General features: G+C 50.7%; 7 protein-coding genes across 24 annotated transcripts; 4 read left to right on the forward strand and 3 right to left on the reverse strand.

Moving 5' to 3' along the window:
* Positions 1-2,135: 2,135 nt before the first annotated feature.
* On the reverse strand, positions 2,136-10,192 carry ING5 (inhibitor of growth family member 5). Of its 4 annotated transcripts, none has more exons than XM_075717011.1 (9): positions 10,122-10,192; positions 9,269-9,340; positions 8,385-8,551; positions 6,967-7,078; positions 5,898-5,991; positions 4,764-4,899; positions 4,545-4,606; positions 3,563-3,632; positions 2,136-2,423 (listed from the first exon to the last, which is right to left on the reverse strand). In XM_075717011.1, exons 1-8 carry the CDS (start codon positions 10,156-10,158, stop codon positions 3,590-3,592), a joined length of 723 nt encoding a protein of 240 aa, XP_075573126.1. In that variant the 5' UTR covers positions 10,159-10,192; the 3' UTR covers positions 2,136-2,423; positions 3,563-3,589. The 4 variants fall into 4 exon arrangements, 3 of the variants coding, with proteins under 3 accessions (XP_075573126.1, XP_075573127.1, XP_075573128.1); XM_075717012.1 differs by lacking the exon at positions 10,122-10,192 and adding an exon at positions 9,646-9,741; XM_075717013.1 differs by lacking the exon at positions 10,122-10,192 and adding an exon at positions 9,603-9,621.
* A 278-nt stretch (positions 10,193-10,470) lies between these two features.
* DTYMK (deoxythymidylate kinase) lies at positions 10,471-18,249 on the forward strand. 3 transcript variants are annotated; one of them, XM_075716510.1, is made up of 5 exons: positions 10,471-10,600; positions 10,972-11,080; positions 12,651-12,741; positions 14,915-15,112; positions 17,055-18,249. In XM_075716510.1, exons 1-5 carry the CDS (start codon positions 10,471-10,473, stop codon positions 17,163-17,165), a joined length of 639 nt encoding a protein of 212 aa, XP_075572625.1. In that variant the 3' UTR covers positions 17,166-18,249. The 3 variants fall into 3 exon arrangements, with proteins under 3 accessions (XP_075572625.1, XP_075572626.1, XP_075572627.1); XM_075716511.1 differs by having other exon boundaries at positions 14,987-15,112; XM_075716512.1 differs by lacking the exon at positions 12,651-12,741 and having other exon boundaries at positions 10,972-11,042.
* Positions 18,250-18,931: 682 nt separating this feature from the next.
* On the reverse strand, positions 18,932-43,193 carry ATG4B (autophagy related 4B cysteine peptidase). Of its 6 annotated transcripts, none has more exons than XM_075716099.1 (13): positions 43,160-43,193; positions 36,953-37,051; positions 36,367-36,438; positions 34,150-34,248; positions 33,189-33,290; positions 32,323-32,395; positions 30,630-30,709; positions 27,214-27,410; positions 26,123-26,201; positions 25,233-25,378; positions 24,528-24,584; positions 24,144-24,237; positions 18,932-22,262 (listed from the first exon to the last, which is right to left on the reverse strand). In XM_075716099.1, exons 1-13 carry the CDS (start codon positions 43,167-43,169, stop codon positions 22,189-22,191), a joined length of 1,182 nt encoding a protein of 393 aa, XP_075572214.1. In that variant the 5' UTR covers positions 43,170-43,193; the 3' UTR covers positions 18,932-22,188. The 6 variants fall into 6 exon arrangements, with proteins under 6 accessions (XP_075572214.1, XP_075572219.1, XP_075572213.1 ...); XM_075716104.1 differs by lacking the exon at positions 43,160-43,193 and adding an exon at positions 23,598-23,633 and having other exon boundaries at positions 36,953-37,055; XM_075716098.1 differs by lacking the exon at positions 18,932-22,262 and adding an exon at positions 23,403-23,633.
* A 789-nt stretch (positions 43,194-43,982) lies between these two features.
* THAP4 (THAP domain containing 4) lies at positions 43,983-65,641 on the forward strand. 7 transcript variants are annotated; one of them, XR_012831293.1, is made up of 7 exons: positions 43,983-44,059; positions 44,951-46,107; positions 55,110-55,269; positions 58,236-58,345; positions 59,701-59,804; positions 61,970-62,121; positions 64,103-64,140. XR_012831293.1 is itself a non-coding variant. In XM_075716296.1 (7 exons), the coding sequence occupies exons 1-7, from the start codon at positions 43,983-43,985 to the stop codon at positions 64,577-64,579; spliced, it is 1,749 nt and encodes a 582-aa protein (XP_075572411.1). In that variant the 3' UTR covers positions 64,580-65,641. The 7 variants fall into 7 exon arrangements, 5 of the variants coding, with proteins under 5 accessions (XP_075572411.1, XP_075572412.1, XP_075572409.1 ...); XR_012831294.1 differs by lacking the exon at positions 64,103-64,140 and adding an exon at positions 62,581-64,095; XM_075716296.1 differs by lacking the exon at positions 61,970-62,121 and adding an exon at positions 64,547-65,641 and having other exon boundaries at positions 64,103-64,210.
* A 4,842-nt stretch (positions 65,642-70,483) lies between these two features.
* Positions 70,484-89,614, forward strand: TRPM2 (transient receptor potential cation channel subfamily M member 2). 2 transcript variants are annotated; one of them, XM_075715996.1, is made up of 31 exons: positions 70,484-70,513; positions 74,131-74,220; positions 74,708-74,888; positions 75,278-75,444; positions 75,887-76,067; positions 76,594-76,655; positions 76,887-77,087; positions 77,456-77,558; positions 77,799-77,920; positions 79,292-79,642; positions 80,068-80,205; positions 80,918-81,047; positions 81,349-81,494; positions 81,641-81,753; positions 81,859-82,072; positions 82,633-82,751; positions 83,069-83,201; positions 83,344-83,515; positions 83,986-84,169; positions 84,449-84,630; positions 84,781-84,913; positions 85,032-85,119; positions 85,768-85,855; positions 86,284-86,435; positions 86,970-87,046; positions 87,138-87,239; positions 87,564-87,650; positions 87,837-87,942; positions 88,494-88,595; positions 89,097-89,213; positions 89,489-89,614. In XM_075715996.1, the coding sequence occupies exons 1-31, from the start codon at positions 70,484-70,486 to the stop codon at positions 89,612-89,614; spliced, it is 4,197 nt and encodes a 1,398-aa protein (XP_075572111.1). The 2 variants fall into 2 exon arrangements, with proteins under 2 accessions (XP_075572111.1, XP_075572112.1); XM_075715997.1 differs by lacking the exons at positions 70,484-70,513; positions 74,131-74,220; positions 74,708-74,888; ... (20 more) ...; positions 86,970-87,046; positions 87,138-87,239 and having other exon boundaries at positions 85,843-85,859.
* Positions 89,615-93,092: 3,478 nt separating this feature from the next.
* Positions 93,093-93,998, forward strand: LRRC3 (leucine rich repeat containing 3). The gene has a single exon (XM_009478700.2). The coding sequence runs from the start codon at positions 93,093-93,095 to the stop codon at positions 93,996-93,998; it is 906 nt and encodes a 301-aa protein (XP_009476975.2).
* A 2,175-nt stretch (positions 93,999-96,173) lies between these two features.
* Positions 96,174-109,665, reverse strand: TSPEAR (thrombospondin type laminin G domain and EAR repeats). Its single transcript, XM_075716931.1, has 12 exons — positions 109,572-109,665; positions 106,569-106,789; positions 106,244-106,482; positions 106,018-106,108; positions 105,272-105,428; positions 104,716-104,847; positions 102,912-103,144; positions 99,834-100,020; positions 97,585-97,814; positions 97,117-97,304; positions 96,662-96,763; positions 96,174-96,356 (listed from the first exon to the last, which is right to left on the reverse strand). Exons 1-12 carry the CDS (start codon positions 109,663-109,665, stop codon positions 96,203-96,205), a joined length of 2,028 nt encoding a protein of 675 aa, XP_075573046.1. The 3' UTR covers positions 96,174-96,202.
* Positions 109,666-120,976: the final 11,311 nt, after the last annotated feature.

The raw sequence follows: 120,976 nt of genomic DNA on the forward strand, positions 1-120,976 counted from the left end.
GCCCGCCCGCCCGCCCCGCAGGACGGCGGAGCCGCACGGGTCCCGGCGCCCGCCCGCCTCCCGCGCGTCCTCGCAGGGCGCATCCGCAGCGCCCACGCCGCGTGTGCACAGCGCCCCCGGCCCGACGCGGCCCCACGCAGGGCACGCGCGCGTCCTCCTGTACAGCACAGCCTCGCACAGAGCCTGCCCGGAGCGCGCACCCGCAGCCTGCAGCCGCCCACGCGTCGCCACCACACAGCACTCCCGTGCTGCTGCAACACGCTCTTTTGTTCCCAAAAATACTTTATTTATAACAATATATCCATTATCTATAACATGATCCAAAAATACCGATATACATTTTTACTTTACATTCCTTTTTTTTTAATAAAAGATTTATATTCTCTTCCATTTACAAAGGGAACACAGATCTAATTCCTTTTAAAAATAGAACAATCGGGTTAAAGTCATTTCACCTCCAGTTTGGACAAGCTGGAATAAAGCTGAACCCCGCAGGGTATTTGGGTGCTTCGACAATCTTTAGTGGAACATTCCTTTACGTATCACAGTCTTGTTCACCCTTCTCCAGAAAAGTGTATTTAACACCGTACATTCAAAATTCAGGAGAAAGATTTAAATCCTTTAGTAAGCAAAAATGAAGGCTACTGGTATTTCTGTCTACAAGGAGTTTAAAAAAGTCTCTAAAGCCAGGTGTAAGCAGCCAAGAGATGCTCTTGAGCCCATCAGAGCCCCCGTGCTGATATGTTGAGTGGGACAGGTTATTGCTGGTATCAGATGTCAGATGTTCTGACATATGAGAGATGTTACATCATAAAGGACTATGTTGTACCTCACATCGTTCACGATCCCTAGCAAAGTATCTTTCCTTTTGAGGGCTGATGCTAACTTCTACAGCTTATTTTTCTTTTTGCTTTGCTGGTTAAAATGGAAAAAGTCTGCTCTTCTGAGCCCCAGAAAGTACTTGCTAACAAAATGCATTTTGCTGTCCTACCTGACCATCTTTTCTGAGCTGAGGGTGGTCAGCTTCACACTTATTCATCCGTAGCTGCGCACTTCCATAAGGGCATGTTTCCAGCAAGACATCCAGAGAAGTGCAGTGGAATTGTGAGATTGTTTCAAATCAAATGCTTAATCTATGGTGATACCGCTACTAATAAAGCCTTGGGGTGGGGGGGGTGGAGGGGGGTGGGAGAAAAAAAAGGCCTATACAATACCACTGGATGGAAGGGGAAAATAAAACCCGGAACGGCATCAACACTAGTCTTCAGGACGCAGTAACGCTCCGACGTTAATCCAGTGTAGCAGGTCAGTCGATGAGGTACAGGTCTCACTCACTGGTTACTGAATTACAGGCTGGCTCATGAGGTATCACAATTAAATTTGCTCTCAAAAAAAAGAGGCATAAAGAGGACTGACTGTATTTCTAAGTTCTGGTTTGTGTGACTGTACTTTTCCTCCTCCTTCCCTCCAGCAATCTGCTTTTAATTTGTCTGTGTGCTTTCCGGGTGCTATTACAATGGCAACAATGACAAATGCGCATAATCTTGTAAACATAATTATAGAAACTTCATATACAACATAGAGAGTGATGCAACGTAGTGAAGACATGTGCACCATCACACTTTAAGTGAAAGGACCCTGCAGACAGGTTTCTTTTTCCCATAGCAGATGCAATAAATCAAAATGTTCACAGAAAAGCTGTCTCAGTATCAAGAGGTTTCTTCTATGTCTGTCTGGACATACCTGCAGCATCTACAAAGCCCAACAGAGCAAAGAGGGGAAGGAAAATTGGCAAAAGCTGTGTTCTACTTTCTTTCATTGCAAAACACAAGAGGGTCAGTGTAACATGGAAAAGACTTTTTTCTTTTGGAAACAGGTGCCAAAATCTGACTAGAAGTGTTTTTTTCTTCTGTACTGTTTATTCAGACTATTTTTACAGCAGAACAAAAGCTTATCTGGAAGTTTCTTAATGCCTTTCCAGCAGTTTATACAAAGAGCTCCTGCACAGTGGTATGCAAAGTAGTACACAGCCTTGCACAGAGCTGCCATCAGCACCCATCAGGGATCACAACCAGCAAAGTTCACGAACCCTGGTGCCTACTCCTGCAGGGAGGTTTGGTCGGGGGCTTCCCCCCCCCCCCCCAGCAGAACCACCTTTTCCCACAACATCTTTTATTGTAGGTGGGTAAGCCCCACAATACAGGAGATATATATGAAGACAAGAGTTATCTCTGCTCTTCCCTCAAATTCTGCATCCACTATAACTCAGAGGAAGGAAAAAACATAAAGACTTTTGTTTTCCTACTCCTGATTTCCTTCTCTTCCTTCCGCTGCAGCAACTGACACTGTGATGACAGCAAGGATTCACATTCATAATCTGAAAGGCAGCTTAAAGAAGTCAAGAACATGCAAATGTGCCCCCACTAAAAAAAAAAAAAAGAAGTAATTTTAAAACATTCCTGCTGAATGGCCTTCTTCAATAGCAGTGCTTCACAGCAAATGCTATTCACTCCCCCCAAGCTACTGCCTTTCAGCTTTGCTGCTCCATCATAGGAATGTACACATTGTCCTTATGGAGCCTCCCCTTGAAGACTGTCTTCCTGATTTACCCAGGTGCAACACAGGCAAACACAAGTAACAAATATCAGGCCTTCATCTTATTTTATGAATAAATCTGACCTTCTATCTCTATAGGAATACTGTAGGTTTCATCTTCACAGTAATGTACTTAAAGGACCTTCAGAGAAATGGAAACAGCAGGAAAGAAAACGCCCTCTCGCAATATTACTGTCACTAAGAAACACTGCAGGACAATTCCTTTGCTATTTAAAGGTTTTCTCCCCAAATAGACAAACCTTTTCTAGAAGGAGGTGAAAAGTCTAATGGTTTGCTTCTGTTAAGGTTCATGTGAATGGGGGCAAGATCAAGTAAAATAAAGGCAGTGCAAAGGTAGACAGAAGAAATTCCCCAAAAGAGAAGATATGACCATACCTCTTTCCCATCCCTGCCCTGTCAAAACTAAGCATGGTACTTGGCTTTGAGGAAACGGACACTGGAAACAGTTAACCAGCTTTCCCGTTCCTTTCTATACTACAAAACCAAACAACAAACAGAATTCACACCTAAACAATGGAGCTTACTTCTTTCATGTAGGCTACATCACAGAAAATTCCTTCTCTGCCACACCAGGCTCCAGGCCTAAACTATTTCCATGATGATGATACACCATGCTAAAGATACAGCTATTTTACTCTGCAATGCCTTACGTGGTTTCACAGACTCCTATACACTAGCAGAGACTACAGCTACTGGCTGCCCTAGCACTTCATAGTAACACTGATTTCAATGCTCTGCAAGTGCAACATAAATAAAATCCCTGTGGCAAAGGGATTTGGGACTCCCTTCCAAAGTAATGAAAGAACAGGAATTACAACCGGCCACTGGACAATTAAATATCATACCAGAAAAAGAAGGAGGGTAGGTTAAAAAAAAACCAAAAAACCAAAAAAACCCAAAGATAATATTGCAGCATGAATGAAAGAATATATTAAATTCTTCTTGCCTCAGAGGATGCATTCCCCTCTACTCCTTACTTCTTTTTCTTTCTTTCCTGAACACAACGAGGACAAAACCTACAAGGAAAAAGAGGCAGTAATTAGTTCCTGAAGTTAACAACACATCACCCAAGAACTCTTTTTAATATTTGGGAACGAGTGGGTGGGAGGGTGGTTTAAAAACAGCTAATTTAAGCAACTGCAAAAATTTTCACCACATGCAGGAAGCCTGGGCAAACAGGAAAGGAACTGTACCAACTCGTGTGGGCAGAAGTGACAGCACTAGAAGGCTTCCAGGGCTCATGAGCCCCTCACAGCTGTGATTCACCTTATTTCATTCACCTAGAAGTTACTCCAAGTTTGTCACACAAGCTTCCTCTACAGGCAAAAGATATGCTCCTCCAATTCATTCCTTCCTCTCCCTCCAGTGATTGCAGTTCATTTTCACTTAAGCCTGTTTCCGATAGTCATCTTGTTAATTAGATGAGAGCAGTCCATTAAACAGAAACAAAGTAGAGAACAAACCTATGATTCTTTCCAAGATGAACACATATGTAAGCAAAACCTAGAGCAGTCTTCAAACTTTGCTTCCAGAAGTGAAAAAAATAAATACACGTCTCTTCTCAGTTGTAACCACAACCATGCGACAATACAGAAAACCTGAGATGTAACATGTACATGTTTACACAAGCCTCAGATCAAAACCTGCTCTGTTTATCATACAATTTTGCATATACCCAGGTCCTTGTTTCGCTCCCATCAGATTCTAACACTCCCTTGGATATAGACTTTAGGAAGCAGGTTTCACTTGTGCATTCTACCTTCACACAAACACAATCGCAAACCACAGAGGATGCAAAACCTCTGATGACAAGAGCAAAGCTCCTCTGCCAGGAAAGGTCACAATGGGGTTTTAATTCTTATTGCGATTCCTGTTGAGGCAAATTGTAGCCTGATAAAAATCAAAAAGCTATATGTTGTCACACTTACCATTTCCCTTTTGGTTTGGTGGTGAGGTCCACACAAGCAAAGTGGAACCATTCAATTGGGCACTGCAAAATAGAAAGGACAAACTCACAGAGGAAATGCTTAGTGTTTCACAAATGTTACTTTCATTTTGTATGATCTAGTTGAGCAAATAACCCCTCTTGGATTTCACAGTGTTGTGATGTAGCGAACATCTGAAAACAAATCATCTCAAGTGCTTACATCTTGGTTGTCACAGCCAATCATTTCTCCGTAGGACACCTGGTGACACAGGCAGTAGGTAGGTTCATTGGGGTCCACTGGCATGTCTAGGACATCTGAGGGATGCACCGACAGGATGGTATCAGCAAACTCAGATCTGTGGACAAGTACAGATTGAGGATAAAACATTTTTCAGTTGTAGGCAACACCATGTTTCCAAGGTCTAAACCCCACTTGGGAAAATCAGTTTTTAACACTATCTTCCCTAAAACACACTGACTTTACTTCACAGTTTGGATTACATAATCACATATTATCCAATAATTAAAATCATAATGTAGGTTTGATCAAAGACAAACATGAGCTTGACTATAAAGGATTAAGAGAATTATTTGTAGATGCCATGACTACAGTAACAAAATTAACATACAGATCACTTCTGCTTGTGGACAGAAGAATCTGAGTTTTTCCCCCAATCAGTTTTAATATACATATTCTTTTCTCCTTGCCAGGTATGAGTGAACCCCCTTGCTCTGACAGGAATGTATTAAGCTGACATGTCAGTAATGCTCAGTGGTAACTATTCTTTTCTTTTCTGCCCCTCCATTTAGCCAATTGAAAAATAAGAATTAACATGTCCCCTCTAATATAAATCATACGATAGAGAGAGGACATGCTTTCTTCCTTGCTTCACAAAACCACATTAGATTACTCAAGACTATTTAGAACATGATTATTTGAAAACAACCCCCAAAATACTCCAAGACGTCTAGAACAACAATAAAACATTGTTTTTTGTCTCAATGGGCAAGTGTTTCTTTTTACAATCGAGACCACAAGCAACTGTTAAAAATAGCCGCATGACAAAAATCAAAGCTATTTTCTCCCAGCTTGCCAACACCAACAGAGACGCTGATCTTGTCCTTCCAGACAGAGGGCATTCCAAGCATGCCAAGTTTCCACATGCCAACCATAGAGTCAAGTAACAAAGCTGACCTGTCCTAAGCAGGACGCTAAGGAAATGGAGTAAGACCATAACACTCTTAACACCGCTCACCATCCAGACACAAGTCATGAATAGGGTAACATGAGCATCCAGAAAATTCAAGAAGTGTCAAGCCAAAGTCACCAGAGCTGTGACTGGGTATGCCTTACCCTCCTTTGAGTTTCTTTTTCTTTGGTGTATCTTCTTCAGATGTTCGCCTGCCTCGACCGCGAGAGCCTCTCTTGTCTTTCTGACTTCGTCCCTCTATAAAGGAAAAAAACCCATCATTTCAATTTATTTGAATACCAGAAAAATCCCCAGATCTTTTTCTTTGGATGCATTTATTGTTTTGAAATCCTTCTTTCATATGTAATTGAATATGAATGCTGCTTCTGAAATACATTCTTATGCCACAAACATGTCAAATTGGCAAGTAGTACGACTGAGCACCAAACTCTTGCATTTGCAGTTTTGGCAATTAAATCGTTACAGTACAATGGTAGCCCATATTGTTGCACAAGATATAAATAGCATCATATTTGATTAGACATGCTGTGATTTTTTTTTTTAAATCTCAGTATATTTTTAAACACTCAGCCAGTTAATTGGTTACTCAATAACTAATGTAACTTTTATCTCCACATCCCCAATCTTACTCCTTATTTCTTAGTTCAAAGGCATAAAGCTGTACTGCTGTTAACCATGCTCAAATTTCACTGTAATCATATGAGATTTTCAGTATACATTACAGAAACTGGTACTTTCCTTCAGCTCCTAATTTTTCCTGCTCTTTTCAGCTTGATTAGTATTCAAATTCTGGTAAAGGGAGGAAAATAGGCAAATCTCTCCTCAAAACAGTCTTAGAACTTACTCAGCAACAGGTCAAGCCTGAAACTAAAATTGTTACACTCAAGAGCTGCAAGAACATCAGGTCAATTTTGTCACAGTTAGCTCCCCCTTGGCCAGTAGCCTCCTTACAACCTGTAACCGTGGGCCACCTCAGGGTGATCTGGGAAGCAGAGACAGTAAGTTAGATCCCAGCACTAGATTTTTCTTCATCTGTTTATTGCCCACCAGAACACTGTAAATATTTAAGGAGCATTAAAAACAAGTAGAGAAGTATGCTATGGTGTACTACTTTTCTTTCTCCAGAAATAACAGCTTACTTTATATCTTAGCTTTTCTGGTTAGATACGCTCAGTGCTGGAAAAGACTGTCAAACACATAAAATTTACACACTTTTCAGGCTTCGAGATCCAGGGTTTTCAAAGTCACTGCCCTCCAGTTTATCTTTCAGATCTGCTTCAAACCGTGCCAAGTCTGCATCCAGCCGGCGGATATGCTTATCCACCTGGGTAGAAGAGGAAACCACAAACTGAATTAAAAAAATAAAAAATCCCCAAACGAAAACAGGAAGGTCTAAAGCCATTACTGGCATGAACAAGACTATAATACTTTAGAGCAAGGCATGAAAGAGGTATGAAACTGGATAGAGGGCAATGGTATACACAAAGGGAATTAAAGCAGAGAGAAAAAGAAAATGCCAAAGGAAAACAGGAAAAAGCAAGAGGACCTAATCCCAGTCCAGGCAAAGAGAAAGGAAGGAAAAGGGAGAAGGAGGTGGTATAAAGGAGAGTCAAAGCAACTCACACTATTCAAAGAAATTTAGTAATAAATACAGGCTTCTGCTGACTATCTCCAATATCAAGTCAATACAAGTTTAGTAAGTACCTTGTGCTACCCTAGTTGCAATGAAGTGGCTTACAGAACAGAGATGTAGCAAAGGTATTTTAAGCCACCACCCCCACACAGTGCTGCAATACCCAGTCCTCAAATTAGTGGTTATCTAGGACACTTTTCAATCCCTGTGAAATAATTTTCTTTACTGCAGTATTTGATGGCAATGAAATGTACTGCAGCTGCAGACATAGCAAAACCCAAAGCAGCTCCAGAAGCTGGACAAAACATACTAAGTACAGTCAAAAGGATTCACCTCGCTCAAGTTTTATCCATGGGATAAAATACACAAAGATAAGACTTATTCAAGGGACAGCTAAATGGACACAGGAGTAGGGGTAGAAGAGAAAAGTGGAAAGCTGCATCTTAAGAAATGAGATCTTCCCGTCAGGTCCATATTGGAAAGTCTGGTGTCCAATATACAACCAGGATGGTGGAGCTGACAGGTCTGCTTTCTTTTGTCACTTGGAAACAAAGGTAACTGAGCACATTTCCCTCAATTGCTCTATAATATAGTACTGAAGTTGACTTCAAAAAATGTTGTTTATGACTAAGACCAGCCCTAAATAAATTATTGGGTGACAGGGGAGCTGCTAGGGAGGAAGGAGTGGGATAAACTTGCTGGCATTATTACACAGCAGAGGAGTACTATCGATCAAGCAGTCTCCAACTGGGATAAACTCATTTAACCTTTCACCAGAAGAGAAGCCTACTCGACACAAAACCTGCTAATGCAAGGGAGGGCAACACTAAGAAAAATAAGCTTGAGAAACAGTAATTTGTTTCAGTAAGATATTTAACCCAAAACATGAATATGTCAGGAAAAACGGATGCTGTGGAAATGTCTTCCATGTCCACCAGCAGCCCCATTCCAGAGTATGGCCGTTTTTAACAGAAGTCTCACTGGTTGTGATCCTCACCATCTCGTATGTCTGCATGGCCAGCTGGACTTTATCATCACTGTACTCTTTACATTTGCTGTAGGCACTCTGGATTTTCCTCAGGTGTTCCACTCGCTCCTCGGGTAACATGTTCTTCACTGATTCAATGTATTCTGCTGCAAGACTGTCAATTTCTGCTTTCTTATCTGAAAAGCAAAATACATACACGTGAGAAAGCTGTCTGCCAAAGCAAGTATTTTTTTCTTCTACCTCTTTATGCTATTTAAAAGACCTCTCCTGACAGTTTTCTGACTTCCCCTGATCCCTTAATGTATATACCTTTAAAAAAAGAAAAAAAAGAAGTTAAAGGTGTTCACTCTTCAACACTTGTGGTGTGATTGTGATTTCTCAGGTGTTTTACAGTTAATTCAGAGGAGGGGCTCACAGTTAAGACCAGAAACCGAATCAATGGGTTCACAAACTTCAGCCTCTCTTCCCACACACAGAACATTATATTTATATTTACTACACAGCTGTTTACCATTCTAATGGTTCAAATTGAAAATCAGTAATGTGCAACCAGATACCAATACAAACCTCAAAAAGGAAAAAAAAAATCGGTCTTGCAAGACACACAGCAATCTACAGTTCAGTAGATGTGGAAATGCACACAAGTAAGGCCATCTAAGGGGCCATCAGGTACAGCTACAAACTAACATGCAACTGGTGAAAAAAAATCTTAGTCCTGTGAGCTGGAGCCCTCACACAAAAAGAAACAAATGCTGCACAGCTCTCAGGTGAAGAAAAGGAAAAGCAGTAGAGAGGAGACATGTCCTCCAAAGCCAAGTCTCCACAGGGCTCTTCCCGTCTTTCTGGTCAAGGCTCTCTATCAAGATCTCGCTTACCGAAATACCTGAACACACCTTCTGTTCTCTGATCCAACTCCCGCATCAGCTGGAAGTTCCTTTGCAGCTCACAAGGTAGGTTTTCGATACCTGAAGCATAAAGGCCAAAAAATACTGCAGCCTGCTCTCCTCATAGCAGCCATACCGCTTTTGACATGCAACACTGAACCAACTCAGCAGAGCTAGAAGCACCACTGCCTTACAGGGCCAGCAGTTGGATCACCCACAGCTATGCTAAACGTACACATGCCAATGCAGCGTGCAACCCTCTGTTGTTGACTAGAAGCGCTCTTGAGAACAAAGCCTTTGCAACAGGAGGGCTGCACTTGAACGCACGCTTAGTTTGACATACGGTACACCGTCCATTTACGTGAGGAGAGCTTAGGTACACGTACGCGGGCACACAGATCTTCGCGGGGCTGACACTTATCCAGCAGCCGCTTTACTCCCGCTGTTTATTAGCGAGCCGGCCGCGCACAGCGTGAGGGCCCGAGCCGCCTGCCGGGAGGGCGGAGCCCCGAGCCCTCCGCGCCTTGGCCGGCCGGCCGTCACCAACGCCGTGGCCGGCGGGGGCCGCGTGTGACAGCGCGGGGCGGGGAGGGGGGGGCGCGGAGCGGCCTGCCAGGCGGGACAGCCAGGACCCGCGCAGCCGCCCATCGCCTCACCTCCCCGCTTCCCGGCGCGCACCGCTGACGCACCGCGGCGGCGGCTGATGACGTGCAGCGGCACCGCCCCCCCGCGCCCAGCCCGTGGCGCAGTTCTAATTCCCGCGCCGCTGCCGCCGCCCCCGCCCCGTCCGCCGCTCGCTCGTGCGCCCCCCCCTCCCCGCCCCACGCCCCCCCCCCCCGCTCGCGCGGAGCCCCGCGCTCACTGTCCAGGTAGTGCTCCAGGTACATGGCCGTCGCCATCTTGCGGCCCGCGCCCCGCCGCCGCCGCCGCCGCTTCCCGCCGCCTGCCGGGCCCGCATGACAAGGGCCGCGGCCCCAGCCTCATCCCATATTCATAGTCTGCCCGGCGCCCATTGGTCGCCGGGGACGCTCCTGCTGCATATTCATGAAGGACAGGGCGGGTGGGGGGCGGTGCCTCCCTTCCCGCCTCGCCGCCTTTCTGGAGCACAGCCGCGCCTCTGTGCCCTTCCGCCGCCTGGAGTGGGGCGGCGGCGCTCGCCGGGATTGGCCGGGCCGTGGCGGAAGGGGCGGGGCGGGCGGAGCGCGCGCGCTATGGCGGGACGGCGCGGGGCGCTGATCGTGCTGGAGGGTGTGGACCGCGCCGGGAAGAGCACGCAGGGCCGCCGGCTGGTGGAGGCGCTGCGGGGCGACGGCCACCGGGCCGACCTCCTCCGCTTCCCGGGTACGGGGCCTGCCGACGCCCGGGGGGAACGGGGGCGGGGGGAGGCGAGGGAGCCCCGCTAGGCCGGGCCGCGGCGCCCGGTGTGCCCCCCGGGGGGGGGGGGGGGGAGGCGCTATCCGAGGGCTCTCGGGACACACCCGGCCCCTGACTTCCTTCTACCTGTGACAAACAGACATACCCCCGCCTCCGGACGGACTGACCTCATCCCACCCGTGACAGACAGGTAGACCCCCACCCTGGACAGACCGAACTCCTTCCCACCCGTGACAGACAGACCCTGGACAGGCTGACGTTCCCCGGGACAGATGGACAGCCCTTTGGTGAAAGCAGCTCAGGGCAGCATTTGCTCCTTCTCGCCCTCTTTCCTACAGATAGAACAACGGAGATTGGGCGGCTGATCAGCTCCTACCTGCTGAAGGAGAAGAACCTGGAGGACCATGCTGTTCACCTGCTCTTCTCTGCTAACCGCTGGGAACATGTGTAAAGATAATGTTTGTTAAGTTGTAAAAGAAAAATGCATGGTGTTGAATCCTCCCAGGGCTTTAGCTTGCAGTGGGTACAGTAGGTATGAGAGTATGATCCTGTTTAGCAAGGGAAACATGGCTGGAAGCAATGTCTTAAGAACTCGTACAGCTTTGGATTTAATCTTAGATCAAATCCCATAGTTTGGTGTTTTGAAATCATTAGATGTGATATTTCTAATCCCTATGCCATACTGGATTCAAGAATTGGGGACCTGAGACTGTACCAGCCTAGACTGTGAATTTGCTTTCTTTCCTGAATGAAGAGGCCTTGCTTTGCAAGGAAGTCTGTGTGAGTGACAGAGTCGTTAAGGAACTGTATCCAAACTTCCCTTCTAGCCGAAGGCTGCATTCAGCTGCAAGTGGCTGTCCTTGCTTTTGGCCCTTGAGTCTTTGTGTGTGGAACTAGGGAAATCGGTGTTGGCTGTTGTTTTTACCTGGAAATCTATACTACAAAATGTTGTCATTTTAAAAAAATCTTTGCTGATTCTGCTCTAGTGGTGGTGCCAAGTAAACTGGGACAGCATAAGGCAGATGAGTGAGCTATAATAAAAAATGTCATTGTCGTGAATAAAGGACACTTTGACTGAGGCAGAGTGTGTCTTGGTTTCAGCTGGAATAGAGTTAATTTTCTTCCTAGTAGCAGGCATAGTGCTGTGTTTTGGATTTAGTAGGAGAAGAATGTTGATAACACACTGATGTTTTAGTTGTTGCTAAGTACTGCTTATGCTAGTCCAGGACTTTTCAGCTTCCCATGCTCTGCCAGGTGCACAAGAAACTGGAAGGGGGCACAGCCAGAATAGTTGATCCAAACTGACCAAAGGGCTGTTCCATGCCATATGGCATCATGGGCAGTAAAGAAACTGGGGGGGGGTTGACCGGAGAGCAGCGATTGCTGCTTGGGAACTGTCTGGGTATCAGTCAGCGGGTGGTGAGCAATTGCATTGTGCATCACTTGCTTTGTATATTATTATTATTCTATTGTTATTATTATCATTACTATTTTACTTTATTTCAATTATTAAACTGTTGTTATCTCAACCAGGGAGTGTTTCTCACTCTTACTCTTCCGAATCTCTCCCCCATCCCATCAGGGTAGGGGGAGTGAGCGAGCGGCTGCATGGTGCTTTAGTTGCTGGCTGGGGCTAAACCATGACAGAGTGTATCACAAATCTACTGCACCACTTAAAAAGGGAAGAGGACTAAGCTGGTCATGTTGAATATAGTTCAGCTGTGATCTTGCCTGTAAGCCATGGAGCTGCCTAGAGCTGCCCTGCACTGGAGCACCCTGAACTTGGGTGTCTTGAAAGGGTATTTGCTTAATGTCTCTTAGAGGACAGAATACAAATAAATATTTATCCACAATCAGCATCACAGATAACCCTGACACTGCTAATTGATCACTGTTAATGATGACATATGTTAACAGAGAAGCACTGTCCTTATGAGCTGTCTTTTAGATGAACTCGTTTCATTTGTATCACTATAAAGAACTGTAATTATTTTTTTTTCTCCCACATGGTTTTCAGACCATTGATGAAAGAGAAACTACATCAAGGGATCACGCTTGTGGTTGACAGATATGCCTTTTCTGGAGTGGCCTTCACAAGTGCCAAAGAGGTGAGTGACACAGCAGCCCCTGCCCCCCTCTGTATGTGGGAAAGCAGCTCCAGTTAGAGGCCTGATATGTCTGTGTGCGTGGCTGAGGCTCCTGAGGACTGGGGAAATGTGGATTGAAATCAAAGGATGGAAGTTTCAGATCAGGTATTGACATGGTCTGTTTGCCTGGGTCTACCCCTTCCCCAGAAAGAGCAGAGAAACTCATTTGGTTACTTTTTGTAAATCTGGAGAGACTCCTGGCTGTAGGGAAGCTGGCCTGTTTGACTGTGGAGAATGATTATGTGAGTTTATTTGAGATTCTCCACACTTGCTCTGGCCACTGGCGCATAAATCTGCAAAGAATAACAGAACCATGTACATTGGAAGGGACCTGTGGAAGTCAGAAAGCCCAACCTCCTGCTCAAGAGTAAGCCTGATGTCAGGCAGGCTGCTTGGGGCCACATCCAGCAAAGGTTTGAGTATCTCCAGACATGTAGATCCACAACCTTTCCGGGCTCTTTTTTCAGTGTTTTCTCATGCTCATGGTAAAAATTATTTTATTAATTTAGCGTGAACTTCTCATGTTTCCACTTGTGCCTTTTGGCCTGTCCCTGCTTTCAAGACAACTCAGCTCTGTCAGCTTCCCTTTGGGTCATTCTAGACAGCTCTAAGATCCTCCTGAGTCTTGTGCTCATTCTTGTGCTCTGAGGAGGCTGTCCTGGAAGATCAACCAGCTCTCCTGGGCCTCTTTGCCTTCCATGTGAGTTTCCTAGGGCATCCTGCTAAGAGGTCCCTAATAAACAGAAATCTCTCTCCTGAAGTTCACACTGGCGATTCTGTTTGTCTTATTGACTCCTCTCCAGACTAAACCACCATCGCATGTTTGCTGCAGCCAAGGCTGCCCTTGCCTTTCACATCTTCGACCAGTTCTTTCTTGTGAGTAACAAATCCAGCAGGGCACCTCCCCTTGCTGGCTTATCGATCACTGTGTCAAGAATTTCTTCAGCATGCTCCAGAAACCTGGATTGCTTGTGCCCAGCAGATAGGCAGGTGTTTGAGATCCTCCATGAATACCAGGACCTGCAATTGTGATCCTTCTTCCAGCTGTCCAAAGAAGGTTCCTCAACATCCTCTCTTCAACCAGGCAGTCTGTAGCAGGCCCCACCCCAACATCACCTGTGTTACTCTGCCTTGGTTGTGCTGCTTTCAGGTGAACCTCCATTATTGTATCATCCCTGAGACATTTCCTCTCTGCCTCCCATCTTCAGTTTTCTACAGATTGCAAACCTCCTGACATAGGTAGCTTAGGTAGCTGCACTGGCTTAGCAAGCCTGTTTGCATACAGATACTGTTGTCACACTTCATCACATGTATCCCATTCCTGCTCAGTAGCCATCAATCCTCAAAGAACATCCTGTGATTGTAGACGCTGAAGCCCTGCCTGCAACATGAGCTGTGCAGCTGAGAGTTGACCTACATTCATTCCTGCCCAAGCCTTTCCCTCCTTCCTGGAAGGATTGAGGAGATCCTGGGGTGCCCTGCACCCTCACCTCCAGAGCCCTGCAGTTGCTCTTGATACATTTAAGATCACCCTGATAGGTGCCTATGTGGATGAGGAGTAAGTGGACAAGCCTCAGTGGTCTCTCCGCAACATTGTGGATTCACGTGCCCTGATGGAAGTCTTCAAATCTATCAACAAGATCTGAAAGTTGGAAAGCTTTGTCTCTTGTGTCTGGGCTGAAATGCCTGGGTAGGCTGAGAAAGCATAGGGTAGGTATTTGAAAAGGAATATCTATGGAAAGATCCACACGAAAGCTGCATGGTGTTTGTATTTGGGAGCAGATTTCTTTTGGACTGGTAACAGCTGTATGGAGACTGAGAATATGAGTTGGTATTTAGCTCTGATGGCCTCTGCAGAAGAGATGTTAAAATCTTTAGCTCTCTCTGACCTCAGTGAGCATGAGAGGTGCACAGCACCTAGCAAAATCTGGCCACCCACAATTACCAGGACCAAATTCCCACATGATAAGCTGGGATATCTCCTTTTCAGTTTGTAGGCCTGTACTTAGTGTTTCGGGGCTGCATCTCTTCTCTGGCTGTTTCTTCCCCACCTCCCTCTCTAGCTAACTGGCTTCTTTCCCTTCTTTGCATTCCTTTCTTTCACCTCCGACTTGGTTGTCTTTGTTTGGGACAGAACTTCTGCCTGGACTGGTGCAAGCAGCCTGACATTGGACTCCCAAAGCCAGATCTGATTCTGTTTCTTCAGTTAAGCCCGGAGGAAGCAGCAGAACGAGGGAACTTTGGAAATGAACGTTATGAGAACAGCTCCTTCCAAGAGAAAGTTCTGCAGTCCTTCTATCATCTGATGAAGGACAAGACATTAAACTGGAAGGTGAGGAAATAACCCTAACAGGCTTGTCACAGTGGGTGGGGGTGTCTCATGAGAGCTCCTGGATTGTGCCCATCGCAACCCTGTGCTCCCCCTTCCTGCTCCTGGTCAGGGGGAGATGTTGGAGACCAGCTAAGGGCAGTGTGGCTTGTGGCAGAGAGGATACCTCCCTGTTCCAGGACACCCTATGCGGCCCCACTGGGGTGGGGGAAAGACTTTCGGGTTGGTTGGTTTTTCAAAAGAGGTTTCTGGTAATCATTTGCTTTCTTAAAGACAAACTGACAAACTTGGGTAAGAAGCAGTGGGACACACCCATGTACTCTGTTTTCTTGGAGTCTTGCAGCATACCAACGAGTCTGGAATCCCTGAAGGTTTTTGGGGCCCTCTGGCAGCTTGTGTCTCCCTTACTGATCATCACCTTCCTTCTTACATGGCCAGTTTATATCAGTATTTGCTGTCTTACTGCTACCAGAAGTCTCTCCAAATACATGATCTTTTTTGTTCCATGCTGCTGCATCGCTTTTCCTTCTTGTTCAACCCTTGGAGCTGTTTGCAGAGGGCTGCACAGTCAGCAGCCTTATCCCAGAAGAGGAAGCATTACCTATTTATCCTGTGTGTAGATCATCTAGGCTGAGGTTTTCTGATGGGAGCATCCTTTTTACCGTCTGTATCACACTGCCAGAGCTTGATCATGAGATACGCGTTGTATCTTCTATTACTTCTGTAGCTTTCACCCAGACATAGGAGGACACATGTTATGGATAAGTCACTAGTAGCCAGAAGCTGGAGATGTACACAGACTTGCCAAATGAGCAGACTATGTAAGGTAAAAATAATTCTTCACAGCCTGTTTCAGGTAAACATGATTCTTTAACATGAAAGGAGTTTTCACTTAAAGTATCAGCAACATGTCTATTTAAAATACTCCAAAGGGCACAACTATCAAACAGCTATATATTAGAATAGATGATGAAGAGATGACAGGTGTCACTGAAATGAGCATGGAAATCCAGTTTCAGTACACATTAAAGGTATAGTCAGCATTCCTGTCTCCTTGCCACTCAGTATCAGATAGAATAACAGACATCAAACATTGCCAAAGAACTGTTTAGTCCAAGGCATGAAACACAGCTTGGTACCATCAGTTACATGAATAAATTGAGATCAGCAAGCTGCTTGAGGATATTGTGTGAGCACAAAGGTGGGGTGCTGGCTGTGCTGTAATGAGAAGTCTATTGCATATCCTCACAGCCTGCTCTTTCTCAGCAATGCTGCATGGACCAGTGTTGCATAGGTCACTGATAAATCTGCACCTCTCTAGATCTTTTCACCAAATCCTTTCTTCACCTTGGTCACCCCCTCAACTGCACAGGAGTGATGCTGCTATTCTTTAAATGTCAGGCTGAGGAACACCAGCATTGTATAGCTCTACCACCTTTACTGACCTCAGCTTGCAGTATTTAAAAAGAACCCCAATGAAGCTGAAACTGGAACATCACATGATGGATTTTTAGAAGTTCCTGCTATCATGGGTGGAGTTTATTTTGAAGAACCACTGAAGGATCAATACACTGATGGTTGTGGGGGACTACAGTACAGGATGAAGAACATTTACCTGCCTTTAGGTCATATGCCCTAAAGACTTGGCAAACAACATGCAGCAGCAGCAGTTTCTTCCTGTTTCCCTTCATCAGCAGCAGTTTCTTCCTGTTTCCCTTCATCCAGCCCCACATCTTCTTAAATGTCTATTCCTAAATAAAATAGATTTTTCCAATTCCACTCCAGAAATAGTGCACAGAAGGTATAATTCACTCCTTTCACTGCTCATGAATAGTAACAATATTGAGTAATGAGGGAAGCAGATATTACAACAAGGTGAGTTTTTCTCATTTAGTGTTGGTAATTGAGGATCATGTTTCTGTTTTTTTTTTCGTCTTTGAAACAGACAATGGATGCTTCAAAGAGCATAGAAGACTTGCACAGAGAAATCAAGTCCGTTGCAGAGGAAACCATGCAGGAGGTTCAGAATAAACCTTTGGGACAACTCTGGAAATAAAACTTTATACAGGTTACTCTTTTAGACCTAAGGAAAAACTCACCTTTTGGATCTTCCTTGCTTGGGTAACTCCTCTGCATCACCTTCCAGTAACTACAGCTTGGATCCTGTGTGTTCTTCTGGGTCCAGCATGGTGCTGATGTCCTTGTGATTTTATCTGCTCCTCCCCTCCATCCTGCATAGTCCTGCTATATTTTATAAATGAACATGCAATAAGCATGTAACAAATTCCTTATAAAAACCTCCCTACCTCAAGTAGGAGCTCTTGTTCTAGCCCCAGTCCTGTAGTGCAGATGTGGGTATGGAGCCCAGGGCTGCCCCTGGATATGGACAGCAGCAACAGGCAGGCAACACCCTTCGCAGTTTCAGGGAACTGCCATGTTTCTGATTCTTCTGTCTCTAGTAAATCCATCCCCTGTGCTGAAACCAGTTTGTAGACGACTTGCTAATAAATTATTCTTTTAAAAATTTTGCACAGGGCATTTTTTTCCCAGTATGATCATTTATCTTCTAGAAGGATATATAGGAGGTGAAGGTGCTGCGGTTCAGGCACTAAATCCAGGGAGAGCAAGCAGTTTGCTAGAGCTGTGGAATGAAGGGAGAGATGAATTCAAGTCTGCTTCCCAGTTGTTCAGCAAGAACAATGCAGAAACTGAACTGCTATGAGCAGGTAAGAGTCTGAAATAGATGTATTAACTCATAGCAAGGCCAGTGTGAAGGGTGAGTTACTATTATTACTAGACTGGTCAACTTACTCCTGTGGCCAAGATCAGAGAAATAGTCACCTGTGACCCCTACACAGACCCCAGTACAAATTAAACAGCTCAGCACAGGCTGCCAAATGAGATCAGCTATGAATTCATCTAAGTCATCAGTAATGATCAGCAAACTACAATAAACTGGAATGTTAAATTGAATTATTTGCAAGGTGCACTGAGATATGGGGATGACCAGGAGAGTTGATGTCTCTACCAGCTGGACAGTTAACTCACCTTTGCACAGTGTGGGCTGGACTGATCTCCAAGCTGGCAAATACAGACACTAAATGCTGCTCTGAGAGAGAGAGAGAGAGAGGTGGATTGTGGTGTTACAGCCCCCCCCCCCCCCCCCCCCCTTCTGAGATCCCAGGAAAAGCCCTATTGTGTTGTTATCTCGATCATAACGACTTGGGCATCAGGCAATCTCTGTCCACGCCTGGGCTATCTGCTGCCTGAATCATCAGAACCACTCCGCACAAATTGTGGCCAGAATGTAAATTACTGACCAAAGCCAATCATCTCGAGATCCTATAAATAGCGATCCAAGAGGAAGACCTCTTTGAGCTCTCTGGGACCGCAGTGGGCTGTGTGACCCAATATCTCCCTCTGAGCTGGGACACCTCTCAGGGTAGATTTTGCGAGGATTGAAGAATCGTCCGTAGATTTCGTGAGGATTGAAGAATTGTCCATAGATTTCACGAGGACTGAAGGATTGCCCATAGATTTCACGAGGATTAAGGGATTGTCCATAGATTTTGCGGGGACTCAAAGAACTGACTTTGTGAGGTTCACCGACCATCCATTGATGAATGCCGGCACATAAAAGTGAGTAATTCACGAAACGGGAAATTTTGATCACAGGTTAACCTCGGTATGTGTGTATGTGTAATTTGGCTACATATATATCCCTATATACTATGCCTACTCACATAAACTGTTGACCAAATCCGAGACTAAGATTGGACCTAGCTACACCTAGACTCCTTTCTAAAAGGAGTTTAAGAGAGCAAGGAGGTCTATTCTGAATCTCATGACTCAACAGGAGGGTCCCCCTTATCCCCTACACCCACGATCCCTCTGTGTAGCTGAATTCTCCTTTGTGTACTTCTTCCATGCAAGTAATAGAGCGAATCTTGCCATTCTTGAATCTTTAACTAAGTTGCTGTCTTGATTATAACAAATTCCATCAAATTGCTGTTTCAAAGTGGCTGATGCTTAAGTGTTGTTAAGAATTATACAACCTAATACTGTGATCTATCTCAAAAATATTAATAAATCGTAAATTGCTGCTAACCAAAGCCATGTAGAAAATCGTATTCGCGACAAATTGGCATAGTTGGCAGGATCCACAAATCTATTTGTGACACAGATTGAACTGATTCACTAGCAGGGAGAGGAAGGTAAATGTTTAAAACAAAATTGCTAATGCAAGCATCAGCTGAAATGGAAAAAGCTGCTGCCTTCACTCTACAGCTGCACAGCACTTGGTAGCAGAAACATTTGTCATGAAGGAGGTAAGCACCTGTAATGCTGAATCAGGCCCTTCCAGCAACACTGGAAGAAGACAACACACAGAGAAGTCACTTAATTCATACTAGCTTTAGGCTCCTGGCTAAAAAGCCAGAAACACCTGTTAAAGATCTAAGAAAGCTGAGCTTAGCTCTGTTATTGGGGTTGTGTTAACACACAGGTAAAATACTGTCTGGCTGAGCTGTCCTTAACCATAAAAGCATGAACATGAAATAAGTAGTAACTCTTCTTGTGTACAAATCAAGAGGGAGATGCGTCCTGAGTGACTAGCCCTCAACAAAAAGGACCTGCCAATGGCAACAGAGGGTGCAGCCTTCTGATTCAAGTGCTGTGTCCTGCCATTGCACGGCAAAACAGGAAAAATGGTTGTTGAATTCGCTACACTTACTTCTGTAACATTGACTACTGCAGAGCTGGGGTTTAAAAGGCTGCCTGGAAGCTGAAGCTATGAAAAGCTATCAGTTAAATAGCTAAGGAGTGGACACACAATCTTAAAGGAAACAAGTTGCACTTTCCACCTACTTTTGAGTCTCTGCTTGGCTCCTTCCTCTCTACCTCAAAAACACACGTGGCAGACACCAAAAAAGCATGTCCAGTCTTGGAAGGGCTTACACTGTTTTAAAAGCAGAGAGATGCTGCACTGCTCAGCAGGGACAGCCTTCAAATATTGTTTTGTTGCCCCACATTCATAGAACTTAAAATTCAAGTAGCAGAATTGCTATGGAAGTGCTTTTTCCTTTTCTGCCAGCATGTCTGCAGGTGCTCACCCTCTGGGGCAGGAACAACTTGGCAGTCCCAAGCAGCCAGCCTCTATTCTATCAGATACACCAAAAGGAAGATAAAGTCACCATTGCACATAGCTCAACTTTTGCTTCTATCTGCCTTCATTGCCCTAGAAGGGTAAAAACTGCAATAGTTTCAACAGCATTCCCAACCGCACTGACGGGTTACTAGATACCACCCACCGCCACCTTCAATTCATGTGCAAGAACATTAGAACAGGCAAAGATTTTAGATCTGTTTATTTAGATACAAATTGAAAGCAGATGAATGGAGCACAGCCCCACTTCCTCTGCTGCCTCTTCCCCTAACTACAAGAGAGAAGAGGAGAAGCAGGCAGAAAGCAGCAAATAATGATTTAGTGACAGAAGCATTGTGGATCCCAGTTCAAACCTCTGCTTTTGGATAGCACAGGGACAGTTAGAGCATCAGTAGGTCATCACAGGGGAAATGGGTCATTTCTAACCAGCTGTCACCACCCTTGGGCACAAAAGCATCAATTGACAGGTTCCAATCCTAAAGTACAAAACAAAGCCTTGTAAACAGGTTTGCAATCTGCAGCATGCACTAAGGAAACTACTTCAGCAACTTCTGTTGCAGTTTGCATTAAGACAGCTCTTCTCCATGGTTTACCCTTCTCTGAATTCTGTTTTGAAAAGGGCCCCAGGCAGAGCTATCGTCTTAAAGTAGCTAAAATTTACGTATAATTGGACCTTCTCAAGGCATTCTGTCTTTAACTGCCCTCTTTGGGATGATTACTTGAAATGGATTTCTCCAGGTTAGCTCCTACAGTACCTTTGTGCACACCCTGCAGGGAAGGAAGCCTACTTGACCTTCAGGCACCTTTTCTGATTTGGAAAGGGAACATCTAACAGGAGTAGTTGGAGGAACTGCTGAACAACCCACAGAGAACACCTTGAGGAATTTTATAGCTCACATTTTTGGTACCAACAAGATTAATTCCCTAGATGCCATGCCAGCACGCTGGGGCACAGGCACATGCCTAGCAGGTCTCAATTGTCCTGTTTCACCTCTCTCAGCTGTGGCCTTTTACTTTTTCCCATGGCTATGGAATCCAGTTCTCTGCTTGAACAGTGTTCCCGAAGGTACTTGCTGTACAGATTAATCCACTGTAGAAGCACAATGCTTTATCGACTCACCGAACAAGAACACACATATTTTCTATTCTCCTTCCCTTCTTTCTGCTGTTATTTAAACTGAGATTGAGATGGTCCTCCCCAGCAGCATGGGTCTGCTCCACACTTTCCCAAACAGCCTTTTGCTTATTGAATTACCAGTCACCGGTAAGTTTCCTCAACTTCCTTTTCATAGGACATGAGCAGGAGAGGGGTACTACACCTGCAAAGAAGCACTGTGTACTGCAAAGCATGAACAGGAGTTGTACTGTAGGAAGCCCAGCCATCTGGACTCCAGGGGCTTCACAGCTGTCTTTGTTGGGACATGTCGGCTGTTCATTTGCATTGTGAGCTACAGTCCAAGTTGGCCAGTGAGAAGAGAAGCTGCTAAAGGAATTAACTGTACATTTCACCTGCTAAATGACGGGTGGCTCTATTTAAGCTTCAGAGGGGAGTCCACATGTAAGGATTTAGTGCTCTAACAATTTCTATGCCTCCCCTTGAAGGCCAACTGACCTGCTGATGTAACAGATAGGCTTTGAACTCCTAAGCACCACTGCATCCACATCCAGCAACTGTTTTCTACTGAGAAATTCTGACTCCAGCCAGTAAGGCTGTAACACCCACTTGGTTCTTCATCCCAATGCAGACAATGCGCACTCCGCTCAGAGGCTGCACAGAATGCCAGGATGGACAAGAGGCGGGGATGGCAGCAAGCGCCTATGAAAACCGGTAGCCTCAGGCTCTCGAAGGAGCTTCCCTCCCCCCACTTCTCCCCACACATAACACAGATTTGCAGAGTCAGTTTCCTGTTTGTTTTCAAAGGGATAGGATTTCGAAGTCTTCATCTTCTGAGTCAAAGAACCTTTCCAATCTGTCGGCATCGGAGGAGTCTGCAAGAGAAAAAGAAAGCACTGCCTCCATCGGATGCACTGACTGCTCAGCATCAGTGAGACCAGCAGCTGGAGGGCAACAGAATTTGAATGTCAGGGGCCCACAAGTTCCAAGAGACTCCATGACACACCTGAGTGAAGGCTCTGAGGGGGGATGAGAAATAGCATCTATCAATAGCATCAAAAATGCACTGGAAAGAATTATATGGTGCAGAGAAGGTGTGCTACATTTCACAGATCCTGACACAGTTGCAGTGCAACTCTGTGCTGCGACTGTTTTGTAAAACCTTCCTATGCAGCAGCTCTGTATTAGCAGGAGACAGTTCTGCCTCAAGAGGCTCAAAATAGGAGAACTGGCCCAGGTATAGACATCCATGAAGACTTCTGGCCCAATTAAGTGATACAGTAACATTTTTTTCCCCCATGTATTAGAGACTTTTTTCCTGCTATAGTTAGTTGCCTTTGATCCAGCTACTGGGGAATGTAATTACACAACATGCACTCTCCCAAAAGCAATTAGTACCGTCCATTTTGTGAGGAAGGGTAATGTACTTGATCCCTCCTGTCCATCCTTCCAACTCTATGGTGAGGAGGGAGCACATACCTAAATGGAAGCAACTTTACCATAGGGGAAATTCAAGTGAGAACATATGGGCAAACTGTGGAAATAAAGGAGAAAGCACACACCAGACTTGGCAGAACAGCCAGCCAAAAGCTAAACTGCAGTAACTGATGGCTGGGGACAGAGGAGAAGTGCAAGGCTGCAGACACCACCACTCCCCCCAACCCCGCCAAACGTTTTAAGCTTTAATCCCCCAGTAGTGTGTGCAAATGCCTAATGTCACTGTTCTTGATCAAACTGCAGTGCCCATGAATGCTGGCAGCACAGCTTCCAGAGGTGCTCCTCAGAGGAGCAGCCCCCTTCACTTCAGTAACACAGCAGAGAACCCAACTGTCTGGGGGCTGGACATTCATGAGAGTATGATTAATCCTTCTAGTGAGGCGTAGGACTGTAAGAGAAACAGAACGGCCATAGCAGATGGGAAAGGCTGTACAAGCTAGGGAAGAGGGATAAGTAAAAGGACAAGTAGCCCATTACAAAAACATTTTTAAGAGTGAGAGAGGCAGCAATTAAGGACAATTTAATACAGGCAAGGAACAATTGACAGTTTAAGGGAATGAAGCATTCTTACAGAAAAGGCTAGTGAGGTTAAGTAAGGCTTTGAAAGTTCATGCTAAGGAGAGAGACAGCAAGGAAGCACAGGGTGCAGGATGCAAGTGACAGGACACAGTCCAGTGTGTGGTGACAGGTTAAGTTTGTCCACGCATACTCACTCCTCTTGGCAGAAGCTGTCAATGGCTCTTTATCTCCTGCAATGTTTGTGCATGTTATTAATGTGATAAGCAGAGCCTGACAGCCAAGATACTGCCCAGCACTTGTTCCTTTTTGCATTGGTAGTGGCACACACACAGGGAAGGAGTGCCTTACACTGGAACTAAGTTTAACCAGCCCTGTCTTTGACCATTTTCATTACCTAGAAACTCAGTTTTCAGCCTTTTCAATGGACCCTTTTGATTCCTCCAAGCATCCCTTTACAAATCATAGATTCACATTGCTGTGATAGCCTATGAACTTGTTTTTTTCTTCCCCTCAGTCACTATCACCATTCACAGACTCATTCTAAAAATCATCCTGAGACACTGTGGGATCTGCAAACCAGTAGCTGAAAGCCAAAGAACTAGATCAATTAACCTAAGAGCTCCAGATCAAACTCCAGGTGGAACAGGAACATACTAGAAGTCACTGTGCAATTCCACACAATTTCCAGAAAACCAAAGGGACCAGCTCACCCTTAGCTCTACCTCCCTGTGTGGCCTCACCTGGTGTGAGATTCAGGACATCGGGGTTGGAGAAATGTGACGGCTGGCGTTCAACTAGTTCGAACATTGGCAGCGCTCCTCTTACCAGGGACAGCTGTGGAGCAAGGGTAGAGCCATGAGAACCAACAACTCTGTACTCACGGTGCTCTGGGTCTTTAAGGGATAATAATGATCTGTTGGGAATTCATTGCAGCTGAAAAAACATTTCTCAAATCTTTGACTTGCATCATGAGCAGAATTTCAGAGCTATGCTTTCTGGTAGTTTAATAAACTATTTTCATACGCTTTAAAATGGGATCATGCTGCAGAGAACATGCTCTCTGTGTAGCAGTTTGGATACAAGACAATACCCTATATTCCTTTCCCAGTGATAAAAACACAAACCTTTTTGATTTGCTGGCACCAATCATTAAAGTCCTCCTCTGTGTTGCAGAAAAAGCCCTGGAAAAAAAAAACAAAAGGAATTTATCTTTATATATTGTAGATCGATCATTTCAGTCTTAAGGCCTTGTATTACTGCCAAGCAACATGACCAGGACTGCAAGCGGTTACACCATTTAACTGCCTTGCTCTTAAACTGTGACTTACACTGCCCTGTTAAACTGAACACTCCCCATACGCTTGATGTGACCAAACTATCCAAGTACTGGAAGCATCAATGTAATGGTCTGCTCTATTGCAGAAGGAAAACCGGCCAGAAACAACCCACATGGAAAAAAAGGGCAGGCATCTCAGGTTCAACAGAAAACAAGACACACTGAATCATAATATGGATTCAGATCTGTGCATCAAAAGGCAGGAATTGAAGCCCAAGTTAAACCTGAGAGAAGGATACTGCCCCGTGAGGAATGGCATTTAATTGCCATGCAAGGGGGACTTCCCTGTACCAAACCACTTCCTACATGAGAAGCTTCTTTACCAACGTTACCAAAACCCACAGCAACACCTGACTGGAGCACAGCATGCCTGTAGAGTACCCAACCCATCACCACTGCCTTTGCCAGTTCCCTAGGGAAAGGGACAGCTGTGAAACAGAGGGACCACAACACTGCTCCTTCAGGTGATTGGAAACAAGCAGCAGGAACGCACCACCGCAATGGAGGGGTCGAGCTCGGCAATGCTCATTCTGCAGGGAGGGTGCTGGCAGTGGAAGCTTTCATCGGGGAGACAGCCGCTGTCATTGGGCTCCACTGCAGGCTGCGTAGTGTGGGGATCCAGGTAAATGAGTTCCTCACCTGGACAGACAGGCAAGGAGACATGAAGAGGAAGAACCATGCCAGAAACTGGTCTTCTGAGAAGCAAATGGTGAGATACAAAGAGGAGGAAGAGTGATGACAACAGCTAGCTCTTGAAACCCCACACAGGAATCCACGTTCTATAGGGGCAACTTGCTGTCAGCCACTTTCCCAAATGCTTCTCATCCAGATAAAGAGCCAGCTGCCAGCAGAACCATGGTGCCCACTGCACAGCAACACCCTGGGCTCAAGGCACAGGCACTATTTGAATATTGTTCCTGCACATGCCTTCCAGGGTCCTGTGTAAGCTCAAGTCAGCCCCAGAAATCCAAAGCACAACCAGATTGAGGTCTCAGGCAGAGAGAGAAAAATCAGAGGGAAGGAGGAGAGTAAAATGTAGGGTTTCAGGAAGGGGCCAACTAAAGGACAGTTAAACCCAGCCAAGCCCCTAAAGGGAGGTCAGCTCTGAACGTAGGAAGAAGTCTCTATGCACACCTCTTTATAGACAGGATTTAGCATTACACAGTGGAAGTTTACAGCCCATACTATGGCCACTGTTCAAAGCTACACCACTCAGGTGCTCACAAAGAGGTTCAGTCCACAGCAGCCTTCAACACTTTCAGCAGGAAAGAAGAACCCTGCAGCATGCATCACAGACCAAGCAGGAGAGCTGTACCACTCCACAAGCATTTTTTAGCTGAGGGGAGATGCTTGGAAAGTCTTTGTAGTACTCTGGGCACTCACCTACATAGCCAATGAAGTAGTGAGCACTGTTTGGTTTCCCTCCGATGACTCCCAGGGACTGGGGCATCATGAAGCAGTGCTGGAAAAGCAATACAGAAAACACACAGCTGACAGACAGTGAGACAGCAGGTGGCAACAAAGGCAAACATCCAAAAATGCAGTGGGAAAGAAAGACAGGGACACTGAAAATCAGCAGAAATAGCGATTTCTGGAGAGAAGCTCTGCCAGGAAGGCTGAAGGCGGCAACACAGGGCCTTCAAGGAACGCAAAGCAGCTCAAAAACGCCTTTAACTGCTGACAGGAACACACAGGTGGACCAGATGGAAGAAGCAGCACTACTCCAGGACCCAGTCCCGGTGAGTCCTGGCTCTGCTGCAGTTAGTGGCAAGATACCCCAGAGCTGTCATCAGGTTGCAACAGTGCCCTCAGGAGGAAATGATCATTCAGGAAACAGTTTAAGTTCCTTATCCAGCTGCAGTATCCAGGCAACATCTACTGAGTTAAGGGCAAGTAACTTTGCGTGAATTTGGAGCTCTTGCCTGTGCAGCTCAGAGCTTGCTAGCATTAGTACAGCAAGATAATGTGCACCCTGTCTTATGCGTGTGCTCTGCACACCCTAAATTCTGCAGCCTCCTGATACTCCACACTGTAACCATTAGCCAAATTCTAGCCTCAGTCTGCAGTACAAGCTCCAGCATCAGAGCCATGGGGAGTCTGCAACACTACATTCATTAATGCTCAAGTTGCCACCAAGCACAGTACAGTTTTGCTGAACAAATGCTTCAACAGGTTGGTACCATCTAAACACAAAGAGGGACTGAGATTAAGTTGTGAAGTAAGATCCTCAGAAAAAATCCAAACACCAAAACCCACAACCCCCCAAAAGCCCCACGCATTTGCCTGACTAAAGCCTGCAAGAACCCATATCCTGACCTCTTGACAAGGATTGTCTCTAAAACACGTTTTTCTTTTGAAAATAGGACAATTATTTCTGAGTATTTTTGCCCCAAAACCAAATTCCAGAAATTACTTAATTCACAACAGGGTTCTTAAGCATCAGAACACCAAGAATTCAGCTCCAGGTCCCCTACCTTTAGTGTTTCAATATAGGCTTCATTGATCTCTGTGAGCCCAAGGCGGAGAGGTATCAGCAGCACCAATGGTTTCCACAGTGAGAGCCTATCTCTAACCCCCGCTTCCTCTGGGTACCCGTTATAGAGTACGTCTGACTCCACAGCAGGGCATGCTGCAGCTCCAGCACACGGGAAGTTGGACTGGCACAACCGCCCTACAGAAAGGGAACATGAGCAGAAAGCATCAGAAATAACCCCCACTTCTAGACCTTGAGTAATTCTATTTGAGCTCTGATCAACAACTGCTATTTACTAAAAGCCTACAGCACTTAATAGAAAAGCTTGAAGAGGTCCAGTGCTGGGATCATGTAATGTATGTACTCCCTGCAGGGCTTCTGGTAGGGCTCAGCATTTCATCTAAGCTTAAATCAAGATTATGCCAAAGCACGCTGTACTCACAGCCACCATCTGGTGGGCTGTTAAAATGCAAATTTTTCCAGCAGGTGAGCAGCTAAGCAACAGCCTGTGCCAACAAGGTTGAGTGAGTTGATTAGGAGGTCAGGCAAGAGTCCTGAATTCAGAGAGCGTGTAGACAGAAAGAGAAAAATCTGGAGTGTTCAACTCCAGAGGAGTTCATGGAGGATATGAAGACAGTTGAACTGAATGCGAAAAGTGTTATAGCTTAACACAGGAAATATTTACTTGTAATTAGCACTGTAAGAAGATATGAACATGGTGTCTGCCTAGAGTAGTTGTAAATTTACCAAAGTTCACTAAAGCCTTCACAAATTTTATGGGGGATCATTCAGAAGCTACTTTAGAGACCTAAAGCAGGATGATCATTAAACTCCGCAACTTCAGCATGAACTTTGCCTGTAAGATATGGGGCAGTAAAACTCCTTGAGGCACAGGCGTGACATAAGCACTATGCATCCTCATTCTACAGGCTTAACTAACACACAGCCAGGCTGTAATGCAACCAGATTGTGAAAATTCTTGTACAGAAACATCTCCAAGCCTACCTGTCTCACTGGCCAATTTCATTACTTGCTGGGTGTGTGAAGAAAAAAAACAACCCCAAAAGAAACCAACAGCACTTTAATCACGAAGCCAAGGCAATGAGACAAAATGCCAGAGGCTCATTTAATTTATTCCTGGCCTAAGGTGAATGCCAGGGCACTCTAGCAGGTAGGACACAATGTAAACAAACACCTTCATCAGCAGCTATTTCAGCAGGGTGTTTGCTCACTACTAAGAGCGTTGAACCAGCTGAACAAGGAGAATGTTACACCCAAGGTTAGAAGAAATAGGACTTTGATCTAAAGCCTCAGTATGAGACAACCTGCACTGAAGAGTTTGTAGTTGCTCCCTATACTGTCCCTCAAGGAGGGAGAAGGTGTATGTATGCATGCATCTGCCATGCACAGACATATCATAGTTACCGGAGGTCCTGAGAAAATGGAAAGTCATTATTTGTAGTGATTTATCCTATTAAAACAGTAAAGAGTAGCCTGCCTGTTCTGATGATCTGAAATCAGCTGCCAAGCCAGGGCTGTTGCTGGATGGGGTGTCACTGCAGGTTTCCTCATCAGGCAAAACAACTGGCAATCCTGCGCTGTGATATGAACATATTTAACCCAAGTTTAAGGAGTAGGGAGCTTGACACAGACTTGAACCTTGCTTCTTTGGCAGGCTTTGCAGTGCTACGGTGCACAGCGGAACCTGCCTAAAGCTTCCCAGCTGGATCCAAACTGTTTACTGCAAACATATTCCAACAGGTGTGACACAACATCTCTCTTGCTGTGGCTGCTGCTGTCAGGTACTGGCTTTACTGTCTTGGTTTCTCACCATCTTTCTGATGCACAGGATCCTCCAACGCCCAACTAAGAGCCCCTTCTGACACAACAGACTGACTCAGAAAGTATAAAGATGGATGTTTCTTCACTGCTGTAGCAAAAGGCATTTCCTATGAACCTTAGGCTGAACAGTATTAGGGACCAAATTTAACAGATGTATGAAACAGCATTAACTTCTGAATGCTTCACTATCAACAGATGTCTAGGGCACAAGATATGTAACACATACCTACAGACATATAACACATCAGACCCACTCATACAGTGACTTTCAGGCCCTGAACAGGTACATTATGATTCACATTTGAGGAAAATAAACAAACACCCCCTACACATTACAAGCTGTATGGACAAGTTACTTGAAGCTGTGTCAGTGCTGAACAGTCAGTGCCACGCAACAAGAGCCCACAGCATACCCAAGCGTCGCAGCCAGCATGCTTCAATTCTAGAAGTAATATTTTCAGGCTAAAGATGAAAGATAAATCCAATTTCTCTTTTCATGCAGGCCCTTGTTTAAGCCAAGGGCATCAGCACATACCTTCACAGGACTACGTGTACCTAAGGTTAGACAAGCACTTTTCAATCAGATCCTACATTTCTTGGCCTCTCAATTTAGACTACCTGATAAGAGATGTGACTTTGTAAAGTGACTGTCCTGCACTCTAGGGACAAGTTGCCTGTTAATTGATTTTTGCTCCATGGCAACCAAAGCCAGCCTAAATGATGCTTGCCATGATCTCACCTGTAACCTTGCACCAGCTCCAGTGCTCACTGGACTGTTCTATGTGCTGTTTCAGAACACTAACCTGGCAGAAAACACTGCATGGTTTCATGCTGTGTAAGCACACTGCCTCACAAGTTAGTCTAAAGCAAGCAAGGGGAAGGCTTGTGGGGCCAGGAGCATGCAGAACTGCAGCAACCAGTGACACAGGCATTCAGCTTTGGTTACTGCGGCACTGCAGCCTGAGCAAGCATGCTAGGGATGAACACGTCGCATAGCTGCTCCAGAGCCATTCTATTGTCAGGATGCACACAAAAAAAAAAAAAAAAAAAAAAAAAAAAAGAACGAATGAACCAGTGAGCACTCCTTAAAAGGTGATGAGAGATCCACTCCGGAAATGGATTCCTTTCTTCTCCCTCTCCTGCCAATTTTGTTCATTTTCCTCTTCAGCAATCTGTTACAGTTTTCTTACTCTGCCTAACAGCAGAGACATTCCTACCCCATTATATGAGAGAAGAAGCAGCCATTTACTGCTTGCTACTTCTGGCCATAAACAAGTTTGACACCACCTTCCAAGCAGCTCCCACCTATTGTCTGAAGGTCAACAGACCTTCTCTCCAGATCCAGAGGCCACAGTACTAAGTCAGAGGCTTTATCAGGTGAAGCAAAAGTCAAAACAAGGGGCTTCCTTGCCCTAGAACAGCAATTCTCACCTGGTTTTAGCAAGCTTGGCCACAGCTTTAAGACAGAACATTTACTTCATGCCTGTTGTGTTGTACTACTACATGTTCTCCGTTCTTTTTCTGGCTTCTTGCTGCCAGAGGATATACCACGTTCTACCTCCATGTGATACTTACGGATTTCTTCCATCACTACTGTGTTGTCCATGGCTATATGGACTGCCAGTGAACTCCATGTATCAAAAGTTGCAAGTTTTCTGTAGGAAAGGAAAAAAAAATAAAGTAAGCAAGTTACAACTACAAGATAAAGATGGTGTGGTATCAGAGGAGAAACTGGATTAGGAGAGATTGGCTTTCATCAATTATCCTGTAAAGTATGCTTTTATACATGTATCAGAGTTGTAGACTTCATTGCCGCTAGTTATTATGGCCAGAAGAATAAACATGGCTGCAAATGGGACCACACCTGGGAATTTGTCCCTCAGCAGCTACTAAGTACAAGAGCCCTGATACAATCTTCAACTCAAATCCCCTAACTGCTGGTTACCAGAAAGCAAAACAGCATAAAAAATAGACAATAGTAAATTTTAAAAGTCACTTTTACTTTCCCTACATATCTCCTGATCACCTATACCAGATCCTGGGCTAATTCAGCATATGGTCTGACCTGGAAAAGCTGCTTTTAGGCAATCCTAGCCTATTCCAGGGAGCTACCTGCTCATCTAATCAAAGTGAGGGAAGAATGTGGACAGGAGGAAGAATGTTTCTCAAAATACAGTGTGTCCCAATAAAAGGCAGTCCATGCTCCAGCACCACTCTGATCCTCTGCCTGTCACCATGGAACCCAGGCAGCAAATATTAATGCTTTCCTCTGCTCATTCATTGATGGCTTGATGGCTTGCTGGCAGCTTTTTGGTAACAATGACACTATTGTCAGGTCAGCAGAGGCAACTCAGAGGGTAGCAGAGATCCAAACAGTAGCAATGATTATCTACTCTGACACTTGCTTCTGGTCTGCTGCAGATTACTGCACTCTGTTTTAGTGGCAAGCACTACCTGTGGGATGTGGAGAGAGAATTTCGGGGGTTCTCCTCAACTTGAAACCTGTTTTCTCTCACATCCTGCCAACATCTGCATGACAGAAGGGCTCCTTTCAAGCCCCTGCCCAGGCAGGATGCCTGCTAACAGCATTAAAACACACAGTTACACTTCAGTCAATGGGCAGAAACCTGTAAACTAGGAGTGTCGTTGTTTAGCCCCAGCCAGCAACTAAGTACCATGCAGCCGCTCACTCACTCCCCCTGCCCTGGTGGGATGAGGGAGAGAATCGGAGGAGTAAGAGTGAGAAACACTCCTGGGTTGAGATAAGAACAGTTTAATAATTGAAATAAAGTAAAATAGTAATGATAATAATAACAATAGAATAATAATAATATACAAAGCAAGTGATGCACAATGCAATTGCTCACCACCCGCTGACCGATACCCAGACAGTTCCCGAGCAGCGATCGCTGCTCCCCAGCCAACCCCCCACAGTTTACATACTGAGCATGATGTCACATGGTATGGAACAGCCCTTTGGTCAGTTTGCATCAACTATTCTGGCTGTGCCCCCTCCCAGTTTCTTATGCACCTGGCAGAGCATGGGAAGCTGAAAAGTCCTGGACTAGCATAAGCAGTACTTAGCAACAACTAAAACATCAGTGTGTTATCAACATTCTTCTCCTACTAAATCCAAAACACAGCACTATGCCTGCTACTAGGAAGAAAACTAACTCTATTCCAGCTAAAACCAGGACAAGGAGGTACTACAAACCAAACGACCCCACTGCGTGGTTCAAAAGATATAAAGGAAAAACGCAGCACTTACTTGAGCACTTGTGCAACTGTGTTTGGTCCATACCACTGACCTATGGATTTTCCCTCTCCAACTCCCATCTGGGCTGCATCACAAGAAAAAAACAAAATAATTTAGCAAATAATTTCACCTACACTGCATCCCGTCCTAGTCAGAGTTTGTATTTAATAGGGAAAAAATCTCACTTGGAAACATTTTTGAGTCAGCAGAATCTACCCTTTCATGGGGTATCTTAGTGTAGATGGGAGAGAGAAGGATATCCTGAAGGACTGTAAAGCAAATCCTTTCCCCAAAAATGCAGAAGTTCAAAAGACAATGTTACCTGAGAAGAAATTTTACTTAGAGTGCTTGATTACCAGAGCACCCCTGTAATCTGAAGTTATGTTCACTGAAGCTAGAGGTGCCTTAACACCCTGTAGGAAGAACTGGAACAGGCTGCTTATCTTTTATTTGCCAGGGAAGTTTATATCAAAGTGACATCCCTCCTTAGTCCATTTGCTACTTCTGAGAATTTCTTCGCTCAGCAATCTTCTCATATTACAAGGTCCTAGTGAGAACAGCAACCACATGCATTCCTCTCACCTTAGCTAGCTAGGATATGGAAAGTGATGCTGAATATAGCCTAAAGCATTAGGCAAACCTGACGGCCTTAATGGAGTCAAGAAGATAAATCCATCATAATCCATAATAAAGAGTGGCAGTTTTACATCACATCAGAAAACAAGCAGCATAGTATCATGTACTACCTGACCCACTAGTTGGCAGGGTGGGTTTTTTTTTTTTTGGCTAAGCTAGTAAAACAAACACGGAGTGATGTTCTACACTCATGGGAAATCCAGACTGAGTATCTCCACGCTATTCAGCACCCAGACTCTTACCTATCTGGTGAATGGAGTAGTAGCTGTCTTTTTTGTCAATGAAGGCATTAAGAACATTGAAGTAATTATCCATCTGCCTCTTCCCTTTTATCCACCTCCATTCTAAGACAGACAAGGGGATATATGAAACAAAACATGATATTTATTAGCAACTAGAGGCTGCAAGCTACAAGTCTCTTCCCTGTGCATCAATCAACTGACCTGATTTTCATGTTGCTGTCTTATTACTAGGCATCTGAGGCATTCCCAACACTAAAGAATTAATTTTAAAAATAAGCATTCTCACAGCTGGAATAAAGGAATATCACCCACAGAAAAGCAAATAAACAAACAAACAAAAAATTAGAAAACACAAATTGTACCTCTATCCCACAGATGGGTAATAGGATTACAATTTCTCATTGACAGGCATGAGCTACATATTCTGGGAAAAAACAGGTGACCTCAGTACAAAAATCAGTCCCCACAAATTCAAAGGCCATCAACAACTATCAAAAAACCACTGGTATAGCTGCTTACAGACCAAGCATGGGTCAAAGCACAAGAACAAAAGTATTCAGGGAGAGGAGACTACACTCAGTGAGGGCTTTGTGACAAAACTGAAAACTGAACTATAAACAAGGATCAATCTACTAAGTTGTTTTACACTTCAGCTATATAAAAAACCCTTCAAGAAAAATCTAGTATGCGCATGGCTTCAGTGGATTTAACTAGCATGTTACAGGGCTCTGCTTTGTTTTAAGGCTTAGACAACTATATCTACCCATGTAGAGCTGTAGACAGCAGGGAAAAACCTGCTGGAGGGTTTCCAGTAGACTGTTCTCTCAACAGCCCTGAACTTGAGAAGACAAGAGCCCTCAGCAATTCCCAGCTGTGTCCTTGTTATGTGCTGTCCTTACAAGTAGTGCACTTGTGGGAGCACATGGCCCTGGAAGTCAGTATGGGCTGTGCACTGGTTTACCTCTTCCCAAATGCCTGCAGACCAAGGCCTGAGCAAAGATCATCTGACCACACCGCAACATACAGCCCCAGCCAGTATCAGATGTGGGACCGGTTCCTCCTGTAAATGAGGACAGAAAATAAATATGTAATGAATAGTAAAACAGTGCCAAGAGGGAGAAGAAATGAAAGCACTGTAAGTCTGCATGGATAGCAGGTTCACCCAAGAAATCAGGCAGGGAATAAGGACCACCTTAGTTCATATACCCAAGGCTGAGAAACAAAAATGTAGTTATCAGTAACTTAATGGCATCCCTTAAAAACAAACAAACAAACAAAACCTAACACTAACTGAAAGGGGAAAAAAGCTTCAGAGGGAAATCCAAACAACTCAACTAGAAAGACAGCTGAATTTCTCAGGAGCACAACAGCCCTTGAGCCTAGTTGCAGACTCCCAGCCCAATTCAGAGACAGCTTTCTACATGGAGGTGCTTGTTACAGGCGACTTCTTGTAATCCTCATCTAGAGAAGGCAACTCATTGTGCAAAACAAATCAATCCCAAGGAATTCCCACATCATAAACAGCTATGACTCGGTGAGATTCCAAAGTGAACAACATAGTTAAGCCAAAAAAAATCCCACCAGCCAAAAAAACACCACCCCAGCAATGAAAAAAACCACACATCCTACATGATATTGGAGAATAAGCTGGATATTAGCTCACGCTGGAAAGTCTGAGACAAAGGCCTCAAGGCTGGAAGCATTTTCCTGACAGAACTTCACAAGGAAACTGCTGCTCCTCCACTGAAGCTCTGGCTATTATTACAAGCTTCATAGATAAAATGTTTAGTGTGACCACAGCAAGTGAGCTGTCTTACAAGCACGCAGTCAGCTGCGCCTTAGCACAGCTGGTAGAAGCAGTTTCTTTGTAATGCTGCTTTTTTCTTTCGAACCCATGCAACTAATTTGCAGAAAAAATACAGGGAGAAAAATCACCCAAGAGAACTAGTTAATCAACTTCTGGATGGCCAGCAGCTATCTTCTATAATTTTGCCAGCAATTTATAACATATACAACATGCAAAACGGATAATGCTTTGCAAAAGTAGCGTAAGATATATTCCCCTTACCCTCTGAAGAGCTTACAATATTTAAGTGGGCAAGCACAGAAAGAAGTGGCCAACAATAAAAGGGATAATTGGGAGAAGAAAGACTGGAAAAGGTTTACTGTATGACATGCAAACTGTATCTATACTGTAAATGGGAAATGACTCAGAAAATGGGATTTCTTCCCACCCCCCCCCGCCCTTTAATAACTTACATAGAAACACCAATCATGTTTGTGAGCCATAGTTAAACACATGCTAACCCTTCAATTTCAAATGCATGTTTAAGTATGGCTCACAAACATGAATTTAAAGGGATTAAACTGCATCAAAGATGTCTCATACCTTGTTAGGCAAAGGGTTTCCCAGCACAGAAAAGAACAGAACAAGCCAGAAGGATCAGCTACCAAGAAGCCCATTTTCCAAATCTGAGACATTCTCCCCATCAACTGCTGGAGATGACACTGACAGTGGGGACACAGACGGGGCTTGGAATCTCATTTACCTGTTCTCAGATCTCTTCTGATACCCCTTCCACCCCGTACACAAAACCACACCACAGAAATGACCATGCAGAATATCTTAAGGAACCAAGATGTCCTCCTTCAAGTCCACTGGGAAATGTTCCCCATATTACTTACAGTTCCTGTGTGCAATGACCACTTCAGGCATTTAAAAAAACATCCACACAAACAAACACCATCCCCCCCATAGTCCAGAGCAGATGCACAAAGGCAGTGATTTCTGTACCATACCTAGCTTTCATGTCTTTAATCCACTTCAAGCCCAAGACCACCATTAAATAATATTTCACGTTAGACTTATGTAAGACTTAATGAACATGAAGTACAAAAATCTTCTCATGTTGCTCAAAGAAAGGATATTTCTAGGCAGGCTTCCCAAACTCACTCATGTCCTTTTTAAAATCACTGTTACCCCTCATACCCAAGGGGATGAAGAATTCTCATTATCAGATAAACAAAAAGTCTATACTATCAATTAAATGAAGCGCATTTCAGATTCCTATAATCGGAACTGAATTAATGTTATGCTTGTGGGGACTGTTTTATTAGGTAGAGATAATCAGATTATCATAATTTCCAGGATATACTTAGACTAATCCACAGTACGTACCAATAGCAGGGAAGTTCTTTCTGTAGGTGAACCAAAGCCGAGAGGTCACATCCAACAGGATCTCTTCTTTCTCTGAAAATTTTTCAGCATCGAAAGGTACACACATGAGGGTAGCACCAAACACAGCTAAATCCATCCCTCACCCCCCTTCCCTAATGACAACAGCATTCTGCTCCTCACTCAGTGTGCCCAGAGAGGCAAAATCTGGCTGAGGAACAAGACAGTGCTGCTGCGCAGAAGAAACTTTCTTTTCCCCCTCCTGCAATTAATCGGAAGACACCATGGCCATAGGCAAATTATGAAGCAGTAAACCATTTTCTGGCCTTTCCCCCGAGCTATCCCCTTGCCTCATGACACGAGTCCCAATAACTACTAAAAGGTAACTTTCTGCACAAAAATATTCCAGAGTCCACAGAGATGGCCAGAGAGAAGCATGGCACCTACAGTCTGCATGCTCTGCCAGCAAACAGACACACTGCAGAGTGCTTATAAGGTTTGCAGTCACCTTGCTGCTCAGAAGGCAAAGTGCAACACTAACAAAGTCCTCTGGAACATTAGAGCACGTTGCACCATGCATGCAAAATACCTGTAAAAACACTGTATTTCCGGCCGAGGATCCAAACGGGTTCTTTGGTCTCAGGGAAGTCTTCATATTCGAACCTGAGAGTGTCATAGGTAAGAGTAGCTAGAAAGAGAAAGAAGAAATTATATACCTTTCATAGCTTTTCCTTGTGTTTTAAAAATCATACAAAACTACAGAATCAGAGCTGCTGCAGACAAGCAACTTACACACCCAGAGCACCTGGCTCTTGCTGGCAAGAAATGGTACAGCTCCCTCTGCAACTACCAACTCTGGAAGGCACAGAGAGCTGACACAGCCCTGGCTCACTCCTGGTTGCTCCACAAGCAGAAAAGCAGAAGGATTTCCAGGTTAGGTCAGCTCCAGGTTCTGCCCAGTGCGGAAAACAGTCAAGAAAAACATCTAGGACTTCATCTGACAGCTGCACTCTGCTTCCCAGAACAGGCACCATCATGCATGCTAGAATAGTTAACAGCAACGATGTCAAGGTCCTCTTTTCAACTGCGCAAAGTGATTGAAAATCCTTCTTCCACAGAATATAGTTTTTGGTGGTGGAACACAAAAAGCACAGATCACATTAAGATGGGAACTAAACTTTGCTCTGCAAGTCAGTCCCTCCTCAAGAGGCAACAAATCCAGAAGTCACCACCTGCACTGAAAACAGCCTGCAGTTCAAGGAGCACCACTGCCTTTACAGATGTCACACTAAAATCTGAGGGACACAGAGCTGTGCAGAGATGTACTTGTTCACAGGTGATAAGCAAACCTTGTATCTATTTTACTGGCTCCCTTCACAGCATTGCATCCATCAGTTCCTAGATATCCACCTCCTCTTATATGACCACTACAGAACAACTCAGCAGCACAAGCTGCCCTTGGATCAGGGCAGTTTAAGCTTTTGTGCAAAAGGCACAGGCAATGGGGAGGAAAAAAAAGGAGAGTTGGATGAACTGTGCTCCAAGTCTGTGTTTGGAAATAAGGCACTTTAAAGTGGTCTGGGAACCCTGGAAATGAACTATCTGGTTTTGTAGGTGTCAATTCTTTAACCAACCACCTACAAAATTTAAAGCAGACTAAGCCAGGCTGTTCTGCAACTGTTAAAGTGGTTATTGAAAATATCTCTCACAGCAAATGCAATAAAACCTGCGTAACATGACATGAGTTTAAAACAGGGCAACAGACTAAATGACCACAAGCTCCTCTCAGTGCCGTTCTCTATGAAAGCCACTACCCTCCATGGTGCACACCTCACTTTTTGCTTCCCAGGAGAGTCACCTGCTGCTCTTCTCTGGTGCTGCCTACGTAGCAGACCTCACCCCTCTCACAAGTAGAAGACATTCATGGAAGATGAGCTCTCCTCCCAATCATTCACTGCTTAGTTTTCCAAAGCATCATCTGGAGCACCAGTAAATAACAACTTGGCTGATTTGCATCAAGTAAATGATAGCTCCACAATGTCACCACAAAGTTCTGCTCCCTCTCCTTCCAGACATCTAGGATATTCCATGTTGTGCTTGGGCAAACAAGCTACGCAAGCCATTTTGGCCTCCTGTAGGTACTTCATCAGTCTTCCGCCCCTTGACTCTCTGACCTGAACTTCCAATTCCAAACGTCAAAGAAAATATGTAAGTAGCAGCAGCAGGACACCATCACCAAAACCAACTACTGTTTAAGCAGGAACCCTGACAACAGAGATGAAAATTGACTCCTAAATCAAATTTTGAATTAGACTCTGGACCTAAACCTAGCCCAAAACATTTAAAGCATGTTCCTTGTATGAACTAGTCTATAGACTGTTTCAGGCACACTTTGGATAGCATGGGCCACACGTTCCCATTCCCGTCCTGTGGTGTGACTTCTCAACAAACTAAGCAAAGCAATTCTGCTTGCATAGAAAAGTGCGAGCAAACTAATGCAGTCTTTTCCTCTAACAAACTTCAGCAGTGAAATTAAGAATTTCTTTACCATATACTAGCCAAACTTTACGAATCCCCAGCATGCTTTCTGTGTCTGTATTTACTTAATAGCTTGACTTGCTTTCACCCCTTTCTTGCTCAGTGTTGGAGATTTCTTTCCAGGGAAGAAAGTGACATGACTTCTGCAGATGTTTTCAAGTGCGCATGACTTTCTACTTTCTCCCTTAATTTTCAGAAGTTTTCCTTTTGGATGAGACATTACAAATTTATTCTGATAGCTCAAAGGAAGGCTCATTTTTAGGATTTTTTAAAATTCAGTGCGTTACCAGGTACAATCTTAACATAAAAACTGAAGTTCTCAGATAGGTTTTAAAGCTCCAAGGAATATTTTGTGGTTTATTTTGTCAGTTCTCAGGTTTGCCATGAATCCAGTTCTCTGTCAAAAGAGTCTCAAATAGCTTAAATAAAATGACTGAAACAAGGATGCTACACAAGAAACTATCAAGCTACCCACCATCCCTCTTTCCCCTTCCTAGCAACACTTCCTTGCCTTCTCAAATGTTGCACCTTCTGTGGCTCCACATTTTACAGGGCATCAGGTCCTTAGCAAGCACAGGATTTGCAACTGGCAGCTTCACGGCAAGGATCTGCTGGGAAGGGGCTGCTGGAGTCTTTCCCCTTTGATCAAAGCTAGGAGAGGAAGGGGTCAGCAGGTGGGAAGGATTCCCAGGCTGTCCGCTGGACCAGCTGCATATTCAGGGAATGCAGCACATGCAAACTGCAAGTGCCATGACACTGCGCATTTGGGAGGAGAGTCCCAGACTTGCAGTCCTTCAGCTGAATGCCCAACATCTGGGATCTGTGCAAAGGTCCTGTAGGTCCAGCTGCACATCTGAAAGATGTGGTCATAAATTAGTGTGTATGTTGGTTTTTCTGGAAGAAAATACTTGCCACCATCTGAAAAGGCATAACTACTAAATGCAGGAGTTAAGGCCCACCTTCACAGGGAGGAAAATTCAAGTGATTGCTCTGAGTTAGTATCAACAATTTTATAATGGGAGCAATAAACTCCCCACAAGGTTTGAAGCTACTAAGTGTTTCCTTTACAAACATCTACCTTCGTATGCTCTGGCACTTTTTCAAAACTACATCCATTGTGCTGCTGCCCAGATAAGCTAAATATGAGCAAGTGGGACCCAAACAATTCAGGCAGGGGTACAAAGAGTGTCACAGCTTGCCCAGGAGCCTTTCCTGACCCCTTAAAGTTAGAAGCAAAAGGTCTGAAAATAAATAAAACTGGAAATTCACCAAGCAGAAATATTTGAAGATGCTCCTTTCCAAGCTGCAAAAGTCATGTGAGATCAGCAAATTTCTCAGTCAGCACTCCAAAACTTCACCTTCAAGAAGCCCTCAATCTATTTTAAATACTGACCTCTGAGCATCCAGGACAGCAGAGCAGCAACCTCTGCAGAAAATCCGAGCGCACACCAAATACGATAATTCAACTTCTTTCCATGCACAGTGGATTTATAGTTAAAAAGCCAAGAGTTTCAGCCCTGCAAAGCACACCCTCAGAAAGGCAGCCTTGCTTTCCAGGAGCCTCGGGTATGCTGTGGATGATACCAGGTTGGCTGGTCCTCTGCCCCATGGACACACCTTCCACAGGGTCTGCTGTAGTGTCCCAGAACACCTTCTCATCCCACACCCTCCTTAGAAAGTCCCGACAGAAAAGGCAAAGCTTTGTATGTGCCACTACAGAAAATACCTATATTAAACAACCTAGGTAAAGGCATGCAAACTGAAACTGCATTAAATACCAGCATTAACCCTGCACGTTTGCGTGCTCTTCCACTTTTGTGTGCATGGTTAGATCTACTCAGTTGTAACAGGCCACATCACAAAAGCCTGCCTTGTATGAAGCACAAGGAACCAACCCTTGACGCACCCAGCACATGCCTGCAGTATCAGGGACTTTCAGCATCAGTTTACTAAACATGAATACATGCATGGCTATTGAAAAGCTATATAGCATCATCTTAATATATACCAAGAAAAACTGTCTCAATACATAGAATTAGGATAGAGAGTGAAATCTTGCCTCCCTTCTTATATTCTTAAGCTGTACAATGAAAAAGCTGAGCTAAAAATGTTACCTCAACTTGTAATGGGCTCCCACACAAACACAGAAGCACAGCCAGGCACTGGGGAGCAGAACCTGGCTGGTGATGTCAGTTTGCAAATGTGCTGAAGGCAAGATACATGCTTACAGCAAGTATCAAGTCCTTGACAGCCACTAACTTTACCTGCTTTGCCAAAACCAAAGCTTTTTGTTTTCCCAAAGTTTTTCTATCAACTTTGGGAAACAAATAACAAGTCAAAACTTGCTTGCACAGCAAAACAGCTAATGTTCACCCCAGTATCAATCATCTTGGTTACAGTTTGCCTGCACAGCTCAGATGTTTTGTCAAAAAACTTTTTATACAAAACACTGTAGGAGAGATTTGGAGCATCACACTGAAGGAAAACCAGGCTTTGCAATACCTCCCTTCCCAAATTGCTTCTTGGGCTCTAAGAAGGCCTCTCCCTCCAACACAGTAACGGTCCTCAGGCAGCGCCTACAACATCTTAGAGACATTTTCTCTGAGTCCTTCAGCCTCCAATTAACACCACCACAAAAAAATTGGAAATGGGGTGGATGATCATCTCCCTCAGCTGATAAAGGTACAATCACGCAAGACAGTGGAGAGAAGGAATGCTACTGGATGTAGGATGTTTCAAAAGAGAGTCAAGAAGAGAAGGTAAATTTTTTGTGTTAGTAAAGCTCACTGCTGAAAAATGCCTAGAAAACAGATAACTGAAGAACAGCCTGAACCCTTATTTCTGGCCTTTACAGAAAAAAGATTAAGTCTTTTCTTTCCCCTAAGCTCTTTCAAACAAGACAAATCCTGATTATCTAAGCAACAACAAAGAGTTAAGAGACCGCCAGGGAGGAAAGTAAGTCAAGTGGAGAATGATGCCTTCTTGGAGGCCCAGAGCAAACAGTTTGAAGTCTGCCCATCAGGTCCCCGATTGTCTCCAGAGCAGGGCTGGACGCAAAGGGGCTTGAGCTCTCTCTCATTGCTCCAAAGCCCAGAGACCGACCTCCTCTTTGCATAGAGGAGATCCAGTCCTACTGTCTATCACAGCAAGGTTTTCCCTCCCTTGATAAGCCTTGTAACGCTTACACAAAGGGAAAGCAAACATATCTCCCAGCTCAGGTTGTGCAATTTCACTTGCTGGAGTGCATTTTGTTCCCAGGTGCGAAAGACTGGATGCAATAACGTGCAAGCATACACCAGGCAGAAAGTCAGGACACTAATCAACTGAACTACATTGACAACAGCAGCACCTGCGTCAACAACAAAAACAAGTCAAGACAGCAGTCCGGAGGGACAAGAGCTACAGATTCCCTCCGCATACACATGCTCGCCCAATGCAGAGGAGGAGCCCACGTGGCACAGGAAAATGTTCATTATTATGGAACAACACTTATCTCTGCAGAAGGTGGATGAAAGCTGTTACTATGCAAAGGCTAGAAGAAAGTGAGTCCCAATACACTTCTTTTTTTCTCCCGCTGTAGGAAAACAAAATCTCTATCACAAACAGCTTTGTGGGCACTCTCAGTAAGGGCAATGAACAGTCACAAAAAGTGGCCGAGTCACCTCACCCCTCGACACAGCAGAAGGCAGCCGCAGCGCCTTGGGAGAGGAGCACAGGGACACCAGCACTGCCACAGCTTTTGCCCTCCGGTTCACTTCAGGAGCAGCCCCATCCAGGCCACGCTGCCAAACAACGCGGAAGAGCTCTACGCGTTTTAGGAATGACAGCAAAAGACAGGCTGGAAAGAGCAAGGGGGATTCACCTCCCTGCTGATAGGGCTCCCTCTCGCCTTTGGCCCACAGCGGCGGACACCGGCGGTAATGGAGCCATCGCTGGGCCGCCCCGAGTCACCACCTTCCCCCGCACCCCGCAGGGGAGGCGGCCGGGCCCCTTAGCGCCCCACAGGGCTGAGGACGCCGTTTCCAGGGCAGTGCCCCGGGGCGACAACCGGGCCGGGGAGCGCGACTTCTCGCACCGCCAGCCGGGCAGGGGCCGCAACTCAGAGCGCCGGGGGAGGCCGCGCCGGGCCGCCCGGGCCTGGGCTGCCTCGGGAAGACGCAGGCCTCAAGCGGCCGCCAGGCCGAACCGCGGGTTCCTGAGGGGGAAGGCAGCCGCTCTCCCCCCGCCGCGGGAAGAGGCCGCGGCCGCCACCACCCACCTGCGTCCATAACGGCGGCCCCGCCGAGGGCTGCGGCCGCTGCCGTCCCCACCGATACATACGCCCCAGCGCAGCCCTGCACGGCTGCTGGCGCGAGCGCGGCGCCCGCCCAATGGGAGCGCCGCTCGCCGGCGGCCTCCGCGACGGTTGGCTGGCGGCGGCGCTCGTCACTGTTCGGTGCGCCGCTCGGCATCCTCCGCGCACTGGGGGCTGCCATTTTTGCCGTACAGAGAGAGCCCGCGGAGAGCGGAGAGGCGCTGGGTCGGCAGCGCAGCCGGGGCCGAGGGTAGGCGGCGTGGCGGTGCGCAAAGGTTTCGCTCGTTCCGCACGACGCTGGCGGGAGCGGCCCATGACACGTACGCCCGGGGAAGTTCTGACATACAGGCGCGACCATCATGCTGTACGGAGCCGGCTGAGCCCCGCCCCTCTTTCCCCAGGAGGGTAAACCCCCTAGGCCCGCCTCTCTCCGGAACGCCTTTGGCGGCTCGGCCGCCGCGGACCTAGCGGCTTGTCGGGAGGCGGACGCCCTGCAGCGCCGAAGAGGCAAGCGAGCGGCGCCGGGAGCGATTACCCCCACCTTCCCTACCCGCCCCACAGTATCAGCGCTGTACGGCGGCGCTTCGGCCAAAATGGCGGCGGCCGTGTGGCCGCCGCCATCTTGGTTGACGGCAGTGCCGTACAGAAACCCCTTCCTCAGCGGCGGAGGGGGCGGCCGGGGTGACCTGGTTCCGCCATCTTGCTGTACGGCTGGCGGCGGCCCGGGCCGGCGGGCGGGGGCCGGGGCCGGGGCGGGCCCGGCCGGCGGCGGCGGCGGCGGCCGGAGATGGTGATCTGCTGCGCCGCCGCCAACTGCTCCAACCGGCAGGGGAAGGCGCACCGGGGCGCCGTCTCCTTCCACAGGTAAGGACGCCCGCCCGGCCCGCTTCAGCACCGCCGCCCCCGGCCCTCTGCAGGTGCTGCGGCCGGGCCTCCCCCGTTCGCTGGGTCCGCTCCGGCCTGGCCGCCTGGCTGGGGCAGCTGCGTGCCCCTGCGGCGCTTCCCTCGCCGTGCCTGCCCGTCCCTCCCCGGCACCTCCGGGCCCGAGCGGCAGCGGCTGCCCTTTGTTTCCCTCAGCGCTGGGGACCAGCTTTGGGCTCCTTAACGGCTCCAGAAATCGGCTTGGCAGTGGGGACTTCTCTCCTGCCCCTCGCTGCCGCAGGGCCCGGGCCCCAGGCTCACGCCTCGGCCTGTCCCCCCGCCTCTGCCTGTTCCAGGGGCCTCCCTGGGTATGATGCCATAGGTGAGTCCCCAAGAAAAGGTCGTTATCTCAGACAACCGATGCGAGCCCATTTAGAAGAGGCGCCTTGTTCAACTACTCGGGGTCGTTTTTCAGTCCAGGCATTTTTACACCTTATTAATTATACCGGGTGTAAACATCAACAGGGTTGCAGAGACAGCAGGTGGACAATGCATTGGCCGAGCTGGGGTGCTTCGGTGTTTGTCACATCCTCTGTTTCTCCTCATTCAGACGGGCTGCTGCATTTGTTGTAGGGTGGATGAGCAGCTAAATAATCGGTCAGTTGCTGATGAAAAGGGAAACAATACTTTTTAGTTGTGCGCTGTTTTGTGAAACAGGGCTGTTAATGGAGGGAATGAATATGAGTGTTTGGCCCAAAGTGAAATAATTCTCAAACAAGTGTAACCTGCTAAAATACCACTTTCATGAGAATTTCCTAAACCTAAGAGTATCAGTCCGTCTGATTTCCAAAATGCAACTTACTTTTCCATGGTTTTTGTATGTTTGTTTTTCAGATTCCCTCTGAAGGATTCAAAGCGTCTGATTCAGTGGCTAAAAGCTGTTCAGAGAGACAACTGGACTCCCACCAAGTATTCATTTCTTTGCAGTGAGCATTTCACCAAAGACAGTTTTTCTAAGCGGCTGGAAGACCAGCACCGGTTGCTGAAGCCCACTGCTGTCCCTACTATCTTCCAACTTGTAGAGAAAAACCACGACAACCTGGATTATGTCAGAAACAGAAGAAAAATAGCAAGTCAGGTGCCACTGCAGGATGGAGAAGACCCAAGGGAAGGAGGCTGTGAGGTAGTTCAGAGGACCTCGTCTTCTGGCCAGGACTTCATGGTGATGCAAGGGACGAAAGAGATGGAGGAGGCGACTTTGCAAGTGGAAATTGGATCGATGTCTGAGGAGGAGGAGAACCTCCACAGCCAGCTGGACGGCCCTCAGAGAAGGACGTTAGGTGACCATTTGGTTGCAAAGCCTGGACCTCAGAAAAAGTCTGAGAGATCTTCTGTGGAGGACTGTCCTAAAGCTAACTGGATGGGAAGCTGGGTAGCAGACAGAAGTGGTGTGTCAGTCGACGACTTCATGCCTCCTGCCTCTGGTGCTTGCAAGTTCATTGGCTCCCTTCATTCTTACAGCTTTTCCTCTAAGCATGCCAGAGAGAGGCCATCTTTCCCAAAAGAGCAGCTAGAAAGGAAAAGGCCAAAGAGAGATGTGGAACCAAGCTGCAGCAGCCATCTTATGGGACACGATAAAGCTGTAGCAGAAGGCTCCCCTACTTCGTCCCTCACTGCAACCCCTCAGAAACCTTCCCAGGTTTTGTCGGCATCCCCAGCAGACCTTACCCCTCAGCCTGCCACGGAGGCTGTGGTGGGGCGGAAGGGTGACACAGATGCCAATCCCATGTCAATCAACGAGGTCATTATGTCGGCCTCAGGAGCTTGCAAGCTCATCGACTCCCTCCACTCATACTGTTTCTCCTCCAGGCAGAGCAAAAGTCAGGTGTGCTGTTTGCGTGAGCAGGTAGAAAAGAAGAATGGAGAGTTGAAACTTTTGAGGCAGAGGATCAGTCGCTCTGACAGTCAAGTCAGGAAGCTGAAGGAGAAGCTAGATGAGCTGAAGAGGATCAGTTTCCCTTACTTGAACAGCCTGCTATCCCAGGACTGTGGTCAGTATTTCCAGAGGCTTTGCATTGAGGCAGAGTAAGAGGCTGTTTAAGTTAGAGGTCATAAAGATGTGATGGGTAAAAGATATGAGAAAGGTATGGCTTTCGAAGGAGAAGTAGTAGCTAGTGTTAGACCAACAGATAGAGGTGAGAGAATTAGCTTTTTGGGCACACAAGCTATTTCTTATATCTCAAAATTTTCTGAGATGATTCCTGGTGTGCAATGGGATGTTAGGTCGCGGTGTTGTGGACAACTCTCTTGATTTTTTTTTTTTTTTTTTTTTTTCCCTTACTGGATTATTTTAACTTGTTTGTGACTCAGTAGCACCTGTTAGGATTTGCCTTCCTTTGGAGTGTGCCTGTGAACTTTTTTGTGTGTTAATGAGCTGCCATGGGCAGCAGGTGTGTGGGAAAGCTGTTGTGGTCTTCTCCAGTGATGTAAGAAGTACTTCTGATCTTAGATTTCATATACGGCATTCAATACTCTAAGTGAGGTGGTAGGTATCAAATACGACATGATACCAAATATGTCATGATACACAGGTCACTTTTTGTGACTGAATATCTGTGTTTGGTTTGATCATTTCTTCCCTTGGAAGGCAGAAGTCGTCAGGAAGCAGATAATAAAGTAGGAAGAGGTGGAGAATGACTTCTCTATCAATTAAAAATAAAAAATTGACACCTGAAAACGTAGGGGAACTCAGCAAGGGACAAAGTCATGTAAAAAGGCTGTTGCGTAGAAGTCAAATCAGGCCATAACCCTTTCTCTTGCAAGAAAAAGAGTGCTTTAATACACAGCTGATGAAACTTTTGCACAATGACTCTAGTTGCAAGATGCAATTCAGGGCAAGAGTTTAGGAGCATCTAATGATGTTTGTGTGGCTGCTGAGAAAATGTTGGGTTGCCTGTGAAGGATGTATGACTTGGGGCTTTCTTGAAGAAGTCGTCACCCAGGGATGGTTAGGTATCCCCTCATGGTAATTCTCGCAGCCATTATGAGTTTTCTTCTCCTAAAGAAGAAACCTCATGGCTTCTTCTAAAGCCATGTAGTATTAGACATGGTCAGAAACATGATACTGGCATAGAAAGACACATTCTCCAGACTATTATAGCACTCAAGTGCAAGAAAATAAATCCCAACAAAATTCTTGAAGATCAATACCCAATGCTACTTTTTCCATGTGTCTTTAATTTTCCAAAGTGTGGGAAAAGTCATGCTTTGATTTGGGTAAAGGCAGGGAAAAGAATTTTTTTCCCCCATGGGAATCAACATAGTCTTATTTGTACCTTCTAGTCTGTATTTTTGTATCATTTTGGTATCAAACTAAAGAAAAGTAACTAAATACAATTTTAAGGTTCCATAATTGTCATTCTCATATATATATATATATATATGAAAAAAAGGGTGTCTAGCTTTGTTGGAATACCTTCAATGAGATACTAATTGCAAGAAGAGTGTTCTGAAGGATGTTTTTCTTTATTCTAGTAAGCACTATGATTTTTCTTTTCTTTCCTGAGATGGATGTTCTTATACATACATCTTTGAGAACACGAGAATTATATATTAAGAATATCTTCTATAAGAGCATAAGAATTACATATTCTGTTTTCTAAGGGAAAATGTCGATTTTCTTAATGAATTGACCAACTTGCTACCTGTTCTGTCATCTCTTATCAACAAAACTGGAGGTCAGTATGTGAAAATGAATCATTTCAGTGATTACAGCTTGGTGCGATGGGAAGTTCTTATGGAACCCTTTGGTCAGTGATTTTTTTAAAGGGCTTGTTGGGGGCTAGCTGGCTTTTTTTTTTTTTTTTTCAGTTTAATCATGGTGCTCATCTTGCTCATATGCCTTGCGTTGGTTTTTTTCTGCTCATAGTAATAGTTTATGGCAGTCAAAATACCTGGTTAAGTGCAGCTGACTGCTGCTGGGTAGAGTCTGGTTTATGCCTAGACACTAATTCTTGCTGTAATGCAAAGCTGAGTTGAAGAAAGGCTTTTTGGTATTCATAAAAATACAGTCAGGTAACATATTAGGTTAATAATAATTATAGTCTTTGTTAGTAGCTCCATTTCAGTTGTTATGGATCATCTGATATGTAGTTGGGGTGATGTTATGAGCTGTGAACTTGAGCCTGCATATTTTTTTCTTCTAAAGGCAGTGCCTTTAGTAACTGACTGGACTGACCGTGCAGGTTGTTACGTGTCTGCATCCCAACTCCACACACTGTGGGACCTCTCTTTGCTGATGTTCAACCTCTTCCACAAAATTGTGAGCAGAAAAAATGAGCTTTAGGCCTGCACCCATTAAGCAGATCTTCATTTTGGTACTAGTTCTCAACTGATATTTTCCTCCAATGAGACAAGTAAATTTCTGTTGGCTGTATCCAAACTACAACTGGATGGAAACAGCAGGTTTCTGCAGAACTGCTGCACACGTGGTCCCTGCCAGCCACACTTGAGAACTGGTGACTCAGTCTGGGTGAGTTTGGCTCAGCGTGCTCAAACTGTCACAATGCTCTCAAGCAGTGTTTCCCAACCTGTCTTAACAGGGGTATCGACTGACTGGTTTTAGGAGAAGCCCTGGGCTATTGCCTGCACAGTTCCCACAGTGACCTTTTCCACCTAAACTTTGCATTTGCTTGCTTGTTTGGTAGGAAAATATTTCCTTCTGTTTTGTGGGCCACTTCTGAGGTCCACAGATCAAAGGTTGAGGAATACTTCCAGCAGAGGAGTGTAGTTAGGCACAGCGCACCAGGCAGAATGAGGTTAGGTGCCTCTTCTGGAGAACAACAGGATACACTGGGAGAAATTAGGGAGAGCCAGCAAGCAAATATAGATTCAGTGTCCTGAGGAAGGGGAGACTATTCTAACAGCACTGTACTCTGATACACAAGTACTATCTGACCATCGTGTTCTGCGTGAAGGTTTTGCAGCTCTGCAGCATCATACTCCCACAGTGCTAGCACAGACAGGACATCCGAGGTGCTCCTTTCACAAGATCACCTTGTCTTGTGCTCAAGTTTGGTGCTTTTGTAAAACTACATCTCCCAGCAGGCACTGGTATAACTGTCTTACCTGATCATGAGATCACTTCCCTTACAGCCATCTTATGAACCCTGCGCAAAAACATTTTCTCGTGAGCAAAGGTGGTTAGAGAGCTAGACCAAGCAATAGAAAAATAACTCTGCAAACTATGGCTGACAGTGGAGCAAACGCAGGTATGATTCAGTGAGATTGAAATGTCTGTATTTATCAGAGAGGTAAAGCTGTTAGAATTGAGCTGTTTGAGCATATGTGCAGCCTCTTCCACACTGCGTGTCTGCTTTCATGAAGGTCATATTAAAGGCAGGAGAGTTTGCAGAATGGGTCCATGTGAAAAATGGTTAGAATTTTGCTAGGAATCTGTAGGAAATCATATTTCCTTCCAGCTTAGATTTGTCTTTAAATACTTGTGCAAAGCCAGCGTAGAGATGGGGTCATTTATAATACTTTTTACATGCTAATAAAGGACAGTTGGCAAACTTTGGAGACAAGCATAATGACTTGAACATTAAATGTCAGGTTTTGTGGCAAGATGGATTCCTGATGCCTGGTCTGTGGGGCCTGAGGAGGTGTTCCCCATGAAGGTGGCAACAGGTTTTCATTTGTGTTGCAGAAAACAAATAGCAAAATCATATTCCTCAGTGGCAGTGAGAAGTGGGATTGTGCAAGGATGCGAGATGCTGTACTTTCATCTGTCAGAGTAGGACTTGAACAGCAATGGGTCCCTGTCCAGTTTAGCTTGAAAATGAAATGCTTATAATGGATTGCAGAGATATGCTGTCAGAAAAATTGCCTTTACCAGGGCAGGCACGGCTAACCTGGCCACTGCACATTAACTTGGAGCTAGATTTTGGAAGAAAAATGCTTTTATTCTGAGATGGTGGGTGCTGCTTGTGATTTTTTTTTTTTTTTTTTTTTTTCCTGCCTTGTCTGGGACAGGAACAACAAGGGTAGAAGGCTGGTCAATATAGTACAGTAGAGTACGTGCGTGTTAGAACAAGGGAGCTATAAAGTAAGCTAAGAGTGAGATAAGGAGTAGGAATATGTGTGCATAGGTTAAGAGCAGGGCTGAATCTGTGGCAGAAGGCATCACAAGAGAGGCTAGGTGAGACTTCACAGCAACTATGGCCCAAGCACATGCTGCCTTGCAGTGGGTGGGAGGTAAGCTGCCTCGTGATCCGCATGGTAGCAACCAGTGTGCAGGCACCAATCTGACATGTGGCAGGTTGGGGATGTGGTTGATCAGGGTGATGGCTCTTTCACTGCCCCCTTGGAGAGAAAGGCAGTTGGAAGGGGGGAAACAAGACTTTTTGCTCTGCTGTTGCTTTTTTTTTTTTTTTTTCAGTGGAATGGTCTTGGTTTTTCTAGGGTTTTTTCCTAATAGCCTATACAGCTTGTGCAGTAAGCATTTAATTCTGCAGTGACTCACAACAAAAAAACAGCTTGCAACTAGGAAGCAATGAAAACACTAACTAAGGAAAACTTGAGAGAAAATAAAACATATTGAGGTAAGCTCAGGTAGGATGTTTGGGTTTCTCATAATAGTGTATAATTTAAAAATGTTTTCTCTGTGTTTTGTAGTGCAAGAGAACTCTTGACAGTAACTACAGGCACTGGAGCATTTTACTACAGAGGTTAGAAACAGAGACAATAACACATTGGTGCTTGGTCATGAAATTAATTACCAAGATAGGCTGTAAGATGAAAATTTGTGAATATAACCACATGCCCAGCTTCTAGAGCATAGAGCATGTCAGCTAGGAATGCTTTACTGGTTTACTGGGGGAAGCATCAGCAAAGTGCATAAAGAGGTGCAACACTCAGGGAAGGGCAGCAGAGTACAAAACCACCTCCTGTACTTAAATATGGAAAAAGTATGCCGAACAAGGCTGCTCCTTAATTACTAGAACCTTGATGATGGTGATTTAAATCCGGTAAGTGACTCGGATGAAGAAAGGACTGCAGGAGGCTGCCCAGCCGTTGCTGTAGACTCTGCACTTTGAAGACTGAGAAGGTGCTGTGTGAGTTGGTTTGATTTTTGTTTGAGGTTTTGTGGTGGTTTTTGTTTGGGGTGGGTTTTTGGGTTTTGGGTGGGATTTTTTTTTTTTTTTTTTTTTTTTTTTGGCTGAAGTGTCCTGCAGCAAGTATTCCCTAGCTTAGGGGAAATACGTTAGCTACCTTGTTAGCAACCAGCTGACTGCTCACACAGCAGTTTTGCTGATAAAGCTGTGCAGGAATTTGTGCCAGCATAGCTTTCTGTGCCAGGGATAGGATCCCACTTGAGAGCCATGCTGGCTGAAGCCTGTGTAGACATGGCCCGAGGGGGCTGTCCATGCTTTGTCTGGTTTGTCTCATGGCAGGGAGAGCACCCTGTCTCCTGCTGCAAAGTGTGTACAGCCAGTTGTAGTCTGACTTTGTTACAGTGCAGGGAGGGATTTGACTTCTGAACCCTCCATGAATGGGAAAGATGTGGAAACAGTCCATCTGCGAATTCGGAGGGATGAAGTGGTGTCAGATGGTGAAATGGAGCTGACTTGTGTGCCCAGGACCTGAGCATGGCAGTTTTGGCCTGAGTGGCTTCTTGAAGAAAAGATATTTAGGTGATCAGGTTGCTTATGTGCCTGTAGTTTTGTCTCCCAAGCTGTTGCAACTTGTGAGCATTGTGGCTGATTTCAGTCGGATTTTGTAGAGGAGTGGAGGTCTCCAAGATGCTGGGTCCCTAACGGCTCTAAGAAAGTGTATCATCTGGTATGGGAGAGTGACTCCAGGAATGTGCTTGTTAAGAAAGAGGCTGTAGTGTGAGCTTGCCTGTTATTAGGTAAAGGAGAAACTCTGCATGTGGATGCAAGACAACCAGCATTAAGAGGACCCCATCTGAGTCTGAAGCTTTAAACATGCAGAAGGGTGGACAGTCTCTTGCACTGCAAATTCTTGGACGTGGTTTGTATTCTTGATACTGTCACACTTACTTTTTAAGCCATAGTAGCAGGTTGTTTGTAAAAGTGATGCGCCAAGAATTTAGATCTTTAAAAAGGGAAGTACGTGCTCCTTCATCAGTGAAACTCCTCTTGACAGTGACTGCATCTATAAACCTGTTGTTTGAAACAAAGCAGGTCAGCAGAAAAGATATTTTCCTCTTTAAACTCTACTTTTTGTTGCTGCAGTAGTCTTGCATTTACCCACCCCAGCTGTGACATAAGAAGCAAATTTCTTTTCAAATCACCACCTTTTTTTTTTTTTTTTTTCTGATGTACTCAGTCTCTCTCCTGTCTGCCACCCCACTCTTGCTTTTCCACTCTCTTGGCTCAGCCCTCTGGCACAGAAGGCTGCCAGGTTGAAAAAAGGACTTAGTCCACTAGTCAGAGACCAATACCGAAGGTAAGAAAAGCACTGCATGGGATGTGATCAGGATGTGTTTACTCTTCTGCGCTTCACTGAGTCTCTGGTCCTTATTCCCACCAGCACTTCTGTTGCTCTCGCCTTTTCCAAGCAACATAAGAACTAAAAACCTCATGTTGGCTTCACTGCCATCCAGGTAATTTGGAAAAGTAATAATGGTCGCTTGGCCATGTTGTTTGCCCAGTTGCCATAGACTTCAGAATATACAGTTACATCTTCACTTTTCAGCTGGCTGGAAGTCCAGCTCTTTGGAAATGAGACTACCTTGCCCAGTCAAGCACCTCCAACCAGGCTGGACGCTGCATAGCAAGGCAATGGGGTCAAGCTGTGGGTGCTGGAAACGATTGGTTGGCTTCTCTTGGTTTTTAACAGAGTCTAAAGAGTGGAAATGTCTAAAGCCATTTCTTTCATCTGTCATTTTGATGCTTTTTCCTGAAATGCTGCAAGGTTGGTAAGCAGAAGAAAATGAAGTGGCCTATTACAAGCACTCTGGTGACAGAAAGCATCCTGCTACTAGGCTTTGTTGCCACCTTCTGACCCAGGAGAGGGCAGCAGCAGCCCAGGCTGCAGTCTCTTCTAGCCTTTCCAAAGCTTTGCTCTCCCCTTCCACGGTGGAAGCGTAAGCCTGCAAAAAGCTTGGAAAGAAATGCAGTGTATGCAGTAGCAAGTGAAAGGCAAATACTAGTTGGATGGGGTAGCGATACTCTCCTTACTCGCAAAACTGCATGCTCCTAACATGAAAGCAGAAAGGGAAACTAGTTCTTACGAAGCAGTGTAGAAGTATGGGGTTTCTTGTAGGAACAATTTTGGGCTTTTGTTATTGGTCATCACTGCATTAAGGTCTTTGCTGCACCAGAAAATAATGTTCTGTTGCTTTGGTTGCTCACAGTACAGGTGGACGATGAAATACTGTCCGGTACACTAACACTGCTGTATGGATTGTAGGAACCCCTTCTTAACACCTTGGTAAGCTGGTGGTGAATGCACAGGCTGGCAGGACAGTCTTTGCAAAGGCTTGTTCTGATGCTGTAGATTTTTATCACCTATTTCATAGTGAGCTCTCATGTTTTCTCATGTTGCTTCACTTGCAGCATACTTTGGGAGCTCTCATGTTTTCTCATGTTGCTTCACTTGCAGCATACTTTGGGATAAAGAAGAGTAATTAGCAGCATCTTGCTGACATGCTAGCTGGCTTTCTAAACCTGCTATCTGTGGGAGAATAATAAAAAAAGTGGTAATTCTCTTTTACCCAGGAGAGTTTCTGTTCCCCCTCCTTTGGCATTCCAGGTGTGGACTTTCCGTTCTTCCTCCTCGCTCAGTCTTTTTAGCTTGACGTTTGGGACTGAGCACAGTGAAACTCAGACTGATCAAGCAAATTTTTACGCACAGCATCACCTTTTTAGGTCATAATTTCTCCCTGCAGCTCAGTCTGTGCCTTTTAGCTGGACAAGTATCTTGTTCTTGTATTAGGTGATATCACTAGGTGTGGAAAACAACCCCCTTCAACTCGCACTCTGCCAGTATGAGTCATTTATCACATGAGTGGGAGGAGGACTTTAAGTACATTTCAGTCATACTTGTCTACATAACGTAGCTAACCTAGAGTAGTGGGCACCTCATTTCTATTGGTGTTGGTCTTTCCTGAGATTATGTGGGTACCGTATCACTTTCCCTGCTTATACCTTAGGAATGGATCTGCTTTGCTGTTCATGTGGCTTTAAATTGTCTGGGTTTCTGTTTCTTGGATTTTTTTTTTTTTCGGGTTATACCCTCTGAAATCACAGCAAAATGTGAAACTGTTGCTTATCAAAGCTCTTCTAAAATGATTCGTTAAAGAAGTTTTAACTTGGTGAAACAGACCTTGGCTGCTTCTTAAATGCAATGCCAAAGGGTAGTAGCTTTCTCTTCCATTTATGCTTTAACTTGCAGGCACCCTAGTCTTTTTAAAATGTTTCACTTAGCCTTAATCCAGAGCCTAAGCAGAACAACTTCTGAACAATCCGTGTCTCTTTGTACAAGTGCAGGTTTGTTAACATCTTCAAAAAAATTACAGGCAAATTTTGATCTTGAGTATGTATGCAGCCTGATTTTTTTTTTTTTTTTTTTTCCTCTGAAGTGGGGACTCATTTCCTCAGTCTCTGAAACAAACAGGAACGGTACGTACTCAGTGCTTGAGAAGAATCTGGCTAGAGCATTAGCAGTTTAATTATCATTTAATGATAATTCTTTACACTGAGATTTCAGTCTTCTTCCTGGCATGTAGATGGAAGGGGGCTTTCTCTTCAGATCAAACTACAGAGAGGAGTTAGAAATGGACCACCTGGAAAAGTGCTCTATGTGAGGCCAAGAGCAGGTTAGAAAACTGACCTACTTTCTGTGACTGTTGGTTGTTCCCCGTCTCCCCTTGCACCTTGGAGCTGACGCTGCTCTAGAGAAAAGTGTTGCTGCTGCGTTGGACCATTTCTGAGGTGTTTTGTGTTCACCTCCACTCAGCTGTAAGCAAGCTGCAGAGCACAGATCCATGAATTTTGTTTCTTCATTCTTTCTTCTCCCTCCACAGAGACTCCCCAGCTGAATCCTGTGATGGAGCCCCTGTCCTGGATGCTGGGCACCTGGCTCTCAGACCCGCCAGGAGATGGCACTTTCCCTACAATGAAGCCCTTCCAGTACCTGGAAGAAGTGCACATCTCTCACGTGGGGCAGCCCATGCTCAACTTCTCGTAAGTCTAGGGGTTTATCTGTGTTGGCAGCAGCTTTTGGATAGGAGCAGGCATAGCTCCAGTGAGATTTGTTGGTTGTGCTTCTTTTCTAGTGGCAAAGTAAACAAGTTTTCACCTACCAAATGTGACTATGTAATGACTGCATGGTCTGACTTCTGTTTTCCTTTAAAACTTGTGATTAATTCATATGCTGTTGCCACATACCCAGAGCTGCACACCTGCAATCACTGAAGATTCACTAGCCCAAGAGTACAGTGCACTTCTACAGAGCTTTTCAAAAGTGAGTTCACACCTGTGAACTCATGCAGAAGCACATGTGTACAGGATCAGGACTGTGGCCATGGTGCAGCGTACAGTTCTTGTGGCCTGCCAGTCTTGAGGGTTACATAGTGAGAAGTAGCTCAGGGTGCTGCAAATGTGACTCTAACTTAGAATAGGGAGAGTAACTTAAGGTACCAGGAATGGCCTCAGCATGGGTATCACTATTGTTTGTCCAAATTCTGTACTTGCCTTTGAAAGACCAGTGATCTTTCCACTTTAATGTGATGTGCACTGGGGGCATATGTTAGCCAAAAGATGTGCTGTCCTCATGGCCAGAAAAAAGCCCACCATTCTTCTTGCTGGTGGTAGCTGTCTAATTAGAAATGAATCTTCAGGTAATAGCATTATGACTGTTAATCATTCTGCTTTGTGAAACTCCCACTTAGAGATATAATAAATGAAGGAGCTATGGCATGGCTGCCAGGCGTGTCCATTTTAAACTGTGGTCCTCAGTCTTCACCACCATGAAAATCTGAGAAAAAATATAAGCGTTTAACAAACTGTATGGGATAGGAGGCATATGGCTTAACTGCTTTGGCTGCAAATAATTGTTCTGAGAGAAATCAAAAATAAGTTTGGAGGAAGAGAAGTGACATGTTAGCTAACAGTTCGGTGCTACTCCAATACTTATTTGGGAGGGGTGAGTTGGAAAGTTTGTTGCTTTGAAAACCAGAGAAAAAAATAATTATGAGATGCTGACGCTGTGTGAAAGATGGCCTGTGTTCCTGGTATGTGCCATTTGTTGTGACAGAGCTGCCAGCTCAGCATGTGCCATTTTTAGTGCAGTTTCCAAAAGAAACAAAGCTCCAACAGTCATGCTCTGTCTACACCTCCCTCTCCAACTTTTGAACAGTTGCTGATTTGAGTTGCCTTTTTTTGTTTGTTTGTTTGGGGTTTTTTTTTGGTTGGTTGTTTTTTTTGTTTGTTTGTTTGGTTGGTGTTTTTGTGGCAAGGAGATACACAGCTCAGAGCTGTTGAGCTCTGGGAAGCATCAGGAAAATAGGCAGCAGGCTTGGAGGACAGAGACCCTGTGCCTCCTTGGCTCCTGGAGCAGTGCCACTTGACTGTTACTAGACAGTCCATGTGTCTCTTGAATACTCCAAACACTGAAAGAAGCCTGATTTAAGTTCATTCCTCCTTTGATTCTAGATGCTCCCACCATGAGGCACAACTCTGTAGGGTGCATGGCTTCACTAGTTGCAGAGCACAGAGGCTGAGATGCTAGGACAGTTCTTAGCAGGGATGCAGCCCTGCACCACTGATAGAAGTAATTTCTTATTCTTTCTATAACTACATGGTTAAAAGGAGACATCCTTTATATAGAGACAAAGCCAAACATGAGGAGTAATTTGTGTATTTGTTCCCAGAGATCACTGGGGAGCCAGAAGCAGCTGCAAGGCACCCAAACTCCTTGCTAACTGCATGCTTTAGCTGTGCTCCCCCTTCCTTGTCTCTAGTTCTTTGAAGCCCACAGGTTTCTTGTACCATGTGTAAGGGTGCTATGATGCTGTACCTTGTGCTGCTGGTTTTCTAGGAAATGTTGACTCTGCATGATTCATTATATTTTTACTTCACATATGAAACACTTGCTTTGGACTTTTCAGCTCTCAGTGCTTCTTTAATAAATAAGCTTCTTGGTCAAGCTCTTCTTGCATACTTGCCCTATTACCACTGGGGTGGCAGCTGATGATACAGCATATCCCCAGTCTCAGGACAGGTCACGGTGGCCATGGTGACTGGTGTTGGCTGTTTCCAGCAGGCACATCCCAGTTGCATAGCACTGGCATGTGTGGAAACTGCTGTCACATGAGGGAGTTCTGGGTGCAGATTTAGCAGCAGCAGCTCTGAGGTTGCCGCTGTCTTCTTTCCTGTAGAAGGATGCAAAGTGGGAAATTCTATGAAAAACAGTATGAAAAGAGATTAGTCTGGAATAAAGAAACACCAATAGGATAGTCCACTGCATTATATAGATACTTAGCTTGCTATCATGTTTAAGCTGCTGTTTAATTTATTTACCTGTGTAGACTCAGGAATGCTGTAGCACTAATGTAATGCATGAACATGTGTGATATATATATATAATCACCCATGTTATGGGTGACCCAACATACAACTCTAAGGCATCATGAAAAATAAATAAGAATCTGAGCTGAACATTTTTTTCTTTTTGAAGGGGGTGGTGAGAGAAATAAATCTGCTCTGTTACTGCCTGCAGCAAGTAATATACAAAAAACCAACTTGCCAGGTTTAAAAGCTAAATAAAGATGGTATTGTAATTCCAGATATTTATTTGAGAAAAGAAAGTATTTGAGACAGAGTATGGCTTCAGCATCTGTGAAATGTCTGACTTCCTGAGGGAGTTTCTGAGCTAGCTCTTAGAAAGATACAGGACCTGTGGAAAGTCTGAAGTTTGAACTTAAATAATTAACTCCATCCAGCTCTAAGAAATAGCTGTGCCTGTAAAGTAACCATATTTTTACACGTTTACATCCCAGCTGTGAAGTATTGTCAGTCTCTTACTCTTCAAATACTACTGCAGGCAATCATGGTTAAATAAAATACTGTTTCCTCTGAGATGATACCAGGCCAGACACTGTATTTTCAGTGCAACACACAGATGCTTTTGTATTCTGATTTCCCCTCAGGTTCAACGCCTTCCATCCGGACACCAGGAAGCCCATGCACCGAGAATGTGGATTCATCCGCCTCAAACCTGACACGAACAAGGTGGCCTTCATCAGTGCCCAGAACACAGGTACGCACCTGATATGCACGCTGAGGAAAAGAAGAGGTCCTTACCCTGCTATGCCATTTCATCAGATTTTCCAGAAAATTATTTCACCTCTCACAGTTTCATTTAATTTATTTTCACTACGGGTTCAGTGTCAAAGAGCAGCATCTCTGAACCCACAGTGAAAATAAATTAAATAGCTTGTGTCAAAAGCACTGCGTTTCTAGACTGACTGTGTGGCTTTGCCCAGATGGTGTGGCTTTCTAGCTTTCTGTGACAGGAAAGGACTGCAAGTCAAAATATCGCTTATGCAGGAAACTCAAGGGGTATCCTTTCCTCAACTGATATGTTGGTATTTGCAGACGTAGCTTTGTAAACCAAAAGAACCCCTGCCTCTGTAACAAGAATTGCAGTCTGAGCCTTAATGATGGCAGATAATAAGTGGCCAGTGACATTCTGCATGCCTTCGAAGCATCCTAGCCTTTTTTTTTGTGGAGAGGCAGAGGGAATGTGTACAGATAAGATGCTTTGTTCCCACTGCTCCTGTGAGTTGGCCACAGTTGACTCTGTGGTAGAAATAGAGAGGTGCATGTGTTGGTTCATGAGCTCCTGGGTCTAGAGTCCTCCTTCTATTGCTAGTGTCATATTTGGCCAGCTGCTCCTTCTAAGCAGGGGCAGATTTAACATTGCACTTAAACTGTTGTTACCACTGTCAACACTTGCCATATTTGTTTCTGCGGCGCAGGGTAGACTTTGTGGCCCTGGCAAGGTGGGGCTGTGGTGGTTTTAAACCCCCTTTGCAGCCTCTCCATCCAGGAGCATTTGGTGTGACCCATATAGCAGCATATTCCCTATTAGAGACCCTCTCTGGCCTGTGGCACTACCAAGAGCCTCCGCAGCACTGTAACAGGGGAGCTTCTCTCCTACCTTTCCCTTAACAATCTTGGAGAGTAATCTCAGTGCACTCTTCTTAGCTCCTAAACTAGGAGAATCTCCCACTGTCTGGATGTGCCTTCGTACTTGTTAGACACCTTACAGGGACTGAATGAGAGAGAGAACCACATCTAAATTATTTTAAGTGAAAGAGTGTTAAAACCGAGTTGATGCTTAAATTTGCATCTAAAACTCCAGAGCAGGTGCTGAAGGGAAAACTGCCTGTTGTAATGCAATACTCCATCCTACATGGTGTGAGTAAGTCTGGCTAGATTTTTCTAAGCAGCGTTACGTGCTTGAGGTTGCATGGATTTGCAGTTGTCTGTATGTGCTAGGTCAAATAAAATCATTCTTCAGGGAGAGTGGTGGTCTATTACATAGCCTAATAATTGCGATACCATAAAGTAACCTTTGTAGCCTAATAATATGACCTTGCTTCTCACTAGGTCTGGTGGAGGTGGAAGAAGGGGAGGTGAATGGACAAGAGCTGTCTATAGCTTCTCACTCCATAGCCAGGATCTCCTTTGCCAAGAAGCCCCACGTAGAGCAGGTGAGTGCACATGCAGTGAGCAATTCACATAGTATTGCTAGCCCCAGAAAGTGTCTAGTTGAGAGGATAGGTTGATTAGCATGCTTTAATTACAGATTGCCATCAGGAGTTCTTGGAAATATTGCATGGCATCCTGGCTTATTCTTTCTGTAACAGCCTACAGAAGATATTTCGTACAAGACCCAGAGGGATCGTTAAGATAAGAACTGATGCGCTGAATCAGACCAGCCAACCCAGAATCCTGTCTCCAGCCGTGGCCAGTTGCAGGTCCTTGGGGAAGAGAATAGGAAAGTCTTGTCTAAATACCGTTGTATGGCAGTGGTGTTACTTCTTAACGCTGGTCTTCTGGATTAATTACAGTATGAGGGTGCACATGTAAGGTACTTCCAGTATTGGGCCTCATCAGGATATTTTAGAAATGCCTGCCTTTCACTGGCGCTCCACCTAGTCTCTGCAAATCTTGCTTGCTTGCTTTTCAGGGCATTCACAAGTTACTATGGGTTCTCTTGCCATGTGTGGCTGCTTGTCATGGCTGGGCACTTGCTGTCAGTTCCAGTCTTGGTTGACTGCTTCTTGGGTTTTGACTTTTTTCTTTTTTGTGTGTAGTGGCAGTTTGTTGTTGACACAGCTGGATGGGGTGCAGCCAGCTGCGAGTAAGATGGCAATGCTGGAGTTCGTGTGGCATACTGAGGTCACCACTAGGATCCTAGCTGTCATATGAAGTTGTCTTGGCTGACTAGCAGCTGAGAAAGCAAAGTTGAACAAGCTCTCAGAGTAGGTACTGGCATGTTCTTGCCTCTGTTTTGTTTTCTCTGATAACATGTGAACCAAGTGACTGCAGTTTCTGAACAGTGACAAGTGAGGTGTGGCTCTCAGGAGAGAAGACACTACTTTGATTGCAGCAAATACAGTATTGTCTTATTCTGGACCTTAAGGCTTAATTTTGCAACCTAGTTTTTATGTGCTATAAAACCAACCCGTAGATAACTGAGAGCACAAGTTTGTGTAGATGCAGCCAGTGTCATAAGCGTGCTCCGTAAATTCACTGATGTGCCAAAAGTTCTATGTGCCTACACAAACAATGTCCTAACTCCAGAAAGGCAGTTCTAACTCCCTTGCCTTCAGATGCATATTTTAAGTTGTTGGGTTTCTCCTTTCCCAGGAGTAGCTGTATTGCCTCCTTGTATATTGCCTCCTTATTGTATAGCAGGAGAAATAAAGCTTTTGAATACTATGGATATCACCAAGGCAGCGGAACACTTAATTGCAAACATTTAAATAAAATGGGCCGCCCTCTCGGAGTCGCTGCCTGAAATGCGAGCAGATGGACTGGCAGGAGGAGAGGGGGAAGACAACAGAAAGCCACCAAATGTCTTACTGGTTGAGGGCTGCAAGGCTGGCTTTGGCTGAAGGCTGGAAGGGGGAACCTCCTGAGCTGAAGGTCCATGCTCACCTGGCACCTGAGGGCAGTTCAGGCCCAGGTACTGGTCACAGTATCTGGGAGGCCCTTGCTGCTGAAGGATGTGGAATGAGAGGGTGTGGGAGGTAGCTAGCTCCCAACATGTTTTCTTCTTCACCAAGAACAGCGTAAATTGTCCATGGAAATGAAGAGACCACAAGTGTTGTGAGAAGGGCACGTGTGCTGCTGCTTTAGTTGCTCGTTTTGAGAAAACTTCACCATAATGTTGTGTTCCTGCTGAAAAGTGATGGGGGATGGCTGTGGCTCAGCGGAGCCATAATTCAGGCAGGAAGACCCATTCCCTGGGACGGGGCTGTGTTGCAGGTTCTAGCTGGCATGGCTGTGCTGAGGTGCAGGTAGATCCCCGTATGGACAGAGAGGAGCAGTCCCTGGGGGTCTGTCCCTGCTAGAGGTGATGCTGACAGGATATAAGGCACAATTGCAGCATATTAGACTCTTCCTCTCTGAAGAGCGAGTGGCTCTCGGCTCCCACTCTGTGCATATAGATAAGAGATGCTCTGCAGGGAGCAGAGGAGCACTCTTAGACTGGGTTTGTTTCCAAACACCCTGCTCATGTTCCCCTGCAAGTATCTGGAGAACAGGCACATTTTCAAATATTTTTAGACTTCAGGACTGTCCTTGCAGTGTGTGGGTACTGAGGGAACTGGCTGATGCGCCTGCAAGGCTGCTGTGTTATCTTTGAAAGGTGATGGAGATCAGCGGAGTTTCCCGATGACTGGAGACCCATGGCACGTGGGTTACCCATCTTCAGAAAGCGCCTGAAGGTCAACCTGGAGAGCTACAAGCTGGTCAGCCTCACTTCAGCCCCTGGAGATTTCTGCACATATCAAAGAGAAGGTGATTGGGCACAGTCAGTATGGTTTTACCATGGGTAAATGGTGCCTGGCTGACCTGGTTGTCTTCTGTGATAAAATGACTGGATTTGTGAATGAGGGGAGAGCACTGGCTGTCACTTACGTTGAATTCAGCAATTTCCCACAGCCCTTTCCCAGTGCTTCATGTTTCCTCTCCTGTATGGGAAGTTGCTACTTCTCCCCGTATGTTTCGGGTATACATGGAGCTTGCCCTCCCACAGTACCATCAGCCAGCCTTTGATTTAAGCTCGCTTTTAAGAGAATATCCCCCTCTTCTTTTTTGCCCAGTTCATTTCATTTCATCCTTTTGGCATTCAGACTTCATTGTCTAACCTGCAGTGGGCCGTTCAGAAACCCTGAGCTAAGGTCACACGTTGTGAAATAATTTCTTGTTAAAGATGAGTGTCTTTTGTATTCCTTTTAATTGCCTTTTCCTGCTTAGGTTATTTGAGGAACACTGTCACGCATTACAAAGAAAGTCTGATCTGATCAGCAAATATTAATCAAAACATCATTTGTGTATGACCCTGTTCCTGCTGTCAATAACAGCGGCGCATTCTGCACAGCCCTGCATAGCTTCTCTCTCAGCTGGCAATAACCTCCTGGAAGGAGAATGTGATAGATATTGGCATTAAGGGCACACTGCGGGCGTAGGAACGGATGTCTTAATGGAGAAGATGCTGTCTCGGAGCATGCAGACTGGCGATAGCTCATGGATATGCTCTTGAGTGACCTTCACTGGAAACGAATGCATTTGCAAAAGCCTCTGCATTTTAGGAATTTCTAAACGGGGTGGTTTAAGTGACTGCAAATTAGTCGTGCTTGCAGGTTATCCTGCTGTCCCCAGGACTTTGTTTGTGTTCACCCCTGGAATTATGTTCGGCTCAGAAAGCAGCAAGGGGCCACCAGGCAATATAAATAGCTCTTCCAGATCATGTGGAGCGAATCTGTGCTGAAATCATGCGAAGGGCCAAAGTGCTGGGTGCATGGGGTCCATGTCAGGCTGCGTCCTTACAGCAGTGCTCACTCGGGGAGCTGCCGTGCCCTGGTGTCATCCACATGGCTATGGGGCTGTCCTGCTGGGCCAGGCAGCTAGAGTGATGCCCTCCAGACCATTATCCTGGAACAGGAGCTAAGGTTCAAAAAGGATGGTCCTGCTATTCTCCTTTATTTCAGCAACACCTAGGAGCAGGCTTACAACCTGTGCTGAACACTGGATGCTTAGCCACTCCCTCCTCCAGTTTGGAAGCTGCTGAAGCCTGGGTTCAGGCATCTACTTGCACAGGTCCTAAGTGGTCTAGCTCCACAGGGCAACCCCGAATTGCCTCTCCTGACACTTGATGCAGCACAGGCAGACTCACAGCCTGCCCAGGTGGAGGGATGGGGACGATGTTGGCTATCGAGCCCTCTTGATGGATGGCAGCACTCTTCCTTCCTGCCCCGGGGCTGAACCCCTGCCTGGCTGCAGGTGCATGCCGAGGCTCAGCAGGCTCTGATCTCCCCATGTAGCATGAGCAATGCCTTACTCTGGCACGGTGTGGTGACCTGCAGAGAGCCCGAGTGGTTTTGAAGGCCGCCTTGGGGACGTTGCCCAGCGCAGAGCATCTCCCTGAGCCGCCAGCCAGGAGCCACTCCGCTGGTGGAGGGATGTTGGCCTGTCTGTGCTGAGGCCTGTCTGTCAGTAGCAGTGCCAGGACACTGTGTTGCTCTGCGTTTAATGGTCTTGGGGCTTGGAGCTGGTATTTTGGAAAAGGTTGCCTCCTTTAGGAGAGAAAACCTCTCGTTTACTCGCATGGCTGTAGTGAGCATATCCTTCCATCTGTGGTGCGTTGACGGCAAACACAAGGATGGCAAAGGGAAGGTAGAAAGCACATATAAGGAATTTAGCCTTGTGTGTCTAAATTGTGGCTAGTGTGGATGCTGTTTGCTTGATTTCATTATTTCTTTTCTTACCCCCTTTTTAGATTACCAGAAAATTCAGGCTCAATTCCGATGGGAAACTTGAACAAACTGTCTCAATGGCAACCACTACGCAGCCCATGACTCAGCACCTCCACATTACCTACAAAAAGGTGACGCCCTGACACCGGGAGGGCTGGGTCTCCCTGCTGAGGGTGAGGAGTGGGGCGTCATGCATGGAGAGCAGTGGCAGCTCAGGAGCACGGCATGGCAGATCCTGGAGCTGGCTGCCTGCGCTCGCCCCCAGGGCCACGGAGCTGCCTGTCCTGTCGAGAATGTTACTCAGATGTTTCTGTAATGGTATATTAAGAAAAAAACAAATAAAAAGCTTTTATTTTTATGGCTGTGACTTGGCATGATAGCAGAGTGGCCTGCGTTTCCCTTTTGCTCTGGCAGTGGTTACAGAGGGGCTTTTTGATGCCTGTTCATTAGTAGGCGTTGTGTTGCAGATCCAACCTCCTGGCCCCTTCTGTGCAACCTGAATGATGCCACAGGATCAGGAATGGATTTACGCTGCAGGGACAGACCCTGAGAACTCCAGCTTCTGCCTAATGAAATTTGGCTTAAATATTTGGAGGGAGCACCTATCTCTTGCTGAGGGATGGAGCGAACTCTGTCGCAGGACCTGATTCTGGCGGTTGCATCCAGCTGACTTGAAAGGACTTGGTGCAGTCCTGGAGGTCAGGACCAAACCTTACCTAGCTTCAGTGCAGAATACCACAAGGGTTTGCGTGACAACTGTGAGCCAACGGGCAGCAGGAGAAACTGTGAACAGTGGGGATTGATCTCAGCAGTTCTTTTTTCGAACTCGGGGGTCATGAGGCAGCCTTTGACCTTCATGAAATCTGTCATCGAGTTCCTCAGCAGTGAGGGAGGCAAAGGTCCAGCATTGCTTCTGGCCTACAGCAGAGGTAGGAGAGATGGTACTGGCTGCATTTCTCCATCGATTGTCTCCAAAGGCTTTCTGTGGTGGGTGTGTGGCTCTAGGGAAGGCCTTGGCAGTGACACTTCTCTCTCACAAGCTTTCTGATGCCAGCAAAGAAGGCCAACGGTGTCCTGGACTGCACGAGGAGGAGCGTTGCCAGCAGGTCAAGGGAGGAGATGGTTCCCATCTGCTCAGCAGTGGTGAGGCCACCCCTGGAGGGCTGTGTCCAGTGCTGGGCTCCCTGGGACAAGAGAGACGGGGACAGACTGGAGAGAGCCCAGCAAAGGGCCACGAAGATGGGGAACGGACTGGAACATCTCTCCAGTCCTCACCGGAGATGGGCTGAGAGAGCTGGGACTGTTCAGCCTGGAGAAGAGAAGGCTTGGGGGATCTTCTCCATAGATATAAATGTCTGAAGGGAGGGTGCAGAGAAGATGGAGCCTGGCTCTTTTCAGCGGTGCCCAGGGTCCAGCTGGCTCAGGGTGGCCCTCCTTCAGCAGGGGCTTGGACCAGATGACCTCTGGAGGTCCCTGCCAACCCCAACCGCTCTGTGAGTGCGTGATGCTGGCACAACCACCACCAACAGGGACTGAAAGGGGCCTGAGCAAATGCAGAGGTGTGAAGCATGCTGCCAGATGGGTTTTGCATCACAGGGTCTGTCTCAGGCTGGGGCAACAACTCCTGGGTGCGCCCCCGGGTGCACTCCCCAGAGCCTTGTGATGTCACCAGAGAGTCACAGTTACCCTGCGATGTCACTTGCGGTGGGCAGCTATGTACGCCAGCGTCACGAACTGCCAGCGGCACACTGGATGTCAAGTCCTGTGGGCAGCATCCGAGCCATCGAGTCCTGCCAACAGCACACCAGACATTGTGACCTGCCAGCAGCTGAGGAGCCATAGAGTCCCGCCAGTGGAACCTGAGCCTTTGAGTCCCGCCAGCGGCACCCATCAATTCCTGCCAGCGGCAGACAAAACATCAAGTCCCACCAGCAGCTGACAGGACACTGAGTCCCAGCAGCAGCACTGGAGGCGTCCAGGAATGAGCCGGTGGTGCCGGGAGCTGACAGGAGCTCCCGGCGGGGGGACACCTGCCCCATCTGCTTGGATCCCTACCAAGGCCCCGCTGGTGTGGACCCATGTGGGCACGTTTTCTGCCACGCCTGCATCCAGCGCTGGGCTGCCACCGCCATAGCTGCCAGCTGCCCGATCTGCCGGCGGCCCATCGTGGCTACCCGCAGCCTGCAGGTCGAGGATGATCATGCTGGGGTGGCCCGCCGTCGCCGCAGCCGCTTCCATCCCTACGCAGGGCCGGGGCAGGGGCGACAGCAGCAGCAGCAGCAGCAGCAGGGCCCCAGAGGTCCCCGGCGCCGGAGATTCTCTGCTGAGAGCAGGGAGCGCAGCCCCGCCGTGCCCCGCCAGCGTGTGCGGAGCCTGTCCTGGCAGTGGGACAGCGATGGGCACAGGCGGCTCCACTACCCGCTGGTGACCAGGGAAGATCCATCATGGCTGCGGAGGGTCCAGGAGGACGAGGCGGGCTCAGGGGACCACACGCGCCGCCTCCCCTGGCTCCGGTTCTGAGTGGGGCAGCCAGACCCGCCGGGGTCCCTCTGAAATAAAAACACTGGGGATGCTGAGAGTGGCCACGCCTGGTTTCTTCCATGCCAGTTTGCTCATCCCTGCAGGGATGGACCCCTGGAAGGGGAAGGGGGAGTCCCCTGGGACTCTTCCAAGCAGATCCCCGATGGGGCCAGTGTCTGCTCTCCTGAAGGCCAGGGTGGGGAAGGATGCTGAGATGGAGGTTTGGGGGAGACCCTTCTCTCCTCTCCTGGTCCCACACACCCCCATGCTGTGGAGGGCTGTGATCCCACAGGGGGGCTCTCCGGGCTGGGGGAAGCAGCCCTGGCACAGCCGCCTGCTGAAGGGCAGCTGCCTGCACTGCCCACGGGAGAAGCGTCCCCAGCCGGGATGTGTCTTGTATTTAGGGGTTCTCTTCTTCAGGGAAACCCAGAGCCCTTCCCCACTCCTCTCCAGCTGGGGAGTACTCCAGGGCATCCCCAAGAGCTGTGCGGTGGCAGCGTGCCCCAAAGGGTGCCAGGCCCTCGCTGCCGCCCTGCTCCGTGCCCTCCCGCAGGCCGCGTGGCTGGGAGCTCCTGGCATTGGGGCTGAGCTGCTGCGCGCACCTGCCTGCTGCCTTGGCAGACATTGCTTCCCAATGAGCAAACCCAAACATTGGTGTCGAGAGTTTTGGAGGCTGTGTCTGCCCCAGCAAGGGCAGCCAAGCATGGGGTGAGGCTGCTCACGGTGACCATGTCTTCTCAGTGTCTTCTGGGCCCCAGAGACTGATGCAAAGATGAACATCTCACAGAGATTTAGATTGGAAAACACTGGCAAGCAGGAGGTGGCTCTTTGGTACTTCCCAAAGGCTCCCTCTGAGCAGCAGTCTCTCATCAGAGGTCCCAGGCCGTGCCAGACATCGAGGTGGCCCTTTCTGTCCTTCCCTGGCACTCAGGGGAGCAGGAGGCAGGACGTTTGCAAAGGGCTTTCTGGTGCCTAGAGGAAGATCCAGCCCTTGCAGGGCTTTTGGCAAAATCATCCCCCCTTGGCCCAGCAGCTGGCAAAGCTCCAGCCCTTGCCTGCTATGCCGGCAACTAGACAGAAGCGGGCTCATCTGCGGCTCGTGTCATGGCTCGCAACGTCTGCCTGGCTAACTTGAGACAAGTGGCGCTTCCGGCACCGAGCCGTGTTCCCGTATCCATCAATATTGCAGGGCACCGCGCTGCTGCCACCACAGCGTAACCCACTCTGGCAGAGGCTGTATTGCAGGGTGGCATCGACTCATCCTCCCATGACAGTTGCTCTATGCCGGACGTCAGCCCGCACCGGGGCTGGGGAGGGATTAAGAGGCTGAATCTATAATGGATCCTCGCCGGGTGATCAGTGTTTAACGGCTTTGACCTGCTGCTTCTTGGTTGTATTCCAGTCCCTTGATGGAATTTCTCATGTGTAACCAAGCCCCGCTAATCCATCCTGGCCATATATAATGGATGGTGGTGGAGTGAAGGAACACAAGCATGGCTGCATATCAGTAACAGATGCCCGGGCAGTGGTGCAGCAGGTCCCTCTGCTGAAGATCCCCCACTGCTGGTACCTGACCTCTGTGCCAGCCAGTGCAAAACCCTTCCTCTGTCCCCCAGACCTGGGCCTGGCCATATGCGCAGGGGCAGGTGCTGTGACCAGCCTTGGCAGAGAATAGGGCCATTCTCCATTGGCCTAAGGAGTGGGACGAGGCTTGGAGCCAAGCTGCCGAGCTGCCATTTCCAGGACCACCACCAGAGATGCTGAGAGGGGCTGTGCCTGGTTCCTTCTGTGCTAGTTTGTTCACCCATGCGTGGATGCACCCCCAGCCCTGCCCAGGGAAGGGCTGGTGGCTGCAGTGCCTCCACCACAGATGCTCCCTTCCTCCCAGCTGGTGCTGGCCTCTGTCTCTACAGGGCAAGAGGCATTGCTTCAGGAAAGGCCCTTGGAAGGAGGCATCCTTCACAGGAACTCCTTGGAGAAATGGGCCCAAACAATGCATTTGGGGCATGGGGGAAAATGTCGGAGGGACCCCATTCCCCGGGCAGGGCTGGGCATGCGTCCTCCCTCCCCAGGTCATATGAATGCCTTCCCACCCAAGGAGGCAGGCATCCTCCCCACTCTGCAGTGAGGTTCCTCCTCACTGGCACGGGACAGCAGCAGTGACCACGCCAGGGCAGCACCATGATGGCTTCTGGGAGGACCAAGCCCCAGCAGGAGAGGGGGCTCCCACAGAGCTGGGGTCGCTGTTGGGAGAGACCCAGAGCAAGGGGCTGATCCCAGTGGAGGTTCCGCGGCACTGGCAGGAGGTTTGCTGCTATCTGGCAGCAAAAAAGTGTTCTGGTTCACAAACATCAATCTGGCTGAATTTGACCTGAGACATCGGATGTGTGTGCGGGCACAGTCCCCAGTGAGCGGCCAGAGTCCTTCATGTTCTTCCCTCATTCCTCCTGCTGTCACAAATGGATGTTAACTTGCCAGGATTTGCTTTCAGCCCTGCTGGGTTTTAGCTGGGCCTTTAGAAGGAGCAGCGGGAACTGTCCCAGCGTGCTGGCTCCACACGCATCCCATCAGGCCATGGTGGTTTTGGCATATGCCAAAAGCCACGGTCTCCAGAGAGCTAGCCAGCTGAGAGCGGATGAATGTTCACATTAATGTGTAATTAATGTGCAGTTCTGACTTCAGTTCTTTTGGCAGTGCAGAGTTAATTACAACTGAACTGTAAAGCATTGCACGTGGATTTTATTTACGGCCTTATTAGTGGCATCTGTTCTTCCAGTGAAATGTCTCAGCTGTTTTCTCTTGTTCAAGGAAACCAGAAGAACTCATTGCATAGATGGCCCATGCTAACTTACATGCTTTGGCTGGAAAGCAGGCTAAAGGATGTGATCACAACACCATGTTTTCCTTTGGACCCTACTTGCTTGTTTAATGCACTGCCCCAGCACCTGAGCCCATTGCAACATGAAAGGAGTCACAGGGCTTCAGCCCCAGACCCGGAGGACATGCCTGCATTTGAGAACCAGCGATGTCTCTCTTCCCAGCTGTCTCCTGGCACTGTCCCATAATCTTTTACAGTCTTCTCCAGCGAGAGCCATCAGGGATGGCTGGGGCCTGGTGCTGCAGGACCCTCGGCTTGCTCTGAGCCACAGTCGCCTGGGCTGCCTGGTGTACCTGCTGCTGAGCCACAGCCAGCCAAATCGCTCGCTGCTGCAGCATCCACTGCCTTGGCTGCCTTCCGGGACTGGCTTTGCTGCTTAGAACATTTTCCGAGGAAGATGAACGCTGGTTTTGCTAAGCAAATGTTGTGGCAAGTGCAAGTTAAGTGGCTGCAAACCCAGTGGAAAAGCCAATTCATTTAGGGCATGGAGCATAATGGGGGGAGAGCATCTGAAATGGGGAAGTGGGAAGCACCAGCCAAAAGGCATTTGGTGCCTGTGGTGTGACAGTGAGGTTCCTCACCCAGGGCTTGTGTTATGAAAATTTGCACTTGGCCCATGCTGCCCAAGGAGAGAGGCTATGATGCAAAGCACAGAATTACAAGGGTAAATATTTATTCATGCGTGTGAGGTGTCCCAGCCAAACTGGGGCACCCCAAATGTGGTTTTACACAGGTGTCTTATACCTTTCAAGTGTCCAGGTACAACACGACTGGCCTAATCACTAACACCCATGCTACCAATTGCTAATCACAGTACAACTTTGCAAAGCCACTGTATTTCTGCAGCATTCTTGCCTCTTCTGTATTGATCAGGCATCCCTTGAGTCACTCTCGCTTGAGTTACTGATCTGTGACGCCAGACAATGCTGGGAGGGTTTCAAAGACGCGTCAGAGGGGCTAGGATGCTGGCATTATTGTGGTTGTCCTGGGTTATCTTTTATTCTTCATGGACAGCTCTAAGCTACCACAAAGCAAAGTCCTTCTTTCCAGGGCCAGGCTGTCTTTTAGCTTGTTTTACTTAAGAATGAACAATACCAAAGTCTCCAGTAAAATTCCACTACCTCATCACATCACAGTGTATAACTGATTTATATATGTATAAATACATATATATATAAAATGAATACCTTTCCATTCTATAAAGACTGATTGATATAATAGTTAGGGAAGGGAATTTTTGTAATGCTTGCCAAGCCCGTGATGCACCCAAGCCTCCGTCAGAGCCGCCGGGCTGCTGCTCCTTCCCGGCAGCATCTGTGTGCCAGGGCCCTGCCATCCCCCCGCGTCAGCCCCTGCTCGTGACACAGAATCATAGAATCGTTTAGGTTGGAAAAGACCTTTAAGATCATCCAGTCCGACCATTAACCTAACACTACCAAGTCCACCACTAAACCAATTAAGGGTTGAGTAATAATTAATTTCATGTTTCCTGGCTTGGTGGATTATTTTTTGATCTGCCAAGAGGGGCTCGGGCGCGAGCATCTTGCCCTGCGTGGGGCTGACGGCAGTGGGATGCTGCGGGCGGGAATGGCGGCTGCGGGCGGGAATGGCGGCTGCGGGCGGCCGGGAGCGTGACTCAGCCGCTCGCGGGGCCTGCCTGGGCGCTGCAGCTCGCGGCAGGGACCGCTCCCGCAGCCTGATTTGCTGGGAGGCTGCCAGCCGCCCTGCCACCTCCTCCTCTCTGCAGGCAGCTCTGCCCTATTCTCCACTCATCGTCTGTGTCTCCAGTGACAGAATGACCCGCCAAAGGAGAGGGACACGGGGCTGAATGCCTGTGACAGGCACGGAGCGGAGGAGCTGGTGATGCGGCCGGAGGATGCTGCAGGGAAGGTACAGGCAGCCTCGCTGGCTGTTGCACTGGTGGAGGGGCGGGGGGCGGGGGGGTGCGCATGGTTCACAGGCAATGTTCGGCGCCTGCGGTCAGGGCTTTGGACCCCTGTCCCGATGGGTGCTGTGACGACCGTGTGCAGCCGAGAGGGGACCCGACCCCCGGGTGAGGGGCCCTGTGCTGCCTGCAGTGGGGCAAGCTGCCAGGCCTCTCGGGAGTGCAGCCCCCCTCCTGAGCTGCTTGCCAAGCCGGGAGGGGGGGCAGGCAGCATGTGTTACGGGAGAGGCTCAGCCCTTGGCCCTGGAGCCCTTAAGGACAGGTATTCTGGGTGTTTTCTCAGCACGATTGTTCACCCCCGGGGTGCCCATGGAGGACCCGGTGTGAGAGCCCTTCCTGCATGCACTTATGAGCTGCTTGTGGCCATGCCCCAAACCCCCACCAGCCTGCCCGTCCTGAGAGGCCAGGAACAAGAATTAAGGATATGTTTGACCTTATTTAGACAGCTCTTTCTCAAACAATTAGATCTGCCATGGGTTGTGCTGATGCAGAAAGCCAGACTGCCAAAATCTGGCTCCTGAGGTCGGTGGGGCTGCCTATTTGCTGGAGGGAGCCTGGGAGGGAGGGTGACAAAAAGGCTTTTCCTTGCTGCTCCTTGCCCGCAGCAGCACTGAGCCTGGGGGAAGGAGATGTGAAGAAAATATAGTGGTAGCTACAATTTTGCTCCACCACTCCTTGTCCCTCTTAAGGGCTCCCCACCCTTGGGTGTGATGCAGAGTTTGGCTTGCAGAAAGACAGTGAAAATCCTCCTTAAACACAGGCCTGCTGACCCCACAGCTTTGCCAGTGCCTTACCTGAGTGCTGTGCTTGCTCTGTTACCTAATCACAGCTCCCCTGAGAGGACACCATTCCGCTTTGGGCTCCAGAGGCACCCAGGAGCTTTTCCACCCTTCCTCCAGCAGCTCTCCAGTCTCAGCAGTTCAGGAGCTCAGCAATGGGGACTGTGAGCATTTGGGAGGGCTCAGGGGTTTTGCAGCCCCTGCTATGCAGCATGCCTGTGTGCACCTTGGTTTTAGCTCTGGGATCTCCCCCTACAGAGGAGTGCCCTGTCTCTGCAGCCAGTGTGTTGATACAGATTTTCCATGCGAGGCCATGTTTGGGCTGCCTGCACAAGAGACCTAGTTTCTGTGCTCCCTGCTGCTGGAAATATCCCAGCTGCCTGCAGCAGAGAGCAAGCAAGGAGAGCTATGGGCTGGTGGATGGCCAGGCAGCAGAGCAGGCAGGCCAGCAGCTGTGCTGGTGGGCAGAGCACGGTGGGGTCAATTTTCAGAGGCTGACAGGGGCAGCATGGTGCATGCTGAGGCTGGTTCACCACCCATGTGACCCCTGTGTCAGGACCATGGTGAGGGACTGGCAGGTTTCCTGTGGACGTCTCTCGACCCAGGGAATGATGGACAGGACACCCCAGTCCATGGGTATCCTTCTTTTCTGCTGCGCTCAGGATGGAGATGTTCAGGACCTCCCAGCCTAGGAACAGGAGAGAGGACGCCAAGCAGGGCAAGACACAACAGCCATGGCTGCACATGGCCGGCGCACCAAGGTGCTCCCCTCCGAACTGAACAAGGTGTGCCCCGAGAGAGGAGACAACCCTGCCACGCACCCCAGGAAGATGAGTGACTTCGAGGTGGTCCCCAACCTCCAGCAGAGCAGTAGCAGTGTCTCGAAGAGCAGGCGGAAGGCACATTTCCCCACCGGCAGCAATGAAAAGGCAAGTTCAGAAGGTGCTGGAAGAGGGGGCGATTGGCCACACATAACAGAAGAGCATTAATGAGTTACCTGATGACTCAGTAATGGGAGCATTAATAACAGATCACTTTAGTTTTAGGGACAGACAGAAAACCCCCAAACATCTGAGGTACATGTCCAGCATTCATATCTCCTGTCCTTGGAGTACACCTGGCTTTGTCCTTGCAGATAGCAATGGAGCTTTCTTCCTTCACATCAAAGAAGCACCCAGATATGCTCCAAGCACCAGGGTGTCTGGTCCCTGGCATAACTTCTGGCCCTTTGCAGAAACCCTGACCCCTTGCTGCTTTTCCTGCTCCTTCAGGAAAATCTCATCTCGTGGATTCCTGAAAATATCCAGAAGAAAGAGTGCACCTACTTTGTTGAAAGCTCCCAGACATCAGATTCTGGGTAAGTCAGACAGTCCCTCATTCCCCTCCCCTGCCAGGGCAGAAGAAGGGGTGTTTGGTGACAAAGCAACAGCACCAGAAAAATCCCACCTTTCTGTCAAGGGAGCTGGTGTCAAGGGGATTCACAAAGTCCTTTTTGACTAGTTCTTCACCCTGCTGTGTGTCACCACATGACTGATATCCCATGTCCCAGTGAGGAACCTTTCTGATGCTTTCGCATGCAGTCTGTACTTCATCCAGAACGACCTTAGTATTTCTGCCCTAAACCTCTACAGGCAGAAATACCATTTTTTTGCTAAATTTCCCCCCAAACAATGCCTTTGTTTCTGCACAAGTTCTGAGCTGGAAGATGAGCTGGGTGGAAGATGCCGATGCCTGTGGTATTCTTAATGAGAATGCCAACACCTCCTGCCTGGGCTGAGGCAGGTGGGCCAGCTGGGCTTTGCCTTTTGGGTTTAGATTATTTTGAGCAAAGTTGGTGGTGTGTGTTTCAGGAGGATTGTGTGTGAGTGCGGCTATCTCAGGGAACAGCACCTGGAAGATGCTGCCAAACCTCCCATCTTCCTGGGGAAGGAATGGGACCCCAGCAGGCACATCCAGGAAATGCCAACAGATGCCTTCGGTGATATCCACTTCACGGGCCTGGGACAAAAGATGGGGAAGGTGATCTGTTTTTCCTGTCTGTGTTGTATGGGGAGTCAGTGTTCAGGTTCTTTCCATGGCAGATGAAATGCAAGTATTTCCTTCCTGAATGAGAGGAGGTTAGGAAAGAGTGGAAATGCCCCAAAGGCAACACTGACCCAAGCAGAGGACAGGGTGTGGGCCAGGATCCCTCCTCTCTCCCAGCCCTGAACCTAGTCCCTTTCTGAAACTACAAGACTGATCTTCACACTGTGAGGCCCATGCTCCAAGGAGTGGCTGTTCCCTGTCCTTGTCCTTAGGTTCATCTTGGGAATGCTTGGTCCCAGGGAAGTGAATGGGAACAAGGTCATGCACAAAGACCTGGGGCAGCAGCAACAGGACTCTGCTGGGAAATGGCATGGGAAGCCCCTGGTTCTTTGCTGGGACAGGAGAAATTGTGGTGCAGGTGCCCTGTTACCCTCACCCTGTTGTTTTTACCTGAAATGTGTGTATGTTCCCCTTTTTGCAGTATGTGCGCGTCTCCTCGGATACCCCTCCACGGGTCATCTACCACCTCATGACACAGCATTGGGGCCTCGATGCACCCAACCTGCTCATCTCAGTCACTGGGGGAGCCAAAAACTTCATCATGAAGCCAAGGCTGAAGAACATCTTCCGGCAAGGGCTAGTCAAAGTGGCCCAGACCACTGGTAAGAGATGCAGAGGCTCTCCCTGAGATTGCAGCAGGAGAGGGGCCTGTCATCTGAGCATGCCAGGTTCAGTGAGTTGGGCTGCTGTGGAGATTCCAAGCTGGCCCAGGAGGCCTGTAGGTCCCTGTCTGGACTACCACCACCAGGGATGGACTGTTCTTGCTCAATTGCTGCAAACAGGCTCATAGGGAGCTGGACTGAGAGATGCAACACTGTGCTGAAGACAGCATCTCCTGTGCTGCCAGGGCTTGATGTAGTGGGCAGGGAAGACATCTTCTGGGGGATAGAGCATCTCTGAGGACCAGGTGTTCCTGCAGCTATATAGGGGGATGCTAGGAGATTGCTGTGAGCAGAGCCTCTCCCTTCCCAAGACCCTCTCTGACCCCCAGGGGCCTGGATCATCACAGGGGGGTCCCATGCTGGTGTGATGAAACAGGTGGGAGAGGCAGTGCGAGACTTCATCCTGAGCTGCAGCCACAAGGAGGGCGAGATTGTCACCATTGGCATAGCTACCTGGGGGACTGTGTACAACCGGGAGAGCCTCATCTGCCCCATGGTGAGCCAGGCAGAGTTGGAGATGTGTTTGCTTTGCCTATGCCTGGACTGCTGGGGAAGTCCTGCCAAGGGCCGTGGTGGGAATGGGTGCTTCAAGACGTGCTTGTGGCTGGCAGCCCTGGAAAACTCAGCCGCACCAGAAAGAGTGATGGTCCCGGGCTGATGTTTGCTGAGAAGCCACTCTACCCTTCCCAGTGTCTTGTGTAGGTGCTGCGCTTCCCCTGGGAGGACCCTTGCGGGTGTGAGGGCAGGTGGAGCAGAGACAGAGGAGCATGGGGCAAGGCTAACATAAGGACTGCAGGGGGGGCAGGGGAGGCTGTCTGGCCAGACTGGCCCCACGTGCTGGCCTGTTCCTGTCCCACGTGCTGGTTGCTCTGGGCATCTGGTGCTCCTCTGCAGCCCTGCCAGGCTTTTCCCAGAGTCTCTCCTCCTGCACCTTACAGGGTGGCTTTCCAGCTGAGTACATACTGGATGAGGAGAACCAAGGCAACCTGTCATGCCTGGACAGCAACCACTCCCACTTCATCCTGGTGGACGATGGGACCCATGGAAGGTATGGGGTGGAAATCCCCCTGAGGACCAGACTGGAGAAGTTCATTTCAGAGCAGACCAAGGTGAAAGGAGGTAATGGCAACACATAGCCAGGCCTGAGGCAGGGGAGGGCACAAGGGCCATCCATTGGTAAGGGGTGCCCATCCTGGCCTCCAGTGAGTGGGGAGGCTGTGGCTTCCCTGGAGGATCCAGGCAAGGGGTTTGAGAGGATTGTCATGATAAATGTGGAACCTGGTTCCTCAGTGACACAAATCAAAGAGACTTTCTCTGCCAGCTGCTTGACTAATGGGGTCACAAGAGGGCTCCCCAAACCTTGTGATGCTGAGCTGATCAGGGAGAGTTGTTTCTCCCAAAGGGCCAGGCCTCCAAGGGGGCTTCTCACTGTGCAGATGATCTTCTATTCTAACACATGCACACACATGCTCCAGCAGCATGACTGCCAGGAGATCGTCTCCCCTCTTTCCTGGAGCCTGGCATGTCAGGGGCAGCGCTCCCACCTTGCCTTTCACACCCCACTGCTCAGAGGGGACCACATTCAGCTGCATGGCAGGGGGGGCTGCCCCACAGGGAGGTCACCCTGGGCTCTGCTTCCCCGCAGGCGTCGCCATCAAGATTCCCATCGTGTGTGTGGTGCTGGAAGGAGGCCCCGGGACACTTGATGTAAGGAACTGCTTCTACCCTCTCCCAGCAGAGCTGAGAGTGGGTGGTGGTGGGAGGGAGCAGCTCCTTGCCCCGGGGTGCTGCTCTCCAGCGTTGGTGTGAGTGTGGTGCCACACTAGCTGAAATGCAGCTGGACGGGAGTGCTGCAGAGCAGCAGTGTGTGTCTCAGGCTCAGAGAGGGTCCGCTGGCCTCTGGGTGGAATTAGGACCAGCCTCCCCACTCTGCTGCAGACCATCTACAACGCCATCACCAACGGGACCCCCTGTGTGATTGTGGAAGGGTCTGGGCGTGTGGCCGATGTCATCGCACAGGTAGCCAGCCTGCCTGTGCCCAAAATAACCATTGCCTTGATCCAGAAGAAGCTGAGCGTGTTCTTCCATGACAGCTATGAGCTCTTCACTGACGGCAAGCTGGTGGAATGGACCAAGAAGGTAAGCCTCTTGCAGGCAGACAGCTCCTCTCGCTGAGCTTGTGGAGATCAAAGGTGTCCCCAGGAGTCCTTGCCCATAAGCATCAAGGCTCCCAGTGTGAAGTTTAAGGCTGATCTTCTGCCAACTACCCATTGCCCCCTAGCCATGCTCAGCATTGTCCTGTTGGGCACCCCAAGGGCTCGAGCGCTGCTCCTCCACTGCCTGCTCCCTTTGGGCAGAGAGATACCAGCTGGGCTGGGAGACACAGCACAGGGGGTCTGCAGGCAACCTAAGGGGAGCAAGGAATTGCCCCACACAGGACAGGGGCTGCGGGAAGCGGCAGTGAGGAGATGCTGCTGCTGTTTGCTTGCCCATGGCTCTCCTTGTAGATCCAAGACATAGTGCGGAGCCGGCAGCTCCTGACCATTTTCAGAGAGGGCAAATATGGCCAGCAGGATGTGGACGTGGCCATCCTCCAGGCCCTGTTCAAAGGTGAGGGGTGGGGAGGTGCTTGGGAGGATGGGGCGAGATGAATGGGATGGGGGTCACAAGTCATCTCCTGCAGATGCTTGACTTATGGGGTCACCAAAGGGGTCCCCAAACCTCATGGTGCTGAGCTGATTGGGGAGAGATATTTCAACCCAAAGGGCCAGGCCTCCAAGGGGGCTTCCAGATGGTATCTTCTCACCACATAAATGTTCCTCTGTTCTAACACATGCACTTCGCATGCAGCATCACGAAACCAGGACCACTTTGGTCATGAGAACTGGGACCACCAGCTGAAGTTAGCTGTGGCCTGGAACAGGGTGGACATTGCTCGGAGTGAGATCTTCACGGACGACCATGAGTGGAAGGTAAGGGAGTACCTGTGCTGCTTGTCTGGTCAGGCTTACAGCTTGTCAGGTCCCAGTTGAAGACTGTGGATATTGAGGGCACTGTTCACCCCAGCTGTGCCTGGGGAGAGTTTTTGAGGGCATTTCTCTAGGACCCTAAACTCCCTCCACATTGTGAGGGGCTCTTAATCTGTCCTGTCTTTCAAAAGTGCACTCAAATACCCAAAGAAGAGGTGAGCACACCCTGCAATTCATTGCTTGGAAAGGTCCTATTTGGCTTGTAATAGTTTACAAGGGTGATTGATCAGTATTTTGTTCAAAACCTTTTAAAGACAATCCACCAACCTAGAGCCAAAAATACCTCTTGCCAGCTCTGCTCTGTGGTCGCTGCTCATGCCACATTGTCAAATGGCAACTTGTCTCTAAACTCATCTCACCCAGCCTGGCGCTTCCCTGTTCAAACTTTACTATAGAGTGGGGCAGGGAGCAGCACAAGCCAGCTCTGCTGTCCCATGTCTGTTCCAGCTGTTGAGAAGTCAAAGCTGAGCAAGGTTCTCTGTCCTTTCTGCTGGGGCTGTGGGACTTGGAAGGGATTTTTCCTATTTCGTTTGACAGTTTGGATTCCCCTAGCTCACGTACCTTTTGTGGGACTGGGAAGGGCTGGTGGGAACCAGGATCCCGAAGGGGAAATATTTGATGGTGTGAAAATGCACAGCCCGAACAAGATCTACATCTTTGTTGGGAAGAGAGGACAAGGCAGGCTCTCAGATTAGCTGATGCAGGCCAGGGCTGTTACAAGGTGCTGCAGCCCTGGACTGATGTGGCTGGTATGAAAAGCTGAGGCTGAAACCAAGGTGTGGCAGAAAGTCAGCAGATACCTTCTTGCCAGGACAGACACATACCCCCTTGCCAATGGGCTTTGTTTTAATTTCTGAGCACATGTAAAGGATGCATTGGAAAGGAAAACCCCACAAAGGCTGAACTGGGTGACCACGGGGAACAGCCAGTCTCCCCATGGCTGAGATACAGCTGGCAGCACCATGATCGTTCAGGTGAAGAGTTGTGCACAGTGGACAAGCTGTTCATTTGTATGGTGCATCCTCATGAGCCCCAGCTCACAGGGAAAGAGGGTCTACCCTCTACCTTACCCCATCTCTCCAACCAGCAGCCAAGAGAGCAGAGGGCTTCACTCTTCACTGCCAGAGGAGAGGGCATGACCCAGAAGTGAGTCTCTGAGGGATGTCCCACAAGTCCCAGTACTTCCCAGCTGCTCTCTCACACTCAGAAACTCCTTGTGTGCTCAGGCATAATATCTCCCCATCTGAGTGAAGAGCATGGTGGGGCCCTGCTCGGGGGCCATGGAGCCCCTCACCTCTGCTTCTGGCCTGCCAGCCCACAGATCTCCATCCTGTGATGGCAGCTGCCCTGATCTCCAACAAGCCAGAGTTTGTGAAGCTGTTCCTGGAGCAGGGAGTGCGTCTCAAGGAGTTTGTCACCTGGGACACCCTGGTTTACCTCTACAACAACATGGCACCATCCTGCCTGTTCCACAGCAAGCTGCAGAAGGTCATGCTGGAGGAGAGAGAGCACACAGCTGGCTCCAAAATGCCAAGAATCCAACTGCACCACGTCTCCCAGGTGTTGCGGGAGCTCCTGGGCTGCTCCACACATCCTCTCTACCCCAAGCCAAAGCACACGGAGCGGCCCCGGCTCTCCATCCCAGTCCCGCACATCAAGCTGAATGTACGCATCTCCAGGTTACCTGGTGGCAGGGTTGCGTTAGGGAGGGGGACGCTGGCTCAAGAAACCATCCTGGAGGTTCCAGCTGGGTCTCCGTCCTCTTGCCTGCTCAAGAATCCCACTTAAAGTTCCTCAAAGCCCTGCCCAAGTCATCTGCCCCACCCTCCTACGCCCACTCTGGTGGACAGGACTCAGTGGGGTGGGTGCACTGGGCAGGACGGGCACATCCCCACATGGTCCTGGCCCTAAAAAAAGTGGCATTTCCAGCATGACTCCAGTCTTGGCCACCCCACTATCTGCAGCAAAGGCTCTTCCATGGGTGGTGGAGGCAGGCACCCGGGGTTCAGGGGTGGCTTTGTGCTGAGGGGCTGGCTGCTTTCTGCAGCCTCTTGGCAGGGGAACAGGTCTGACCATCACATGCCTTGCAGGTTCAGGGGTCAAGTCTCCGGTCCCTCTACAAGCGCTCTGCTGGCCGAGTCACCTTCACCATGGACCCAGTCCGCGATCTGCTTATCTGGGCTGTAGTCCAGAACCGCAAGGAGCTGGCAGAAATCATCTGGGCCCAGGTATCACAGCCCAGAGCTGTCAGTCCCAGCTGAGAGGCTCAGATGGAGCCAAACCTCCCAGCCCCAAGAGGAAAGATTGCACCTGCTGGCATTTCAGACAGCCGGCGAGCTGGCCCATGGTGGTGCCTGAGCCTGACCCCCAGCCAAATGGGAGACAGTTAGTGAGCCTGTGGATGCTTGATGTTCACCCCCAAACACACACCATGATGTCAGATCCCTGCCTTCCCAGCCAAAATGTACACTGCAGGCAGAGGTGATGTGCTGGGCCAGAAGTGTGCTCTTCCTTGCAGAGGCTGAGAGGGCTCAGCCCACTGCAGGAAGGACACAAGGGCATGGCACCTGGGGTGTGCTGAGGCATGGTACCTGCTTCCACCCATAAACAGCATCCCCAGGGCAAGAGGCAATGTGGCTGGCAGCATGGTTAGTGTGCTGTGCAGAGCCATGGAGTGACACCATCCCGTCACCCAAGGCTTACCACTAGGAGACAAGGGGTGTCCTCAGATTCCCAATGCCAGTGGGTTACCTACTGCCCCTGCACCCAGAGAGGAGCACAGCTCAGCCCTTGTGACGGCAAGTTGTCCATCCTGAGCAGCAGTCTGCTTGGGACACCTTCCTTCCCTCCTGTGGGAGCTGTGGGGGCCTTGGCAGGACTACCAGGACTTGCAGGATAGGGCACAGAGCCCCACACTCTCTCTGGCCTCTTCTGCTCCAGAGCCAGGACTGCATGGTGGCCGCACTAGCCTGCAGTAAAATCCTGAAGGAACTTGCCAAGGAAGAGGAGGACACTGACACCACTGATGACATGCTGGCCCTGGCTGAGCAGTATGAGCACAAGGCGATTGGTGAGCAGGAGGGGACCAGCAACCTAGAACTGCTCTCATGCCCTGCAGGTCTGGATAGCTTTGCCCAGGAGGTGTCTTGGGGTGATGGGTGGGGTGGGTGGTGCCAAACAGGGGTCCCCTCATCATGGTCAGGGTCATGGTGCTGCAAGTGCTGTGCCCAGGTGGTGGTGGTAGCACAGAGGGTGCCACTGTGTGGTGCAATGTCCAGATCCTGCTGCAGAAGGTGACTCTGCAGGTGCCTTGCTGAACACCAAGCTGGCCCTGGAGCTCAGCCTTGTCTCCCTGGTCCCTGCCTGGCCAGGTGTGTTCACAGACTGCTACCGCAAGGATGAAGAGAGAGCCCAGAAGCTCCTCACCCGTGTCTCTGAGGCCTGGGGGAAGACAACCTGTCTGCAGTTGGCATTGGAGGCCAGGAACATGAATTTTGTGTCCCATGGGGGTGTCCAGGTGGGTTCCCAGCAGTGGTGCTTGGAGGGGAAGTGCTCAAGTGTCCCCTGCCCCAGATCCACTTGTTGGCAGCAGTGGGGGTCTGCCCTGAAGCCCCACTCTGAGGTGGGGGCTTCTGTAACCAGTGCTCCTCTTCCTCCTCACAGGCCTTTTTAACCAAAGTCTGGTGGGGGAAGATATGTGTGGACAATGGGCTTTGGCGGGTGATCGTGTGCATGCTGTTCTTCCCACTTCTCTACACCAGCCTCATCACCTTCAGGTACTTCTTGCAGCTGGGGCATGTGTGCACCAAGGCTGGCTGGGTGAAGCTGCCATGGCATCTCCCTGGGCAGCTGAGCCCCGCTTCCACCCCTGCTGCCCGCAGAGAGAACAGGCTGCAGCCTGTGGGCTGCCTGATGCGCCTCCGAGCCTTCTTCACAGCACCTGTCGTCATTTTCCACATGAACATCCTCTCTTACTTCACCTTCCTGTTGCTCTTCGCCTACGTCCTGATGGTTGACTTCCAGCCATTGCCGTCCTGGTGGGAGTACCTCATCTACTTCTGGCTCTTCTCCCTGGTGTGCGAGGAGACCCGCCAGGTATGGGGCAGGCAGAGGAGGTGAGAGGAGGGAGAGACACCCATCTAGGTGATCCTGGAAGGTCCTACGTAGCTCACGTTCCCATGCTGCTTCTCATGTCACTATCCATTCAGAGAGGTCCCAGCTCAAGGGACTGCCAGATCCCCCCATCTCTGAGGCCAGAGAATCTCTTTGACTGTGTCTGGCTTGGCCCTGGGTACTTACAGAAAGACATGCTGTTTTGAGCTGAAAACATCAGGAGATGGAGGGACCACCTCCTTCCTTGGGCATTTATTCTCAGAAGCATTTCGAGGCTTTGCTTGACATTTGATTTTTTTCAGCTTTTGCTTCAACATCTCAGTGCTTTTCTTCAACAGACTAAAGAGCCCCATGTCTCAGGTATCTCTCCCCATGCTCCTTCCACGCCCCTATAGAAAACCATGTTAGGTTCTGGTTAACTTCAGGTAAGCAAGAGAATCCAGTGATGGCCAGCAATCTGTGCGGTCCTGCCCCTCTACAAGGCACATGAGCATCTTACAAGGCTTTCACTGAAATACCAACCTCTCTTCTCTTCCCAACAGCTGTTGTATGATCCAGATGGGTTTGGGGTTGTGAAAATGGCTTCCCTATACTTCAAGGACTTCTGGAATAAGTTGGATGTCTGTGCCATCCTAGTCTTTATCACAGGGCTGACTTGCAGGTGAGTTGCAGAGCCACTTACCTGGCAGTGCGCAAGCTCAAGTGACAGCTGTAGGCTGTAAAACTAGTGAGAATTGTGCAGGTTTTTAATTGCAACTTCTTCCAAAGGCCAGTGAAGATTTTTATGGTTTGTGATTAATTCTGACCAATTTGCCTCTGGTTTCAGCTGCTTTTAGGAGAGATGTTTTTCATGCTGCAATCTCTCACCCAGCACTCTGGGGAAGCTCACCAATATTACAGAAATGTAATGTTGCAAGATCAGAAAAAAACCCACACTGGTGGCACTGAGATGTTTCCTTTCCTTTCTTCTGTGCCCAGGCTGATCCCATCAACTTTATATCCTGGGCGCATCATACTGTCACTGGCTTTTATAATTTTCTGCCTGCGTCTGATGCACATTTTCACAGTCAGTAAAACACTGGGGCCCAAGATCATCATTGTGAAGCGCATGGTGAGAGCTCCCCTCCATCCTGCCAGGGTGATCAGCTAGAGCAGCTGGATGCCTGCATGGGATGGATGTGCCAGCCGTGTTATCCTATCCTGGAGTGGGGTTTGCTCCAGGACACAATTTTGCTTCCCCTCTGTCTTTGCAGATGAAAGATGTCTTCTTCTTCCTCTTCCTGCTAGCAGTGTGGGTGGTGTCCTTTGGGGTTGCCAAGCAGGCCATCCTGATCCACAATGAGGAACGTGTGGAGTGGCTTTTCCGTGGTGTGGTCTACCACTCCTACCTGACCATCTTTGGTCAGATTCCCTCCTACATTGACGGTAAGGGACACTGTCCTGTGACAGCGTGTGGCATGAGGAGGGTGGCTGCGACAAGGCTGAGGGGTACCAAGCTCATGCTGCAGTCTGCCTAGCTCCTGCTGTGTTGGCCTGTGGACATCCTGCACAGGGCTCCTCTCCAAGCGCAACGTAAGGCTGGGAGGGAGTAATGACAGAGTGTGGGGATGGAGCCCCACTCTGGTATGTTGGGAGCATTGCCACCAATGCAAACCCAGGGACTGCACCTGCCCAAGCAGTCAGAAGAGCACACTAGCAAAGGCACAGGAGCATGAGTTGATCCAGCTCAGTGTCGCAGCTGCAAAGCTGGTGGCAGTGAGCCAGAGCACCTGGGATGATGCAGATCGAGGTCAAGCTAAGCCCCTGTGATGCTGGCCACTTTCAGAGAGCACAGCGTGATCCCTGTGACACTGTGAGGTTTGGCTGCAGCAGAGTCGTGTTGTGCTCTCTTGCAGGGGTCAACTTCAATATTGACCAGTGCAGCCCCAATGGGACCGACCCCTACAAGCCCAAGTGCCCAGAGACAAATGAGGACAACAAGAAACCCATCTTCCCAGAGTGGCTGACGGTCATCTTACTGTGCCTGTACCTGCTCTTCACCAACATCCTCCTCCTCAACCTCCTCATCGCCATGTTCAAGTGAGTTTGACCTGGCCCCATGGTCCTGACAGTGAATCGAGCTGGCTTTGCTTGCAGGCTTGGCCATGGCCAGGGCACCACACACTGAGAAAGCATAAGGAGGGTCCTGGGGCACATGCTGACCAGAGCACAGGGTGCTTTGGAGGGGTTATAGATATGGTAGAAATAGCAGGTGCAGGCCAGGGCTGATCAGGGAGACGGGTAGGAGCCTGGGCACCATACAGACACGATGTGCCCCCTCATCCCCTTGGCATGGCTGACACCTGGGCTCTGCCCCAGCTACACCTTCCAGCAGGTCCAGGAGCACACAGACCAGATCTGGAAGTTCCAGCGGCACAACCTGATTGAGGAGTACCATGGCCGCCCACCCGCGCCTCCGCCCTTCATCCTCCTCAACCACCTGCAGATCCTGGTCCAGCGAGGCTTGCTCCGCAGGCCGGCCACACGCCACAAACAGCTCAGTGAGGACCAGCATCTCCCCTCCTGCTCTTTGCCCCCTCCCCAGGGCATGGCATCATGCACCGAGGCACGAGGCTTGGTGTCTGGGCTGCAGTACCAGGGTTTGGGATGCCCAGGGATCTGACAGCACTGCCATCCCCTTCCTCTGGCAGAAGAGAAGCTGGAGAAGAATGAAGAAGCTGCCCTCCTGTCTTGGGAGATGTACCTGAAGGAGAACTACCTGCAGCACCAGCAGCGCCAGGAGAAGCAGAACATGGAGCAGAAGATCCGAGACATTGCACAGAGGTACCAGCACTGCTGAGACAGGGACATCCTTCTGTCCTCCAGTGTCTTGGGCAGGGAAGATTTGGGATTAGTGCAGGAGTGGCTGCTGAGGGCGTTCCTCTCTGCACTGTCCCTCCAGGGTTGATGTACTGGCAGAGCTGCTGGACTTGGACCGGGTGAAGAGGACCCGTCTGGTGGAGCAGAGACTGGTCTCTCTGGAAGACCAGGTGAGGCAAAAGCTGAGCAACTACCTAAGAAAGGTGGGGTTTTCCAGAGGCTGAGACAACTGAACCAGGGCACAAGAGAAAGCCCCTCTGAATCAATCCCCCTTCAGATAGTTTGAGTTTCCTTGCCAAAACAATAGCATCTGAGAGGAAAAGGTTTATGGGAAGTGTTCTGTTTGACTCCAGAGTGAACAGGAAGGTGGGAAGTGGTGGGATGAGCCCTTGCCTCCACTGGTCACCCAAGAAATTAGATCTGTCCCAGCTCTTCTCCTTGGCCTGAGAGGACCCTCCAGACCTTCTGGAGATGGGGGATTCTCTGCCCCTCCCCGTGAAGCTGTTCTACACCCTGCACAAGCAGTGGGCTGCCCGGGGAGCTGGACCAGGCCCTGGCTTCTCCTCTCTGAGATGGCTGCAGCACGGCTGCTGTTTCCACTTCCATTTCCAGCTGCTTTGAAAAAATGTTTCCCTGGAGGTGGTTTTCCAAGCCAATCATTAGGGGACAGCAAGGATCCCTGCTGCTCTGGGGGATGAGCAGCCAGGAACCAAGGGCAGCAGCGCCTCCTGCGAGGGCTGTATCCTGCAGTATTCAAGCAAGGGAGCCTGCGGGGCAGCTGAGGTCCAGGAAGGCTGACCTTCTCCTGTCCCATGCAGGTGCAGCAGAGTGCCCAGGCCCTGAGGTGGATAATGCAGGCGCTGCAGGGCAATGGCTTTGGCTCAGGTGAGGACATGCCACCCGTGGGTAAGTGGAGCCTGACTCCACTCTAGCAGCACCAGGGAAACCCAGAGCCTTGCGCTGGCACCCATGGGGCTGCGGACCAGGGCTGAGCAGCCCCTTGCACCCCTCTGTTAAGCAGCAAGGCAGAGGCAGAGGCTCCTTTGGGTCAGGAAGGTCTGGAGGCTGTGTGAGGCCGCCCAGCCCCTCCTGCAGCCATTCCCACCCTCTACTCCAGAGCCCTCCCTGGAGCCCATGGCTGAGGCTTTCCACTGCAGCATCCCTGGGGGAGTTCCTCTGGGGCCTGCTGGAAGGGATGCTGGGGGCTAGGCCCCCAGGGGACATCAGCATCCCCATGGAAAGACCCAGCCAGCCCCCTCAGCAGAGCCACGGTCTGCAGCACTGGACTCAGCACCCTGCTTTGCGGGGTCTCGTTGTCTGTGTCTGCCTTGCAGGCTCCAGCAAAGCCTTGGAGATGAAGAACATTGACCTGGAGGGGAAACCCGAGGAGACCCAGCCCCTGTACCATGTGCTTGCCCGAAATCTCCTGTACCCAGGGTCTCACACCCTCCGCTTCCCTGTGCCTGATGAGAAGGTGCCCTGGGAGGTAGGAGCTGTGACCCTGGGCAATGGGTCTGGGATGGGGGTGGACTGTAAGGCAGATCCCAACAGCAGTGGGAACAGACCCATCGTTGCACCCATGTCACACTTGGGAGCTCCTGTTTTTCCCAGCCCTGGGACAAGTGGCTTCCTGGAGCAGCTGCTCCAGGACCCTCCCAGGACAAGGAGAGATGAACAGGCATCGTTCCTGCTGGGATCTGCCATGCTAAGGATGCCTGGTTGGGAGACAGAGGGGACAAACACCTGCCTCCGCATTTCCTGAATCGGGGCTGGCTCAGGGTCAGGGACAGGATCTGGCACCAGCTTCCATGGGGGCATGAGTGAGAGGCACCAACCCTCCAGCTGAGACCTGGAGCTCAGCCCCCAACCAGGGCCTGGAGCCCTGTGTGCCTTGGGGAATGATGGCATGAGCTGGGCAGAGGAAGGGAGTGGGGCAGAAATTGTCTCTGGGGGTCCCAGTCCCTGCCTGCCACCAGAGCAGGGATGCAAGGGGGGCCTGACAGGGCCACATGCTCTGCAGGTGGACTTCCCAATCTACGACCCTCCCGCCTACTCGGCTGACCACAAGGACATGTCTGTGCAGGACCCGTTCAGCCTGTGAGTGTTCCCCTGTGGCTCCCCACTCCTCTGCCCCTTCCCCTGGGTGGCACAGCCAGCCCTCTCTGCCGGGCTGCCTCCCACCCCCCAGTTCCTTGGAGTCTCTCCTGAAGATCAACTACAACAGCATGGATGGGCTGATCAACCGGCAGAGCTTCCACGGCCTCTACGCCGTGCAGGATGGGCTGCCGCTGTGAGTGCATCTGCCATGAGGGCAGACAGGCTCAGTGGGAGCTGGGGTCCCCGGCTGTAGGCAAAGCACCAGGGAGATGGAGAGTCCAGGTGGGCCTGGGTGCATCCATCCGCATCCCACTTCCCTACGGCTAATGGTGGGGCAGGGATGATGGCATGCATTGTCCTCAGGGCTCCCCCCACCAAAAAAAAACCCAAGCACCCCAGGAGAGGTGCAGTGCAGTGGTGGGAAATTTGGGAAAGCAGTATAGGGCTTTGATCAGCATGACAGGGTGCTCAAAGGGACCCTGGTGCCATCCTAGCCCACTCGCTCTCTCCCTGCCAGGAACCCCATGGGCAGGACGGGGCTGCGAGGCCGTGGGAGGCTGCACTGCTTTGGGCCCAACCATGCCCTGCACCCCGTTGTGACCCGGTGAGTGTGTGGGGACAGAGAGGTGTCCTTGCTCCAGGACAGGGCTGTGGAGCTGGAATGGAAAAGGGGGCACAAAGCCATCACAGAAAGTCTGGGACCTGGCAAAACCCACTGCTGCCCATTCAACCACCACTGGGCAGGAGGGAGCTGAGTCCGGCTACAGTATAACAGGGGCCTCTCTCACAGCTGGAGGAGGAATTTGGATGGGTCCATTATAAGGAAGAACCTGAAGAAGATGCTGGAAGTCCTAGTAGCCCAGTACCCGCTGTCGGATGTCTGGGCTCTGCCCGGGGTAAGAGCTGGTGAAAACCAGCTGGTGCAGTTTGGGGGAGTGTCTGGGGAGACAGGGCTGGCCCAGCCCAACAGCTGGATGCCCTGTGGAAAAAGGAGAAACACAGACAGGTGTCACAGCCTTGTCCGAGGAGGTACCTCTGCCCCTCCCACAGAGCATCCGAGTGTGGGGTTGTGCTGCCAAGAGTGCTGGGGGAGCAGTGGTGAGGTTACATACCCCCACCCACCCTGACCCCCTGTGTCCTGCTTCTCCCTCCTCCTCCACGTCTTCAGTTGTCACACGTCCTTCACAACATAAGCCATTGGCATAACGTGCTTTGACAGAGAGGTCCAGACGTTGAAGCAGGCAAACATGGACATGCTTGGGCACAGCTGAGGACTTCTGGCAGGAGAGGGAGGAAGGGAGGGAGGCACTACTGCTGCCTGCTCCCTCCACCAGATCTTGTGGCATCTTCTGCAGTGGTGGCATCCGCCCGATGGCCAAGCTGGTGGCAGTGAGGGAGGCTGGGCTAGGCTGATGGCGGCCCCACGCTGACATCTGCTTTGGCACAGGGGTCACTGGAGCCTGGTGAGACGCTGCCATTGAAGCTCAAGTGGATCCTGCGCCGGGAGTTCTGGCCGCAGTTCCAGAATTTGCTGAAACAAGGCACTGAGGTGGGGGGCATGCAGGTGTCCCAGTGGTACAGGGGCACGTGGGTGTTACAGCAGTACAGGGGCATGCAGGCATCACCCCAGTACAGGGGCATATGGGTGTCACAGCAGTACAGGCACATGGGGGCATCACCATAGTACAGGGACATGTGGACATCATGATGGCACAGGGGCATGTGGGTGTCCCCAGGGTACAGGGGCAGGGTGCATCGCCCCTTGGCCACTGCTCCCACCAGGGAGGAATGGCTGAGGGAGGTGGAGACACACCGTAATGGCCTCACACCATGCAGGGGTCTGGGAGGCAGCCCAGGGACCCCAGGGATGGGCTGCACACACTGGTGTCTCTGCCAGCTGCGATCACTCTCTGTGCAGTGGGAACAGGGCACTGGTCTCCAGTGGGGCAGAGAGGCTGTGGGGTGATGCTCCACCACCCCTGGGGCCTCTTGGTGTCCTCAGAGAGATGGTGAGGGCTCTGCTAATGTGGCAGTCCTTCACTGTGCATAGATACACAAGGGGTACCTTGACGACCCCCGCAACACGGATAATGCCTGGGTTGAGACCGTCGCTGTCAGCGTGCACTTTGACAACCAGAACGATGTGGAGATGAAGCGGCTGAATTCGGTATGGGTGCCTCACCTCCACAGTTCCCTGACCCAGCTCTCAGTGGGCATGGGGCAAGGGAGCCAGATCTCCAGATCCTGATCTTGCCCTCATCAGGAGTGGGCTTCTCCAACTGCATGCAATGGAGGAAGAACATGGGGATGAACACGGGGTGGGACTGCACCAGGGGTCCCAAAAAGAAAGGGCAGGAGGCTTGGAACTTGAGGTGCTGATGAGCATGGCTGGCATGGCCCCTCACCAGCAGTGCGTACATGATGTCTCTGGCCACCTTCCAGTTCCTCCAGGGCTGCGATCCGGAGCTGTGCATCCGCTGGCAGGTGCTGGACAAGAGGATCCCCCTGCATGCCAACCACAAGGAGCTCCTCCACAAGGTCTCAACCCTCCTTGGAGCCTACTACTGAGTCCTCAAGCACAGGCCAGGCGTCCTGCTGCCCCAGACCAGGTTCTGGTTGGGACCTGCAGCTCTACCACAGCTCACCTGGGAGATCATGGGCAGCTACCGAAGACTAGGTACTTTGGTTCCCTCTGTGAATATACATTGCAGGTCTCTGGGAGGAAAACTGTCCCCTCCCCAGCAGCTGGGGGCAGGGGCTGCCTGGGCAGTGCCTATGCAGCATCCTGGTCACCTGAGCCACCAATCTCAGCCCCAGCTTGTCTCTCAGTGCTTGCACATCAGCCACAGCACTAGCCCAGGGCTTGGGCCAAGCAGAGCCACAGGGCTGTTTCTGCAAGGTGTTCCTTCTTTCAGCTCCCACCTGCTCTTTGCTTTGGTGTGGGCATTGGGTATTTGCCAGCCTCAGCTACCCCTCCACCCAGGATATCTGCTGGGCACCTCTGCTCCACAGATCCTTCTCTGAGCCCTGGCAGCTCCACTGCCACAGCTCCCAGAGGATTGCTCTGGAGAAGGCTTGGGGTCTTTTGCACCTAAAGCTCCTGACTGCCCTGCAAGTCGCTCCTGCGGCAGCTGTCCCCCTATCTCTGGTTGCCTCAGACCCAACAACATGGTCCTGAGCTGTGATCCAGCACTTCTGAAGGTGTGAGCAGCTTTTGGCTTATATATGGTTTCATAGCTCTGCACAGGTCCACTCCCCATGTCCCATACTGTTATGTGGTCCTGCATGTGTATGCTGAGCACCATCTTGTAGCTGAACTCCTTCCCTCTGTCTGAGCCAAGGCACCAGCTAAATGTTACCTCCTTGCCCCCATGCCCTTGTGCACATGGTCGGAAAGGGGCAGCTTGCTGGGACCCAGATGAAAACACATGCTCTGTGGTCCCTTGGGCAGGTAGGGACAGGAGAGAGGACATCAGTGTGTCCATCCCAGACATCTCTGCTTTTAAGGGGTCCTTCACTCACCTTCTCTGTTGCCTGCCACGGGGAGAACCAGGCACAGCGGAGACATTTCTCAATAGCCCAGAACAGCCCCTGGGCTGGGACTGCTCAGGGAGGGATTTCAGTTCCCCCACCCTCTCCTGATGGATCAGACACTGGCCAGCCAGGGCTGTTCTTCCCACACTGGTGGCCACCACAGCACAACTGCAGTTTCACCAGTGATGCACTGGGGCTTGGGGGGGGGGGGGGGGGGGGGGGGGGGGGCAGTCAGACTGGCAATTTAGTCAACCCAGCTCAATAAACCATGTTTATTAAACCATAACTAAAGGCTGGTGGTCTGTTACAGCTGTTTAACCAAGGGCCATTCCTGAAGACCATGCTTGGAGCACACTTCCATGATGAGCCCAGTTTGAGCATTCCCACCCCCCAAACTTGTTGCACAAACTCACTTTGCTTGCAGACTCACCCGCCCAGTGCTGGCTGCAGAGATGACTTGACACGTTTGGAGTCAGTGTGAGGAGCTGCTGGAAAGCAAGCTGTGTGCCAAGGCAGTGGCACAGTACCTTCTATTGCTCTTGTCCTGCTTGATGTCTGCTCGTGGTCTCCCATCACTGTGCTCTGCCAAGAGCCAGTGCAGGTGCAGGGAGCGCCAGGCCGGGGGCATGGCTTGGGAGGGGAGAGGCGATCGTGCCTTACAGCAGCTGACAAAGCTTCTAGACCCACAGCCCCGAAGCAGCCAGCAGCAACCACAACCTAAGACGAATTGCTGAAACCTAATTATCATCACTCAATTACAGCACAAAAGGGCTCCACACGACCACTCGCCACAGCACCCGTGGCTGTGCTGCCTGGGTGTCCCCACCGCCCTGGTTAGCGGTATCCTTGCCTGGACACCCCCCCCCCGCCCCCCGCGCTGCCACAGGGCACCCCCCGATCCCCCCCGATCCCTCCCCTCCGCCGCACCGCCCCGGCCCCCCCCCACCCCCGCACCGCCCCTGCACCGCCCGGTGCCGCCGGGGCGGGGACCGCGGTCCCGGAGTCCCCGGCGGGAGCAGCCGCAGCAACAGGTGGGGACGGCGCTTCGCCCGCTGCTGGGGCCGCGGCGGAGCCCGATTGCGGCCGAGCCGCCACGCACCGCAGCCGGAGCCAGAGCCGGAGCCGAACCGAAGCGGAGCCGCCCCCGGCCGAGCCGGTAAGGGACCCCCGGGACTCCATGGCGGCGGGGGCGGCGGGGGTCGGTTCTGCTGCGTGGAGCCCGGTGGGGCCCCGGTCCCCCGAGTCCCTCGCCCCCGGCCAGGGCATGAGCGCGGGTCGGGGCTGGGCATCTCCCCCGCACGCGCCGGGGTCCGGCTGGGGTGGCAGGACGGGGCGGCTGCCACCCCTCAGAGCCCTTCCAGGGGTGGCAGCAGGGTCAGGCAAGTGGTGGGAACCAGCATCGCAAAGTGCATCCTTGCTTCCCCGGAGAGACTGGGCTCGCAGACCCCAGTAGCATTTGTAGGGCCAGAGGGATTCCCAGGCAGTGTGACTTAATCTCCCCTGGAAGAGTCCACTGCATAGTCCCACACCCCTGGGCAGGTCCACAGGCAGGTCCACTGGCAGCATCCCTCAGGTATGAGCATGCCCCGCCTGGTACTCTGAGGATGCTCATACTGGTGCTTAAAGGATGCTGTTACCAGGGGGATGCCATTATCAGAAGGATGCTGGTACCAGACTCGGTGCCCAGCTGGTCTCCTAATGAGAGCACCATGGACAATTTCATTCCTGGGTGAAAGGCTCCCTGGGCCTGCCAGGGTCCCACCCCCAACTTTCCCCTCCATGGGGATCTCTTCCCCCAGGCTGACCAAGGCAGCAGGAGAGGTGTGAGTAGCACCTGAGGGCAGAGGAAAGGCGGCCCACCTGCTTCACCTCCTGCCTCATCCCCAGCAGGGCTGGGGTGGCCCTTGGGGTTCCCAGATCATTCCCTTTACTGTGATAGCCACCGGCTCCTTTCTTAATCTCCAGCTCCCAGAGTCAGGCTGTTAAACCACACTCTTTGTTTACTTTAAAAAACAAAGTCACCTCCAAACCCCTGCTTTGGCAAAACCCTTGGAAATGTGACTTGGACCAGATGGGGAAAGCAGAAGAACTCCACATGTTACCTAAAAACCCAGTGGTGATTAAACCAGTGCGATGATCTGGGGAGTCTGACTCATCTTTTTTTTTTTAACACTCAGGATTGGTGAGATTTGCTGCTGTTCTCCAGCAGCAAATCACCATGTCCCACCTGGAAACTGGCAGCAGGCTGGGGCAGAGGCTCCCAGGCTGTACCTATCTTGACACCCCCATCCTGCAGCACCCTTTGCTTGCCAGGGTGGTCTGTGCAGAGATTGGGGGGGGGGTGAGGGTGGGGTGGGTTTTTAATCTCTGCAGCTCTATGTCTGGGTATAATTAATCTTAAAATGAATTAAGCTGTCCTGGAAAACATGGTAACTAGTTTTCTGGGGTCCTGAGTCCAGCCTCTCAATGCTTTGCCAGGGCACATCACATATAAGCAGTGTTCCAGGAAATAATGCCGTGTCATATCCCCTCCACCCACTGTTTTCCTCCAGCAATGGGAGAAGCTTTGCAAGAGCGTAGAGGAAGCATCCTGCTGCCCAGGAGCTACTGCAGCCACCAGGGAATCACCAGCAGCCATGCCAAGCTGGCCAGGTGCAATCTGACCCTCACGACCACACCGGCAGCCAGCTTCGCTCAGGCTTTCTTTTGCCTCCTGCTGTGTGTCCCCTGGGGCAGCTCCTGCCCCCGGAGCTGCCAGTGCACAGAGCAGGCAGGGGCGAAGGCTGTCCTCTGCAGCTCCCAGCACTTGGAGGAGATCCCCAAGGACATCCCCAAAGATGCAGTGTTCCTCAAGCTGGATGCCAACAGCATCACCAAGATCCCCAGCAATGCCTTCAGGCACCTCTCCCACCTGGAGGAACTCGATCTCTCCAGGAATGCCATTGAGAAGATCGACAGGGCAGCTTTCAAAGGGGTGGCTGCTGGGCTGCGTACCCTTGACCTCTCCAGCAACCGCATCCGCAGCATCCCCAAGGAGGCCTTGCTGGCACTCAATGCCAAGCTCCGGCTGGCCAACAATCCCTGGCACTGTGAGTGTGCCTTGCAGGAGGTGTTATGGGAGGCGCGGCTGGACCCTGACTCCGTCCAGGACATCACCTGCCACACAGCCCCACGCGAGGAGTATGTGGGCAAGCCACTGCTCCAGGTCCTGGATGCTGGTGTCAACTTCTGCAGCGTGCGTCAGAGGACCATGGATGTGGCCATGTTCATCACCATGTTCGGCTGGTTTGCCATGGTCATTGTCTACGTGATCTGCTATGTCCGGCACAATCAAGAGGACACCTGCAAGCATGTGGAGTACCTGAAGTCACTGCCGAGCACCCAGGGCCATGCAGAGACCACCAGCACTGCCCTGTAGCACAGGATTGGGGTGCCCTGTTCCCAGCTTCTTTGCAGGGAGCCAGTGGCAACCTGGTGGGCTTCAAAGCTTCTCTATGGGATTTTCCAGTGCTTGCTCCAGTCCTGCAAATGAGTGCCACTGACTTCTCTCTCCCCAGTGATGTTGGACTGACTATGAGCAAACAACATGGGGGAGGGATACCGGGGACACCCCACGCAGACCTGTCTATGGAGGCCAGGTTCCTGAGGAGGACCCCCCTGCCATGCAGACCCCTTCTCCCCTGCCAGAGCTGGGGTCACAGGGAAAGCAGCCCCAGCTCACAGTCCACATGGTTTGGAGAGAACAAGCCCCTGTGGGGGAAACAGATGAGGGTGGGGGCTCTTGTGGGGCCAGGAGGTCCCTGGAGCCTGGGGTGCAGAGGGATGGGTCGCTCTGTGCAGCAGGGTCACCTCATCCTGGCTCCAGTGAGGGACAAGCCCTGCAGAGAGGACATCGGCCCAGTCCCCACATGGCATCTCAGCAGCCTCTGCCTACCACCAGCAACCCATGGGTGATCTCCCAAACCTTTGACTTCTCAATAAAGCCCCATGCATAGGAAAAGCACTCAGGATTTGTGCTGCACTGGGAGCTGGGCATCCAGGGAGGGCAGTGGTGCTCAAGGGGGTTGTGCTTGTCCTAATTCCATCTCTCCTAAAGCAGACAAGCCTAAATTCAATGTACCAGCATGACTCCCATTAGGCTGTATCCCCTCCACCCTCACCCTAGACTGCTTCAAGCACGGGCCACCTGGCCAAATGGTGCCTCTGCATCTCATCGGTATGTCTTGCCTTATCTTGCCTTTCCTCAGGGCCAAATTAGAGATGCTGCTCATGGCTCAGCATGATGGAAGCAAATTGAGTTCTGCCTTACATCACAAGCAAGAAATGGTCCTTCCCGGCAGAGCCAGCTGCAGTCACAGCTGGGCCGGGGGATGAAGGAGGTCTGTAGCAGCTGCCTGGGGCCTGGACCCCAGGGCCGCTCAGGCCATGCCCCCCCAGGCCCTTCTCGGGTGTCTGGCACCTCCTCCAGGCTCCCCAGCACCAGGGTGGGTGGCCCAGCCCCAGCGGGAAACTGGGAGCCAGAGAAGGCTGAGCGATGCTCTGGGCCAGTCAGGAGAGGCAGAGGGTCCCAGGCAGGGGGAGGCAGAGAGGCACCCTTGCCCTAGCACCCTGCTGTACTCAGCATAGGTGTGGGCCACCTATGGCCATGGACATGGCCCCATCTTCCTCGGGGGTGGCTTGTTGAGTGGAGGGAAGCCTCTGCCATGGGCAGAGCAGCTTGGGTACCCGCAACTTGCGTGTGGGATGAAGGCTGGGTGCACACAGTTTATTAGAGCTCTGATTAAGCAAAAGAGTCCCCCAGACAAAGGTGAGGAAAAGAAAAGAGGCCACAGTTTCACCTGGAGCAGTTTTGTGTCTTTCCCATGCCCATGGTAGCTGGACTGGTCCCAATGCACAGGAGGTTTGCTTGGGAGTCACTAACCTCATGCAAAGGGGTGCAAGGACGAGCATTGGTCCTTGTACACATCTATGGATTTGTACAATATACACACATCACTCAGCAAGGATGACCAAAACCAGCCACGGCAGAGCAGGAGGGTGGGCAGGCACCCACAGCAGTGGGATGGGGTGGCGAGGCCACTGAAAATGGGCACGAAGTGTGGCATGCAATGTTGAACAAGATGCTCAACATCGCAGCTCCAGGCCCTGGGCAGCCAGAGCCAAGCCTGAAGCCACCTTTTTCCCCAATTTCTCACATGCCATTTCCTCGCCCCTGCCATGCACCCACCCTGGCAGCACACACTCTGCTCAGTCTCTTTCTTCCATGGCTTTCTGCAAGCTCTAGCCACAACCAACTGCTATTGGGGTCCCTCCTGGCCGGAGACTGCCAAACGCCAGGGTCTTGGTGACCCCGGGGAAGCACCTGGGCACCAGGCACCTTAGGTAGGATGTGGCTCTGGAGCATGGCAGGAGAGTTTGCCCAGGAGAAACAGCACCGAAGCAGGGTCGCAACCCCTTTGCCAGCCCCCAGACAAGGCTGCAGGAATACTTGGAGCTCCCATCCTCCTCCCCAGCCAGCTGCAGGGCTGATGCTGCAGTCGTTCCTGGGCTCTGTGGTCCATCTTCACCTTGATGCCCAGCTCGCCCTGATCCTGGCGACAAGCTGAGCGTGTCTCAGCCACCTCAGATGGTTTTCAGCTTGAGCACCTTGGAAAGTGGCTCCTTGGCACTAGAGTAGAGGAGGTAGGAGCCCTCGGCGGTGTGAAATGCCTCCCAGTCTCTACAGCCAACAGTGGGGAGGTGGTGAGCTGCTACGAAGCCTTCATAGCCTTGCCACCTGCACAGGGAGGGCAGTTAGCTCTTGGGGCACAAGCTGGGCACCTGAAAGGGGGCAGGAAAGCCAAGCCATGGGGCTGGCATCTCCCACCTCCCCACTGTGGTTCAGGGTGGGATGTCCCTCACTGGGGCTTCTCATTCTTGCCCAGAAACCTCTCCAGAAACAGGGAGCACTCCTATCTGTCCTCCCTGGGCAGATGCACCAGCATCCACAGAGGTTACACCCATGCTGGGCTCCTGGCAGCATTGCTCCTGCTGGGAATAACCACCCAACCACCCAAGCCTGCCCTCCTCCCACAGCAGTACCTGTAGATAATACTGTTAACGGAGAAGGTGAAGCCATCGAAGGAGTTTGCTACCACCAGAAAAGAGTCATCTCCCACCGAGAAGAACTCCCAGTCCAGGGCACTGGGGATGAAGCAAGCAGAGGGGCAGGTGAGGTGGCCCCTCCATGGACCGCTGAGGAAGGGGCTGCATGTCTGTAGGGCTGAGCCCACCCCACACCAATCTCTGCCACCCTGATGATACACAGAAAACCCTGCTCTTCCCAGTCTGTTCCTGAAAGGAAATCCACCCTTGTTCCCAAATCCAGGGCCTTCTAGCTCCCAGTGGGATTTGGTGCCAAGGACCTGTCACCCATTGCCCTCCACCAGTCTCGGTCCCTGGCAGTGTGCAAGCCTGCATGAACCCTCCAGGAGACCTCCAGGCTGCTCAGGGGAAGGACACGGACTGAGGAGCACCCTGACTCTTTGCACAGGTACCTGTAGGTGAGAAGGTCCTGGAATTTGACAAACATCTGGGCAGTGATGTTCAGCTCATAGATGGAGGAGTTGATGGCATAGAAGTTAGAGGGTGCTGGCATCCCACTGTCATAGCTGTGGCTGTTTGCAACAGCCAGGAAGACTCTGTCGCCGATACGAAAGACCTCCCAGTCAGCAGCACCAAAAGTCTGTGAGGAAGCCACATGAGAAGCTGGATGTGGACAAGCCTTTGCAAGCCAAGGATGCTGCGAGGTGGGGGGGGACCTGCTGGAGGCACAGTGGGGAAGTTACCCACTCCTAAAACCCTCCAAGATAAAAAATAAACCTCTCCCTATGGGAGAATCACTGGGAAACTATCACTACCTTTCCAGACGACTGAAGAGCATCTGTTTCTGTAATTATTCCCTGGCTTGTCTAAACCCAGAGGGGGGACCGAGGAGTAGAGTTTGATCAATGGCCAAGCCTTACCAGGATAGACTGGAAGAGCTGGAAAGAGCCACTGAGCCAGATGTAGATGTGTGAGTAGATCTTAGTGGATGTGCCATTGAACGTATTAGCCACAGCCAGGAAGGAATATGGCCCGATGGTGAAAAATTCCCAGTCATAGGCTCCAGAGGTAGGGATGGTCTGGTTGGTTTCGAACAACCCTGTCCTGGGGTTCCACCTGTATATCACGCTGTCTATATTGTGGTTATTCCCTGGGGGAGACAGACAGACAGACAGACATGCACCATGAGGAAAAGGAATACCTGGTTCGCATAAGAAACAAGACCCAGAAACAGGTTCAGCTGTGCAAATATTTGCCAGCAGGTTGCAAGGCTGTTTGCTAGTGATCGGCCGCTCACCAAGAAGTAGCCAAAGAGACTCTAGAGCCTCCATCCTTACCTAGAGCCTCCATCCCTATCTAGAGCCTCCATCCCCATCGAACGCTCTGACAGTTTGTTCCCAAGTGTGTGGTGGCAGCTTCATGGCAGCCCCTGGCAGAGGAGGGATGGGAGGGTGCTGTCTTCCCACATGACCAGCGCACCAGAGGCACCGTGCCACAGCATCCCAGAGTGGCCAAGCTCTGCCGGCTGTTCCACAGGGCAGCCATGTGTAGTGGGGCCAGTCCCAGCTGAGTCCCTAAGCTACTGGCATCATGGGCTGCCATCACCCTTTGCATGCAAGCTCGCACACCTGGAAGGGGGCCATAGCTGGAATGGGACCACATGTGATGTTTTTCAGTGCTCCTTTGCTAAGTCCCTGTGCTCAGTTCCTGAGCGCTGGAGCTGGCAAGGGACCTCCATGTGCTGATCCCTGCTGATGGCACAAACTCCAGAAAGAGGGAGGGGATGCCACAGCTCACAGCCTGCCCTGTGCTGAGCACTTGGTCTAGGCCCACCAGCACCAAAACACATGTTCCATCCAGCTCCTGGGCTCTACTCAGGCATCTCAACCTCATGTCCATGTGGGACCCAGCTGGCTTTAAAGCTAAAAACTTTTCTGCACCTTCATCCTGGCACATCCCCCCCAGCCAGAGCCGTTCTTCATCTGAACAGTGGGGGAGCACCACCAGCCCCTTTCCACCCCACACTCACTAAGCACTGCTGTACTCAGCTTGGCCCTGCTGGTGTTTCTTGTGGCTGAGCAGCAGCAGGACCACGTGTTAATGGGTTTGTGGGCAATCCTCATTGCAATGGAAGAGACTTGGGCAAAAAGGGCTGCAGGGAGAATAGGGTGTGTGGGAAATGGCCACATGGGTAAGTGGCAGGTCCTCAGGGACTGACGCTCCACCACCCACTAAGGGGAACATTCCCAGTTTGGCTTGGCCATGATGGTCTTAACCCCTGCATAGCTGCCAAAGGGACCTTTCTGTTGCCACTGCCATGGGAGAAGATCTCATCTAAACTGGCTGTGGTGGGGTCTAACAGGTAATGTGGAGTTTCTAGCCCAGCTCACAGGGAGCTGGTGCCCAAGCAACCTGACACCAGCTTTGAGCCTGGTGCCAGAGGAGCTGATGCCCCAGGAGCCAGCCCTGACAGCAGGGAAGGAGCCGACCGGCCTGGTGTCCAAACCTGGTTGGGAGCATCCTGGAGAGTCAGGGCTGTGGTATCGACTCTTTCATCCCCCGTGCTTGAGGGGTGCATGCTCCAACCCTGAACAATCATGGACTGGGAGGGGAACAAGGCTGGATCATGTCTGCAGGGTGCCCAGGGAGGGAGGGACATCAGCAAGCTCTCACTCAACTTGCCTTGGTTTCCTGTGTGCCCACAAGGCCAAGCCTTTGGCTTCTCAAAAGGCTCAGCCCCTGCAAACCCATGCAGCTGCCCTCACCACCCCACCATGTTATACATTGCATTGGGGAAACAAATGAAAAGAAGCAGAGAGATTCAGCAAAGACACCGTCCCCACTCCTGTCTTTGTCCCCCAGTCAGACACCCAGTGGGGACTGTGTCAGCCACTTCCCCAAGTGCTTTTCTCTCCTATAATGAGAGGGTCTGCAAGGGTTCAGGCTTCCTGAGGGACACCATGCTTGGAGCTGCGAGCACTGACTCCCCGGCTTTGCCCTGCACTCCAGCAGAGGATGTGCAGGGAGCAGGGAGCTGTAGTGTTTCCATGACAACAGGAAGATGCTGTTGAGCAGGTTGCCTGCGGTGGGGTGCCGTGGTCCCCGGTGTCACCCCAGGGCCGCCTGCCCCAGCTGAGCTGGGCCGGTAGGGAATATAAGGGCTAGGTACCTTCTCTGTGGTTGACCACTGCGAGGAAAGCCTCTCCCTCAATGACAAATGCCTCCCAGTCCCTAGCGCTGTGCGTCGTGATCCTCTGGTACATGACGAATTTCTCTTTCCTGCGGCTCCACTTGTATATTACAGAGAACTCCTGACCCCTGTCATTCTGCTCAAAATTAGCGACTGCTAGGAAGATCTGAAAAATAACAAGCCACGACATCTTGGTTTTCTCCTCCCAAAGGGGCATGGACAAGCACGAGCAGGGTGAAGATGGGATGGGTGGGGCAGGTGTCCATGGGATGCAGGGCCAGGGACCGAGGTGGCCGCTGTGGGGCAAAACCAAAATGCACCAAAAGGGGGGACAGGGATCCAGTGGCTTGTGGGGGTCTTTGTGTGTGGCAGCAGCAGCACTCACTGCCTGCAGAGCCAGGGCAGGGATGAGACTTGCAGCCACAGCCTTGGAGCTGAGTAGAGGGAGAGCCATGCTGCGGCTGCTTGCACCCCGCCAGTCCTGGGAATAGGGAGCACAGCCATGCTGGCAAAACAGGCCGGGGAGGGAGGGGGATCCAAGCTACCAAACCTCCCCTGTAAGGAAACATTGTTCAGAAGAAAAATCACAGATATGATAACAATAATAACGATGATAAGGATTCCTGGAGACAAAACATTTTCCAGACCAAGAAACGCCCCCTGCGAGCATCGGGGACAAGTATGCAGCAGCAGAGATGGCCTCGTGCAGGGGGGGAAGCATGTCCAAGCTCGCAGCAGCACGTGGTGTGTGGCACACCAGCTCTGACACTCCAGTGTGTTTTGTATGGAGTGGCAGAGGTAATGCCCCAATTTGGGCCACAAAGAAGCACAGGGACACAGCCCACAAGCAGAAAACAGTCAGTGGGTGTGGTCTCCTGCCTCCTGCCCAGCACAGGACCTTGCCAGCATCAGCCCTGGGGCTTCGTCCAGCTGAGGCTCAGCCACCCCCAAGGATGGAGACCTTTCACCCAGCGGTACCCTGTGCTGGGTCCACATGTCCATCCAGGGAAGGTGCATCCCTAAGCGCTGGGCAGCTCCCCCTGTGAGCCTCAGTCCAGTGAGTCCCTTCAGGGCATCTCCAGAAACACAGCTTCAGAGGGAAGAGAAAGGCCTGGATCCAACCCCGCAACTCAGGACCCTGTGGTCCCTTGCTCTCCATTGACAGGAGCCAGCAGGAGACCCTGGCACCGCCCTCTGGGGCTCTTCACCCCACCCCAGCAGAGCATCAGCAGGTCCTGGTGCAGTGAATGAGGCGCTGACACCTACAGAGGTGCATTCCACCTGCAATGTGTGCAAGGAACCTGGGCTAACTGGAGAGATCTGTACTGCTGCTGGTGCAACACCTATCTGGTCATCATCTCCATGCAGAAATGTGCCAAGCACAGGCAGCTGCATGCATGGCACTTGCCTCTGTCCCCAGCCATTCTGGAGCACCAAGGCTAGCCCCAACTAGAAAACCTGCCCCGAGCTATGCAAGAGAGGCCATCCTGCCTAGTAAATCTGAGTAAGATTTTCTCGGTGAAGACCTGAAGGCAAACCCAGAGCACATGAGCCTTGGTGAGCACCAAAATGGGTGCTTTGCTGTGTGGAGTTGGGATCCCCCCAGCCTGGAAGTCTTCTCTGCCCCACAGCTTTGCTGAAAGGGGGTGTTGTGGGTCCAGACTAACACCAGGGAGTCTCAAAGTGGTTCCCATCAGCAGATAAACCCAGCCAAGCATATTCCTGTCTCCTGCCCATGAGGGTGCAGCTGGAGCTTTGCAGAGCAGGCACAGCACTGGGGATGGCAGGCATGTTCCCAGCCCAAAGCCAGCTTTGTAACACAGCTGCATTTTCAGGGCTTGACCAAGTTTTCTGCAGGACCCCAGCATCAGGCAGGTAATGGGGGACATGGCCCATTTGTATCCAAACAGCAGGGCTGTTGGTGCCACCAAGCCTGGAGGCAGGACTTCCGCCCATCCCTCTGTACCCCTGGGCACGTGGCTCACGATGGGGGAGCCCTGCAGCCACCCTGTGCGCGTCTGGTGACAAAGCCAGAACAGGTCATGCTGAAGGCGAAATGATCCCAACTCCCCTGGGAGCAACACACAGAACTGGTTCTCAGCAGGTGTTTGTTTGGCTTGCCCGGGGCTCCTCACAAAGTGATAAGTAGCTCCCCAGGGAGAGGAACCAAGAAGTCCCATGGCAGATTGCCCAGGGGTGTAGAGATGGCTCCAAAGTCCTAGAATGATTTAAGAGCAAGAAGGCTTAAAAATGCAGAAGGTTGGACTCAGTGGGTCTCAGGAACTATGAGCTCTGATGGCTTTCTAAGACCACAGGTAGATTGCTGAGACCAGAGCAGACCTTATGCATGGCAGGATGCCCACCACATTCAGAGCTCAGCAAAGGCTTTGCTCTGTGCTCCCATGTCAGGAGCTGCATGTCCCTGAGAGCAATGCCACAGCCACTGCCTGGGGTGACCCCTGCCTCACTTCACGGTGCCAGATGGGAATGGCAGCAAAATCTGCTTCCCAGGGGGGGTCAGCCTTTGCATCAGGGTGGAGGCTGCACTATGAGCACACCCAGACCAGGCTGGACCACAGGTCTGCACAAAGGACATTTTGACACTGGCACTCACTATATCTGAGGCACGAAAAGGGAGAGCCTGCTAGAAATTAACCCCAGCACAAGGAGGGATCCAGGTCCAACAGCTGGCTTTGGAGGTTGACCTCACAGACAGCCTGGAGATCCTCGGGGAAGAGATCTGAGCACTCCAGACACGCAATTACCTACACTGTGAGCATCAGTTGCTGAAAATGGCCTGGGTGGATGTACCTGCGCCTCAGCAAAAATAGTAAAACACAGAGGGCAGCCCACAAATCAGCCAGCAGTCCCTAGGACAAACACTTACTGTCTGAATATGTGTATCAGCATGACCCCATCAAAGACAGAAGAGAAAAAGATTCACCCCCTAAACCATGCCTGAGACTCAGGGCTTCAGAGGAGAAGCCAGTGTTGGACAATTGCAGTTTAATATACTGAAATATGAAGGCACTGAAATAACCTTCCAGGCACACTTACCTTCTTTCCTATGGTGAAATACTTCCAGGACTGAGCTTGGAAGGTGGGGATGTTCTGGTAGGGCACAAACTTCCCGTCAGTCCACTTATAGATGGCCGATCCTGGCAGGGTGTACCGGTTGGCAGTGGCTGCGAACAGTCCCACCTTTGGGATGGTGAAGACCTCAACTCCCATTGTCTCAGAGTTGGTCACCAGGTTCTGGTACTCCTCCACATAGTCCAGCCTTTGCTTGACTAGGACACCACAAAAAAAGAGGGGTGAGGTTAAAACCAGATGACCTTGCCTGGAGAGGTGCCCCACATCGCATAGCAGAGCTGGCTCAGTGGCGCTTGCTGCTGTTTGGAGATTTATGGGGAGAAAATGAATGTTGTGGTGTTGCTGGTGATGAAGGGCCAAAACCCGAGGGGGTGGTAAAAGGGCTGACTCCATCTTGTTGGGCAGCACATCCAGCCCCATCCACCCCTGCCTGTTCTCTGGTGGAGGGCAGGGCTGCAAAATGCTCTGCTGGGCAGTCTCCTCTAGGAGCGGGAAAAAAATGACACACCATGGATTTTGATTGCTTCTTACAGAGTGGGTTGATACATTTATCCTAAAGACAATGAGGAGGAGAGGAAGAGACCTACAGACAGCAAAATGGCCTGGGCTGCTGAGACCAGCGGGGTTAACCCGTACCCACCTGCAGCAACCCTGCACCAGTTGTTTTCTCTGGCTGGAATCAGCATGAGCTCTGGAAGAAGTTAGAGAAGACTTAGACAGAATTAATGCCAGAAATTAGAACAGAAAGGCTAAGACTGGTCCCAATGGCAGATGGGTGGGCACTGAAAGGGATAAATGGCAGGAGAAGGGCTACAAGAAGGACCAGTGTTGGTGGCATCAAGGCCACAGGCCAGCAAGATCCCAGCACAAGGTCTCCTTGGGAATACAAGGACATGGTGCCAATCCTGATGACTTCCAGAGGTAGGGAAGGATGGGGAGTCCAGCCACTGCCAGACCCTGTGGGGAGCAAATGGCTCATCCAAATACACCACATCGGCACCAGCATAAGAAAAACCCCAGGAGAGGGGGTAAAGACATCTTGGTTGTGGGCATGCCCCATCCTCCATGTCCTCACCAGTGATCCTGGGCAGACTGCCTGGAGCGAGTGGGAGAGTGCCAGTGGGCGAAATCCATTTCATTATTGAATAACATCCATCCCTCCAGGCTCTGGTTGCTTTGCCACCTTGTTGCTCCAATATTGCCCCACTATTTTCTGCACAAAGGCCACCAGAGCTGGGACGACATGGGGACTTGCCTCCATGACCCTCCCATCACACCCTCAGGTATCTCTGGCAGCTGATGAGTCTTTGTGCTCCTTCTTGTCCACCCTGCAAGTGCTTCAGCACCAGGAGCACCTGCAACATTGGGACCCTGCGGCAGGGAGCATCCCAGCATGCCGGGCATGGCTCTCCATGGGGTGAGCAGTCCCACTTGGACAAACTGAGGGCTCATTCCTGACCAGAGAAACCCCAGGAGGGATGGACAACACAGATAACACAGATGGACAACGTAGGCATTGTGTGAGTGATCAGGGAGCTGGCTCACAGAGGTGCTTGAATCCAGAGCTGCGCTGGAAGTGTTGATGTGGGCACTGAGAGCAAAGAGAAGCTCAATCAGGCAGGGGAGAGGCAGGGGGACACAGCAGCCCCCTCATTCTGCTGTTGCCTGACTTGGTTCCCACTCCAAAGTGATGTCAAGGACAAATCTCTGCTCCCCCTCTGCTGCAAGAGCCTCCCTCCATCCCCAAGAGCTCATTGCACACCAGTACCTTCCAGCATGGAAATCCAGGTGCTGCCGTTGCAGAGGTACAGCCCTCGCCGGGAGGCGTTGAACCAGAACTGCATCTTCTCTTGCTTGGTGCAGGGTGGACGGGACCCCAGGGTCACCTTTGTGTCGGTCTCTGGGCACGGAGAAGAGCAAGGCAGGCGACTCTTAGCGCACATGATGGAGGAACAGTGAGGCTCCTCCCTGTGCACACAGGGAGGGTGGGATGTCCTGGTCCCATCCTGATGATGGGCACTGGGGAATGGGGGAAATGACATCCCAGCATCAAGCTGGGAAGCCACCGATTAAGAAAACATTGGGGGCTCACACCTGTGGGGCTACTGGCATGAGCCCAGCGCTGCCAAGGGACCTGGGCAGGGGCACCCTGCTCTCCAGGGGGGGTTTGGACAGGGATCCCACCCCACACACATGTTGAGAAACAGAGGGTGCTGGGGACACCCTCTTCCCCTCTGCTTCTGCTCCATGCCCAGCCACACACAAAGAGCCTTCCTCAACACAGAAGGCAACCAACCGAGCCTGTGCCATGGGGAGTTACTGACCGTAGGGGTATTTTAGCACCTCGTTGCTTGCTGGCTTCATGGGGTGATCCTGGAGGACAGTGGGGACCGAGAGTGTTGCTACTTTGAAGTTCATGGCAGTGCATATCCGAGGGGTGGCATCGGCTCCTGGCAGCAGGACAAGCTGTCTCAGCAAACCCTGGGAAAGCGGGAGCAGCAGAATGGAGAGGAAGTCCAGCAAGACCAAGAAATGGAAACTGTAGGTGATTCATGCCCTGGATTTCCCTCCCGACTCTTGCTCGTTGCTCTCCCTCCCAGGCCGTGGAAGCCTCCACGGGATTCACGCACATTTATCAGATCCTCATTACATGCCCAGCCTGCCAAAATCTCCATCCTGGGCAATTTAACAGCTGATGCAAGGGGAGCATTGGCAAGGGGATCATTAGCTGCAGACAGCTTTCACTGCCTCCGCTTTTCACTACCAGTCAGGATCAGGCACTGCCCTTTTATATCAACAAGACTGTGACATCAACTGTCTTTCTGCCACTGCACTGCTGACAAAGTCCTCTTAAAAACACATTTGTCCCACAAAGTGCCAGTCACCAGCATTGCCCCTTGCATGCCCACAGCCAGACAGGGATCAAGCCCAGCAGTGGGACCCGCAGCCACCTCTGCTGCTCGTGCTGTGGCCCAAGCCCTGCCAGCACAGGGGGCTGAGAGGGGGCTGCAGCTTGCTCCAGGGCCAGCCACGAGTTCCCCCAGGCAGCCCTGCACCATGGAGCACCTACCGTGAACACGCCTTTCCTTCTCCTCCTGTTGCCCAGATAGAAGCTGGCTCTCTTCACTGACAGAGAGGCTGGAAATGGTGTCTCCACCACCCTGCAGATGGGCAGAGAAGAGGCAGGGGACAATTTCATGGCAACTGTTGGTGGCTGGTGGAGGAGCATCTCCCTGCCAGGGAACCAGTGCCTCCATGCAGCCCTCTGAAGCCCCCCACAGCCATCCCCAACCTACACGTCCTTGGGGATGCTGCAGTCCACCGTCAGGGAGAAGGACTGGCCGGAGACAGCCAGGACGAGCGTGTGCCACTGGTTGTCAGAGAGGGAGACGTTGGGGAAGGTGACGCGGGTCTGCCAGCTGCCGGTGCGCTCCTGGCTCCAGAAGAGGAAGTGGAGCTTGCCAGGGGCATAGCGCAGCCCCACCAGCACGCTGGGGCTCTCCTCCGCCATCAGTGTGAAGACGTACTCATTTCTCTGCAGGATGGCAGGGACTCATATCTGTGTGCTGCAAGCTGCAGGGCCAGGCTGTGCCCGCTCCATGCCTGGCTGGTGACACTTACCTTGGCGGGGATGTTGAGGACCCTCAGTGTGACAATGATGGAGAACTCCTCGGGGAAGTTGTCGCAGTGGATGAAGAGCCGGGAGGCGGGGAAACCCAGGGCACGGGGCCGCGAGGCAGCGAGCTGGAAGCCGCTCACTCCCTGCACCTGAAACACCCTCATGCCACGGGCCAGCCTGCCAGTGGGGACCACCTCCGAGAGGATGTCCAGCGGGCGCAGGTCTGTGCCAAGAGACAGCAGAGCATGTCACGGCAGCGGCAGCCATCCCACCCTGTCCCACTGTGGGATGGGGTCCCTGCCTCACTGTGGGGTGCTCTGCCACCCAGCTTGCTCAAGACAGCCAGCCCATCTCTGGTGCTGACCAGAGCATTCCATGGCAGCAGAGGGGCCCAGTGTGCCCTGGTAGCCTGCTGTCCCCTGCCTGGGGTATGCGCCAAGCCCCTGCTTCAGGGACACAGGGAAAGTTTGCCCTCCAGGAACCAAGGCTGACATCTCCATCCCCACAGCAGGAACACCAAGTGTGCAGGCTCACCTGCATGAACCATCCCAGATGCAGCTCTGAATCCTGACTCTGAGTCTGGGACCTGCTGGCTGGGCAGCCCCAGGCTGCCACCTGCTTCCTCGGGATCCACTGACATCAGGAACCACAACCAGAGCCAGGAGAGCAGGCAGGGATCTGGCACCCGCAGGCTCACTTGCAGGGCAGTCACCCATCCCCGTCCCCAGGGCGGTGGGGCATGGTGCTCCTCCCTCCAGTCCTGGTCCAGGCTCTCCCAACCCAGCCCTAACTGCACCCACGCACGTACTCCCCTGGCAGGCACCAAAACCACTTGTTAAATAATTATCCCCTCCCCAGAGGAGAAAACAACTTGCCCAGCCCCAGGGCATCACTCAGGTGAAGAATAGCACTGCAAAGCCATCCCCATGTACCAGTGCCAGGGTCGCTGTTGGTCTGACATCTCAGCAAGCCCCATGCTGGCAGCCATGGGAAGGGCTGTACCTGCAGTGGGTGCTTCTCTGACCTTCCTCGCCTTGGCACCCTTGCAGCTTTTATTTTTGAATGCTTCCCTGGCAGGATTGCAGCATCTGTAGCAAAGGGCAGAGGGGCTTGGAGATGATGCCAGAAGGATGAAGGAGACTTGGCTAGACTAAAAAATCCCTGACTCTGTCCCATCCCCACTGAGACCAGGCTTTTAGCTCCTATTTGTACTAATAAATCTTGGCTGCTGGGGCACAGCAGGAGAGCTAGGAGGGAGGGAGCTGTGAGCAAGGCTGGACCAATGTATGTCTGAATCCAAACCAGCTGGAGAGGGGAAGCGTTTCCCCCCAGGCACCCCTGGCCAGCCCAAACCCAGACCAGCACAGCAAGGAGGAATCTGCTCGTGTGGCTCCATCCAGCCCAGAGCAGGGAGGCCGGTGAGGTCCTTCCCACCCCGCCACCTCTGCGTACCCCTGCCCACCTCTCTGTGGGTTTAAGCTGCTGCTAAAGCAAAGCCTTGGTGGGGGAGGTTTAACTGAAATGACTTATTTCAGAAATGCATGACTGGGAATGATCAGTTCCTGTTTTTCTCAGCAAAATGCACAAGCTGAATTCAGGCTTGGATTTGCAGAGGGGTTTAGGAGCCCCTGACTGCCCTGGGGATGGCTGGGTTGAGCCAGAGGACAGCTCAGCTGGGGCCCAGAGGCTGTGCCTGAGGCTGTGGGCCAGGAAGGGACCAAGTCCTAAAACCAAAACCAAATCCCTAAACTCAAAGAGGTGCATCCCAATCTGCCTCCTGCATCAGTCACTGCTAATGATCAGAGTGGAACCAGCGGTTAATGGCTGGGAGAGCAGCCGGGGTATTTCAGCCCAGGTCAGGCAGCGCACGTGCACAGCCACTGCCTGCTCCACGGGGTGGCTGCCCGCAGCTGGGCAGCATCAGGGCTGCGCCAGGAACTGGGGTCAGGCGCCGGCAGAAGGGATGTGGGGGCGGTTAAATGTGCTGATGGTGGGGCCTTGACGCCACCCAGACCTGTCCAGCCAAGGCTGCCTGGGGACAGCAGGGACGTCCCTGGAGAGACCGGAGCACCTGGGGGAGGAGATGGTGGGCAGAAACTCTCCGATCTCTCCCAGCTTTCCTTCTCACCACTGGCTGGGCTGTAATAAAATGTAAATACAGGCACCATCAAACTGAGACAAGCCCTAAGCACGCAGAGCCTGGGCCCAAGCAGCCTCCAAAACTGGGCTGAAGTTTCACTGCCTGTGCAGGGACCACGCAGCACTGGAACAGGCACGCAGAGCCAGGGGACGGGGAACCTTTTTGGCTTGCACTGCTCTTGGCGCTTCCCTGTGGGCAATGCTGTCAGAGCTGTCAGATCCTTGGCTGGGGGTGGTGGGATGGAAACTTTCTGGGAGGTTTTGCTGCCAGGAGGGCGTAGGTTGTCTGGCAGAGCACAGGGAGCCCCAGAGAGTCCGGGGCGGGAGGGACTTTCCGGGAGGACTTCATCGCTCTCCTCTACTTCTCCTTCTAGCCCTTCCCCTCCCCACATGTTAGTCCCCAGGGCCAGCAGACATTGGGACAATGCTTGTGCCGCAGGGATGGGCACACAGCTCTCCCCACAGCACCAAGAAGGGCTGGTTGTTCCCTGGTCCTGTGCCACTCAGGGGGGCTGCAGGTGCAGGGATGACCCCACTACCCACTGCCCCATGGGTGCAGGCAGGGTGCTGGCAGCTGCAGCACCCAAGGCATCACACCGTGCTGTCACTCCAAGACTCGGTCCACTGGCACCCAGACACCGAAACCCTGGGACTGGGCTGCCAGGGAGAAGCTGCCCCACGCAGGGCACCCTGCTGCAGCCATGTGCCCCCTCAAAACAGAGCATGCTTTCTGGGGTCTGCCCTGGCAGCGTGGGCAACGTCCCATCTGTGGGAGCACATGGGTTCCGGTGTGTTTCCCGGCACAGCCAACACCTGTCTTGACGCCTCCCTCCCGGCGCAGCCCACCCGCCGGGCCTTGCTCCTACCTGTGCAGTGCTGCCAGGTCCTGCCCCCCTGGACGAAGCCCCCGCCGGTGGCCCAGTGGAGGAGGATGACCCAGAGCAGTAGCAGAGCCGACATGGGGGGCTGGCCTCAGGGGGTCCATCCACTGGGACCCCCCTGCTGTCCACTCCTCCACGCCTGGGCACACACTGCTCGGCTCGGCCCCCCCAGGGGCTCTCGCATAGTCTGCCGCTGGGACCACCTGGAGCACCGCACCGTGGGTCCGTCCTCCTCGGGGATGAGCCACGCCGGGCTGCTTCTGGGGTGCTAAGCCCCAGCTCTGCTGTCCCCTTGCATGGGCATCGCCCCTGGGGGCCCGGCAGGGGTGGCGGGTGGCAGGCCGGGGGGTGCTCCCCCGGGGCGGCCGCGGAGCCAGTGTCGGCTGCAGCCTGTGCGCAGACATTTAAATGAGGAGTCGGTGGTGGAAGAGGAGGAGTCCCGGCTCCTCGGAGAGCTTTTATCTTTTGCCCAACCCTCTGGAAGGCGGCTTTGGGGAGGGATTTTTTAATTTTTTTTCTTTTTTTCTTTGCATTGTTTCATTTTTCGTGATTCATTTTTCCGCGGTCACGTGGGAGTAGGTGGGAGATTTGCCCCTGCCCAGAGAGACCAGGAAGGCAGGAACCTTCCTGCCCCTAAAAGCCCCGGGCTTTCAGCAGCACAATCCCAGCCTGTACTGGGGGGAGATCCTCTGTCCCCTCTGGTCCACTCCACCCTGCCCAAAAAACCCCAGAACCCACAAGGTGCGTATTTCTCCCCGCAAACAGCCTCAGGCAGGTGATGCACAGCCAGTGCCCTGGGCAAGGCTCCAGCCCAAAGGTCGGCCACCAGACCTGGCCCTGCTGCGAGGAGGGCGGCAGTACCGAGCATCCATTCAGAAACTCTCAAGGTTACACTGTTCAAATGGGAGAGACAGCAGTGGAAAAACTCCCTGCATGCACCAAACTCCGCTGGGTTTCTCTAGCCGCAAAATGAGTTACTTCCATTCCCTGAACAATTGAAATGAGCTCCCACCCCCCCATCCCCAAAGCCTTCCCGCAAGGCAAGCACCAGAATAGAAAGCAAATGGCAGGGACGAAACGCCAAAAAATTGTGTCGCAAATGGGGGGGTTTGTCAGCAAGGAACAGCCGGAGCTGGACACATGGACTGCCAGTCTGTCCACACCCCTCACCGGCCTGAAACCCACCACACTGGGACCAGAAGGGTGCCGCCTATGGGGTGCAGGCACGTGGTGGAGTGGAGCACCCTGCACCTCAGTCCCAAATCCTGAGAGGAGCTGCTACTGGAGCCTGGAGACACCTGAACACTGTCAGTACCTCCGTCTCAGAGTCAAACAGCCCGGAGGATGGCTGTGTGCATGTCTGGGGATGCTCTGCACTGGGTAGGGCTGCATGGAGTTCCCCCTCCCCACAAAGCCTCTTTTTGGGCATCCCCCAAATTAGGGCCCTAATGGGATCACACTTAAGCCAAGCTTAAGCAGAGCTTAACCTCTCTCCAGAGAAAGCTGCAGAGGCGAGGCACCGCTGGCTCCCCATCCCTCCTCATCCCTGCGCTGCGGACAGTGCCCAGTGGCATGGCCGCCCAACCCGGGGATCCCAAATGGCAGCCACTGGCAGAGACTCCAAGAGATGCGGGAGGTGTAAGCCATCCCATTTCTCCTGACAGGCTCTGCCCCTTGTGCTGCTCCCCATGGCCTTGGGGATGCCTGCCGCCACGACCCCATGCTGCATCTGCTGGCGGGAGCGGGGACCGGCGTCCCAGGCCCATCCAACAGAGAGGTCAGTGCATTGGAAGGGAGGCTGGCGCGGAGCGGAGTGCGGCTGCTGGCAGAGCCCTGCCTCCTGGCAGGCTGGCGCAGGGTAAGGCGGCACAAATGAGAATCAGAGCCGCCACATTTCCCAGGGCCGCACACATGTGTCAAGTTAAGCGTGGCTTTGGGAGCTGGCAGCGCTGCCCCACCACTCTGAGTGGGGGACTCACACAAGTGGCAGGATTTTGGGAAGCCTCCCGCTGACGCCAGCCCCAGCTCTGTGAGGGTCCAGGCAGCCCATGCGACTCCTCCCAGGGAGGGAGGAAGTCCAGCTGGGGACCCTGGGGTGGCTGTTTTTTCCAAAGGGGATGCAGCCGCCTCTGAGCGCTTCCTCAGCCAAAAATTTGGTCAGTGGGGATATCTCCAGACCCAAGGACGCAGCCACGGGTGTCCTCTCCAGAAGTAGGGGGATTGGGGACTTCCAGGCAGGAGGTGGAAGAACCAAAGCCCCCATTGATGAGCATGGAGGATGCACCAGGCAGTACTCAGCCCAGCACCACGGGCTCAGGCTGCTTTTCAGCCACATGCTGTTAATGAATGGGGATGGCCCTGAAGCCCGAGGCTGAAGCTGGTCTCTTGGTGAGGACAGGGACATCGATGGCCCTCGAGGATTTTCTCTGTTCTTGGGCTGGGGACACAGGCATGGCAGAAGATGGTGGAGTGGCTTGGGCAGTGCCTGGTGCTTTTCTCCCTCCCCAGGGGGACCTGCCCGAGGAACTGAGCTGTGATGTGAAATAAGGACAGGGGCCCATCACTGCCTGCTGTCGCATTGGGTCTGGGACCTGCTCTGCATCGCAACAACAGTAGGAAGCGGTCTGCAAAATTGTTTCTAAACACACACGCGCACATTCCTAGGCGCACAAGCAAGCGCAAGAGGATGAAATAAAAGAGACAAACAGCGAGATGTTCGCCTAATTCTCATGGGTCGTAAATAAAACCATGTGCCGGCTCTGAACAAAAGGATGCTTGGATTTCCACCAAAAAGGTTTGGCCATCCCTGGGTTAGAAAAGGTTGAGAAACCCATCCGTAGACAATACATTTCAAGCAGAGCTTCCATGCAGAGGACAGTGCAAGGAGGGCACCTAATCCAATGCTGGGGCAGCCTGGACCCTGCACACAGGGTAATGTCCCTGCTCTTCCAAGACTATAACTCATTCCTTATTATATGCAGACACAAACTCATGTTTCAGGGCTTGTTATGCCCTATTCATTTCAGTCTTTATTCCTGACATCTGCAAGAGCTTTCTCCCATAAAACGCAGCGCGCATACAGGCACCAGCTGTGGCAAAGCTTTGAGGGACCCTATGCATAACACACAGACAAATGCAGCACTGCCCATCTCATGGGTGTCCCCAGCCCGGGCTTCGGTCAGCAGCAGGCAGTACCATGTCCATCCTCCTGCCTGTGCCGGCAGAACCAGGGGAGCCAGCTGAGTCCGGCTGGCCACCATGCAGGTGTGCCCATGCACACATCCGCGGGGATGGAGCTGGAGGTGAACAATGAGCACACGGAGCCAGTCTTGCCTGTGTGAGCAGCAGGGTCAGGATCAGCCCTTTGGGGTCAGTCATAAAGGGCATGGGGGAACATTGTTCTCGGAACACCCCAGATGGCAGACAGACAGCTCAGGTTGGGCACCGGGAACAATGCCTTCCCTGGGATGGTGGGATGGAGAGGGATGGGGTCTCCATCCCTGGCAGTTTCTGAGGTTCCTCCCTTGTTACCTCTTCCCTTTCTTCTAGGCTGAAAATCTTCCCTATGTTTCCTGGAGCTACTTCAGCTCCTTGAGCCCAACCCACCGACATAAATTGGAGCTCCCGCAAGAAATCTCCACACCAGGAAACCTGTCAGCATCACACAAGAAGTGTAAATGTCTTTAACTCCATTGCCTTTCAAAAACTTAATTCCCAGAAGTTTTGGAGGGGTTCTGCCAGGAAAAGTTTTGTCGAAGTACTGGGAGGATTGCAAAAGGCACCAGTTTTAGGAAAGCCACCAAAAAAAAGCACAAAGCCACCCCAACACTGAAAGCAATCCCTGCTGGGTGGTGGTGACCCACCACCATTGCTCACATCCCAGAGCCCTCCGTGTCCACACACCCACACGCCTCCCCAGTGCTTGCTAGCCCCATGGCCCCAGTGAACAAAGGAGCCAGGAGCTGCAGTCCTGGCAGAGCTCCCCCGGCTTTGGCCACAAACAGCAGGCAGGGCTGGCGACCTGCAGCCCAGGTCCCCACACCCAGCCGGGAGTGAGCTGAGCGTCCTGCCCTGCATTTGGAGGACACATGGCAGCCAAGCAGGCAGGCTTTGAAAGGGCTCCAAAAAGCAGTCACTTAACTTTCGCCAGTACAAGCAAAAAGAAGCTTTAAGACTGTGCCTCTGCACCAGAGCTGTTCAGGGTGGGGCTAGGCAGCGCCCAGCAGCCACATCTCCCCTGCACGTGACAAACAGCCCTTTACCACTGCCTGTCCCTCAGTGACACTGGCTTTTTTCTTTTTGCCACCTCTCCCCAGTGCACCTGAACCTCTTGCAAAGGGCTGAGCCAACTCCCCACAGCTGTGGGACCCCCAACCTTTCTCTGCAATCACCACTTTCCAGCAAGGTGGCTCCGTATAGATGGAGGGCATCAAACCCAAGCAACCACGGGTATGCAAACTATAGAAATGGTGCTCTGGGTATTTTCGGTAGGTCTTACGTCTGCACAAAGGCAAAAGAGTAGCAGGGGGGCTAACATGTTACTCAGTGTCTGTGCAGGAGGCCGAGGAGCTCTGCCTGGACACCCTGCTCCATCTGCAGTGTGAAAGCCCTGCTTGCCTTTGAGCTCAGCTAAGATCTCTCTGCAAAGGGAATAAACAGAGCTCCTAAGGCCAAGAAGAAGGAAGCAATGTTCCCATTTCATGCTTACTGCTGGAAAGCCCCTAGGCGCCCATGCCCACCCCAGCCTGCTCCCAGCTCTGCGCTTCTTCAGAAATGGCGCTTGCATGAAGACTCCGGGGGTTTGCAGAGCACACGCTTGCAAGCAGAGAGGGGAGAAAGGGAAGGGTTTTGCAAATGTCTAAGCCTTCCTCCATCAGGAGCAGCCGTTCACCAGGCTGAATATGCAAACCTGAGGGCTCTGTGTGGGGAACTGTAAGCAGGAGGGTTTGGCTGAGCAAACCCCATGCCAAGTGCCACATCTCTCTCAGCAGGCTGCCTTGGGGTAACGCCTGAGCCCCCGGGCTGGCTCTGGGATGGGACAGCCGCTCCCCATGCAGAGAGGAATCTCCCTTGGCAGCCCTGCGGGAAACCCTCTGCTTTTGCCTTGTAGCCCTTTGATCCAGGCAGTGACCACACGCTCCAGCTTGCAGCAGGCTGATGGGGGTAAACAGCACAAAAAGCCACGACAGGGAAGCCTGGGGACTTGCGCGCACATGCCTGGGCCCATCAGGGACTGGCAGGGATAGAAAAGGGGATGCACAATGCTGCCTGGACTAGAAACGATCTCATGGCTCCCCTGTTAGGGCCCGGCCAGCACCCTCTCTCCCAGCTGAAGCCCACCTCGGACTGCCCAGGGCCGTAGGAAAAGGTGTGGGCATCGCAAGTCCCTCTGTGGGTCAGAGCTCCCCCAGTGCAGGCAGCAAATCCCCCGCCTGCATTCAGGGCTGGGGTCAGGTCCTCCCTCCTGACAGGCTGCACTGCCTGGAGCACGGGCAGGCTGAAGTGCCCTGCAGCAAAGAAAAGCAGCTTTAGCATCACTTTGCTCTGCAGCCATAAGAAAACCTCTTGCTCCATGACAATGAGAATCATGGGCCAATTTTATTGCTTGCCTGTACAACAATGTAGAGCTTTTATTATTATATGAGCGATGATTCAGGCTCTGGAGGAGCTGGTGGGACCAGGAGGGTGGCAGGCGGCAGAGCAGGCGGTGCACGAGGCAAGCTCCCCGGGTGCCAAGGCGGGAGCACAGGCAGCCATGCTCGCTGTGCTCACCCGCCGGCAGCCGAGTGGGGCTCCATCTCCTCCGACATCTGGGGATGGAAGGGAACAAAGACAGAGAACAATTGCTATTGTTTTCCAAGACTTTCTTCAGGCCAGTTTCTCCGGCGCAGTGCTGCTGCCCAGCTGCTCCAGCTGCGGCACAGCGGCCCCACTGTGCTCAGAGCTGTGCAGACGCCAGTGGGGACACAGCCCCCATCCCCAGGCGCCTGCCACCCAACCATCAGAGCCTGGTCCCCACTAGCACAGACAGAGATGGAGGTGTTATCCTCAGCAGGGTTACCCCACTCACTGCAGCTCATGTCCCGCTCCCCAGCACCATTGGGCATCCCTGAGATGCTCAGGCATGGGGACATCCAGCTTCCCATAACCCACCAAGGCACGATACCCATGGTGGGGAAGGGACAATCCCATCCCACAGCTCAAAGTGGTAGGGAAGGAGAAGAACCAAGCAGGCTGTCCCAGGGAACCTGGCTCGCCCTCCCCTTTGCCGGTCCCGTGCAGTCCACGCGGTAAGGAGAGCAGCATTTGCTGGTAGCAGGGCCTCATGCCGGGGAGCGTGAGGTCACGCAGTGGGACCATGCACGAGCAGGACGAGCATCCCCTTGATTGTCCCCTGAGCAGGGCTATAATTGTAGCCCGTCCTCTTCCAGCTCAGCGCCCCAGCACCCAGCGATCACTGCCTTTGAAGCCTGGGCTTTCAGAAACCACCACAAGGCTGTTCCTAATCGCACTTTGCAAGAGCGGGGAAGAATTAGAGTCAGGAGGGGACAGGTGAGGGTGGCAGCAGGGGCTCCTGCAGGACGCGGAGCTGGGGTCCCACCGCTGGGGTGCTCAGCATGTGGCATCGCCCTGAGCTGATCGGTCTACATGGGTCCCCCCAGAGGGAGTAGGAAAGTGTCTACAGAAGAAGGTATGTAATGCATGAGAAGGAATTCAACCTAACACGAGTCTTGTTTGATGGTGATTGTAATTAATTCGTAAAATAAATCAGATGCCCCCTGGTTACTGACTAGGTGTTAAAAGGATGGATGCTGAAGAGCATCAAATGCTAAAAGTGAGGCTGCATGCGGACAGTCTGGACAAGTGGCTTCAGCAACAATACCAATGTTTTCATACAGCCAAGTTTCATATAGAGCCCTAAAACCTTAATGAGGTCCTCAAACATGAGCACTCCCACCAAGGCCGTGCCTAGGCTCCAAGGCAAAAGATCTTGTGTCAAAGCAGGATCTGGCCAAGGACAAAACTCAATTTCTAATCACCTCTCCAGGCAAAGTGGATTTGAAAACACCTGCCCTCCAGCCTGCCCTTCTGGCATCCCTCCTTCATTGCAAGAACTGGTGAACAAAGCCCAGCTCTGGCTGAGCAAGGCCCCTCCTGGGCCACCCTTGCAGCAAGCCCGCAGACACCAACCAGAAGGATCTCCAGCCCCAGAGGCTTCTGACATAGCATCAGAGCAAACTCCCCTGATTCGGTCACTGCCCCATGCTCCATCATTTCCTAGCTCCCAGATGGATGAATGGCAAGGGGAAACCATGCAAGACATAAAGCCCTGGGGATCAGCTCTGCAGTTCACTGTCAGCTCGGAGATGTGGGCATCTCTCTTGCCCTTCAAACACACCTGCCCCACAGAGCGAGATCCCCCCGGCACCTAATGGCTGCCATTGACAAAGCTCAAAGGGATGGAGGCGCTGACCGGACCAGCAGAGGAAGACAGGGATCCTGGTGAAGCAGGACACTGGGAGAGCAGCCTGCGGAAACCCATCCCAGGCAAAGAAACCCTGATTCACCTAACATCGTCATACCAGCCCCAATTGGGGTTCAACTTGCCAAATTGTTTTGGCGTGGGAAAAACTGTTTTGGGGCAAAACTCCCAACCCAGCTGTGGGTGGAGAGCCTCCCTGAGCCGGGCCCAGCGCCTCCCCGTGCTGGGCCCAGCATCCAAGCACATGGGTGCCCCCCGCCCCCCAGCATGTTGCAACCTGCATCTCTGCTGCTTTGAACCCACCTCCCGCTTCACCCTGCAGCACCCAGATGGGTGGCCACAGTGGGTGCATTCACCTTCGCTCCACAGCCCCCAAGCCTTGCCCCAGGGCACCCACCCTCCCAGCCACAACCCACAGCCCCTCCAGCCAGGGTGACCCAGCTCCTTTCAGAGCTGTGACAGCAGCACAGAGCCACAGCCTCTCCCTCTGCCACACATGCCTGACTCCTGACTGCATCCCCCAGTTAAGCACACTGAAGTGCCCCTGGAGAGCCCTGCTGTGGCAAGCCAGGGCTGCCTGGTGCCCCACGCATGGAGGAAAGGGACTCAGCCCACGACTTGGCTCATCTGCCCCCACGCCCTTCAGGAATGACATGATTAGACAGACCTACTCACAAATCACTCCCCGAGAGCTTGCGCACATGCTGCTAACATCGGCAGCTACCCTGTAATAACCCACCATCCGTAGCATTACCATTAATTATATATTGACATACCCCATAATCTTAACTGCTGCTAAGTCACATCTCAGGGGGTGCGAGCTGCTTTCAAAAGCCACCTGGCTGGTTCTCCTCTGGCTCTTACACCACCTGCCCTGGGAGAGGGGCTGGCAGCTGAGACAGGACTAGGATCTGGCAGGCAGCTGCAAGGATCAGGGCTGGGATGGGCAGGAACATCACCAGGGCTAGAGTCACGGGGAAAGCACTGGTCTCCCAGCTGCCCCATGCTCCCAGGGCACCGTGAGAGCACTGAACACATTATGCAGGACTGCCAACCATTAAGTGGCTCAAGCAATTCCCTCCCCAGCACTGGATTTCATCCCTGCAGCACCAAGGAGCCTTGCATGGCCGTAGCTGCCTGCATGACCCCAACGGTGCTTTTGGTGCTTGTGACATGGGTGGGACCTGGCTTGCACAAGAGGCAACACCAGAGCCCTCACTGGGGCTGGTGCAGAGGCTCGGCCACCTTGCTGTTCAGGCAGCACATGGGGAGGGCTGCTCACCCCAACCAGACCTTCAGAGGCTGGAGAAATTCTCCAGATCTCCGCACCTTCCCCTTCCCTGTGCCACCCGCAACCATCCCACCAGCTGGTGGCAAGACCCTCAGCATCCCTCACCTTGTGCTCCTCCCAGTCTGAGCTTGCTGAAGAGCAGAGTGATTTTCTTCTTCCACTGAGTCAGGGAAATTTGAGAGAGAAGCAACATGGGGCAGGTAACCACTGCTGCTTCTTGCCTGGGCAGCACAGGGACCTCCCACACTCACATCTCCCATGTCCTGCTGCTGCCCTGGCTCAATGCTGCTCAGCCAGCACGCACAACCCTCGTGCCACACCACGGGGCAGGGGAGGCTGCTCCTTCAAGTGCCTTTCTGGAGCTACCTCCTAAAAGCTGTGCCGATACCACATCCGAGACAATCCCAGTATCAGCAGCACGGGTGGCACTAGGGATGGACATTTCAGCTCTGTGCTGACAAACGGGGTGTTTCTCCTTTCGATTCTCACAGGGGTAAAACATACACAGCATCCTCACCAAGATGCAACTTCAGGAGGAAAGCAAGGATCATCTAGAGACACAGAGCTTTCAGCATTTCATCTCAAAGGCAGCACACCACCTTCCACTCATGATAGAGCTCCAGCCAAAAAAAAGAAGCTGGAAAGAAGCCTGGGGCTGGCTTTGCCCCAAAGCTGCAGCTGTTTCATGTGGCTCCAACACCTCTCACCTTGCAGCTCGCACTTTCAAAGAACCACTTGCATGCACACAGACTCACAAAACACAATTAATGAATGTCTTGTATCCCACTGTGTGTGTTCTGACACAGCCCCATTTGCCAAGAAAAAAACCAAGTGTGCGTGTGTGGATATGTGTATATACAAAGGCTTTAAAGAGGACATTGCTTGCACTTTTACAGCTTTGTTGAAGGGTTTTGTTTTGTTTTTTTTAAATATAAAAGCCTAAGGCAAAGATAATCCAGAGAAAGGGTTTTTTTAAATCTTTAATACTTTACCTGCATGCATAACAGCTGTAGAGCTCTGACACTCCCCAAGGAACATGTTTTATAGTAACTGTTTCAGACTCAAAAAAGGCAACTGCTCAGAGAAACATTGCTACTGGCTAGTATTACACACACTGCCAACACAAGTATTCTTTCACAAAGGGAGATGATTAAGCCTTTCAGGGAAGTCCACCACGGGATTGACACGTCAACTTTACAAGCTTTAACTCTCAGGTGCTCCCCAGTTGTAATAAGCTGCCTGTGCAGCGAAATCCTCTTGGGGCAAGCCCAGCACAGCAGGAGCCCACCTGCCTCCGCACAAGCATGGAGCTGTGTGAGATAAACCCTCGTGCTGTGCTCAGGGATTCAATTTATTATGGAATAACAATGATGAAGTTTTATTGCTTTCCTGCAAGTAAAACAAACAGGGAATCTAACACGCCAACTGTGGCGCCATATTTAAGCCTTTCAATGAACACAAATGCTCACTGCTGGTTTCAGCTAAGCAAACAGCCATCGTTCAGGACAGTTCTTCTCACCTCGACAAGGCAAGTCTTAGTCCTCTGAGGTGGACTTCTGTTTCCATTTTGTCACCTGCAAGACTGCCTGGTATATACGTTCACTGGGTGACTTAAAACACCCAAGTTAGCAAGCCCACTGCATGCCAGTCACTTAATAAGAAATGATTTTATTTCTAAGCAACAGAGATTTGGGGACTATGGAAATTCTCAGTAGGAACTGGACATCTAACTGTCCTTCTCAAATCCAAGAGCTAATTATCAGCTGATTTTGAATGATGTATTAAAACTTACAATTCACCTGTTGCCATGACAAGACCTTCCTAGGCCACATACATGGATCAGAACAAGACCTTTGTAAGAAGCAAACTGTATCACATCTGCCAGCTGTCAGATTTTTATAGTTTTCTTTGAATTATCAAGTCATTGCCATCATTAGAGACAAGACACTTGCCTGGAAAGCCCAAGCTCTGTGTCAACTCTTCCACTCCTCTAAAGCATCCCCTGTGTTTTAACTGCATTAGAGTAAAACCTTCCATCAGCACTGGACTCTCTTGACCAGCTGGTTACCCATATAAAACACCCACAGCAATACATTTGCATACAACCATGAAAGGAGAAAATATAATCACTTTATTTTCAGTATACAGACTAGATCCCATCATAAAATGAAGATAATGAGTGAGCACACATGAATAAAATATTCTGCACTTAAAAAAAGCCCACTTCAGCCACGTCTGCTGAATCCATCGTTTGCCACATGGCGCTCACAGCTCTCCAGCGTTGTTTCCAAAAGTGGCTGCAGTACTCCCAGGAGCAACACTCTATCTACTACAATTCAAAAAACATTCCCAGTTTGCATTAAGTGCTACATTTTCCTGCATGCCTTGAAATACTAGTTAGGTACAACACTATTTCATCATTTCTGCTCCCAAACTCTGTCGGGTTGCCCTCCCACCCTTACACCAAAGCAAGAAGAATTACTTCTACACAGAGCTAAAATCAGCAAGTTGTAGCAATACAAACTCTTCAGAGGTGCAGAACAATGGCATACGGTGATCTGCAGCATGTGAATATGCAGCACGGACAGCCAGACATAAATACTGATGAGTTGTACA

The sequence above is a fragment of the Pelecanus crispus genome, chromosome 9 (assembly GCF_030463565.1).
Source record: "Pelecanus crispus isolate bPelCri1 chromosome 9, bPelCri1.pri, whole genome shotgun sequence".
Taxonomy (NCBI): Eukaryota; Metazoa; Chordata; class Aves; order Pelecaniformes; family Pelecanidae; genus Pelecanus; species Pelecanus crispus.

What these genes read in the sequence shown, in the direction of transcription:
- TSPEAR (XM_075716931.1), bottom strand. Translation starts at nt 109,665, where the DNA reads ATGTCGGCTCTGCTACTGCTCTGGGTCATCCTCCTCCACTGGGCCACC. An exon ending in TCCTCAACATCCCCGCCAAG is followed by an intron (nt 106,483 to 106,568) that starts GTAAGTGTCACC and finishes GCCATCCTGCAG; the next exon opens with AGAAATGAGTACGTCTTCAC. An exon ending in AGTGGTCAACCACAGAGAAG is followed by an intron (nt 97,815 to 99,833) that starts GTACCTAGCCCT and finishes TGTCTCCCCCAG; the next exon opens with GGAATAACCACAATATAGAC.
- DTYMK (XM_075716510.1), top strand. Translation starts at nt 10,471, where the DNA reads ATGGCGGGACGGCGCGGGGCGCTGATCGTGCTGGAGGGTGTGGACCGC. An exon ending in CCTTCACAAGTGCCAAAGAG is followed by an intron (nt 12,742 to 14,914) that starts GTGAGTGACACA and finishes TGTTTGGGACAG; the next exon opens with AACTTCTGCCTGGACTGGTG. An exon ending in ACAAGACATTAAACTGGAAG is followed by an intron (nt 15,113 to 17,054) that starts GTGAGGAAATAA and finishes TCTTTGAAACAG; the next exon opens with ACAATGGATGCTTCAAAGAG.
- ING5 (XM_075717011.1), bottom strand. Translation starts at nt 10,158, where the DNA reads ATGGCGACGGCCATGTACCTGGAGCACTACCTGGACA. An exon ending in TTGGCTGTGACAACCAAGAT is followed by an intron (nt 4,607 to 4,763) that starts GTAAGCACTTGA and finishes TCTATTTTGCAG; the next exon opens with TGCCCAATTGAATGGTTCCA. An exon ending in ACCAAACCAAAAGGGAAATG is followed by an intron (nt 3,633 to 4,544) that starts GTAAGTGTGACA and finishes TTTTCCTTGTAG; the next exon opens with GTTTTGTCCTCGTTGTGTTC.
- THAP4 (XM_075716294.1), top strand. Translation starts at nt 43,983, where the DNA reads ATGGTGATCTGCTGCGCCGCCGCCAACTGCTCCAACCGGCAGGGGAAG. An exon ending in GGCGCCGTCTCCTTCCACAG is followed by an intron (nt 44,060 to 44,950) that starts GTAAGGACGCCC and finishes TTTGTTTTTCAG; the next exon opens with ATTCCCTCTGAAGGATTCAA. An exon ending in CCTGCTATCCCAGGACTGTG is followed by an intron (nt 46,108 to 55,109) that starts GTCAGTATTTCC and finishes CTCCCTCCACAG; the next exon opens with AGACTCCCCAGCTGAATCCT.
- LRRC3 (XM_009478700.2), top strand. Translation starts at nt 93,093, where the DNA reads ATGCCGTGTCATATCCCCTCCACCCACTGTTTTCCTCCAGCAATGGGA.
- ATG4B (XM_075716098.1), bottom strand. An exon ending in ACAGTTGCACAAGTGCTCAA is followed by an intron (nt 30,710 to 32,322) that starts GTAAGTGCTGCG and finishes CCTTTCCTACAG; the next exon opens with AAAACTTGCAACTTTTGATA. An exon ending in AGTAGTGATGGAAGAAATCC is followed by an intron (nt 27,411 to 30,629) that starts GTAAGTATCACA and finishes CCCTTTCTGTAG; the next exon opens with GGCGGTTGTGCCAGTCCAAC.
- TRPM2 (XM_075715996.1), top strand. Translation starts at nt 70,484, where the DNA reads ATGGACAGCTCTAAGCTACCACAAAGCAAA. An exon ending in CACACGCCACAAACAGCTCA is followed by an intron (nt 84,631 to 84,780) that starts GTGAGGACCAGC and finishes TTCCTCTGGCAG; the next exon opens with AAGAGAAGCTGGAGAAGAAT. An exon ending in ATGTCTGGGCTCTGCCCGGG is followed by an intron (nt 87,943 to 88,493) that starts GTAAGAGCTGGT and finishes GCTTTGGCACAG; the next exon opens with GGGTCACTGGAGCCTGGTGA.